General features: G+C 35.7%; 13 protein-coding genes, 2 long non-coding RNA genes and 1 pseudogene across 19 annotated transcripts; 9 read left to right on the top strand and 7 right to left on the bottom strand.

Annotated features, from left to right (window-relative positions):
• The first annotated feature begins 5,336 nt into the window (after positions 1-5,336).
• LOC142526068 (uncharacterized) lies at positions 5,337-6,939 on the top strand. The gene is made up of 2 exons (XM_075630341.1): positions 5,337-5,892; positions 6,536-6,939. The coding sequence occupies exons 1-2, from the start codon at positions 5,337-5,339 to the stop codon at positions 6,937-6,939; spliced, it is 960 nt and encodes a 319-aa protein (XP_075486456.1).
• A 29,238-nt stretch (positions 6,940-36,177) lies between these two features.
• On the top strand, positions 36,178-38,195 carry LOC142527553 (polyphenol oxidase I, chloroplastic-like). Its single transcript, XM_075632391.1, has one exon. The coding sequence runs from the start codon at positions 36,204-36,206 to the stop codon at positions 37,962-37,964; it is 1,761 nt and encodes a 586-aa protein (XP_075488506.1). The 5' UTR covers positions 36,178-36,203; the 3' UTR covers positions 37,965-38,195.
• Positions 38,196-46,364: 8,169 nt separating this feature from the next.
• LOC142527924 (uncharacterized) lies at positions 46,365-46,899 on the bottom strand. The gene has a single exon (XM_075632919.1). It carries the CDS (start codon positions 46,863-46,865, stop codon positions 46,491-46,493), a length of 375 nt encoding a protein of 124 aa, XP_075489034.1. The 5' UTR covers positions 46,866-46,899; the 3' UTR covers positions 46,365-46,490.
• Positions 46,900-58,434: 11,535 nt separating this feature from the next.
• On the top strand, positions 58,435-59,263 carry LOC142527559 (uncharacterized). Its single transcript, XM_075632398.1, has 2 exons — positions 58,435-58,777; positions 58,904-59,263. Exons 1-2 carry the CDS (start codon positions 58,468-58,470, stop codon positions 58,918-58,920), a joined length of 327 nt encoding a protein of 108 aa, XP_075488513.1. The 5' UTR covers positions 58,435-58,467; the 3' UTR covers positions 58,921-59,263.
• Positions 59,264-60,721: 1,458 nt separating this feature from the next.
• LOC142526067 (uncharacterized) lies at positions 60,722-62,224 on the bottom strand. Its single transcript, XM_075630339.1, has one exon. The coding sequence runs from the start codon at positions 62,222-62,224 to the stop codon at positions 60,806-60,808; it is 1,419 nt and encodes a 472-aa protein (XP_075486454.1). The 3' UTR covers positions 60,722-60,805.
• A 394-nt stretch (positions 62,225-62,618) lies between these two features.
• Positions 62,619-65,742, top strand: LOC142526066 (uncharacterized). Its single transcript, XM_075630338.1, has 4 exons — positions 62,619-62,793; positions 64,736-64,857; positions 64,936-65,366; positions 65,417-65,742. Exons 1-4 carry the CDS (start codon positions 62,619-62,621, stop codon positions 65,634-65,636), a joined length of 948 nt encoding a protein of 315 aa, XP_075486453.1. The 3' UTR covers positions 65,637-65,742.
• Positions 62,905-64,551, top strand: LOC142527629 (uncharacterized). The gene is made up of 3 exons (XR_012815484.1): positions 62,905-63,426; positions 63,664-63,740; positions 64,296-64,551. It is a non-coding gene; the product is annotated as an uncharacterized LOC142527629 (long non-coding RNA).
• A 3,728-nt stretch (positions 65,743-69,470) lies between the features above and the next one.
• LOC142527502 (scarecrow-like protein 3) lies at positions 69,471-72,172 on the top strand. 3 transcript variants are annotated; one of them, XM_075632323.1, is made up of 2 exons: positions 69,471-69,975; positions 70,389-72,172. In XM_075632323.1, the coding sequence occupies exon 2, from the start codon at positions 70,403-70,405 to the stop codon at positions 71,825-71,827; it is 1,425 nt and encodes a 474-aa protein (XP_075488438.1). In that variant the 5' UTR covers positions 69,471-69,975; positions 70,389-70,402; the 3' UTR covers positions 71,828-72,172. The 3 variants fall into 3 exon arrangements, with proteins under 3 accessions (XP_075488438.1, XP_075488437.1, XP_075488436.1); XM_075632322.1 differs by having other exon boundaries at positions 70,365-72,172; XM_075632321.1 differs by having other exon boundaries at positions 69,473-69,975; positions 70,360-72,172.
• A 2,397-nt stretch (positions 72,173-74,569) lies between these two features.
• On the bottom strand, positions 74,570-80,557 carry LOC142526724 (ubiquitin carboxyl-terminal hydrolase 24-like). Of its 2 annotated transcripts, XM_075631279.1 has the most exons (8): positions 80,408-80,557; positions 80,208-80,305; positions 78,749-79,393; positions 78,454-78,641; positions 77,920-78,164; positions 76,744-76,889; positions 76,317-76,493; positions 74,570-75,056 (listed from the first exon to the last, which is right to left on the bottom strand). In XM_075631279.1, exons 2-8 carry the CDS (start codon positions 80,223-80,225, stop codon positions 74,868-74,870), a joined length of 1,608 nt encoding a protein of 535 aa, XP_075487394.1. In that variant the 5' UTR covers positions 80,226-80,305; positions 80,408-80,557; the 3' UTR covers positions 74,570-74,867. The 2 variants fall into 2 exon arrangements, with proteins under 2 accessions (XP_075487394.1, XP_075487393.1); XM_075631278.1 differs by having other exon boundaries at positions 80,208-80,555.
• Positions 80,558-86,446: 5,889 nt separating this feature from the next.
• On the bottom strand, positions 86,447-87,232 carry LOC142526065 (uncharacterized). Its single transcript, XM_075630337.1, has one exon. The coding sequence runs from the start codon at positions 87,230-87,232 to the stop codon at positions 86,447-86,449; it is 786 nt and encodes a 261-aa protein (XP_075486452.1).
• A 1,379-nt stretch (positions 87,233-88,611) lies between these two features.
• On the top strand, positions 88,612-92,578 carry LOC142526427 (uncharacterized). The gene is made up of 3 exons (XM_075630832.1): positions 88,612-90,849; positions 91,718-91,848; positions 92,368-92,578. Exon 1 carries the CDS (start codon positions 88,681-88,683, stop codon positions 90,739-90,741), a length of 2,061 nt encoding a protein of 686 aa, XP_075486947.1. The 5' UTR covers positions 88,612-88,680; the 3' UTR covers positions 90,742-90,849; positions 91,718-91,848; positions 92,368-92,578.
• On the bottom strand, positions 92,393-95,961 carry LOC142526429 (protein IQ-DOMAIN 11-like; annotated as a pseudogene).
• Positions 94,046-96,086, top strand: LOC142526430 (uncharacterized). The gene is made up of 4 exons (XR_012815259.1): positions 94,046-94,395; positions 94,683-94,815; positions 95,241-95,408; positions 95,958-96,086. It is a non-coding gene; the product is annotated as an uncharacterized LOC142526430 (long non-coding RNA).
• A 5,136-nt stretch (positions 96,087-101,222) lies between these two features.
• Positions 101,223-105,268, top strand: LOC142526711 (putative glycerol-3-phosphate dehydrogenase [NAD(+)] 1, cytosolic). 2 transcript variants are annotated; one of them, XM_075631263.1, is made up of 6 exons: positions 101,223-101,495; positions 101,728-102,571; positions 103,245-103,466; positions 103,852-104,099; positions 104,450-104,589; positions 104,669-105,268. In XM_075631263.1, exons 2-6 carry the CDS (start codon positions 101,917-101,919, stop codon positions 104,787-104,789), a joined length of 1,386 nt encoding a protein of 461 aa, XP_075487378.1. In that variant the 5' UTR covers positions 101,223-101,495; positions 101,728-101,916; the 3' UTR covers positions 104,790-105,268. The 2 variants fall into 2 exon arrangements, with proteins under 2 accessions (XP_075487378.1, XP_075487376.1); XM_075631261.1 differs by having other exon boundaries at positions 101,223-102,571.
• Positions 105,269-106,445: 1,177 nt separating this feature from the next.
• LOC142527574 (putative L-cysteine desulfhydrase, chloroplastic) lies at positions 106,446-108,950 on the bottom strand. The gene is made up of 2 exons (XM_075632418.1): positions 107,468-108,950; positions 106,446-106,718 (listed from the first exon to the last, which is right to left on the bottom strand). Exon 1 carries the CDS (start codon positions 108,783-108,785, stop codon positions 107,472-107,474), a length of 1,314 nt encoding a protein of 437 aa, XP_075488533.1. The 5' UTR covers positions 108,786-108,950; the 3' UTR covers positions 106,446-106,718; positions 107,468-107,471.
• A 24,026-nt stretch (positions 108,951-132,976) lies between these two features.
• On the bottom strand, positions 132,977-134,602 carry LOC142526063 (uncharacterized). Its single transcript, XM_075630336.1, has 4 exons — positions 134,442-134,602; positions 134,270-134,361; positions 133,733-133,872; positions 132,977-133,660 (listed from the first exon to the last, which is right to left on the bottom strand). Exons 1-4 carry the CDS (start codon positions 134,465-134,467, stop codon positions 132,977-132,979), a joined length of 942 nt encoding a protein of 313 aa, XP_075486451.1. The 5' UTR covers positions 134,468-134,602.
• Between the last annotated feature and the right edge of the window lie 9,577 nt (positions 134,603-144,179).

Here is a 144,179-nt window from a genome sequence, read left to right as displayed (position 1 = left end):
ATGAGATGAACACTGGTTGCAGTAGCCTCCTCAAAAAAGATATTAGCCTGTGTATACTGATCAATTTGAAGGGGTCCCTGGTGGGGTTCATCAGTAGGTTGTTGGCGGGAGGGAGGTGAACGGGTAGACCGGGAGGTGCCCTGACCACCCTCGGGGAGATCCTCGAGGACAATCAGCTCTGGTTCCATTGCAGCCTTTCGCTTCCTGATGGGATCGATTAGGGGGGTAATCGTTGAGCTAAAATAGCTCGGTTCTTGAAATATTGAACACCGATGAATTAAATCGAGTTTGGTTAAAAAACAAGCGGAAGATACTTGAAATAATCCTTCGTAGAAACCGATTAAATATTTTGTAAACCATTTAAAATATATGCAAGTTGAATGAGTAAAAATATTCAGTTGAAGCATTTTATCAAACACTTGGTATACAATATTTTGATATTTGAAGAACACATAAAATGCTTCAACAATGCATCTTTAAAAACAGTGAAAATGATAAGCAAATGCAATAAACAAATAGACACGAATTTGTTTATGGATGTTCGGAGATTTCAAATACTCCTACGTCACCCCTTCTTCCCCTTGGGAAGGATCCACTAGAAGACTTTGATTTATACAACTACTTGTACAAACCCATTCCGGAAGGGCAGCACTCAACTAGAACTCCTAGCACTCAAGATTGTAGGCAGCACCTCACAATCAGCATATTGTTTAATGTCTCATATGCAAAGACTACATACACAAGTTTATTATCTTTGTGCAAGACTCACTCAACTAATATTTGAAGTTCAACTCTCTTGTATATGTGTGAGTGATTGTGTGTGAGGAATTTATCATTTACAGTGTATATCTCAAATGTATCCTCACACAAGGGCTTGTGCTCTCAACTAGCTGATATCTTCATGCTAACTGCCCATGCTTTGAATCCACTTCAAAAGCTATTGTTTGATCTTCAATATGTTGTATTTATAGTGTAACGCCCCGAAAATTTAAAGGCCCATGCGAACCACATGCATTTGAATTATTAAATTCTCCTGTATTTTAATTAAATGTTTTAATTGCATGAATTAATTATGTTGTTCATATTTGCATGTTTAAAATATATTTTTCTTCATGATTGCATTAAAATATATTTTTAAAGGTTATTCGAGTTGCGATTGAGGAACGGAGACCGAGGGCTGAAAAATAGAAAATGTTTTTATTAAATAATTGTTTTTAATTATTTAAAATTAAAATATGGGTGATGTTTTTTCTTATTTTTGAAAAAAAGGGGGTTTTGAGATGATTTTATACGCCGGGACGTAAACTTTATCGGTGTTGGTTTTTCAACAAAAATACGAACTCTTCGGCAACCCGGCTATTAAATTCACAATCTTATTTTAACAAAACTATTTTTAATATATTAATTAAATCCTAATCAAGCACTAGTGGACCTAATTTGGGGGCTTAATGGGCTTAAGTTTAATTAAGGGTTTAATTAGTATATAATATATAAAACACCCACAACCCACCTACACAACTCACGCCTCAATTTGATTTTCTCTCCCAAGAAACACTCAAAGTCACGCACACACACCCCTAAATATTTTAAGAAGAAAAACGTGAGCTCCAAGGGGAAAAAGTATCAAGTTCTTCAAGGTTTCAAAACCAAGGTCTCTCGTCGCCGTTCTTCGTCGTCAACGGATTTTCGAGCGTATAAAACGCAAAGGCATGTCATATATCTCCTTTTCTCATCCATCATGTCATATTATTGTTTGGATAATCGTATGCATGAGAAACATGTAATATTTTTATGAATTTTCGGTTTACTGCATGTTTGCATGAGGAAGCATGGATTTCGAACCCAATATCTTGTTTATTGTTTAGTTAAGGGGCTGCCATGACGTAGGTAAGATCAAGGCTGGTTTATACAGGTGTTAGAGCCACACACACGCACCCTAAGCACCACAATAGTCGGCAGGGACAAGAACAAACGGAAAACGTATGTTTTGCTGTCAAGGGGCGTAGGGGTGTTCGGGTTCCAGGGAAAGGGGATGGGCTTGGTCTTGGCTTCGGCCAAGGCACGGCTAGGGCAGGTCACGGGTCAGGGGGAGAGTCCTAGCCAAGCTAGGACTCACGGTAAAGGCTGGGGAAGAGTCCTAGCCACGCTAGGACTCTACCCGAGAAGCATGGCAGTTCGCGTGCAGGGGGTGCGCGGCTGCAGGGAAGGGAAGGGCTCGTTCCAAGCTTGCTGGGCAGGGTTAGGGCGAGTCCTTAGGATCCTAGGTAAGTGCTAGGTACGCTGGTTTGTGGCTAGAGTGTCGGCTAGGGTCCTGATTGCATCAAACATAGAGTCCATGCAGGATATAACTCTCGGCCAGCATAGGGTCAGTTGGGAGGGGCTCGGTTTTGTGGTTTCGGCTGGGTTCTTGGTGGTCTAAGGGTCCAGTAGGTTAATTTAGGACGTTGGTCAAGTTTTGGACCAACATGGTTTGGGGGTAACTCGTGAAAATCGGAAGTTGGCTCGGGGTCAAAGTTTAGGTGTCAAATAGGGTATTTAAAAAAAGAAAAATTGGAAAACGGCTCACGGGGTTCGAGTCGGGGTCCATAAGGGCTAAAATAATATAAAAAGACTAAATTTAGAATTTAGGAATTTTATATTAAAGTTTGGTATTTTTCGGGATTAAAACACTGTTAAAACAATTAAGAAAAATAATTGAAAAAGTCTAACATTTAGGCCAAATAAAATTATGGAAAAATTCACGTAAGCTTAAATAATTATTTGGGACATGTTAGAGTCATGAAATCAAGAAAAAAAGTCAAAAACGTAAAATGTCGAGTCCAGGGGTAAAACGATCTTTTTACACCTAGAAATTTGTAAAGGTCATGGCAGTGCCCTGAATGCTATTTTTATGAAAAAATGATTATTTTTAAATGTTTATGAATTGTTCATGATTAAATGATGATTGTTAAATGTCTAAGGGATTTTTATGATTTAAGAAGACATTTAAAATACATGTTGCATGCTTGGTTTCAAAAATGAAAAATGTAATGATATTCATGATTTTTCTGAAGTGATGTGAATGAAAAATGTTGAAGGATGTGAAATAATTGTGACTAATTCTTTAATGTTGGCGACGTCGTGAGGGTTATGGTCCCAGTGGGAGCCCGGCGATCGTGTTTCCATCATTGCGAATACGTGGTAACGGATATGTGGTAACGGTTTTGTGGTAACGGAAGAATGAGAATATCGTGAGGGGAAAAGGCCCCAGAGGGAGCCCATTTATGGGAAAAGGCCCCAGAGGGAGCCCCGACGATCGTATTTCTATTCGAATCATGATAGGCCAGGGCCCAGTTGACCGGTGAGAGTGTTGCTGGTGTCCCCCGCCGCCCAGTACTGTGGTTTTATGTAGATGGATCCATCGACCCTCATGAGCATGATCAGGAAAGTCACAATTAACGATCTGAATTCAACAAAAGGAAAAAGGAAAAGGAAAAGGAAAAGGAAAAATGTTTATGATCATGAAAAATGTTTTATGTCATGTCATGTTGAGGAAAAAGGGAAAAGGTTAAGGTTTATGACTGCATGTCATGAAAAAGTATTTTATGAAAATGTTTATGTTTAAAGTTTTATGCATCATGAAAATATTTACAAAAATGTTTATGTTTATGCATCTTCATGAAAACGATATTTTAAGTACAAATATTTTTCACCGTTATATTTTGACTGTATTACGTATTACTCGTTATAAAGATTATGGTGTGTTGAGTCTTTAGACTCACTAGGTGTGATGGATTCAGGTGGTATTGAGGGAGGACTTGATGAGTGATTTGACTGGACTGAAGGCGCACACAACCCGAGGACCATCGCTACATTTTCCGCATTATGCTTTATGATTTTATTTAAAGATTTTAAGACTATCTACTTATGCTTTTGAGAGATTTTGAGAGGTTTAGTATGAGCTTTACTTTTCAAATTTATTGCTTTTTAGGTTTGGTAATCATGCGACGATTTTATTTTATGACCATTGCACTTGATTTTTAAAATGCTAGATGGTTGGTATTTTATTTTAAGCGTTAAAATATTTTATAAAAATATTTTAGTGAAAGCCGAAAATTTTAGAGAAAGGAAAAAAAAATTTCTAGTACTTTTAAAGCAATAAAAAGAGCAGGACGTTTCAGTTGGTATCAGAGCCGACCTCTCTTAGCACGGTGTGGTTCGGGGACGAACCAAGCGGAAGCTGGTGGGCATGTGAGGCCCGGGGCCGAAAAGGGCGGGGGGTGATCGCCGGTGCCATGAGGTTGCACGACAATGAGCGGCTCCTGGCAGGCTTCTAGGTAGAGGGAACATGAATGAAACGAACCCACACGGGAATGAGAGGGATTCCGAGACTGTTCATTGTAATGGACTGTACAGTTGAAGAGGGCTTAAAAGATTTGATTTGTACTACTCATATCACGAAGGTGCATCTTCTTTTCGGTAGCTCATCACATAAGAACTCCAAAGTTAAGCGTGCTTGACTTGGGGCAATTTTGGGATGGGTGACCTCCTGGGAAGTTTCCCAGGGTGCGTGTGAGTGAGGACATAAGCACGCTGGAAAGACTCGTCTTGATACAGTGAGGACAATCGTCAAATATGGGGCGTTACAGTGGTATCAGAGCCAACCTCTCTTAGTACAAGTGTGGTTCGGGGACGAACCAAGCGGAAGCTGGTGGGCATGTGAGGCCCGGGGCCGAAGAGGGCGGGGGGTGATCGCCGGTGCCATCAGTTGCACGGACAATGAGCGGCTCCTGGCAGGCTTCTAGGTGGAGGGAACATGAATGAACCGACCCACACGGGAATGAGAGGGATTCCGAGACTGTTCAATGTAATGGATTGTACAGTTGAAGAGGGCTTAAAAGATTTGATTGGTACTAGTCATATCACGAAGGTGTATCTTCTTTTCGGTAGCTCATCACATAAGAACTCCAAAGTTAAGCGTGCTTGACTTGGGGCAATTTTGGGATGGGTGACCTCCTGGGAAGTTTCTCAGAGTGCGTGTGAGTGAGGACATAAGCACGCTGGAAAGATTCGTCTTGGTACAGTGAGGACAGTCGTCGAATCTGGGGCGTTACATTTATATTCAAAGAACTCTCACTGTTCAAGAATCTATACATTTTGTATTTGATGAATCATCCATATGTCATGACAATAGTAGTAGCAGCATCCATGACTTGATTAATAAACTTGATGCTACTAACCTTGAAGCTAGCAGTGATGACGATATAGATTTAATAAAAACAGGTGAACACATCTTGGAGCAAGATCCAACCGATCAAGAGCAAACTCAACAGACAAATGAACCAGAGATTATTCAAATGGAAGAAGAGACGATAGTACAAGAAGATAATATCACTCAACCAACCGAGCCAAATTCATATGGACCATGTCTCCGGTGGAAAAAGGAGCATCCACTCGAGCTGGTCATCGGTAACCCTACTGCTACTCTTAGAACTAGAAATCAAATGATTAATGAATTTATGCATGCTGCATTTGTCTCCCAGTTAGAACCTAAGAAAATCGATGATGCACTGTATGATACAAACTGGATGGATGCTATGCAGGAAGAACTTAATCAGTTTGAAAGAAGCAGAGTCTGGCATCTAGTTCCTCGTCCTGACAGTATACATGTTATTGGTACTAGATGGGTGTTTAGAAACAAAATGAATGAAAACAATTTAATAATAAGAAACAAGGCTAGATTAGTGGCTCGAGGCTATAGGCAGGAGAAAGGAATAGAATTTCATGAATCATTTGCTCCGATAGGTAGGTTAGAAGCAATTAGAATATTTCTAGCCTTTGCAGCATTTAAGGATTTTAAGGTATATCAAATGGATGTTAAATCTGCACTTAAATGGTTTGCTAAACGAGGAAGTATATGTGGAGCAACCACCTGACTTTGTTAATCATATTCATCCTGATTATGTTTATAAATTAGATAAAGAATTGTATGGACTAAAACAAGCCCCAAGAGCATGGTACGACACGTTAACTAAATTCTTGCTTGAGAATGGCTTCTCAATTGGAACAGTTGAAAAAACTTTATTTAAATTTTCCAAAGATAGTAACTCGCTTTTTGTACAAATATATGTGGACGACATAATATTCGGATCAATTAATCCTAAACTGTGTGAGAGATTCTCTACGATGATGCATGAACAGTTTGAAATGAGCATGATGGGAGAACTGAACTTCTTTCTAGGGCTGCAAGTCAAGCAGTCAAAGAATGGTATCTTCATTAACTAAGCTAAATATACAAAAGATATGTTGAAAAAGTTTGGTATGGAGAATTGCTCCCAAGCTACTACCCCAATGAGCTCATCAATCAAACTGGACAAAGATGAAGGGGGAATCTCAGTGGATACAAAGATGTATAGAGGATTAATTGGTTCACTGTTATATTTAACAGCAAGCCGTCCAGATATTATGTTTGTTGTCTGTTTATGTGCATGATTTCTAGAAAATCCCATGCAATCTAACTTTACTGCCGTTAAACAAATTCTTAAATATCTTAAAGGTACTATTAATATGGGTCTTTGGTACCCCAAAGATTCGAGTCTTCATCTTATAGGATATTCAGATGCAGACTATGCTGGTTGCAAGATCGACATGAAAAGTACTAGCGATTCATGTCAATTTTTGGGCGATATACTAATATCGTGGTTTTGCAAGAAACAGACGTCCATTGCTACATCAACCGCTGAAGCGAAATACCTTGCGGTTGGAAGCTGCTGTGCTCAGATGCTGTGGATACAACAACAGCTGAAAGATTATGGCATTCAAGCTATTGAATCTCATATCTTCTGCGACAACACCAGTGCAATTTCAATCACATATAATCTTGTTATGCACTCTCGGACAAAACACATTGACATCAGACATCATTTCATCAGAGAACATGCCATGAAGATGTTAGGTTAGGGTGGAGCCCACATATTAAATAAAACAATATAAAACCACATCCCACATCAGAAAATTTATAAAATTGAACGAGGAAATTAGTTATAAATAGAGCTCAATTCCTTCAGTTATTGTATCCCAAAATCAAAAGTTTTTCAGCTTTGATAAAAAGAGAGTGCATAGAAAGAAAGAGTGTATTTTTTTCTTGAGTGCGGGAATTATCTTGTATGAGTTAGAGTAATTATTTTCTCGGTATACTTGGGTTGGGAGTGAGAAATATAGAGTGTATTGGTGTATACACTTGTTGTAATATTTATTCCAGTTATAAAAGTTGCAGTGCTCCGTGGACGTAGCCTATATTGGGTGAACCACGTAAATATTTGTGTTCTTGTTGGTTATTTTATTCCGCAATTTTTGGGTACTATATTATCATCGTGGTCGACATCGCTTCGGTATAATTTCCCAACAACTGGTATCAGAGTCTTGTTGTGAAAATTCTTAAGAATTTTGAATATGCTCTGTGGTTACAACTTTGTCTGATCTTCCATATCAGAAAAGATTTTTTAGATTTTTTGCTCAGGCTAGAGAAGTGATGGCCGGAGATGATGGATCTGGACCGGGAATCAACAAGTTCGACGGAACATATTTTTCGTTCTGGCGATTACAGATAAGAGTATATGTTCAGTAAGAAGCTGCATCAACTTCTATCAGGAAATAAACCGAAAAAGATGGAGGATGGTGATTGGGAGCTCCTTGACCGAAAGGGTTAGGTGTGATATGATTGACCCTAACAAAGAATGTGTCACATAACGTGACGGAGGCACAAACCACAGAATAGATGATGTCCATTTTATCGGACATGTACGAGAAGCCATCAGCAAAAAATAAAGTACATCTCACGAAAAAGTTATTCAACTTAAAAATTAGAGAAGGTGCTTCGGTGGCTAAACACATCAATGAATTCAACACGATTGTTTCTCAGCTAACATCGGTTGAAATAAATTTTGATGATGAGATTCGTGCACTTATCCTTTTCGCGTCTTTAGCAAATAATTGGGAACCAATGCGGGCAGCGGTTAGCAACTCTGTTGGTAAAAGAAAACTCTAATTCAATGATATTAGAGACCAAATTTTTGCCGAAGAAGTTCGCATGATGGATTCGGCTAAAGAAACATCATCGAGATCTGCTCTAAATCTCGAGAACAGAGGAAGGGGCAGGGTTGGCGAAAAGAGTTCTAATCGATGGCGCGATAGGTCCAAGTCAAGAAACGGAAAAGACAAAAGCAACTTTGAAAAGAATTTGAAGTGCTGGAGCCGTAGTGAAACTGGTCACTTGAAAAAGAACTGCAGATCAACAAAGAATAATGCAAATGCTGTCACTGAGGAAGTACATGATGCTCTGCTATTATCCAAGGAAAGCCCTGTTGATTCTTGGGTTATGAACTCGGGAGCTTCGTTTCATACCACTGTGATCGCGATGTATTCGATAATTACATCGTTGGCGATTACAGAAAAGTTTTCCTGGCTGATGGAAAACCTTTGGAAATAGTTGGAATGGGTGATGTCTGGATGAATATGTGAAATTGATCTGTCTGGAAAATCAACAAAGTCAGACATGTACCAAAATTGACACGCAATTTGATATCAGTGGGACAGCTCGATGACGAAGGTCATAATGTGACCTTTGGTGATGATTCCTGAAAAGTGAACAAAAGAGCCATGATTGTTGCTCGAGGAAAGAAAATTGGAACACTGTATATGACTTCCAGTTGCAGAGACACATTAGCAGCTGTGGATGCTGGAGCCAATTCAAGTCTATGGCATTATAGACTTGGACATATGAGTGAGAAGGGAATGAAGATGTTGGTATAAAAAGGAAAGCTACCAGAATTAAAGACTCTTGAACACCAACTATGTGAAAGCTGTATCTTTGGAAAGCAGAAGAATGTGAGCTTTTAAAAAGGCGGTAGAGAACAAAAAACAGCAAAGTTGGAGCTGGTTCATACTGATGTATGGGGACCATCTCCTGTGACATCCCTTGGAGGCTCGAGATACTATGTCACATTCATTGACGATTCGAGTAGAAAAATTTGAGTTTATTTTCTAAAAATAAATCTGATGTTTACGAGACTTTTAAAAAGTGGAAATCCATGGTGGAAAATGAGACCAACTTGAAGGTGAAGTTCTTACGGTCTGAAAATGGTGGAGAATATGAAAATGATGAGTTCAAGAAATATTGTGCACAGAACGGGATCAAGATGGAGAAAACCATTCCTGGTACACCTCAAAAGAATGGTGTAGCTGAAAGGATGAACATGACCTTGAATAAACGAGCAAGAAGCATGAGATTGCATTCTGGATTGCCAAAATCATTCTGGGCTGATGCTGTTAACACTGCAGCATATCTGATCAACAGAGGACCTTCGAAACCACTGGACCACAAAATACCCGAAGAGGTTTGGAGCAGCAAAGAAGTAAACCTTTCTTTCTTGAAAGTGTTTGGATATGTATCCTATGTTCATATTGATTCAGCAAGCAGAACAAAACTTGATCCGAAATCAAAGAAGTGCTTCTTTATTGGTTATGGAAATAATGATTTTAGTTATCGTTTCTGGGATGACCAAAATCGGAAGATCATTCGGAGCAGGGATGCAATCTTTAATGGGCAACTTCTGTACAAGTACAATTCAGACATTGGAGCTGGAGATGAATGTCCTGAAGTCAAGAAGACCGATGAAGTGCCATTGACATATATTTCTGTGAATGAATCGAAAACCAGTAACCAGGAAGATGAAGAAGAAACTGCACAAGATGATGATCCACAAACTCCGGTGGTTGAACTCACGAGATCTTTGAGAACCATTAGACCACCTGAGAGATACTCCCCTGCACTTCACTATATTTTGCTGACAGAAAAAGGTGAACCGAAGACTTATGAAGATGCAATGCAAAATGATGATTCAACCAAGTGGGAGTTGGCCATAGAAGATGAGATGGATTCACTGTTATCCAATCAGACGTGGGAGTTGACAGAATATCCGCAAGGCAAAAAGGCATTACATAACAAGTGGGTGTACCGGTTAAAAAAAGAGCATGATGGTAGCAAGCAGTGCAAGGCAAGACTTGTTGTAAAAGGCTTCCAACAAAGGAAAGGAATTGATTACACCGAGATTTTCTCTCTGGTGGTTAAATTAACCACTATCAGGACTGTACTTGGACTAGTGGCGAAGGAAGACTTACATTTGGAGCAGTTGGATGTAAAGACTGCGTTTCATCATGGTGACCTAGATGAAGAAATTTATATGAAGCAGCCACAGGGATTTGAAGTACGGGAAAAAGAGAAAATGGTGTGCAAACTTCAGAAGAGCTTGTACGGTCTCAAACAAGCTCCAAGAACAGTGATACAAGAAGTTTGATGGATTCATGAGTAATAATGGTTTTTTGAGGTGTCAGGCTGATCACTGTTGTTATGTGAATAAGCTTGATGGTTCTTATATCATTCTACTGTTATATGTAGATGATATGTTAATAGCTGGATCTTGTCTGGAGGATATTGATAAACTCAAGAAAGAGTTATCAAAAGAATTTGCTATGAAGGATTTGAGTGCTGCAAAGCAAATCCTTGGAATGAGGATCTTAAGAGACCGGGTGAATGGAATCTTGAAGTTGTCTCAAGAAGAATACGTGAAAAATGTGGTTAGCATATTTAACATAGATGAAGCTAAATATGTGAGTACTCCTTTGGCTAGTCATTTTAAACTAACCAAAGCACAATCACCATCGACGGAGCAGGAGCTGGCTTATATGAATAAGGTTCTTTATGCTTCTGCTGTCGGAAGCCTCATGTATGCAATGGTGTGCACAAGACCAGACATATCACATGAAGTGGAAGTTGTGAGCAGGTTTATGAGTAATCCAAGAAAACAACACTGGGAAGCAGTTAAGTGGATTCTTTGGTATTTGAAAGGTACTGCTAGTTGTTCTTTATGCTTCAGGAGGTCAAAATTGGGTTTACAGGGTTTTGTAGATACCGATATGAGTGGTGACCTGGATGGCAGGAAAAGTACTACTGGATATATGTTCACATTAGGTGGTACAGTTGTAAGCTGGGTATCTAAGCTGCAAAAGATTGTTGCGCTTTCGACTACTGAGGCTGAGTACGTTGCAGTCACAGAAGCTAGCAAGGAGATGACATGGTTAAGATCCTTTCTGGAAGAATTGGGTCAGAAGCTTGAAGGTAGGACATTACACTGTGATATTCATAGTGCTATTTATTTAGCAAAAAATCCTGTTTATCATGCTAGGACAAAGCATATACAGGTTCGTTACCATTTCATCAGATCAGTTATGGAAGATGGAGTCTTGAAGCTTGAGAAGATTCCTGGAAGCAAGAATCCTGCTGATATGCTCACGAAGACAGTAACCACTGACAAACTGAACTTGTGTTCGACTTCAGTTGGTCTTCAGGAGTAACATTGGAGATATGAGCTGCTGCACTGATGATGTGAAGAAATGATTGAAATCAAGTCTTCAAGTGGGAGAATTGTTAGGTGAGGAATGGGGCCCATATATTAAATAAAATAATATAAATTCACATCCCACATTGGAAAATTTATAAAATTGTACGAGGGAATTAGTTATAAATAGAGCTCAATTCCTTCAGTTATTGTATCCCAAAATCAAAAATTTTTCAGCTTTGATAAAAGAGAGTGCATAGAAAAAAGAGTGTATTTTTTTCTTGAGTGCGGGAATTCTCTTGTGTGAGTTAGAGAAATTATTTTCTCGGTATACTCGGGTTGGGAGTGAGAAATATTGAGTGTATTGGTGTATACACTTGTTGTAATATTTCTTCTAGTTATAAAAGTTGCAGTGCTCCGTGGACGTAGCCTATATTGGGTGAACCACGTAAATCTTTGTGTTGTTGTTGGTTATTTTATTCCGCAATTTTTGGGTACTATATTATCATCGTGTTCGGCATCGCTTCGGTATAATTTCCCAACAGAAGAAAGAGATTCGGCTTGAATATGTTCATATGGATTAACAAGCAGCTGATATATTCACGAAACCGCTACCAGAGGCTAAGTTTTCTTATTTCTGAAATACGCTTGGCTTAATCGATTTATCTTAGTCATTTTAAAATTTTGATGTGATTGATTGGTTGTCCAGTTTGTAATGCAAGAAATAAAAAGAGATGGACATCAGTAAAACATAAAAGAAATTTTATTAATGTAGGCGGGAGCGTACAACAACAATTTCTTTTTTTAACCAGGTGGTCAGCGCTCCGATGGAGGTGTGCATAAAGTCCTCTAAGAAGACAATCATTCTCAGAGTCTTCTGCTCATTCTGGAGCATGAGGAGATAGACTCCTTCCTCAGAGAAGATGTTTGTAGTATCAGTGACGCAAAGGCGCCGCTGATACTTCTTCAGTGTTGCAACCCCTTTGGGAGTTGCAACAAGTCCTCCCCCGAGGGAGGACTGAAGCTCCTGGACTTTTGTTCAGGTTGACAACGTCTTTTCCAAGACGCTGTCCTCCATAGCAGCCTTCCTGGCCGCAACGATCGATTGCATGAACTCCTCCGAAAGATCCGGCTCGTTTGAACTGCTTCCCTTATCCATCTTGTTTTACCTGTTTTGTATTTCAAGTGATTTTGTAGCTAACCCCTCTGCCTGTATTTATAGATAAGAACCATACGAAGAGTCGTCATCATTATGACTGACACGAGAATATGAAGAGTTCTCTGTTAATCTACCGCCGGTTCATCTCCCAAGAATAAGATTATTTTATGCACTTGCTTAGGGGGAATATTGGTTTAGTCAATAAATTAATGGGTCTTTCAACCGCATGAATTGACCCATGTTTATTGATGACTCAAACCGCTTCCACTCTAATCATATCATTCAACAGGTTCAGTTTTCTATGCAGGGCACGATATTTCCACGTCATTTCGTAAAAATTACTCTACTCTGAGTCTGCCCTGCTTGACGTGACAGTTATCTTATCAAAATTTGAAAATTCGTCATTTTACCGCTTTTAAAATTTTATAAAAATCCCTCCACTGACAGTCCTCCACGTGGACTGATTTGTGACTCTCTGAACCGGACATACATACTCGAATTTTGCATCAGTCCTATCCTTAATCTTCTACTAACACACGAAATTTTTCTGAGAAATTGTGTCTAAAGCTCCTCTTACAGGTGTTAATATCTTTCTTCTTCAAAATATCTTTCTTCTTCAAACACGCAAATGGCCGCCTCAATTGCCCACAATACAGTTCCTGTAAATTTCGCATCAGTACTTGCCATGCCTAACAAGTCTATGCAAGTCATGTTTCGTATGCTTGAATCTTCTGGGCTTCGTTCCTTTCTAGGTTGCTGTGAGAAATACTCTGAGACTCTATTGAAGGAGTTCTTTGATTCTGCATACATGGAGAAGAGTGAAATTGTATGTATTGTTCAAGGGAAAAATCTTCAATTCACCCAGAAGATGTTTGATGATTTGTTTAAACTACCGGCTGCTGGAATCACTGGTTTCTCTACACTTCTAGAGGGCAATATTGAGCTTTGGAGAAGCAATTTTTCCATCACCGAATCTCCAATTTCTTCTCCAACTTGTCAAAAACGCGACCTGAAGATCAAATTCAGGTTTTTGGCTGATATTGTGGCAAAGGGAATTCTCTCGAAGGCTGGTGCTTATGACAAGATAACTTTGGAAAAATTTCTTGTCTTGGCCACCATTTCTTCAAATTTTTAGGTCAACTGATCTGATATTCTGTTCAAGACACCGGTGGCGATGATGAAGAAAGAAAACCAGTCTCAAGGCTATGCGGTTCAAATCTGTCATATGTTGATTGATGCAGGGGTTCAACCAGAAGGAATGGCTGAAGTTGGAAAGACCAAGCTGTTCAACTGGCCAACGATTGAAAAAAATCATCAAGAAAAATTGTCCAACTAATGAGAAGATTTTATCTATCAAAACAGAGACTGGGGTTGAATTTGTGAAACAAAAGAAGATTGTTCCAACTCCCAAAGGAACCAAGAGGAAGCCGGTCCTAAAATCCAGCTCTGATGATGAATCCAGGGACGACATTCCTGTTTCTCAAGTTTTCAAGAAGAAACGATCTGACATGCCCAAAACAACTAAGATCAAGATGATTAAGCATCTTTCTGCACCACTGGTTTCTCCTCCAATACTTGAAATTCCTACCACAAAGCTCAAAGGTATTCAGGTTGCTGAACCAGAAATTGAATCTTCTTTCTCCGGAGTTCCTATCCTCCATCCAGCAGAAAAGGAAAAGAATATTCTGATTGAAGAACCGCAAAAGACCAACTCAATTCATACTTCTATTGTTCTAACCAGCGAACGAGTCAATGAGATCGTTCAAAAGAAAATGGAGATGTTTGATCAATGTGTTCAATTTCGAACGGTCACAATATTTGACTCATTGATACAAACCTGTAAGACCAAAGCTGCTGCCAAGCTTGAACGGTCCATCTTAGAATGGACAGAAACATCTGAAATTCCAACTGCTCTAGGTCATCGTGATTTTTTAGAAATTCAGATGAAAGAAAGTGCTCTACGAGCACTGATCCAATTGAGACGGAACAACTTTGTTCCTACTTGCCCGACTGCAATAGATGACTCAGCTGTCATCTCACAACTTGAAATGGATGCTCTCTCGCTCCCAATGATTGTTGCTCAGATGAGGCAGGATCTTAAACATCCAGTAGTTGAAGAACAGAGTAAGCTTGACTCCAAACTGAAATTGCACGAAGAACTAAGCTATGAAACATTCAAAGCCCAACCAAAAGATCAGAATCAACCATCTTCATCTTCTGGTGAGCTTGCTAAATCTACATCGTCAGAGATACCGATTGAAACTGCCTTAATGAGAAATGAGGAGAACATTCTACTACCCATTGAAATGCTTATGTCAGAAGTCATTCCCATTGCTGAACAACCCTGTCACCAGGATGCTCCAGACCTGCTGCTTGTTTCCCACACAATCTCTGACATTATTGCATCTACTCAACTGCATTCGGACGGTCCTTCTGAAGTTCAATCTCTTTCTGTTGAAGAGGCAGTAAAATTCTTATCTGACTTTGATGAAACTGCAACATATAAAGAGAAATATGTTTCTCCAAAATATCCTTTCAGTGATCAAGACGATCCCCAAGAATCGCTGATTTCATCTCCCAAAGATCTACAAAAAGACAAGGTGACCATTGCCTTTATGACTACAGACTCTCCTCCACCCAATGCTCCATCAAAAGAACCGGATGCACAGGAAGTCACGAGCACTGAACCCTCTGCTTTAACTGATGATATTGAAAAGATCGTTGAAAGCATAATGACTGAACTCCATCAGCCTGAGCCATCAAAATCTGCTGGTAAATCATCTTTTTCTCAACTGATATCTTTTAAGACCAAATTACTCTCTGATCAAGTTGAACTTGAAGAAGAAGAGCTCATGGAAGAAAACTGCCAGAAAGAAATTTTGACTAGACTTGTCACTATGGATCAATCCATTCTTGCTCTCAATTGCAAGCAGTTTGATCTAAAAGAAGCCTTTCAGTCAATGCAATCTAATCTCTGCAAGGAATTTTCTGCCATGAAAACGAGAGTTCCTTCAGGCAAGACAAGCATAATTCTGCACATCTCAACATGTGCTTTGCGCTATCAGAACAAATCACTCGTCTTCAAGCACATGTTGACCAACGCATCGATGCCCAAGGTGCACAGCTTGCAGAAATTATGGAATTTCTTGTTCATAGTGATGTCAAAAAAGGGGAAAGAGAGCGACAAAGGTTGATTCAAATGGCAGAATTATAAGTCATGAAAGAGATGAAAGAAATGGAAGAAAGGGTCAAAGCAAAACAAGCTAAGCAGATCACAGGTCAAAAGAAACATTAATATGTTTAGCAGTTTAGTTGTTTATTTTTTGCTTTAAAGATTGTAATTTCATTTACTCAATGAAATACAATATTTTCTTAACATGTGCTTTATCGTCGTTAGCTTTCTGCTATTACATGTAAATTATTGTATAGCTTTGCAGCTGTGTTTTTGTCATCACAAAAAAGAAGGAAATTGTTGAGAAATTATTGTTACCCAAGAATTTTGATGAGTGACAAAATCAAGAAAGCACTTAACTGTTTCAGGAAACAGCTGCACATTGTATGTATAACATGTATTAGTTCAACCGCCAAGCTAAAAAATCACATTACCTCTATAGTGCCCAAATTTAATACACGTATAACCCATGCATTTATTTAATTATTAAATCATTTAATTAATTTTATACTGATTTTAGCAGTGCACGATTTATGAAAATACATTATTTTTAATTATTCATGTTTAGGTGATGCATGTTAAAATATTTTTTTTTCGAGTTTCATGTTTCAGGCGGTTATTCGAAGTGGGATCGAGGAAAAGACCGATGATGATTTTTGGTAATCTAGAATGTGGTGTTTTATTTAAAGTTGAGGTTGAGGCATTTTTAAATAACTATTAAGTTTAGCATTTTAAATCCTAACTTATTTATTTAGTGGATTTAAGAGTTTAAAACTTTTAAAATTAGCATTTTTGTGGATGTTATTTTATTAAAGGAGAATATTATAACATTAGTGTGTATTTTATTTCAATTAAGAAAATTGAGTGAGTTAGTGTTTGATTAACTTTAAATTAGTGGTTAATTCATGATTAAGCAATTTATTTTCCCTAATTTCACCACTAACTCACGTTAGTCACGCGCGCGCGCGCACACACACACACACACACACACACACACACACTCTCTTACACCTTTTCCACACACACAAAGCCGTAACACACACACACAATCACAATTCATTCTAGTTTTATTTTTTTAAGAGTCAAAACCTAGGGTTCCTGAGAAAACTCAGCAGCCGCCCCTCCCTTCAAAGATTTCAACAGTTTCGGTGATTTTGTTTTAAGAAAAACAGAGCCACAATCATCCCGGATCAATCTCGCTTTCTTCCCCGCGTTGGTATCGTCGTTTCGGTATTTTATCATCAAAAGGCACGTATATTCTGTTATTGCTGCATCGATCTCATCATATTAGGCGTTGTGTTGTTATTTATGCGTAAAAATACATGTGTGATGCGTAGAAGTTTGAGCAATTGTGTTTAGATCACTTTCGAAACCATTTTAGATCTAAAATTTTCGTTTTTGTTGTCCTTTTTAAATACTGCGATTTTTTGGTCGCGTTTTTGAAAAAACTTTCAACATGAAAATTGTAGAACTTTTTGATACCTTATATTTGACAGTAAATTCGAAATATTTGGATGAAAATTGAGTGAGTTATGATATTTTTCGTGGGACTGCTCAAACTACGTTTTTCAGAAAATTATGTATTGATGTGTTCTCGATATTTTATTGTTGCAGGCTTCGTTGGGGATCGACGGGTGATCGTTGCTGCGTCTAGGTATGCTTATTATGATGTTGGGTTGTTGTTTGATATGTCGTTTAGTGTCGATAGGCACTCGAATACATTAGAAGATGTAGGAATCGATTTGGTGTCAATTGCCACGTTTTTGAATTTTATGTGACGTAGGGTGGACGTCGTTGCTTTGGGTGCTTGTACAAACTTAGTTCGATGTTATGGCATGCTAGGATGGGTCTCAGGGTGTCGGTTCGTGGTCCGTACAATCGAGTCTAGAATGATAAGCATCGCGTATATTGAAATTTCGTGAGTTTGCTCTTCCCGTAGGTACACGGACCCCCTCACAGACCAGGGCACGGGGTCCGTGTCTTTGCTTCTTCTTGATTGTCCTTTTTGCGAGTTGACATGGACCCCCACACGGACCAGGGCACGGGGTCCGTGCCTTTGTTTCTTTTCGGTGTCAAATTTGCGAGGCTACCCGAACCCCTACACGGACCCCAGCACGGGGTCCGTGTCTTTCTCTCTTTTCGGTAGGTCTTTTAGCGAACCTACACGGACCCGTAGCCGGACCTGGGCACGGGGTCCGTGTAGCACCTGTTTTGGGAAAACTTTATTGTGCTCTTGGGGTTTTCATATCATGGTTCAACGCAATGATTATATGAGGTCAAGTCCCGAATGTTTTAGAATGTCTTAAGTTATTTTTTTAATTCGGTGGTGAGCACGAATACCTACGTCTAAGTTATGCAAGTTAAGCATTTGCAGCAACGGCCCCAAATGAAATCCAACGAATCCCTCAGCGCCAAGTAAGTATGTTGACGTGCAAGAAAATATTTTCAAGTTTTTGAGGTATGCTAAATGTCTTGTGACCAATGTATGTATGGGGTTGGAAAGCGTTAAATCATGAACGAGGATCAACCCACCCCGTTAAAGCATGAACGGGTTTAGATCAGGATTGGAAAGCGTTAAAGCATGAACGGGGACCAATCCACCCGTTAAAGCATGAACGAGGATCTCATGTATGTGGCAGTGGGTTCGCCCCTGTCAGCCTAGTACTGTGGTTTAGTCTGATCAGGCGATTTATGTTATGGGTCACTTGCTTTGAAACATGCCTCTTCGCGAAATAATGAAGTTCATGTATGTTTATGTATGTACAAGTATGCAAGCATGTTTATGAAAATTTTCACGTTATGGCACGTCTAAGTTATGTACGTATATTCATGTTTAATGTGAGTTCAAGTTTCTAGTTATGTATGCTCTATTTTAAAGTTGCATGTGGTTTTCTAGTATTATTCGTTACTCCCAGTTTATACGTGTTGAGTCTTTAGACTCACTAGACTTGATCGATACAGGTGAGGATGTTTTCGAGGAGACAAGGGGTGGGGACCAAGGAACAGGCTTGGACTGGGCAGGAGGCTAAACCCGAGGACCGCCCAAGTTTAAGCTTTTATGAAAATGTTTAATTACTTTGATTTTATGTTACTGTTTGAGGTTCGAACAAATACTTTTGGTAAATATCATTTTGAGATTTTTCTGTTGCAACAATTTTTGATGACGAACAGTTGTTATATCAAAATTTGAAGGTTCACGACTTATTTAAGAAAATTTTTAATTTTTTCGTAAATTTTAAGTAGTAAAAGTACGGTACGTTACAACTTCTCAACCGGCTAAAGCATAAAGAGTCTAACAAAAGGCTTATCTTGCAACCGGTTAAAAGCAAAGAAGTCTGACCGCTTGAATTTCAGACTGCTTATAATTCAACCGTTTGAAGTAAAAGAAGCTCCGACTAATTTGAAGACGTCATTAAGAGAGACTACTTATTGCTCACTTAATGAAAGAAATTCTTTGACCGACTCAGGACATTCAATGGTTTACACCGCTTCAAAGTCAGCTAGTTCCTGCGTCAGTCCCGAGAATGATCTTTATTTATAACTACCCTAGAAAAAAAAAGATCATTTATATCTTACAAAGGTCTGAGGATAAAAAAAGTTGCTATAAACGATAACTCTGAAGCAAGTCGTCAAGAAACGAGATTCAAGGACATGCTAGCAAAGAGGACATTAAATGTTTGTCTGAAGAACATTTAATGCGGTTGCAGCTGATAGTGACAGCTTATCTCTGTTACAAGTTAACGTTACTCATTCCGACCGTTGAGAAAAACATCTATATTAACAGAGAATGAAGTATGCAAGAGAGAGACTTGCAACGCGAAAAAATTATGCAACTCACAGCAGTGAAATTATCATAAGCTTGCATACCTTAAAGATTCAGAGCGCATTCAAATTCTACATACTTCATCGCTCAATCACCACGAACTGAACAGAAAGATACCCGATCACTCAAGGATCATCTTCGTGCTACCTATATCAGATTGTTTATTTACATCAGTAACCTTTTGGTTATTTGATTAAGTTGTGGTATCTGGTGAACTAAGTGTCCTTAAAATCCATATTTGTAAAGTGATCACTAAAATTTTCAAAACAGACAGTGTGATAAGTCCTGATTGGAGTGGACTATTGCAAAGAGTTTTATAAAGCCAAAGTTTTTTAGTGGAATCCTTCCTGAAGTAGAAAAAGGGGTGACATAGGAGTTTTCAATCTTTGAACATCCATAAAAATCTTGTGTCTTTATTTCTCGGAAGCATTTACTCGTCAAGCTATATTTTGTTGTTAAGTCTGCCAATGGATTTAAGCTGAAAGGATCGGTTAGGGGGTAAATCGTTGAGCTACAATAACTCGGTTCTTGAAATATTGAACATCGATGAATTAAATTGAGTTTGGTGTTCAAACCAAGCAGAATGCACTCGAAATAATCCTTCGTAAAAATCGATTAAATATTTTGTAAAGCATTTAAAATATATACAAGTTGAATGAGTAAAAATATTTTGGTTGAAACATTTTATCAAACACTTGGTGTTCAATATTTTATTTGAATGACACATAAAATGTTTCAACAATGCATCTTTAAAAATATGGAAAGTGATAAGTAAATGTAATAAACAAATAGACACGAATTTGTTTATGGATGTTCGGAGACTTCAAATGCTTCTACGTCACCCCTTCTTCCCCTTGGGAATGATTCACTAGAAGACTTTGATTTATACAACTCTTTCTACAACCCCACTCAGCTAGGACTTACCCACTACCTAAACTGAACTCCTAGCACTCAAGATAGTAAGGCAGCACCTCACAATCAGCATATTGTTTAATGTCTCATATGCAAAGACTACAAACACATTGTTTTACGTCTTCGTTGAAGGCTCACTCAATTAAACTTTGAAGTTCAACTCTCTTGTATATGTGTGATTGATTGTGTGTGAGGAATTTATCCTTTACAGTGTACATATCAAATGTATCCTCACACAAGGGCTTGTGATGTCAACTAGCTGATTTTTTCATGCTAACTGCCCATGCTTTGAATCCCCTTCAAAAGCTCTTGTTTGATTTTCAAGATGTTGTATTTATAAGCCCCAACAATGATATATACGTTAGACACAAGAATATGACCGTTTGTAAAGTTTCTGTACTGTTTCTGAAATTGCAACGGTCAAATTCGTCCTGCTGGGCATTTTCCCGACTGGTCAACTCTGGTCAACTCAACTGATCGCTCTGTTCAGCTAGTCAGCAGTTGGTTCAGTTCAGTTCAGTTCAGTTGGTCAGCTGCTGGTTCGGTTCAGTTCAGTTGGCTCAATTGGTCTGGTTTAGTTGATCAGCAGCTCGTTCAGTTCAGCTGGTCTGATTTAGTTGGTCTGGTTCAGTTCAGTTGGTCTAGTTCAGTTGGTCAGCAGCTGGTTCAGTTCAGCTGGTCTGGTTCAGTTTCAGTTGGTGTGCTGAAATCATCCTAACTGATTTCAATTTGTGCAGAACCAGTAGCTTCATCGTCATTTATCAGCATCTTAAGCTTCGATTCAAACTTTGACTTCTGAATATGATTTGTAGATATTCGTCTTATCTTTCCAACTCATACTGAATGGTCTGATTTCGATAATTGAGCTGAGAGATATGACCAAAATACCGCAACTGCTCATACCCAATTGATTGCTTTTTTCGTGTGATCAGGTCAGTAATTCAGCGATCAGTTAGACCATGATAACATCCGAGTTTGCCTAACTGACGTGAAATACAACTTGTTCCAAATTGAGTTTTCTGATAATTCAAGTTGGAGGATTGTCATTTGGATCATCCAGTTGAGAGATATCATCAAAATACCAAAGCTTGCCAGAAATTCAGTTTGTGCAGAATTCGGTTTAATTTTACTTCTTGTGTTTGCAACTTCACACATGAGTACATATGTTAGAAATACAATAACAAGTTTTTTGAACATCAAAATCAAGATTGCGAACATGAAATGTTCCAACATAAGCTATCATTACAAATTTTGAACTGTCTTCCGCACTTAACAGTGGTTCATATTTCTAACAGTTTGAGAAGAATTTTCAATCGCCTCAAAATGGTTGAAAACACATTTTAAAGGCAAAAAGTTGAAAGAGTTCATTAACCCCCCCACCCCCCCACCCCGCGCTAAACTATTTCCTGATTCCAACATATTCAAGTATGAATAAGGTAAGATTTAATGTTCCAAAATTTGTTATATGTTTGCGTGAAGGGGCTGCCATGCTATAGGATCATAGAGCAACATTTTTGCACAAGTTTAAGGGCCACACGAATCACGTTAGAGGCTGAACACAAAACAGGAGCAAGCTGAGCAAAATTGTGTACGTTTAAAGCATTAGGGTCACGGTTAAGGGTTTAACCATGCATGGCTCGGCCAAGGCTTGACCAGGGCTGGGCTGGGACTTGGTTGGGTGTGTGGAGGAGTCCTAGCCATGCTAGGACTCAAGCAGCGTCAGCTAGGGAAGAGTCCAAGCAAGCTAGGACTCTTCCCAAGCTACCCGAGAGAACAGCAGTGTACAGGGAGGCTTGCGGCTGGGGTCAGGGGTCCAGGATAGGTTGGTTAGGGTCCTGAGAGAGTTCATGAGGGACTGGGCTCGGTGTTGGCTCAAGGGTAAGGGTCCTAGCTGGGGTTTCGAAGAGTCCTAGGAACTTCTACTAGGATCTCGCGGCTCGGATCCTTCGTTCAGAGGGATGCAGCGAGTTGGGGCTGGTCTAGTGGGTCTAGGGGAGTTCCTAGAGGGGCTGGGCAAGGGCTGGCTCGGGGTGGCTCGGGCTCGGTTCGAAGAAAATGAGAGATGGCTCAATGTGTAATGCTAGGGTTCGGTTCTAGGGTTTTCTGTGGCTAAGGGGTTTGAAAGTGGTTCACGGGGGACGAATCATGGTTCACGAGGGTAATTTAGGTATAAAAAGTCTATGTTTAAAATTTGGGAAATTATTAATAAAGTTTGATTTAATTCAGGAATTACACACTCTACGATTTAATAATTAAGAAATAAATAGAAAGCCTCGAATTTAAACTAAATAAAAATATGAGAAATTTAATTTAAGCTGAAATAATTATTTGGGATGGTCTAGAGTCAATGAAAGCAAGAAAAAGTCAAAATCGAGAAATTTTACGTATATGGGTAAAACGGTCATTTTACACCTGAAAATTAGTAAACGCCCTGGCAGTGCCCTGAATGCTGTAAAATGTGTTAATATGATTATTTTAAATTTTTATGGAATTTAGTGATGAAACGTTAACTGCTAAAAGATATGTTGCATGCTTGGTTTATAAGAAAAAAAAGATTTATATGCATGATTTTTATAAAGTGAAAATATGAAATGTTGAAGAAAGTGAAGTAATTGTGACTAATACGCTGATCGATGACATTCCACATTTATGATTTAAAATTTATGTTAAAGATTTTTAGGACTTTTATTATTCTTTGAGTAATTTTTGAGAGGTTATTAGAGTTAGCTTCATTTTGAAATATTGCTAAGTTAGGATTTGCAAACGTTTTACGATTCTATGTTTTGAATTCTTTCCTTTGAATTTTCAAAATAGTTGGTTGATCTATTTTTAAAACGGTGCAAAGTTATTTTAAAAAGTATATATATGTATGTATGTAAAATGAATTCGGCCGATTAGCTAGGAAGAAAAAAAATTTCTAGTACTTTTAAAGAAAAACGAGTAGTGGACGTTTCACCAACAAAACTGAATGATAGTGAAAGATTAATATTTTAGTTCATACGTTTCTTGATCTTCAGGTCAAATGTTATATTTGTTACCAAAGACAAGACTTTTATTTCTTATAATTGTGATACACCGTGCAAAGCCATATACAAAGTTAATTGTGAACATAATGAGAATTACACTGACGTGGGTGTCAGTGGGCCAAACCTTAAAATTTTATGCATGACAAACCCAAATAAATGTTTGGTGCAATGAGCGAACACTTCATAAAAATGAAAACGAGCTTAAATTGATTTTACGTGTAATAATTACTCTTATATACATCAAAGTGATAGAAAATGAGGAATAAGAATGAATTCAAATCTTTTTTATGTGAAAAAAAATTAGTCTTACATCTATAGTTATTTAAATGATTTATAAGATTTTAAAATTTTTCTTATGTTTTTTAAATATTTTTTTGCTCGAAAAATAATTTTTTTAAAAAAATATTACAATTATCTTCATGTTTTACGTCCTGTTAAATTTCTTTCGATGAATACTTGTAAAACTAGTAGCTATTTTTTCAATGATGTGATTTAAGTATAAAAATTTATAATTTCAAAATATATCATGAGAAATTATGATTGTTGTATGTTCCATCTTTGTATGTTTTATACGTGCAATGCACGTACATATCTTCTAGTAAATCTAAAATTGTATACTTCAACGACAACCATCAGCGTCATATCGTTATCACGTTGAAAAAACTTAAAATTGTAAATAAAAAAAATATACACACAAAGATAACATATTAAAACTTAAATTTGATAATATGAATGATCAAAATTGCACATAGATAAATATATACGACACAAAAAACAAATTTCCCTTTTTTTCTAAAAAATCTTAACATGTTATCAGAGCTCAGGTTCCGCCGTTATGTGTTGGACCGTCCATAATTGAGTCACCCGTCCTGCCCATAGTTGGGTCATTTGTAAACTTCACGCTCCAGATTTCCATTCCTGGGCGTGAGGGGGTGTGTTATTTGTCTCACATCGGTTGGATAAATAACCTGAAAGTTACATATATGGACTTGGACAATCCTCCTCTTTGAGCTAGCTTTTGGGTTTGAGTTTGGTCCAAGTTTCAATCTCAACAAATTCCATATTATTTGAAATATTTTGGATGTGGATTTTGTTAAAAGTAAAAATTTACGGTAAAAAGTAAAAATCTCAAACTCACAAAATATATCAAACTACACACTTTATAAAATTTTCTTTATACTCATTTGTTATTTTCTTCACAAATTGAGAGATCTATTTATAGAATTTCTTTGGAAATAATCCAAAAATAAATACATCATTACATACATCATCACACCCTAATTTTCAATATTTACAACTCTTATTTTCAACATTTAAATATTCAACTCTAATTTTTCAACACAACTCTTATTTTTCAACACTTCCCTTTGTGATGATAATCATGATACAATAATTGTCTTCATTACGTGTTTTTATACGGTCTCATTAAAAACCTTACTAGGAAAATCCATTGGGATAAAAACCATATCAATGGAAAAATAGTACAGTCACGTAAACTCCCCCTCATGTTAACACGAACAATTCTTCACAAATTTCGTAGATTGCGCATCCCAATGTTATATATATGCTTTCTGAATATTGTCTTAGGAAATGCCTTTGTGAAGAGATCTAACGAGTTTTCACTTGATTGAATGTAATGAATATCAATATCTTTATTCTTCTCAAGCTCTTGGGTGAATGCGAAGAACTTAGAGGGAATATGTTTAGTTTTGTCGCTTTTATGTAGCATTATCTTCATATAGTATCACAGGCTTCTTGTCGAATGATAATCCGCATGAGATTTGGATATGTTCGGTCATTGATTTTAGCCACACATATTCACGGCTTTCTTCATGTAGTGCAATAATCTCGACATGATTTGATGAAGTTGTTACGAGTGTTTGTTTCTGTGAACGCCAAGAAATTGTAGTGCTTCCACGAGTAAATACATATCAAGTTTGAGAACGTGCGTTGTGTGGATCAGATAAACACCCAGCATGAGCATAACCAATTATACTTTGATTGGTATTTTTTGAATACAAAAGTCCCAGTTCCTCGTAGATAACGGAATATATGTTTAATTCTGTTCCAGTGTCTCTTTGTTGGATATGAGCTAAAACTTGCCAATAAATTTATAGCAAAAGATATATCAGTTCTTGTACAATTTGCAAGATACATAAGGACACCGATAGTACTTAGATATGGTACTTCTGGACCAAGAATAACTTCATCATCTTCACATGGACGTAATGGATCTTTTTCTATGTTTAATGATCTAACAACCATTGGAGTACTTAAAGGATTTGATTTATCCATATTAAAACATTTAAGGACCTTCTCTGTATAATTTGATCGGTGAACAAATATTTCACATTCTCTGTGTTCAATTTGCAAACTCAGACAATACTTTGTTTTTCCAAGGTCATTCATTTCAAATTCTTCCTTCAAATACGACACAACTTCTTGAATTTCTTTATTCATTCCAATGATGTTTAAATCATCAACATATACAGCAATAATTACGCATCTGGATGTTTTCTTAATGAAAACACAAGGACATATTGAATTGTTTACATATCCCTTTTTCATTAAGTGTTCACTTAAACGATTATACCACATTCGACCGGATTACTTTAACTCATATAATCATTTTTGCAATTTCACAGAATAACATTCTATTGGTTTTGAACTTTGTGCTTCAGGCATCTTAAATCCTTCAGAGATTTTCATATAACATTCATAAGACACATTTCTAAATTTTCAGATACAGTTAAACTAAACAAATACCAAACTGTAATTGCATCCATAACAGAAGAATACGTTTCTTCATAATCAATTCCAGGCCTTTGAGAAAAACCTTGTGCAAAAAGTAGAGCTTTATATCTTATTATTTTATTTTTCACATTTTTATTTCGAATAAAAACCCATTTGTACCCAACAGATTTTACACCTTCAGGTGTAAGGACTATAGGTCCAAAAACGTTACATTTATTTAACGAATCCAATTCAACCTGGATGACATCTTTCCATTTTATCCAGTCATGTCGATTTTTACATTCATCAAAAGATTTTGGTTCATGATCTTCATTGTCATTTATGATGTCAAATGCCACATTGTAAGAAAATATCTCATCAATTTCTTTTATATCTTTTCGGTTTCATATTTTTCCAATATTAATATAATTGATAGAGATTTCACGATTCTCATCAGTTTATGGTTCTAACAGAACCTTTTCATCATCATGTATTTCTGCAGGAATATCATTCTCTATATTGTGATCATCGTGTTTCTCTTTGTTTTTTATTTTTCGAGAATTTTTATCCTTGAAACCGATTGGCCTTCCACGCTTCTAGCGTCTAATGATATCATGAGTGTCTTCAATTTGTTTATTTGGAATTTCAATTCGAGTAAGGGCATTTACAGCATGTATATATGATTTAGTTAGCCCTTTTGTGTCTGCAAATGCATCTGATATTTGATTTGCTATTCTTTGCAAGTGCACAATTTGCTGTACATCTTTTTCACATTGTTTAGTTCTTGGATCCAGATGTAACAATGATGATGTATACCATGTAATTTCCTTTTCGATACGTTTCTTTTCTTCTCCTAACATTGGGAAGATTTCCTCACCACAAAGAAAGATCGGAATTTATGTTGGTTATGATAGCCCATCAATCATTCGATATCTTGAGCCTCAGACAGACGACGTGTTTACAGCACGTTTTGCTGATTTTCATTTTAATGAGGAAATCTTCCCAATGTTAGGGGGAGAAAAGAAACATACTGTAAACACGTCGTCTGTCTGAGGCTCAACATATCGAATGATTGATGGGCTATCATAACCAACATAAATTCCGATCTTTCTTTGAGGTCCCATTTTTGTTCGTTGAGGCGGTGCAATAGGCACATATATCATACATCCAAAATTCTCAGATGAGAAATATCTGGTTCTTTACCAAATGCAAGCTGCAATGGGGAGTATTTATGATATGCACTTGGTCTGATGCAAATTAATACAGTAGCACGTAAAATTGCATGTCCCCATATAGAAACATGGAGTTTTGTTTTCATAATCATTGTTCTAGCAATCAATTGTAGACGTTTAATCAATGATTCAGCTAATCCATTTTGTGTATGTACATGAGCAACATGATGCTCAACAGTGATTCTCATTGACATACAATAATCATTGAAAGTCTGGGAAGTAAATTCACCAGCATTATCAAGCCTAATTTTCTTGATTGTATGATCAGGAAATTGATTCCGTAATTTTATTACTTGAGCAAGTAATCTTACAAATGCCACATTCTGAGTTGATAATAAACATACATGTGAACATCTACCGGAGACATCGATCAATACCATAAAATATCTAAATGATACACATAGTGGATGAATTGGTCCACAAATATCACCCTGAATACGCTCAAGAAACATTGGTGATTCAGTTTGGATTTTAGCTGGTGATGGTCTTATAATAGGTTTTCCAAGAGAACATGCTTTGCATTGAAACTTATTATTTTGAAAGATCTTCAGGTCTTTCAATGGATGACCATGTGTATTTTCTATAATTTTTCGCATCATTGTTGAGCCAGGATGTCCTAATCGATCATGTCAATTAATCAGTATTGAAGAATTATCAATTACCATGTTTGATTCAATTGGACTTAAATATGTATAATACAATCCAGTAGAGAGCATTGGTAGTTTTTCAACTATATATTTCTTTCCTGATTTATATGTGGTAAGACACAAATATTTCTCATTTCCTTCATTTATTGTTTGAGTATCATACCAATAGGAATATATGTCATTAAAACTCAACAAATTTCTTTTCGATTGTGGTGAATACAAAGCATCATTTATCAGAAATTTTGTACCATAATTACCAATAAAAATGTGCTTTACCATAACTTTTAATCAAGTCTACATGACCCGATATTGTATTCACCATTGTTTTTGTTTTTTTTAGTTCCAAGAAATATCTTTTATCTCGGAGAATAGTGTGCGTTGTGCCACTATCAGGTATGCAAACTTCCATGGGATTAATTTCTTGTTTATCTTTATTCGTAGCAGTTTCCATTTTTGAACTTCAAAAAAAATATGCAATGAAAATTTTTTTTACTGACAATACATATACAATTTATTGAAAATAACACATCATAATTGTACAATAAAACATTATCATATGAGTACATGAAAAATAAATTATTTTACATTTATATTTCACCAATATATTGTTCATTTTCATAGAAATCGTTGAAAAAATCTGCATTATCAATATTTTTCATTTATATTCCACAAACATATTGATCATTTCCAGATAAATTATTCAGAAAATCTACAGCATCAAAATGAGTTGAATCACTCAAACGGTCACTGCGTTCAGTGAAGTTGGTCTCTTTTTATTTCCCCTTTATCAATTCTTTATAGAGCTTGCAAAGGTGCTCGAGGGCTCGACAAATACGAGACCAATGTCCTGGAGTGCCGCATCTAAAACAAGAACTTTCAAATCGTTTTGAGTGATTTTCATCAACACTCATGTTCTCATGATGCCTTTTCAGTGGGTGGTTCGTGACGTCTTTTTGAGATGCGTTATAGAAGTAACTATCTCGATTGTTTTCAAAACCACGGCCGCGACCACGACCACGACTACTTCCACGTCCACGTCCACGATCTCGACCAAAACCTTGTCTTTGACTTTGATTTTAGTTTTCAAGTTTAAATTCATTTTTACTTACAACATTTACTTCTGGAAATGATGTTGATCTAGTGGGTCGGGACTGATGATTTCTCATTAGCATCTCGTTGTTCTTTTCCGCCACAAAAAGACAGGCGATAAGTTCAGAATATCTCGTAAATCCACACACTCTATATTGTTGTTGTAGAGTTATATTTGGTGCGCGAAACGTGGAAAATGTTTTTTCAAGCATTTCCGATTTCGTAACCTCATGTCAACAAAATTTTAATTACGAGATTATTCGATACATCGCCGAATTGTAATCACTGACTTTCTTAACATCTTGGAATCTTAACATATTCTATTCATCACGGGCGGTTGGAAGTATAACTTCCCTTATATGTTCAAATCTTTCTTTTAATAATTTCCACATAGTCATGAGATCTTTTTCGATGAGATGTTCACATTTTAAACCTTCATCAAGATGTCGACGCAAAAATATTATAGCTTTTGATTTTTCTTGTGATGAAGAGATACCATTTTCTTTAATAGTCTCGCTTAGACCCAATGACTCAAGATGAATTTCTACATCAAGAGTCCATGGCATATCATTTTTTCCTGTAATATTGAGCGCAACAAATTCGACCTTTAATTTGCCAAATTTGACATGGTGGTACTAGAAAATTAACAATGCATTTTATTAGTTAAGTTCTATTAATATAACAATAAAAAGTAACGGATAAATTTTAAATACAAGCATTCTTAAAAATAGAAAAACGCGAGACAAATATTTTCCGATAAATACAAGACTAGTGAGTATAATAACCAAAATAATTATACAAAATATCCTTGGAAGAGTCATCATCTTCTTCTTCGAAAATTTTGATGAAGAAAATTTTTAGGGAAGAAAAATAAGTTTGGAGTGATTGAATGTGTTTATAAAATCATATTTATAGGATAAAAACTAGACGTTTATGACCGTTAAAAAATCTTTAAAAAATAAATGTATGTATATGTAAATTTTATGGTAATAATATGATTTATATAATGTTAATCATGTTTAAATAATTATGTATATCACATCACAATATTATAATGAGATGTCAGGGACTCCTTTTATATAATATTATGACATTATACAAATATATGTATAATTATTATATAACACAATAAAAATATATAAATAGTGAAATAATCACATCAAGTTATTATAATGAGGTGTCATAGACTCTTTTTATATAATAACATGATATTATTCAAATATATATATACAATAACTAAACAGTAACACAATAAAATTATATAAGAAGTGTAATCACATCATGTTATTATAATGAGGTGTCATAGACTCCTTTTTATATAATAACATGATATTATACATTAAATATATAGACAATAAAAATAAATAAACAATAAAGTAAATACTCTTACTTTTGAATATTGTTATATTTTTCTTGTGTTTTGAAGCTTGGAAAAATATGGAGAACCGAACCTTCGATATCGTGCTGATAACGTGTTAAAAGTAAAAATTTACGTCAAACTCACAAAATATATCAAAATTTATATCATTTTAAATTCTCGAAGCTCATCCGTGTATTTTATTTAGGGGTAAATTTCAAAAATCACTCCTGTGTTTGTGAAATTATTTTTGGGGAAATTAGGCAATTTAATCCACTATATTGTCATATTTATTTTTTGGGTTTCAAACCACATTATTTCAAGTCAATAATAGATTTTCAAATCAATTTTTTTTTTTTGTGAAAATTTTGGATATGATATATAAATTAATAAATAAAAAAGTTAATGAAGTATGTCGGAGTTCAATAATTAAAATTTAGTCGGACCTACGTTAGGTTGGAAAAAATTAATTATTTGGGGAATTGGCCGGCCTGTTTTCCATGTGCGGAATTGAATTGGATTTAATTGTCGGAGAACAATTATTTAGCCACTTGGCTTGGTCAGTTTGAATGTGCGGTCCTTTTTTTATTTTTTTATTTTCAAAAAACAAATGTGGAAAGGTAAATTGAATATTACGTGATTGTAAAATACATACACACGTTCCCGTTCCCACGTACAAGATCTTGAAAATTATGTATACATAAATATTTTTCAATTAAATATCATAGTTAATTAAGTTCCATCAACATCGTCACAAATTGTCTAGAAATAAACGATATCGAGTATCGAAAAGGTAAAATCCAATAGTTTGTAATTTTTTTAAATTATTATTACAATAGTTTGTATTGTTTAAGGCAAGCGCTCGTTGAGTCAAATATAAATATAAATAAATAATATTTGAGTCAACACATATTAGCATATTGAAATTCATAAATTTCGATTATAGTCAATACACATTAACAACTATATACTTGATGGGTAATGATTTAATTTAATTATTCAATTTATTATTGAAGCCCAAATTATTAATTATAAAAGCTCAAGCCCACAATTAATTATAAAAGCCCAAGCCCACTATACACTCAAAAAAATCTATAAATAGGAGAGGATTCTCATTATTCAAGGGAGGATGATTTTATGCTTAAACTTTTTAGCTTTCAATTAACATCTTGGAATTATTTTCTGACTTGAGCGTCGGAGCCTCTGACGTTTGTTTATGACGCAGGTGATAACCCACAAAGATTTCTCTCCACCAGCTACTTGGAACCGTTTACGAACCAGCAGAGTAATTTGGGTAATCACAATTTTTGGCTACATCAATACTGTAGTACATTTGGATGGGTGCAAGGGGCTGTAGCCCGGACGTAATTTTTTATCTTTAATTTTTTATATTGAGATTTTGATCCAAACTTGTATTTAGCCTATAAAAGTAATATTTTAGCCCAAAAAAATCTCATTGATATGAAGCTAATTGACATGTATATTTTGTATTTTGTACAAAAAAAATTATTCCGAGTAATATTGGATTTTTGGTTCCGTCGTTAGTTGGGTGAAGGTGCGACTGAAATGGGGTTCCCTTGTCTGTAGGGTAATGTAAATGGTGTGCCAGCTTGCGCGCATGCATGTATATATTCCTGCAGCCTTTTTATACGCCTAATGGAGAGAGAGTATGAAAGGTGGAGGGCAGCAGGTACCGCGCGCATGTGAGAAATCTATTCTATCCACCCAGACTGATCACACAAGTGAGATTATAACATAACACCATTACATTCAGAGGCATAATCAGAAATTTTTTGACCGTAAACTGATTGATTTGATATAAAAAAAAACTCGACACTGGGATGTTGGCCATCACGGTTTAGCATCTGGGCATTAGTTTGGAGAATGCTCGTCGATAGTCGATTTACTAGTTTTTGGTTGAAAAAAAATGAAAACATAGTATTCTTCTTGTCACATTAAGCTTCCATTAAAATAACAACAATATATATATAATTCACTTGTTAGAAAATTAATCGAGAATACCATGGAAGCAGATCTAATACGTGAGATAGTTCAGTGCACATAGAACGAAGATTTTCCGATATTGCACAAATTATTTCTCAAAATTAAAGAACTTTCCTACTAAAGTATTCATCATCTCCAAAGGTTGTAAATCAAAGAAATAGTTGTAAAGAAAACGATCTAAACAACAATGCAGACATGTCACCCCGGGTTGAGTGAGAGTAAGCAGGAGTGCTGGAGTTCATTTTTTTAATAATTTATATATATATATATACATACACACACATACACACAAATAAAAAAAAATTCCTGGGTTGGAGCCCACCCCGGCATTTGGAGTGGCTCCACCCCTGATTTTGATCTTGCTATCTCGAAACTTTACTTTGTCGAGAGATATTCTTGTTAATTTTATGTGGATTAGAACTTGAAACAATGATGCGGGTATTAGATAAAAGGAACATAGAGATTATGGTCTCATGAGTTTTTTTTTTTTCTTTTTATTTTGTCAAATTTCAGTAATGATAATGTATCTTTTAGTTTTTCGAAATTTTAGTTTTTTTATTGGAATGATGATCGATGATATGATACAACACACACCAGCTCTTCATCAGTACTTCATCAGCGTTAAATAAAAAAAACAATAAAATTTCAACACAAAAAGACATAAAGAGTTTACTAAAATTGGAATTTGACAATATAAATGATCAAAATCACAATAGATATACGTGGCCACAAATGTAATTTTCCATAGATAAATTCCTAATCAATTTGTGGCCTATATATATTTTTTGACTCTATTTTTCGAAAATAGACTTCCTAAGAAAATCTCTAAATCAACAAATTTATTTCTCAATAAAATATTTTAACTAATAAAACTAAAGGAAAAGTTTAGAACGTTTGGGAAGAAGGATAAAAATAATTAGTGCAGATTCATTAAAAGATTAAAATTGACGAATATATATATTTTTGTGTGTGCGTAAAACTAAAATTTCTCATGAATATATACAATTAATTATATTTTCAATTAATTAAATATCATGGTTAAGTTCCATCTTCGTAGCAAAATGTCTAGGAATAAACACAATCGATAACAACGCAAATAATACAGATTATATAAGTTATATTTTGGGAACACTGTAATTTTGGTCATATATATTTATTTATTTGCAATTATGGCCTTTTATATATAATCCATTAATTTCTGTCTTCATGTAATTTCAAGTTTTAGAAATTTTAATCATTTTTTTTATTATCAAAAGTGCTTATTTGAGACCGTACACATTAGCGCCGTCTCGGAGCCATATATGCACCATATATGTGTTAAATAAATGCCTCATCGGAGAAAATGACGAAAATTACAAAGAAAAATAACATATTAAAATTAAAATTTGACATAAAGATCAAAATCATACAGTGAAAAAAAAAATCATTATTAATATTGCAAGATTTCCCTAAAATTTATCACGATTTCATAAGGATTCACTGCTATAACAAGGAACCAAATTATGTATAAAATATATAGGCATGTATATTGTACTAAATGGGATGAAATTTATTCTCGGAGCTTATATATATATATATATATATATATTGCAAAATAACTAAAAATATTATACATCTATATTTTTTTGAAAACATGTATTATTTGGTCCATTAATTGGGTCAAACAATCAGTTGGCAATCAGAGATCACTCATTCTCAGTACTTGTACTATTTTTCACGGCTATATATCAATAATTCAAACGCATAGACCGGATTAACAACGTACCCATAATTGTGAAAAACATTTAATTAAATGGTCGTCTAAGCTTGTTTCTTTGTTTGTTTTGTTATGTTTTTGTAATTAATCAAATTGCGGTTTCGGTCTATAAGTAAGTTTATATTTTGATTTTTGGTCTGTTTTTATTAAAGTATTGATGTGACACTGAAAATGATGATGCGATATATGAAAATATTGATGTGGCTGGTGTCTCGTTAATACTCTATAAAAAAGACTAAAAAAGTCAAAATACAAGCTAACTTATAAGTAGGGGTAGAGAAAAACACCGAATTTTCGTTATACCGAGGTTATCGTACCGAAAAATACCAAATTTATCGAAATTTTTGGTATACCGAAATTTTCGGTATAGTAACAGTATGGAATTTGAAATTTTTCGATATATACCGAAATGCCGAAATATCGAAATAATATATATAAATTAAAATATATATCATATTTTTAAATAATAAAGTTAAATTTTAAAAAAAATATAGGATATTTTTTGGTATAAAACGATATATATCGATACCGTACCAAAATAAAAAATTAACTTTTGTTTGGACTTATCATGTTGGAATAGTCCAAATCAAAGTTCAGTGAAGCAACTCGACTCATTATGGAGAATTTAAACTGTTGAGAAGTCTTATCTTACAGCTAGCTAGAGAACTGGATGTTTAGCCTCGACTTGTCGAAAAGCTGACATGCTTCAGAAATCACAGGATATCAGGCATTGTTGCAAAGATAGCGGATGAAAGAGTCACACATGTTGCAGTTGAAGTTTATTGGTGTTCACTGATGTCTTGGATCTCCAGACACATGTTGCAGTTAGTGTTTATTGTCTTATGGATTTGTTTTGTATATAACTTTCATGGTCTCTTTGAATGTCTTGAGGGATTTGTTAAGTATTGATAATCACCGGCCTTGGAATCACAAGAGAATGAATTTTTTTATATATATTTTCGGTATGACGGTATTTTATCGAAGTCTATACGTTAACGGTATCATTTTTCTCAAAACGATATTTTCGATACAGTATACGATATCCGAAATTTCGATACCGACCACCTCTACTTATAAGACCATAAAAGACTAAAAAAGTGAATTAAATAATAATCAATACAATCTTGTATGATGTATATGTAATTGGATGATTTTATCCTTCTTAAAAATCTGCTTTCGGAATTTCAAAAAAAAAAAAGGTCATCTTCCCCCGAAATCTCCTTTCCATCTTCCACACAATTGAACCTGATGCTCTTCTTCAACTTCCAAATGACACATAATTTTCGAATTGTTCCATTGGACATCCCATGAAAGAAATTACCCTCTCAAATCAAATGGACACTATTTAAATTTTCTACGATTAAGCATGTAACACGATGGGCTATATAGTTCGCAAAACTTGGATAAAATTAAATTTCATTGGATTAACATGATATTAGTTCGAATAGTTTAATTAAAAACATTAAAATATTATTGATTTTAAAATTCTAACCTCGATAGCTCTATATTTCTCGCTCTTTCACTGAGTGATCATTTATTTGAACTAAATAACATATTTTTGGGAGTCATAAGTTGGAAATAAGTAATTACGTACGCGCATCTTGCCATCATGTGATATATGGTACTGCATGCAAAATGAATTGATTTTCTAAACGAAAAATATTTTTAGTCTGGACAAAATAATATAAATTTCCATTGCTATTTCTAAGAAGAAATATATAAATCTCTGAAACTTTTGCTTCCTTAAATCGATATAAGGTGAAGAATATTTTTTGGCACAAAAACTCAAATGAGGGAGTTTCAAAGGTAAATTTTGTAGCAATTTGTATTAAATATTAAGAAAGGTACTGGCACGCTGTATCCTAACACAGTTATAAAAAGGGGAAAGCTAAATGCATTGTGAGACCCAAAACAACTCATGGCTTCACTTCACCTGCCATGCGCCACCCTCGCCCCCACAACCAACAATCCCTCCGCCACCCACCACCGTCTCTTTCCTAAGCCATCCGATTTCGTTACCTCCGCGAAGCGTACCCACCGCCTGCAAGTTTCCTGCAGTACCGATGGCCAGAGGCAAAAACCAACCTCTGAAACCTCCCAAGGGAAAGTGGATAGGAGGAACATGCTTCTCGGTATAGGTGGCCTCTACGGTGCTGTCAACCTCAGTTCAGCTCCAGGTGCTTCTGCGAATCCCATACAAGCACCGGAGCTCGACAAATGCGGTACTGCTTCATATACGACGGCCGGCAAAGAATTTGATGTCAAGTGTTGTCCCCCGGTTGTACAAAATATCACGGATTACAAGATCCCTCCAGTCATAAAAACGAAAATAAGGCCTGCTGCGCATAAAGTCTCATCTGAATACATATACAAGTACAATTTAGCCATCGATCGGATGAAACGTCTTCCGGAAGACGACCCGCGTAGCTTCATGCAGCAAGCTAACATCCATTGCGCTTACTGCAATGGCGCTTACGATCAACCCGGACAGGGTAAACTGGATCTTCAAGTGCACAATAGTTGGCTTTTCTTCCCTTTCCATAGATGGTATCTGTATTTCTACGAGAGAATCTTGGGGAAATTGATTAATGACCCCAGTTTCGCTTTGCCATTTTGGAATTGGGATAACCCTAAAGGGATGACAATCCCACCCATGTTCAATAACCCAAATGCAGCCATCTTTGACGAAAAACGCAACCAAGCAAACCTGCCGCCGGCAGTGGTTGATCTTGGCCTGACCGGGAGCACTGACCCTCTTCAAGTCGTGTCTAATAACCTCACCGTTATGTATACTGAGATGATTCGAGGCAACTCGACCGTTACTGATTTTATGGGACAACCGTATCGAGAAGGAACCGCTGTCAACCCTGGTCCGGGAGCTTCCGAGCGTGGCTCGCACACATCCGTTCATGCCTGGGTTGGAGATCCTAGACAGCCCAGTGGGGAGGATTTGGGTAACTTTTACTCGGCGGGTCGAGACCCGTTGTTTTACTGCCACCACGGAAATGTCGACCGAATGTGGACTTTATGGCAGTACTATCTGCCCAGCAGTAAGGTGCCGGACAAGAAAATCACTGACCCTGATTTTCTCAACTCCTCGTTTGTATTCTACGACGAAAATTCTCAGCTCGTGCGTGTCTATGTAAAGGATTGTTTAAGCAACTTAGCAATGGGATACGACTACGAAAGAATCGACCTTCCCTGGCTCGACTACAGGCCCCCACCACAAACTGCCACCGCGAAGGTGACTAGAACTGGCACAGCAGCGGAGAAAGCAGAGACAGTTTTCCCCCTCAAACTCGAGTCAATTGTCCGAGTCCTGGTTCCCAAAACCAAGAAAGGAAAAGCCGATGAGCTTCTGGTGATAGAAAACATAACTGTGGACACTACCAAGTTCTTGAAATTCGATGTGTTCATTAACGATGAGGACGACAATATTACGGAACTAGATAAGGCCGCGTATGTTGGTACCTATGCTCAGATTCCACACAAGACAAAGAACGCAACGGCAACGACTTCGCTTCGATTGAGGCTGACGGAAGTGTATGAGGACATGGATGTGACGGATGACGAGGATGTGTTACTCACATTGGTGCCTAGACATCAGGGACCAGGCGTGACCATTGGTGGTATCAAGATCATTGAGAATCCACCCAAGGAAACTGCCTCGTCAAGTTAAATTATCCGTCGATTTCTCGGAAATTATGAATGTGGGTTGTTGATTGTAATAAAGATTTTCTCCTTTTCCAAACGGGCCATAATCTGTGTTGTAATAAAGGTTTTCTCCTCGTCGGAAGGAGACATCATAGTCTGTGTTGTCTTCAAGTTGGTTCTCTCGATGATTTGCATGGTTTCCACTCGTTTGGTTGTAAGCATGCATTATGTTCTTGATTTAAAATAATTTCCCTTATTTGCTTCGTATTATCATATTCGAGACGGCCAAATTTTTAGATACCGTACGAAATCATTGCGCTATTAACCATTCTAAAACTCTAAGCATTGTCTAATCGAGTTTTTTTCCCCAAAAACAAAATGCACATATCCATCAAAGTTTAAACAAAAAGTATTGAATACGTTAATTCACATATAATACCACACTACTAAATCTTCCCATCAAAATTACTGTGTTAAGTTGGTGATTCTACGTAGCTCTCCCGCTTCCGTACTAGCTTCATCATGCCTTCCGAAAGACAAATGTGCAGACTTGAAAATTCGGAGAAAAACCATACAATCTTTTCTGAGTTGGACCGTGCAAAAAAGTGAGCAAGACCATGTATAAAGCCAAACACCAAAAAGTAATTTGCTGAACCATCAAGCAACACATGCATTTTTTCAAAAAATTGAATAGCCAATTTAATGGCTGCTTAAATACCAAATTCATGGCTGATTAAATGGGCAGGTAATGGACATAATATGACCGTCTTTTTTGTAATGCTAAAAAACCAATACACTTAGACGATTGAAATAATTTAATTATTTAATTAATATTTAGGTAATGTATGTTATATCTTAAATTATTTTAAAAAGTTTATATATTTATTTATTGAGTGGGTCTCATGTGAGACCGTCTCACGGATCTTAATCTGTGAGACGGGTCAACCCTACCCATATTCACAATAAAAAAGTAATACTCTTAGCATAAAATTTAATATTTTTTCATGGATGACCCAAATAAGAGATTCGTCTCACAAATACGACCCGTGAGACCGTCTCACACAAGTTTTTGTCTTATTTATTTATGCAATTTATATATTTTCTCAAGTTTCATTTTTCAGACGAATATTCGATGTCGAACCGAGAAAGGAGACCAGAGACGATTAAGTTGTTAAAAAATTTTAAGTTATATTCTTATATTTTTTATTTTAAGTCAAGAAAATGGGAATTTAAATGATTTATGAATTTTAGTATTTAAAGACTAAATTTAAATTATCAAGTGAAATAAAAGTATGTTAAATATTCTAATTATCAAAATTCGAAAATAAAAAATTTAAATACTTCCACTCGAAATACAATATTTTAATAATTATTTTTATGACTTAATTAATTAAATTAGATAGTATTTAATTATGGATAGAATTTAAAAATTGTACAACTTTTAATTTGTAAAATTTTAAATTAATTGGAGGGCTTAATTAGTAATTTAAATGTTTGATTAATTAACCTAAACACCTAATATATATTTCTAAGTATTATATACAAGAATCCTAGTCCTAAATCTACATAACTCACGCACACACACACACACACACACACACAAACACTATTTTCACACACATTGGCTGAAAGTTTCAAGGCTTAGGCCTTGAGAAATCTCGCAATGGTTATGGATATTTCGTAAAGGCATGTCTAAACCTTTCCTTTATGCATTGTTCATGTTATATAATGTATGTTGATATAAAATATGCATGAAAATTTGTTGGTTTGATTATATGTATGCTTGAATGTTATTAAAACTCGTTTCAATACGAAATATGCATGAACTCCTTCGTTTTCTCAAGTTTTTTTATCGTCGTCTTCGCTGGACCGATCCTATGGCTTGCTTCTACATATGTTTATGTTTTAGGGTGTGTTTAGATGTCATTAGGCATCCCATGATGGGTCAAGAGGCTGTTGGACAATAGGAAACGAAGCTAGCACACAACCGCGCACATAGGGGCTTGGCCACTGGTTTTCAAGTCGGATTGCTTGAAGGCTGGACCAGGGTTCATGGATAGGGTATAGGTGGGGTCCTAGGATTCCGGGGTAGGCCTGGTATGGGTTGGCTAGGGTATGGTTGGATGGCTAAGCGGCTGGAGCCGAACTTGGTGTTGCACGCGTATGTGAGGCTCGCGAGTTAGGGTGCACGGTTTTGGGTTGTTTAAGGGGCTGTGGTGTATTAGGGGCTGGAACGGGCTGGACCACCGTCTTAAGTGGTGTCTAAGGGTCGAGTCTAGGGCCTGGTTCGGGTTTGTTTCAAGTTAGAATTGATAGAAATTCGTACGGAACGCATAAGTGTCATAATATCGCTATTTGGGCATCTTGTGTCTATATGGTTTGTCGTGCATGGTACGGGGTTCGAGCATGGTTTGAGGCTGGTTTAGGGCCTTGGGCACTAGGTCATGATGTATTTTATGTACGGGTCGAGTCCTGAGTCGAATGGTACGTGCTAAATGGTTCTATTTAATTCGGGATTCGTACGTGTCCGAATCTACTTTAGGGGTTGTTTTGGGTATAAATTTTAGTATGTTATTGCAGCATGTCCGAGGACGATCCAACGAGTTTCACGGTGTTCGTAAGTATTTATGAAGTGCAAAATAATTATTTTTTTGAGGCATGCGATTTATCTTATGGCCAAATTATGTTACAGGTTTGGAAGCCGGAGAACGTGTTCGGGGACCTCTCCAACTTCTTCGGAGGAATTATGTTATGTTACGAAGTGGACATCCATTACAACGGCTGTGGTGATCCCTGCTGGCCCAGTACTGTGGTTTAGTTTGGTCAAACGATATATGCTATGGGCTACTTGTGTTAAACAGAACTCTACACAAAATTATTTATGATTACTATGACGAGCACTAAAATATGATTTTATGAAAATGTTTTTGCAGGAAAGTCTATGTTTAAAATTGTATAGATTTTTATAGATGTATATGCTATGGGCTACTTGCGTTATACTTATTTGTGCTTATATTATGATATGTAGGAGCTATGTTTAAAATTGTATAGATTTTTATTACATATTACTTGTTATTCATGGTTTATGTATGCTGATTCGTTAGACTCACTAAACTTGATCAATTCAGACGATGTAGTTGAGGAGACAAGAGGCAGTGACCAGTGAACAGGCACGGACTAGTGGCAGTACAAACCTGATGACCTTGTAGTTCACGAGAATTTAAATTATGCACGTTGAAAACTATTTTCTTAAATTTTATGATTTTGTATTGGTGACTAGTAAATCGTGGTTTTTACTATTATGTTGGATTTTTTCAAAGCTGGGTGGATGTTTTAACTTGGTATTTTTATTGTTGTGGTATTTAAAAATGGTGGAGTTTTAATATTAATTTTATTTTAGTACGCGTGAAGACCGTTAATTTGTCTTACGAGCTATAGTTATAATAAATAATATAGTAAGAAAATTTCAATTTTTTCGTAAATATAAAATTAATAGTATTTTAAGGCACAATTTGTCACACTTTCGGCTCACCACCTGCACCTATAAATACCCCTCAAACCCATGAAAAAGAACACACCAAAAAGTCACTGTTCAAAACCTATTGTCAATAATACAGAGATTTCAATTCAATCTCCACCGTTTATATTGTACCACACAACGTTCTTTTATTATGTCCAAATTTCATCCCGATCCAACGATGAGAATTCCGCAAGCGACCTTATCACACCGACTCTGCAGATTCAATGCGAGAAAACAAGCAACAGTGTGACCTCGGAAGCGAGTGGAGACGAGCACAACCTATTTTTGCTAAAGCACATCCTTGAAGTAAAGTATTTCATCCACAGATTCAAGCCAGTCCGACAGTTCATCCCATTCCAGTTTACCCAAAAATTCAAGGATATCCACCTTGAAGGATGCTTCCCAACAACGATCATCGTTGTGGTTCCAACGACGACAGATCCAGGTAAACATACGTGACCACGAGGCGCTGCGAACAAATTATCACCCTCATTCCCAGAATCTAGAGGAATATGATGATTGCTCCGATTAGCTCACTAATCAGCAAGCTTCTGGCGTAGAAAGGTTATCTCGTCAACAAAGGTGGTGAGAAGATCACGAAAATTGAAAAAACATAGTAGTGGAGCCATGATGGAAAAAAAAAATAGGTAGAATCGCAGGCTATAGTTACTAACTGATGTAATGCAAAATCAGGACGTCAAGAATTGAGAAAACATCAATTATATGGTGAAGAGTAAAATATGTTCTAGGTTTGGTGATGAAGATAATTCTTGAAGTTTGTACACTTGTTTGTCAAAAAAAAAAAAGTTTGTACACTTGTTCTAGTTTTGCCTTGCCCTTATTTTTTCGAAATTTCGTCAATTAGACCTCTGTAATCGTATTTTTCCATTTTTGAGTTGCTAATAACTTCACGCAATAAATTCGAAATATAATTCCCTCAGCTGTCCCATACTCCTTAGGACTTATATTTTCGATCCATATATGAAATTTTAGAACTTTGGAAAATTTCTCAAAAAATCACGTTCGAACCATTTACTTTAACAAAATATTTGAAACTATCTAATTAATGATGATTTTAACCCATCCCTATCATTTCGAACCGCTGATGCATTTTTTTTTTATATTTAGAAGGTCATGATTTTCTAATTATGATCAATCTCAAGGCCATAAAATTTAGACACAGTCGTTTCATAAATTTTCAAACTGAGAATCATATATTCGAATTTAAGAAAATATATAATGGATCATATTTTTCAAAAATTATAAAGCCAAATAAATGTTTATTTTGATCAAACATTATCAGTTCCTCACATTCGATTTTGCAACAACCGTGTCAAGCCATAATTTTCAAACCTACTAGCCATGTTGGCCAACATTTGTGATTTTTACAAAATATAATATCCCATTTAAGACCTTAATTCAAAAGGTTAAGGTGCAGTTTGACCAGGCAAGTAACTTACACATCCAACCATAATTTCAAAAAATTTAATAGCCATCTTGATCCCCATTTTTCAAATTAAGCATTGTCTAATAAATTTATCCTATTATATATATGTACAAAATTTGTAGATGCAGGCGTGTCAGGTGCTAATTGCACCAATTTGAGTAAAAATATAACTTCTAAGAATTCAAACAACAATATATACCAAATTTGTTAATAAGTTTTAGTCTCATAAGAAAATATGACGTTAAAATTAAAAGAACGATACTAGAACTTGAAGAAATTAAATTCCAACATGATTATGTATATACAAATCAATAGGGATTCACAAAACAAAAAAATATACAAATAAAGTTTCTGGAATCTAGAATTAACATGTTATGAACTAAATAAAATATAAAGATTCGTGAGACCGTCTTATAAGAGACCTACTATATTTAGTTATTCTATTTTTTTATTGATTTGGCTTTTTCTTATTGTATTATCTTTCTTTCATTTTTTTCTTTATTTTTGTAAATATTTCATATTTTTTTAATTTCTTACTTATTGTTATTTACTCTTTTTCTTAACCACTGCTATTCTTATAAAACTGAATGTTTCTTCCCCTTTGACCATTAATATTTATGCACAGAAATTCAATTTTTGGTGCTTAAATCAAAATTTTATTTCGATTTTTAGGGGTTTTTTCAAAAAAAATTATATTATCGGGCTAAGAAAAAAGTTACAACAAAGAAAGCAATGCTTATTGGGCAAGGAAAAATGTTACAATCCATTTTGGTTCTTGTCCACAAAATAATAATTAAAAATGTAGAAATAAATATTATTTGGAAAAAATATTGGAATATTTGTTCATAAGATAATATTTTGTTTAAATCTATTTTATACCATTCAAGTCTTATATCGATTATTACTGATCAATACATGTTGCATAAAAAATTGGGAAACTCCTTTTGTTTCTTCTCTAATATGTTTTTTTTTTCTATTAACTCGTCGAACTTTAATCTTGGTACAATGACTTTTAATTTATGAATCTTTTGATCTAATTATTGATATGACATCAAACAAGTCAATATTTTTCATTGTTATCACATCAATACTACAATAAAATAATCTTATAAAACAGGAAAAAAAATTATTGCACTAAAATCAATATGACAACACTTCCATGGGAAGGATTTATAATCTTTATTTATACACTGATGATGACTTGGAATAAAAATGTGATGCCCTGAGTCCGGATTAGTCGACATTGACGTTTTTTAATAATCACAAAATTGAAAACAAGAATCGTGCATCAAAGTTAGCCAACCAATTTATAAAGCATAATCGATATTTTCTTTACAACGTAAAAATTTTTAAAGCATAAATAAACTTTGAAAGCATCTTGCAATTTGAATTAAAACAAAACTTTAAAAGAAATGCAATTAAACTAAACTTCTTGTTTCGTCTTTAACAAGCCCCAAAATTGGTCTTGTTTTTCTTCTTCTATTTGTTCTTCAGACTTATATGGAGAGAGAGATTAGGATGTGAGAGATATAGTCATCACTCATCGAACGAAGGTCGTTCGAACATATATATAACAATATTCATAATTTTCGAAATCAACTTATCATAACACAAATTTTTGTACCGCAAATATTATAGCGTAAACATAATAATCATAGAAATTCATCTACTTTTTATAGTTTACTGATATCAGTCTTTAATTTTTAATCCTCTAAAGGGACGAGACCATAACAATGGTTACAATTCTGTCATATAATTGATATAAAATTATCGTATATCAAGTTGAGTCCTAACAGTTCTAGAAACATATGACAGTTTTTCATTATAACACAAGAAGAACGAAACATGATCGAACGAAAATTTCAAAAACAAACGACTAATAATCGAGATAATAATTTTTTCTAAAAAGAAACCCACTCACCTTAATATACTCAAACCCACTAGATTTTTTATGAGTCTCACTTATTTTGAAGAAGATAATAATTTTTTATTGGTGATTCAAATAAAAAATTTGTCTCACAAAATTAACTAATTAAATCGTCTCACAAGAGTTTTTGTGTTTTTATATAAGATAAGATACCAATACATTTAAGCACATATCGATAGTGAATATCTTAGTGTTTCTCCGATCGGGTTAGTCGTTGTTAATAACAACCACAATATAACAAAATTTTATACAACAAAATTTACAAAATAAATTATATCTAATTTGTATCTTGAATACTTTTTAAAGTTTTTTTTGCAGCAAACCCGATGTGAAATATAAAAATTGAACATTTTTTCTTATGAAAATTAAATAGACACCTTATACCTTAATCTTTTATAAAAATTGCAGAAAGACTCATTGCACCAGTTGAAAATCTGACGAGTTTGAGTAGATTTTAATATTATCTTATAAACCAGTGATCAAATTAACTAGCAGATTAAATAGTTAGAAATAAAACTTAATTTTTTAAAAGTTATAGATCAGGTCGACTAAACTAGTTCGAATACATCAACAGACAGCATCTGATTAGCATAGATTACGTCTGAACTAGTCTAGCCGGCCTGAAATATGAATTGTGGCAAATTGTGTTTTATTTATAACTATTTTTTTCGCTGATTATTTTGATCACCGGTATATGTGTGATATAGGCAGGGCAAATCGGGTTGAGCTTATTGGGCGATTATATCGGGTTAGATGGATTTATTCTCGGGCACACTGGAGATCAAGCAGAGAGTACCTGGACTAAAGAATTTGCACACTTAAAAGAGCAAATAACGTTAGTGGGACGCCAGAAAGTTTTTCGTCGTGACAACTATGACATTCAAGTCAGTCAAGTGTTTACGGAAAATAAAATATAGAGTGTATGTTTTTTTTGTGAAAAATATCCGAATGCATTAATATCAAGTAAACATGATATTTGTAAAGGAGATATCATTGATGACCTTGTTTTCAGTGCTCGGTTGCTACTCATGGCAAAATGACTGTCCATACCTTGCTTTTTGACACTGACAACCTAGACTGCCTCTAGTTTAGTCACATCATCCTAACATGTGCTGAGTGACAGACCCATGATTCCAAAGTTTGGTATCCCATATTGTGGATTTGGAAACGACACATGTACTGAGGTGTCCGAGCAGATGTTCATCGTTCGCTAATGAGGACATGGCCATCAATCTCCTAAATCATGTTAACACTGCCCAGGTTAAGCTGAGAGCCCTGGCCCACTCGAGTGTTTGTTGGTCTGATTATCTTCCTTTCTTTTTGCAATTTTGGGAATAGTACTCAAGTTGGCTTTTATCTCGGTTTTTATTTATGGGATGACCCGATCCCGATCCCGATCCAGACCCCTCCCAGCCCGAGTTATAAGATGACCTCGATATTTTTCGGGGTATCATTATAATATTATCAAAATACTTCAATTCACCGGATTTCCAGCTAATACAGGGTGTTCGTTCAATTTTTATAAAAAAATTAAAATATAAGATGTCATTTAATTTTCACGTGGATAAGTGTGTTTTAGAATAAACCATGCAATGGCAAATATTTTTTCAGATTAAAAAAAAAAACAAACATTTTTCCGGATATATCCGCATTAAAATCACAAAGAAAGATTGAGATCCAACACTTCATCACCATTTTTGTCTTCATCTTTAGTCTTCGAAGAAGGGCCTGCTTTTTGGGCCTCCGCGCATTCATTGCCCGCCTGCGGCGTTGGAGGCGACGGCTCGAAATCTTCAAACAGAAATGCCGGATTCCAAGCAGAAGCGGCGGCGGCGGCGGCCTTCTCGTTGTCTGATTTCTTGGAGTGTGATTGGCTGTTACGAATCGCCAGGCGTTCCTTTAGTTCTCGACTGCTTTTAAGTAATGCAAAGAATTTCTCCATCTTCTCCTCTTCATTTTCTTCTTCATTAGCATATGATATAATGTTGATATTCTCTTCCATTTTCCTTTTCTTCTTGTCTCCTTGATCCATCAATGGAAGAAGATAAAAGAGATTTCGGGTGAGAGAGTTGGACACGAATCTCCTATGTATAGAGCTTGGAAATAAGAATTTTTTTGTTATTTATATATATATTTTCTAATTAGGGTTTTTTTTACACGTAAAGTGAAGTTTAAATAACACAAAATTGATTATAAATATCAACCCTCTTAAAATTAGTCCCTTAAAATTAATAATATGTAATACTATGAATTAGGGAAAAATAATATATTAGCCAGGAAAATAATATAGAAACTTTTAAGACTAATTCTAAAAAAAAAAAAACAATCAAGGAAATATATATTAAAAAAAAAGTACTTCGAAAAGAATTAATGTCGTGGCTGGCAATTTCTTGGATAAATTAAAATACACAGGTGATGAGATTTCCCCCAAGGAAGAGTTGTTCTAATTTAAGTAATTGACCTTTATTTAGACACATATTTGATATATAATCTTATCTTCTTTTTATTAAAAAAAATCACTACATATACATTTTTACCTTTATTTAATACACATTCTTATTCCAATATTGTGAAAATTTTCCTCGTTCCCATTAAATTTCTTTTTCGAAGAAGACAAACTCCATAATTAAAATAGAAAGTATAGCTCCTAAAAACACAGGTTGGATACTTGGATTTTGGGTAAAAGAGTATGAAATCCATGTCGGCAAGATTTTTTCAAAGAAAATTGGCCAGTCAAGAAAAACGTGTATTAAATGGATAAAATAGATAGTTGGCAAATTTGAATCAAATTTGAAGAGGAATGTTCATACGCGTTTTTAACGCGTATTCACACGGACTAGGGGCTCTATAAATAGAGTTCTCCCCTTCATTCTGAAATCATCCCTTCTTCGAGTTTTCTCTCATCTTATAAGCATTTGAGTGCTTAGTTCTATAATATTTGTGAGGTGTTTTGTTCTCCTGTATTAAGAGAGTGTGTGTTCTCTTTGAAAACACAGTGAATGAGTTGTACACCATAAAATATTATAGTGGAATTCTTTTCATCTTGCCCGTGGTTTTTACCCTAATAATTTTTAGGAGTTTTTCACGTAAATCTCGGTGTCCAGTTTATTCTTTATTTTCGGATTTTATTATCTCAAATTCCGCACGTGGGACCAACAAGTGGTATCAGAGCCTTGGTTTAAAATTTCTTAAAATTCTGAGTATGCTCTGTGGTTGCAGCCTAGACTGATCTTCCACATCAGAAAAGATTTTTTGAGATTTTTTATTTAAGGCGGGATTATTTTGTCCAGTCTAGCTTCTAAAATTGTTGTAGACATAATGGCGGGAAGGTACGAGATAGCAAAGTTCAACGGAAGCAATTTTATGTTGTGTAAAATAAAGATACAAGCAGTTTTAAGAAAGAAGAATTGCTTGGCGGCTATTGAAAATAGACCGGTGGAGATTACGGATGATGAAAAGTTGAATGAGATGAATGATAATGTTGTTGCCAATTTACACTTGGCTATAGCAGACGAAGTTTTGTCAAGTATATCTGAGATAAAAAAAAAAAACAAAGTTATCTGGGATACTCTGACAAAGATATACGAGGTCAATTCGCTACACAACATGACTTTCCTAAAGAGAAGGCTATATACTCTTCGGATGACGGAATCCTCATCGATGACCGACCATATCAATACACTAAATACTCTATTTGCCCAACTCACTTTCATGGGGTATAAAATAGGGGAAAATGAACGTGTGGAGCTTCTACTTCAAAGTCTACCAGATTCATATGATCAACTTATCATCAACATAACCAACAATATTCTTATGGGCTTTCTAAGATTCGAAGATGTCTTAACTGCGGTTCTCGGAGAAGAAAGCCAGCGCAAGAATAAGGAAGACAGGTTGATAACTTCGAAGCAGGCAGAGGCTTTGCCGATGATAAGAGGAAGATTTATGGATCGTGACTCTAGTGGGAGCCAAAGACGAGGTAGATCAAAGTCGAGAAGTAAGAAGAAAAATATTTACTGCTTTAAATGTGGCGGTAAAGGGCACTTCAAGAAAGAGTGTACGAGTATCGACAAAAGTTCTCAAGAAAATGTGGCCAGTACTTCAGGCAGTGATGAAATATTATTCAGCGAAGCAACAACTGTTGCAGAAGGCAGGCACAAATTTTGTGACACATAGATTATGGATTCAGGAGCGACGTGGCACAAGACGTCTCGGAGAGAATGGTTTGATCATTATGAACCAGTCTCAGGAGGATTTGTATTCATGGGAAATGATTATGCCTTGGAAATGGCTGGGTCGGTACTATCAAAATTAAAATGTTTGATGGCACCATTCGCACCATACAGGAGGTACGACATGTGAAGGGACTGACGAAAAATCTTTTGTCCTTGGGGCAATTGGATGATATCGGGTGCAAAAATCGGATCGAGAACGGGATCATGAAAATTGTGAAGGGTGCGCTTGTGGTTATGAAGGCGGAAAAAATTGCAGCAAATCTGTATGTTCTTTTGGGAGAAACACACAAAGAGGCAGAACTAGATGTTGCATCAATTGGTTCAGGAGAAGAATTAACAGTGTTATAGCATAGAAAGCTCGGGCATATGTCAGAACGGGGGTTGTAAATTCTCTCAGAACGAAAGCTGCTGCCGGGACTTACAAAAATGTCACTACCTTTTTGTGAGCACTGTGTTACCAGTAAACAACACAGATTAAAGTTTGGCACTTCTACTGCTAGGAGCAAAAGCATACTGGAGCTGATTCATTCGGATGTTTGGCAAGCACCGGTTGTATCTCTAGGAGGAGCGAGATACTTTGTCTCGTTCATTGATAATTTCTCTAGGAGATGTTGGGTGTATCCAATCAAGGAGAAATCAGATGTTTTCCAGATCTTCAAAGATTTCAAAGCGCGGGTTGAACTTGATTCAGAAAAGAAAATCAAGTGTCTGAGGACTGACAATGGAAGATAATATACCAGTGACGAATTTGATGCATATTGTCAACATGAGGGCATCAAAAAACAGTTTACGGCGGAGCGGATGAACGGAACCTTGTTGGACAGAACAAGAGCTATGTTGAGGACTGCAGGTCTGCTTGTTATATTATCAATCGTTCTCCTTCAGTAGCGATTGATCTGATGACTCCGATGGAGATGTGGATAAGAAAGCCGACAGATTATTCTCATTTGCATACATTTGGAAGTCCTGTGTACGTTCTGTACAATGAGCAAGAAAGATCGAAGTTGGATTCAAAATCCAGAAAATGTATCTTCTTGGGTTATGCTGATGGAGTAAAGGGGTTTCGCTTGTGGGATCCTACTATTCACAAGCTTGTCATCAGCAGGGATGTTATCTTCGAGGAAGATAAAGTAAAGGGAGACAAAGGCACATTGAATTCAGAAACTACTATTTTTCAGGTGGAAAATAAGACGGACAAAGGTCAAGTTTCTTGTGAAGCAGTACCAGAGCACGAAGAACAAGAACATGTTGAGTCTGAGGTTTCCAATGTGAGGCAGTCAACTCGAGACAGAAGACCATCAGTTTGGCTTTCAGATTATGTTACTGAAAGCAACATTGCATATTGTCTATTATCAGAGGATGGTGAGCCATCGAGTTTCCACGAGGCTACTCAAAGCTCGAATGTATCTTTGTGGATGATAGCAATGCAAGAAGAGTTGGAGGCATTAGACAGGAATAAAACTAGGGATCTTGTTACACTACCACGAGGGAAGAAAGCCATTGGAAACAGATGAGTCTATAAGATCAAGCGTGATGGCAATACCAAGTGGAGCGGTATCGTGCTAGATTGGTGGTAAAGGGTATGCTCAGAAAGAAAGCATTGACTTCAATGAGATATTTTCTCCTGTGGTTCGACTTATAACAGTCAGAGTAGTGTTGGCATTATGTGCGGTGTTTGACCTACATCTAGAACAGCTAGATGTGAAAACGACATTTCTTCATGAAGATCTTGAAGAAGAAATCTATATGCTCCAGCCAGAAGGTTTTGCGGAAATATGCAAAGAGATCTTGGTTTGCAGGTTGAAGAAATCTCTGTACGATCTCAAACAGACGCCGAGATGTTGGTACAAGAGATTTGATTCATATATCATGAGCCTTGGATACAACAGACTGAGTGCAGACCCTTGTACATATTTCAAGAGGTCTGGTGATGATTATATCATTTTACTGTTGTATGTGGACGACATATTGGTAGCAGGCCCCAACAAAGATTATGTCCAAGAATTGAAGGCACAATTGACTAGGGAATTTGATATGAAGAACTTGGGACCAGCAAACAAGATTCTAGGGATGCAAGTTCACCGAGACAGAAGTAATCGAAAGATTTGGCTTTCCCAGAAAAATTATTTGAAGAAAATCTTGCAACGCTTCAACATGCAAGATAGCAAGCCAATATCGACCCATCTTCTTGTTAACTTCAAGTTATCCTCCGAGATGTGTCCTAGCAGTGAAGCAGAGAGGATGAAGACGTCTCGAGTATCATATGCATCAGCAGTGGGAAGTTTGATGTTCGCCATGATCTGTACAAGACCGGACATTGCTCAAGCAGTGGGAGCAGTCAGTCGGTATATGGCGAATCCTGGACGAGAGCATTGGAGCACTATTAAGAGAATCCTTAGATACATTAAGGGTACCTCAAATGCTGCATTATGTTATGGAGGATCAGATTTTACACTCAGGGGCTATGTCGATTTAGATTATGCAGGTGATCCTGATAAGAGGAAATCTACTACTGGTTATGTGTTTACACTTGCAGGGGGAGCAGTAAACTGGGTTTCAAAACTGCAGACAGTTGTGGCGTTATCTACAACAGGGGCAGAATACATGGCAGCTACTCAAGGTTGCAAGGAGGCAATATGGATTAAAAGGTTATTGGAGGAGATCGGATACAAACAAGAGAATGTTCCTTTGTTTTGTGACAGTCAGAGTGCCTTGCACATTGTAAGGAATCCAACCTTTCATTCCAGGACTAAACACATTGAAGTACAATTTCACTTTGTGCGGGAAGTAGTAGAAGAATGAAGCGTGGATATGCAGAAGATCCATACGAAGGATAACATAGCTGATTTTCTGACTAAGCCAGTAAACACTGATAAGTTTGAGTGGTGTAGATCCTCAAGTGGTCTAACAGAAACGTAAGCAGCAGGGAATGACAAGATTAAAAAGATGTGTGGAGATGTGTTTGATTCTCAATCAAATCTCCAAGTGGGAGAAATGTCGGCAAGATTTTTACCAAGAAAATGGGCAAGTCTAAAAAAACGTGTATTAAATGGATGAAAGGGACAGTTGACAAATTTGAATCAAATTTGAAGAGGAATGTTCATACGCGTTTTTAACGCGTATTCACACGGACAAGGGGCTCTATAAATAGAGTTTCCCCTTCATTCTGAAATCATCCCTTCTTCGAGTTTTCTCTCATCTTATAAGCATTTGAGTGCTTAGTTCTATAATATTTGTGAGGTGTTTTGTTCTCCTTTATTAAGAGAGTGTGTGTTCTCTTTAAAAATACAGTGAGTGAGTTGTAAACCATAAAATATTATAGTGGAATTCTTTTCATCTTGCCCGTGGTTTTTATCATAATAATTTTTAGGGGTTTTCCACGTAAATCTCGATGTCCAGTTTATTCTTTATTTTCGGGTTTTATTATCTCAAATTCTGCACGTGGTACCAACAATCCACCCAGCAATTTTGAAGCAATTCTTAGGGCGTTATTTTGGTTATTTATCAATCCCCCTGATAATCTTCCCAATGAGATCCTGTTTTCGAATGCCGCCAATTAATTTGACTACTTGGGAAGTTCCAAAATGTCGTCTCCCACCACCAGTCACGTTATCGGGAATGAAATCTTCCCGACAGATAACGTCCTCTCTCTTAATATCACCTCAAAAAATTTGTCTCACTCCATGAGTTTATAAACTAAACTTTATTGGTTTTAATATTCGATGTGAGACATCTATAATTTATAGATATTGAGAATTGAGGCGGAAGACGGAGGGTATACATGTCAAAACGGGCTGACGGGGCGGGCCAGCCCGCAACCCGCCGCAACCCCATTAGGCGGGGCGGGGCGGGCCATGGAGGGCCTCTAAATGGCCAACCCAGCCCAACACACCTTGGGCCGCGGGTTAGGCGGGCCAACCCGCTTATTAGTTTTTTTTTAAAAAAAAATACTAAACAGTATTAAAATAAACATAGAAGAAAAATATATTTCAGTCCAATAATTTCATAAAAAACTTAAAAACATTGAAATAAGACATTGAAAGCATACAACAATCAACAAAATCCATAAAAAAATAAAGTGTTTATTCTAATTCACACAAGATTTCATCGTACACATGTACTAAAAATTAACTCATGTAATATCATCAACCGTAAATACAATGAAACTTTTAAATGTGAATTTCAAATCTTTTTTAGTATACACTTTTCTCCAGTTTCTTAAGAATTTGTTCCTCACAAGAAAACAAAAATTAAAGATCTTAAGGGTTTGTCCGCACAAGGCACCTAGCTCTTACCATCCACATTTTCTTAAAAAATGAGAAACATTGGAAGATAACAGAAAGTCGAGGAAACAGACGGTTGTAAATTTCAAAAAATATTATGTGTTAAAAAATACACATAATTACTTTATTTACTATATTATTTCGATAATTCTTGATTAGTTCGAGTTAAACATTAAAAAAAAAGGAGGAGACTGGAGAGTATAACATTTTCAAAAAAAAAAAATAGAAGCATAAAAATTTACCAGAGTGATTGAAGTTAGGCACATGAGAAAAAATAAGGAAGAAATAGGAATTTTTATATAAAACTTAAAAATATAAATTTCTACCCTAATTTCGCGGGCAACCCAAATGGGCTCAACCCGTTTGGCCCGCAACCCAAACGGACTGAGCCCGTTTGGCCCGCCTCCAAACGGGCTGCTATTTTATCAACACAACCCGCTCAATTTTTATGGCGGGGCGGGACCGACCCGACGGGCCTGACCCAATTTGACAAGCCTAACGGAGGGTTATGGGGAGGGAGAGTAGGGGTTAATGGTCTCTTTCATATTGAGACAACCGTGCCAAATTTGGTTGTCACTATATTGGCAAAATGAGAGGAAAATTCTAAAATGTTTGTTAAGTTACAAAGTTGAAATCAAATAAGGTTAAAAATTGAAAATAGAATTTTATATATCTAACTATCCCCAAAGGGTAGCAGCGGAAAGGTTGCCACTCGTGACAAAACTTCTTCCATTTATAATGTCGTACATCACATATTAATATTATGATATTAACCAGTAAATACCACTAAAATTCATTGTGTGTGTGACTATATATGTAAAATTTAAAAATAAACAAGGACTATTAGATGCAATAAATTTAAGATAATAATCTAAGGTATAGTTTGGTTACACATGATATGATAAGCATGTGATATATAATATAAGGATAAGTTAAGGATAAATAAGATGTAAGATATTATATTTAATGTTTGGTATGATTTTAATAAGAGTGATTAAATTTATATATTAGATTGTAATGACAAAATTAACATTATCATAATAAATTTTATAATTTCGAAGTTGTTGTTTGAGTTTATATTTCTTATATGTGCATGCGCCGACAGTACTTGCATGATTTATTTATTTTTACATAATATGATAATCGAGTCCATGATTTTGTGATTCAAGTCAATATCAATTTTTAAGGTTAATCGAGTGATACCAATAATTTTATTGAGATTTATAAAAATCATTTATATAATTATCTCGAATTCATTTATATAATTATCATATTTTATAATATATATAAAAATAAATAAAAATATTTATTTGATTTTAATTTCTACCTGCTAGTAGAGATTTATAAAAATCATTTATATAATTATCATTTAGTAATACTAATTTAAAATTTGATCATATATAGGGTTTAGGATTTTCATGTATTGAGGACAATTAAGTCATTTGTGGTGTTTTTATCATTAAATTAAAATTATCACATCTCATAAAAAGAATATTTTATCCATTTATAAAATTATTTATCATAGTCATATGATATTATCACGGATCATGAGCTTTTTTAAAAGATATCAAACGTAGAATAATGAAGATTATTTATCGATCATTCTCTTATTCAGTGTACCAAACTATAGCTAATATTAGTATCTACATGATCAGTAAACACAATGCATTCGCATATATATCTAATTTTTTTACTAATATCATATAAAAACATGAATGACGTATGAGTTTATGGCAGCAAATGTCAAACATTAATCACAGTACTTAATAGTTGATGGTTAAAAAACATTCAATGAACACAAATATAAGTATCGAAAAATCGTACCGAAAAAATACCGAACTTACCGAAAAAATCGTGATACCGTACCGAAATTTTCGGTATCGGTACGGAATATTTTTTTCTTCAGTATTTCGGTATATACCGAAATACCGAAAATAATTTTTTATTATTATTATTTTTAAATTTAAGTTCGGTATACCGAAAAAATATTTCGATATACCGACAAAATTTTCGGTGTCGGTACGGTACCGGTATGAACTTTTTTCATATCGAAAATTCGGTATATCGAATGTGCGGTATATTCAAATTTTCGATATCGATATCAATATGAAATTTTTCCATACCGATATTTTCGATACGGTATACGATACTATAGTTCGATACCGTAACACCCCTAAATATACGAGTAGTTGCATTTTACCTCTGGCACAGTCTTCCACCATTAAATCCTCATAACTCACCTTTCCATTTCCCAATGAGCACATCACATCGTGAGTATCAAAAAGCTGTGCCTACAAGACAAATTCAGAGGCCCTAGTATAAAAATAGACAAGAACCCGAGTACTTGTGGTAACTGATTAATTGGAAGAACCGAGAAAACTAGAGCGATATGGAGTCGGGTTTTGCTAGGTTGTTTCTGATTACCACTGTGTTTCTTGGTGTTCTCTCGATGGATGTGACAGGAGCAAGAACTCTGAAGACATTTGGAATTTTCCCTGGTTTCGGTGGATCTTTTCCCAACCCGGGTTTAGGTGGATCTTTCCCCAGCCCGATTCCAGGGTTCGGGTCGCCAACATTTTGCCCGTTTCCAGGAGTCTGGTGCACTCCAGTCCAGCCCAATCCACCAGCTGACGTTGCCAATGCTGCTGGTTCTCCATGATAAGGGCTGCCGGCTGGGCCTTGATTAAGTGCTTGATTAGTGTTGTTGGTTTTGGAATTAATTTTAAAAAATGAATTTCTACTTGTTTCGCTGCTTCATGTTTGTGTCTGTAACCCTGCTTATTTGGTGGCGTTCTATGGTTAAAAAGAAATTATATTTATATGTTGTGAATCTAAATTGAATAAAATATCGTGTGTGCGTGTGAATCTAAATTATATTTATATGTTGTGAATCTAAATTGAATAAAATATCGTGTGTGCGTGTGAATCTAAATTATATTTATATGTTGTGAATCTAAATTGAATAATATATATATATAATATTACAGACGAGATTTTTGTGTGTCCAAGATTTTACTAAGTCCATCTCCAAACTATATCATCTATTTTTCATCCTTTATCTTCCAAAATAGAGATCTGTATTACAAAATACTCCATTTCTTTTTTTTCATTTTCAAAAACACACACATATAATTATATAATTACATAATGTATTATCTAACCGAATTTAATTAATTCGATAAACATAATACAATAAAACATGTATTAAACTCAATTTATTTAAAATAATACATTTTTTTGACACGACAAACATAAACGACAAGATACAACATTCATAATATAAACATAAAATATAAATCACGACAAACATAAACGACACATATGGTTTAAAGAATAACACATAAATTGACCTTAAAAATACTAATATTCCGAAGTACTGTACTCCTCCCACAAATGGTCAATAATAAAAAAATTAAAATAAATTAACTAAGTATAAAAATTATTTAACATTAAAATTAACTAAATAAATAATTTGAAATATAATAATATAAAATGGAGCAAAACAAATACATAAAAATACAAAAGGACTATTTTGCCATTGTTATGATGGCATTTCAGTAATTTGATGGAATCTCCATATTGATCTTCAAATGAATAGTGATCCTCCAAAAATGGAGGATCACTATTGCAATCTCTAAAATGGAGATTGCATTTGGAGTTGGGTTGGAGCACCAACCCATACTCTATTTTGGAGATTTCCTCCAAAATAGAGATGGGTTGGAGATGCTCTAACCCATATCCTCTAAAAATATTACAAAATACTCTATTTCTTTTTGTTTTTTCATTTTCAAAAACACACACATATAATTTTATAATTACATAATGTATTATATAACCGAACTTAATTAATTCGATAAACATAATACAATAAAACATGCATTAAACTCAATTTATTTAAAACAAAACATTTTTTTACACGACAAACATAAACGACAAGATACAACATTCATAATATAAACATAAAATATAAATCACGACAAACTTATTATAAACAATAAACTTATAATCAATTCATGAAAATAATAAAACAATTAAAATAATTAACTAAGTATAAAAATTATTTAACATTAAAATTAATTAATTAAATAATTTGAAATATAATAATATAAAATGGATCAAAACAAATACATAAAAATATAAAAGGATTATTTTGCAATTGTTATGATGGCATTTCAATAATTTGGTATAATCTCTATATTGATCTTCAAATGAATAGTGTCCAAAAATGGAGGATCACTATTGCAATCTCTAAAATGGAGATTGCATTTGGAGTTGGGTTGGAGCACCAACCCATACTCTATTTTGGAGATTTCCTCCAAATAGAGATGGGTTGGAGATGCTCAAATAATAAGTTTTTGGCGAAAACTTTTGTGTGACGGTCTTACGGGTCGAATTTTGTGAGACAGATATCTTATTTGGGTAATTAATGAAAAAATAATATTTTTTATACTAAGAATATTACTTTCATTGTGAATATCGGTAGGGTTGACCCGTCTCACATATAAAGATTCGTGAAACCGTCTCACAAGAAACCTACTCTAAGTTTTTTATTCAAAATATAAATATTCAATACAATATTGACAAATATATAGCAATTAACCTTTCTATTATCATCATAATTTTTTTTCTATAATTATTATGTGAATATTATATTTTATTTATTTTTTAAGCAATCTTTGTGAGTGGATGATGACCTCAAATACCCTAGCACGGATTCTTCCGACTTACCAATTAACATTCGTCTATTCCCATATCTCTGCAGTCATTATTTAGAGTGAAATTAATTGATATTTTATAATATATACATATACATATATATCACATAAAATATGAAATTAAGGTTAATATCTCTACTAATCTTCCTCTTCCTCTGCTTGCTTGGCCGCTAATTGACAACTTTCTTACTTAACAAAAAAGAGGTCCAAGTCATATATAAATATCATGAGTTCAAGTTCGCATGTAACATCACCTAAAAAGCTCACGCACCTAACTCGCAACGTATGGTACAATCCTTTTTCACACAAAACACATGCAAAGTGACACACGATACCCATGTAATATCCTTATTTAAAAGCCAACTTCTTTGTTCATAACATTCACATCAGCTCGAGACTGAAGAATGGAAGCAATAGCAATATACAAGGTTATTTTGATGGTTCTTGCCTTGTTTTGTGCTGAAAACACCATGGTTTCTGCACAATGTCAAGGGGATTTCCAAGGTCTTGTACAACAATGTGCGAGATATGTTCAAAAGAGTGGCCCTACACAAAACCCATCTCAACAATGTTGTGCTGTTGTCAAAACAATCGACTTTCCTTTTGTGTGTCCGCGCATCACCACTGATGTTGAGCAAATAGTTAGCATGGAGAAAGCGGTTTTCGTCGCGCGATTTTGTGGGAAGCCATTAGCCCATGGAACCAGATGTGGAAGTAAGTAGATGTTTCCAACATGTTTTATACAATTCTGCACGCTCATCTCGGCCAATATGGCACATGGATGTGCAAATATTCACAAGATCCATATTTTAATAATTTTTGTACTCACTTCTGCTGCAGGTTATATAGTTCCATGAAGTTAAAAAGTCTCAAGATGTAGCTAGAAAAAGCTCGAATTTATAATAATTTCCGATAGTAATAAAACAGTACTAGTTTATATGTTTACTAGCTATTATTATGTTAAAAAAGTATGGTTTGTAGCAAAAACCCATTGTCAATAATGTTTAGTATGATTAATATATTTATAGCCTAGTTTTTTAAGCTACGGTGCCAGAAACTGGACACGAAGGTGTTTTTAATTCCCATAAACTTGACCCAAAAGCACAAGACATTGTATATATTGGACTGCTGCATTTGCCAAGAAACATAAGCCCTCTTGCACTTCAGAAATGCAAGCTACAGATCTTAAAAATTCTCGTTTTCCTGCGATAATATTTGAGAACAACCAGAAAATAATAATGAAAGGGATACGGCTAGACGTTAGACATACCATTATTTTCCAACTAATAAAATTGATTATTCTTTCTATTTCTTCCTTGAGAGTATATATATAAAGTATTATTAAATATTATATAATCTCCTATAGGCTCGTATGAATTTAAAAATTAATCTTCAATTTTAGAAATTATATATGTGTGTGTGTGTGTGTCTAAACCCATGAAGGAACTGAAAAATGAACATTCAATCACATTTTTGGAGATGAGATTTTTAACAATGGAAGTGAGGGATCTCTTTAATTAATATCTGAATCTGATCATCCATGCATGTCTGACAGGAGAACGAGCTGTAATCTTTACTTCTGATTTAAATGTCGTGTTTATGGCTTAATTTTCAAGGGATTGTATGCCTCAAATAAATCGGCTCAGTTACACTTTTAAAGATGTAAATTGAATGTTTTTTGTTTGTCATGTTCTCGTTCAATTTATAATTTTAGTCAATTAACTTGTATTTTTTGTAAATTTAGTCAATTTCATCGAGTACAAACGTAAAATTAAAAAATGATGATATAACACAAAAAATTGCTGGTAGGTCACCACATGTTGTTGATCTCATGCATGTTAGCAGTTTTATGAAACAGAAGACTAAAATCGAAGAAATTGTACATTAATAGATTAAGACTATTAATACTTGTAACATAACAAAAAAATGACAAACATGCAAGTTTCGTAGGAAAAAAAAAACAAATATAATTTCTTCCAAATAAATCAAAATTTAGTTGTCATTTATTATGTTGGCGTTGAAAATTCATGAATCAATTTAGTCCATAATGGGTAGTACATTTGTGATACCATTGTCTCACATCTTAAAAATCAAAGATTTTAAAAATAAGTTTATAATGGACTTCTATAGCAACTTGAGTTAATCATTTTCGTAAAGAGAGGACGAATACGAAGTAGTTGCTATAGGGACCCATTGTGCAGTCATGCAGCCGCGAGCCAGGGCTCGGGACGTGACAGAATGGTATCAGAGCCGATCACCAGCAAGGAACACCGGGAAATAAGTGATATGCGGGGCAAAGTGCTACGTGCATGTGAGTCACCTCTTGAACCTGCGGGGCAAAGTGCTACATGATGGAAGCCACCTCTTGAACCTGTAAGGCCATCTCCAACTCATAAATCTATTTTGGTGCAGTTTCTACACCAAAATAGTGCAGTTTCTTCACAAATATAACATTCATCTTCAATCCATTTACTTCAAATCTTACACTAAAAAGTATATTCCTAGAATATTCTTTTTGTTTACTATTTATTTATAAATTTAACAATATAATTATAATTAATGTTAACATTAGTATTATAATTATAATTTTATTTTTATTAATAGCTAAATTTATTTATTTGATTATTATATATATATTAACTCTAATATTTATAATACGAATTAATACAAATGCTTCATTATTAAAATTGACATAATTTTAATACAGATAATTTATTTTTAGAACTTAATATGAATCCAAATTCAAACATCTGAACAACTATATTCCTCCCACAAATGATCAATTAAAGCATTTCGTAGTGCATAGTGAGCATCTTTGTCTTTTATCCTTTTATATCGAGCGAGAAATTCTAGAAATCTGATATTCTCATCGACAACCATTTCTACATCCGGAGTTGGTGCTTCTCTCATATCTTCAATGGGTGCGCCAAGGTCACGTTCATCTTCGATAATCATATTGTGCATTATAATACATGCTGTCATTATATCATGTAAGTGATGTTTCTTCCAAGCACGTGCTGGAGATGCCACAATCGCAAATCGAGATTGGAGAACACCAAATGCACGCTCCACGTCTTTTCTACAGGACTCTTGTTTCATTGCAAAATATTTCTTTTTTGGACCGTGTGGATCGTGGATAGATTGTACAATAAATGACCATTTAGGATAAATACCATCAGCCAAGTAATATCCTGTATCATATTCTTTTCCTCCAATTGTATAATGAGCTCGAGGGGCAATACCTTGTGCGATGTTGGAAAATAGATTGGACGATCCCAAAACATTTATATCATTATTGGATTCGGGCATACCAAAATATGCATGCCATATCCAAAGGTCGTAGTCAGCTACTGCTTCTAATATTATTGTTGGAGAACCACTACGACCTGCATATTGACCCGCCCAAGCCGTTGGACAATTTTTCCACTTCCAATGCATGCAATCAAGACTTCCCAACATTCCAGGGAATCCGCGTTGTTTACCAATATAAAGTAACCTGGCAACATCATTGGCAGTAGGAGATCTCAAGTATCGCTCAGCAAAAACTTCCACCACGGCTCGACAAAAGCGTTGCATGCATTGAATTGCAGTGGACTCTCCAATTTTGATATATTCATCCGTAGCATCCGCGGGTAATGCATAAGCTAAAATTCGCAAAGCAGCAGTTGTTTTTTGAATAGTCGATAGCCCGAGACGCCCCACACTATCACTTCTTTGTGTGAAGTAAATATCATGATTCTTTACTTCATCAACTATACGAAGAAAAAGATTTCGAGACATTCGAAATCTCCGTCGGAACATTGCTTCGTTATATCTTGGGTTATCGGCAAAGTAATCGTTGAACAGATTACGGTCGGCAATTTCCCGATCACGGTGAATTACTATATGACCCGGTATTGAACCTCCGTGTGTGACTTCTTGCTCTTGGTGGATAATGTAGGTAGCAACCAACTGTTGATCTTGTGCTACAATATTCAATATTGCATTTCGTGCATTATCCAAATTCTCAAAATCATCCATCCAATTAATAGGTGTTTCATCTTCATTATCAGACAATGAAGATGAACTAGAGGATGATGCGTGAAATTGGAAATGAGAATTCTTTTTCAAGTTTGTGAGAGCGTAGAATTTTGTGTGAGAATCTAGGATATTTCGTCGCATTATATAATAATTTATCTAAAAAAATGACCATTGGATGAGATTGCCTTATCTACAATCTGTCCGTTGAATTAGATTGTGGTATCTACAACCTCATCAGTATTATGACCGTTGGATGAGATTACATATAATCTTGCTCGTTGGATGAGATTACAATCTTATCATCATCTTGACCGTTGGATGAGATTGCCTTATCTAGAATATGGCCGTTGGATTGAATTGTGCTATCTACAGTCTTATCAGTATTATGACTGTTGGATGAGATTACATCTGATCTTGCTCGTTGGATGAGATTACAATCTTATCTTCTTTCCACTATAAGTAAAACATATCCGATTCATGAGATCATCACAACTTTAATTTTCATTCCAATCAAATCTTTATTCTAAGCAATTCAATGGCTTCAAATTCTAGAACTGCTTCTTACAATGTCGAAGAAGACAGAGTCTTATGTCATATGTATCTTGATATATCCCAAAATCCTATAATAGGTATCAATCAATCCAAAGATCAGTTTTGGACTCGTATCGAAGAAGCTTACAACATCAGCAAATCAAACAATCTACAAGCATGTGAGAGCCCAACCCATGTTCCAAAGCCCAGCTCATTTAGTATTAAGTTAAATAAATAAATAAAAAAGATGAAATGTTAATCATCTTCATTTCTCTCTCCCGTAACTTCCGCCAGCTTCGTTTTTCATTCTTCTTCAATTTCGAAGCTTTGACCTTCGATTTTAGCCGCTCCGGTCGCCGAAAAATTACGGTAAATATATATTCGGAATCCTCTCGACGAGAGCTATCCATTGATACCACTCTTGCTAGGTGAAATCGTGATTTCCGAAAACCCGACGAAAAATGCCGCCTCTTTCACCGCTAAATTCGTCGTCTTCCGCGGCTCAAAACTAAAAATTGATTGAGGGGTTTTTTTTCCTTATGTCATAAGCTTTCTTTTGATACCACTTTTGCAAATTTTTGAGAACCCTCTGTTTTCTGCGTAATTCCGGTCATCTTCTCCGGCGAGTTTTTCGCCTGTTGCCGGTTAGCTTTGGTTGAAGCTCGGTTTTAGCCACTGTTGTTCGGATTACAAGCTACTTCGGTGCGAATTGTTGCCTACGTGAAGTTAATTCAATTTCGACTCAAATAATGTATCATTATTGATTAATTATTGGGTTATTGTTGTAGGTTCCGGAATTGTGCGAGTTGGAGGTATAATCTGGTGAACCTAGCATTTATCGCAGTCGCTTAAATATTAGTTTAGCGTCATTTAAAGCTAAAAAGAATATTTTGCGACGATAAAATAGAAATAATTGATTTTAGGCATTTAGTCGAATATTGGAATTTTAGGAATTTAAAATGCCTAAATTGTTGAAATTGGATTTTTAGTGAATTTAAATGGTTCTAGAATTTTTATATGATGATAAGACCATTTAAATTAATATTCAGGTGATTTGTCTGAGTTGGCATTTACCGGACTTTCTTGAGGATTTAAGATATTTTGTGGTAAATTAAAGTCAGTTGAGGTACGCATGAACTGTTTTATTATGACGTCTATATGATTTGAAATGACGTTAAGTACTTTGTAATGAGTTGTGGCGTGCCTTATGTGTTTCTGTGAATACGTGATTGCATTCACGCATTTATTTGAGTTGATACTATTGTGGCATAGCATTTCGAGCCTTGACTCCTTTGATTGCTATTGATATTGATCTATCGAGTTGTTGCGTCATCGATGGAGTGGGTGGGTAGGATTAGCACTCCTGGTGACTTGCAAGAGGGCTGAGCGGGTCGCTCCCGTACCCTCGATGCTACGTGCATGGATGAGCGGCGACATGATATTACGTTGCTGCAGTCCTGGCACGGGTGGCCACTGTTACTGTTGCTGATGCGTTTCATTTGGACTCCGCTTTGGTATCCATTATTTTGTTGTTACCGACACGCATTGCATTGCATTTCATTGCATTTTACTTGATTTTATTTCATGTCAGTTATATTTGTCGTAATATTACTGGTTCGTCGTACTGGGGCCCGACCCCTCGTTTCTTTTTATGATGTGGTTGTTTTTGATGTCATAGCAGGTTATCCAGGAGGATTTGACACGTCTGGTGGAGCGTCAGGTAGTGGTGCCCAGTCGTCGAGTCACGTTTGAGAGTTCCCAGATATATATAATATATTATGGAGTTATACATTTACCGGGGAGATGCCCCGTGTAGCTGTACTGTTATTTTTACGATGTTTTGTATTGATAGTTGTGTAATCGAGCCTTGCCGGCTCTATATCTGTTTAGTCCTGGCCAGTGCGGCTATAGGGTTGTGAATTGATGTTATGACTTTATTTCGAGTATATAAATGTTGTTTGTGCTGTTTGGAAATTTTTGGGATGTCCTACTTACGGGAAGGTCATGTCGAAATTTCTATTGGCCCAAAAGGAAAATTTTTAATCGCTTTCGCTGTTTACATTAATAAATCCTGGTTGTTTTGTCATTAAAGATTAATCAGGAGCACGGGCCCCCACAAAGCACGTAACAAAAGATCATTGCAGTGTCGCATGAGAAATATACTCCGTGAAGTTGGAAAACTAAGGGGATGCATTCGTCAAATTGAAACTCTCCGCCCAAGTGGCGCATCAGAAGATGATATTGTAAGTATTTCTTATTCAACTATTTATTAAATTACAAGTTTAATTTCTTATAAGATAATAGTTGGATATTTCGTATAGTTAAATCGAGCAAAAGATTTTTTCATGCAAGATGCTGATTTTAGTAAAGGCTTCAAATATGATCATGTGTGGTATATTATGAAAGATATGGAGAAATTCTCGAGTGACATCAATCCAATGAGCGCACCAGCAAGAATGCATGTCACAAGCTTGGACTCGTCACAGTCAGATAGCCAGACACCAAATACTCCAATATCAGGTTCTCCTGGATTACCTCCGTTTTCAATTAATTTAAGTAGTGGTGAAAATGCAGGCGGCACTTCATCCCAACGACCTCTTGGTGTTAAAAAATCTAAACTAAAGAAAAAAAGGGACGAGAATGTGTTGGAATTGATATCTACAATGAAAGAAGGGCATCGCGATCTTATAAATGTATTACAAAAAGGATCCACCGAACTTCAACAAAGTTATGAGATGAAACTCCTAGCATTGCAAAATGAGCAGCTCAAATTAGCAAATCAACAAAAAAAATTGAAACTAGACAACAACAAATAGCATTACCAACCCTTCAAGAGGAGAATAAAGTTTTGTACATGGATTTAAGCACGATAGGTGATCCTGAAATGCGCGAAATTGTTCGAAAGGAACGAGCCAAAATTTTGAAAAAAAGGAATGAAGAATATGGACAACACGAAAATGACACATTTGGGAAATATTTTGGTGATTTTGGAGGATCGAGATCTAATTTAAGAGATTATTGATCATCTACCTTGTTTGTCATTTTTATGTTTTTATTCGCATTGTTATCTTTGTAATTTTCAATTATGTATTATCTTCGAATTTGTATTCCAATTATGTATTATCTTTGTATTTGTATTTCAATTTGGGTATTGTAATTTTAATTTCAAAATTTTTCTGTTGGTTTTTTTGATATTTTATCAATTATATATTTACAAGAGTTAAAAATGTCAAAAATAAAATAAAAAACTAGAAATATTTTTATAAATTTTCTAATACAATTATAATTAATTTTTTTGTATTTTAATTTTTATTATGAATTATATTTTATATCAACACGATTTAATTTTACTCATCAATTATATAATATTATTATTAAAAATATTTAATACATATTTATATTAATTAAAAATATAAATGGGGCAACCTCCGTTCGAGACAATCCTGTCACATTATGATAGCGTAGGGTTGGAGTTGTTCTAAGAGCCACCTCTAGATTTTCGATGCTGGTGGATCGAGTGGTCAGGCCGCGACGAAGACGTCGTGTTCTGAAGGAGGGGTGATTGTGATACCCTTGTCTCACTTCTTAAAAATTAAAGATTTAAAAAATGAGTTTATAATGGGCTTACAATGGACTTCTGTAGCAACTTGGGTTAATCATTTTCGTAAAGCGATGACGAATACGAAGTAGTTGCTATAGGGGCACATTGTACAGTTACGCAGTCGCAGGTCCGGGCTCGGAGCGTGACAACATCGGGCTACTGGGTGAAACCCAGGGACCAAGCCATGTTTTATTTTGTTAGGGGTCAAAACTCAAAAACAAAAATTTAATTCATATTTTATGATATTTTTCTAAAAATATGTTCCCTCAACCTATATCTGGAAGATGTACTCATCATATAATATAAGCGTCCTTTTTACAGTTGAAATAATTATTTAAACATGATCGTTTTTGTTATTTTCAAATCAATAATTTTTCATAGTCTTTTTAGTTAATATAAGGATCTCAACTTTAACTATATATAAGATAAAGATAGATATATCATTGGATTCATAAATATAGAGGTGGATCTTACACAAATACATATAAAACACATAATTTAAAGGTATATGTAATAATTTTTTTTTTGTCTATATACGACAGAATATTGAACGTCTCTTAATTAATATTTAAAAAAATTCAACCATGAAAAAAAAAGAGAGAAGGAAATCAACCGTTTATTTACAAGTCCCAAATGCACATAATATTCATTAGTATTTTACACTAATTCAATTACTAATTTTAGAAGCCTCAATGCCTAAAATGCCACCTTTAAATTAAATTATTATACATATAAGTGTTTTTGCATTCACCTTTCTCATATTTAATGTACGTGGCACTTAACTTTCTTATATACTATTTTTTTTTTTTGAAAAAAATTACAATATTATTCCTATAAATTGACATGTTTTGAGTTTTAATTAACAAAGTTTGATTTTCATCCAATAACTTGAATTTTTGTTTTGATCTTTTTTTTTTTTACCAAAATCACTAAATACGTCATACATTGTTTATCTAATAATGATGCCATTTACTTGGTTCACGTGAAAAAAATAAAACTTAAATTATATATATAAATAAATAAATATATATATATTTATATATATACAAAAATAAAGAAAAACAATAAAAAATTTCTTTCGAAGCATTGAGGTCGCTATGCTTTATTTTTCTCCATCCTTTTTCATTAAATTATTTTTAATATGAGCAATATGAACTTTATTATCACGGCATGTGTCACGTACAAGAAAATCGGTGACAATGATTTATTTGGTAGTTTCAGACAAAAACATATCAAAACAAAAAAAAAAATCCAAGCTACTATACGAATACCAAAATTAAACAAATCAAATGTATAAAACTCAAAACAGATCAACTTACTGCTAAAATTATAATTTTAACTATTTTTGCACTTTATAAAGTTGATAAACATCATGTACATCAAGTACAAAGAAGATAAATGAAAAATTCCTAGCCTCACATTCACATAATTTATCTATAATTGAATTTAAATAGAGTAATTTAGCGGACAAGTGTTCCATCCACACAAAACCTCTCGTTCCAAGTCGGACCTGATCGGCCCAATAAAGTCAATTCCCGATAGTCAAAGGCAGAATTATTGTAATAAAATATCGGTTTTCTTCATTCTTAACATTATCTAGTATTCCACTATTTAATATTTTAGTAACTAGCAACCCACAAACATGAAATATCGTGTGCATATATTTTAACCTAATTAAATTTTTGAATCTTTAATTTATTAATTATGATTAACAGATCATTTAGTTATTATATGTTATAACAATTTTATTGAATGAAATAAGATATAATTTTATCTCTATACTAAAATGATCGATCGATGTCGATGTACGTAGTTATTTTAAGAGGTCGATGCATTATATTATTATTATTATTATTATATATTAATGTAATCAATAAATTATCATACTTTAACTGGATTTATTTTGATTTTTTTTAAAAAAAATATTTTTAGCTTAATACATAATAATTTGTATTTTTTATTTTAATTAAAATAATATTTTAGTTCCTTTTTTTGGTTTTAAAGAGCCACGCATAAAAATAAAATATAATTTTTTTAAATAATCATCCGGAAAAAACCCCTCAAAATTATTTAAAAATTCATTCCACCAAATTTTTATACCGCAAATGCCCATTAAGATGATTAGGTGAAGATATAAACTAATTTGTGGTATGAAAATATGGAGTGGGCTTATTAGGAGTTTTATTTTATAAATCTATTTACATCTCATATCTTTTCTATCAGTTCAACAATCAATTTTTTTAAAAAATATTCTCTCCAAATTAAATAGACAGATATTTGGTTCCTCATAAATATAATTTAACCATATAAATATATATATATATATATATTGTATTTTTTTTCTAAAAAAAGAAACATTTTAATTCTTTTTTTTCAAAAAAAAAACATGAACCAAAAAATAAGTAATGCATCGCCCACTGTATCAATCATGAGGAGACAAATTAAATACCTTATTTGATGTATGTATTAATAATGGACAGATATAGATTTGATTACGTCTTTAATTTGTTGAATTATACTTAATTTGTCTAAAAATAAAGGAAGACGACATAAGTCCCTCGTATAATGGCCTAAACTAAGGCAATAAAATAACCAAGAAGTCAAATCCTTAATGAGTTACGTAATATTCAATGTCTAGAATTGGCAGAATCCAAGGAAATAGTGAAAGGTTTGGACATGCATTCCCATCTACTTTTTGTCACCTTGCACAACTCCCTTGCCCCTTTGTCTTTATTGCAACAAGTGGATGACTTGTGCCTTCGCACAACAAAACAAATAACTAATAATATGTTTGGTCACCTATTTTCTATTTTTCTAGATTGAAAAAAATTATATGTCACCCTCATTTTGCCCCATAAAACACACTTTTCCATTTTCATGTATCATTGCATTATGTTCTACCTAGCTAATTTCCAAAACACCAAACAAAACATTAAAAAATATTATATATTTTAGATTTGATATATTAACCAGATATAATTATGTATGATATAGATTTGAATGTTCGCAGTTAGTCAAAAGTTACTGCTGATGATATCGATGTAATCAAATTTTTTAAAAGATTTAAACTATAAGACAATCTGAATATAATGTTTTGATTACTCTTTTAGCATGGTCGCCCCTGCATGACTTGATATTTTCCCCAAGGAATATCAAATATAAAATCAAGGGATTGAAGTTTTGTTTGAAATGAAAGCCATTAGGGGGCCTTTTTTTTTTTAATTTTTTTTTTGCATTGCAATCTCCCACTATCACCCACTAAGAAACAAGCCAAGATGTTTGTTTTGTTTCGGTCATACATTACCTGCTTGGATGTGTGCTGTGTTGGAGAATAACACCAAATCTCGGCCAGCTTTTGTTCACATCCACTATGTATAGTGACAAGAAAAAGTTTTAATGGAGACTTGCATTTATTAGAGGGAGGAGTATGCATTTTTCCCAAAGTCCACATTGTTCTGAGCCCTTCCACGAAAACAAAGCAATAAGGACAAAATATACTGCTTTTGAATTATTAGACATGCACAAAAAGCAGCCATGGAAAAGTCCTTCAAGACAAGAAATGCTTTAATTTCATTTGACTTGCCTAACGTTGGGGGACGGTGAGAGAAGAGAACCATTGATGGTCGTTAAATCTTTTAACTTTGTTGGATGAGTGTTCTCTGGGATTCTTTTGTGGGCTTTTTATGAATCGTATCACCCACTTTGAAATTTTGAGTTTTCTTGTTCATGTACAAAGTTGAGTTTTATTCTGCTGATTCTGGTGAGTTTCTTGGCCTTTCTCTGTGTTTCTGTGACATTCTGTCGAGGAATGATTCTCTTTTTTTTTCTGTCTTTTCCTAGCATATGTTGTTAACTAGATTATCTGAATTATTTGCTTTCTTGATATTTTAATGCATTGATATGTAAGAAAATTATAGCAAAATAGTATATGATCATTCCCAAAACTAAGCGCAAAGTTCTTTTTATTGATTTAAATTTTCTGAGGTTGATTTGTGTGGGTGTCTGTTTTCTCTGTAAGAGATCTCTGAGAAGGAGGTTACAAAGGAATTGTTCATTTTGATAGTTTCTCTTTGCTATTTGAAATTCCTATTTTATTCATTCACTGGCTAAAAAGTTGGTCTTTAAATCTTGTTGAATGATTCAGATCAGTCTTCTTGCATATCCAAATTCTAGGATTATAGTGGAAAATGATTCAAGAGGAGGGATCATCGTCCATATGTTCATCGCCTCTGCAGAAGTTCTCCATGATGTCTTTTTCACCTAGTCCAGGATCACCTTTTCCTTGGCTACGAGAAATGAGATCCGAGGAAAGAGGCCTTTGTCTAATCCATCTTCTTGTTACCTGTGCTAATCACGTCGCCTCAGGGAACATAGAAAATGCGAATATAGGCCTCGAGTATATTTCACATCTCGCCTCTCCTGACGGCGATACAATGCAACGAATCGCAGCTTACTTTTCCGAAGCTCTTGCCAATCGAATGCTTAAAGGTTGGCCTGGATTACACAAGGCTCTGAATTCGACTAAAATAGCTTCGGTTGCCGATGAAATGCTTGTTCAGAAACTGTTTTACGAGTTCTGTCCGTTCTTGAAGCTTTCATATGTCATCACAAACCAAGCTATCATGGAAGCAATGGAAGGGGAGAAAGTGATTCATATTATTGATCTGAATTGTTTCCAGCCTGTTCAATGGATTTGTCTTCTTCAGGAGATGAGCGCAAGGCCTGAAGGGCCGCCTCATTTAAGAATTTCGGGGATTCATGAACAGAAAGAGGTGTTGGATATTGTGGCTCGGAAATTAAATGAAGAAGCGGAGAAGCTAGACATCCCTTTTCAATTTAATCCTCTAGTTTGCAAATTAGAGAATCTTGATGTCGAAAAGTTACGCGTAAAAACGGGGGAAGCTGTTGCTATAAGTTCCGTGCTTCAGCTCCATTCTCTTCTAGCAGTGGATGATGAAGTTTTGTGGAAAAATTCCACTTTGTTTGCTAATAGTCCAAATGCAGCACACCTGAGACGGGTCTTGCAGATGAGTCCTCAAAATCTTGGAGATTTTCTTGAGAAGGACTGGACTAGTATATGTAACACGAGCCCTGATTCTGCGTCATCGTCGCCTATTCCTCTAGCCACATCACCTGATATGGCGACACTTCTAAGCGGGCTTTGGGGCCTCTCTCCAAAGCTAATGATGGTGACAGAGCAAGAATCAAACCAGAACGGGTTAATCTTCATGGATAGAATAATGGAGTCACTAAACTTTTATGCAGCGCTCTTTGATTGCTTGGACTCGACTATGCCAAGGGCATCAATAGAACGCCAAAGGATTGAGAAGATGCTATTCGGAGAGGAAATCAAGAATATTGTGGCGAGTGAGGGTCTCGATAGAAAGCAGAGGCACGAAAAGCTCGAAAAATGGATTCCCAGACTTGAGTCGGCTGGTTTCGGAAAGGTTCCTTTAAGCTACCATGTTATGCTGAGAGCAAGAGGATTGTTGCAGAGTTATAACTATGATGGCTACAAAATCAAAGAAGAAAATGGCTGTTTCATCATCTGCTGGCAAGATCAAGCACTTTTCTCAGCTTCGGCATGGAGATTTAGGCGATGCGGCAGATGATCGAGTTTTTTCACCATTGTTACTTATCAAAAGCAGATATTAAATGGCCATTTTTTTCCCTTGCTTAATGGCATATATTGTACGGTTAGGTGATAAACTTAGATGACTGGCTTCTTTCGAAGTCGAAGTCGAAGTCGCGCTTCTCTATTTTCCCATTACACTAGTCTGGATGCATGCCTGAGGTAAAGTACTGCATCTGTTATGTTATTTTACTTGTGTGTATCCCGACTAATGTGATATGGGAAATAATGTGGTAGAAAAGAATAATAATGTAACTGAGGATCGTATGGACTCCATGTTGTATCGATATTGCAATTTGTGAATAAGTAGCGAGCTCTCCTTTAAATATAATCTTGAGAATCAAGAAGAAGTGTTTAAAGAAATTATAAGTTTTGGTGATGGCTCTTAAACAAGTGTTAAAAAATTTCGATAAACAAACTGAAATGAACGTTGCTCATAAACGTACATGAAATAAAATATTGTGTGTATCAAAAGTTAGTGTTGTGCTCTGGTGTTGTCAACACGAGCACACAACATGCACCAGAAATTAAATAATTAACACACACGTAAACTTTTAATAAATAAACACCAAATTTAAACTATGTACAAGTACGAATACTTGTGGGATGCCTCATGGCAAAAATTCACTAGACAAATATGTAAATCGTTTACACAAAACAATACTAATGAGAATAACCAAAAAAATCCATTGACACTCTAAGGAACTAAAAATACATCAAAATAAACCACATAAAAACTAGATGCATAAAGCGAAGTTGCTTAAAACAAATAAAGAACACTCTTTGATCAACATTCCGCGTCAGTGTTGTTCGTGAGTGTTGTCAACACCAATCGGCAACACGGAAGATCTGTGACTCAGTCACACAAAGTCTTCACACGAAAATATTCAATATCAGAATGTTGTGTGTGTTCAAAAAATCCAGCAACTCTCCTGCACTGTAAAGTGTTCACCGGATCACACACAAATGTCACATCAAAATAGGCTCGGCCCTCGTATTTTTCTTCTAAGCAAGAACTCTTCTGCCGACCTTTTCGTGCACTCCCAAAAACCTCCAGCAGCCGTGTCCTTACAAAACTGATCACCCGATCACAGAAAACTTTAGCAGCTACACAATAAAATGATCACTCGATCACATAAAAACTGTAGAGCAAATATATGTTGGACTCTTGTAATTTCTTCTCTATGAAAAGCTCTCTCGTCCAACTCTCTCTGCACAAACCCCCCTATGGCCATGAATACTCCATATATATATATATATATATATAATACTTGACCTAAAATTCATTTCATAAAAAAGTCCTAGAAAATATGGAAACAATTCTTTAGAGATAAAACTATTTTAAACATTAATAAAATATCTTGGAGATAAAAATAATATTAAAAACAAATCATATAATATATAGATATAAATCAACCAAGATATTATCAATTTAGCAAAAAATAATAAAAGACCTTTCACAGACCATTTCAGTAGTCATCATTTCAGCAGACTGCTCGACTTATTTCAGAAGATCTGAATAGGATCTACCAAACTCGGAGAGATCATCTTCACTGGATTATCATACAATAGTGTTACGTCGGATTTATTTCCTTAATTATTAAAAACATTTTATCAGCAAATTGAAATGTTCACATAATGTACAAATAATACAGACAAAAACATTCAAGCGGTTGAATGTCATTTTGAAGTATCTGTTATCTATTCTTTCAGAGATTCAAAACTTTGTTGAAAATATTCAAGCACATGCACACAAACATATCAGTTCTACACAATTGTTTCAAGATTATAGTCTTCCTATTCAAAACCTTGTTTTGTTAAGAAAAGTTGTAGCTAAAAATTTCAATAGACAGCGTATAAGTCCTACTAAAATGCATGATTACAATAGTTGTAAAACCAAATTCTTTTATTGAAAACTTTTTGAAAACAGAAATAGAGGAGACGTAGAATGATTTTGTACTTCGAACATTCGTAAACAATTGTTGTGTGATTTACTTCCAATTGCATTTTACTTTGTCACTCTACTGCTCGCATTTGACTGATTTTCACTTTGGTTCACAAAGTTCGACTGGACATTTTCCGCACTATCTTTTAGTTTTCTGCTAAACTTTGAAGATTGAGATTCAATTTCAACTTTTAACAATTGTTGAGATCAATGTTACTCAGAATTAAGAAAAAAAATTGTGAGATGTTTATTCATCTCTTCTAAATAACTATATCGATCCTACCAAGAGAAATATTTTTTTTACTATTATATCTTAAAATGTAATAAAAACATAGAATCCACATTTTCGTAAGTTCTTGAAAAGTGCATTTCAAGCATTTTCTTTCCAAATGGCCTTTTAACTATTTCTTAAGAAGTCACTTGCATGGCGCGCTCTTCATTCAATTTTATGCATATTAACGCATTTATAGTTTTATCAAATTTCATTTTAAAATGTCAAAACAGGACTGATATGCAAATGCAGTATAAGTTTGGCACTTCGTCAATGAGTAACCTTAACTCGTGAGCTAGCCCGTGAACCAAGCCGCTAGCGGCTAGCCCGCTCATGAGTCATGAAACTTAAGCAACTTTAATTCATACTGATCCCAAGCTGTATGGAAGCATCCTCAAAATAGTAGTGTATGGTAAGTGAAAGTAAATATTTTTTTTTTGAAATGCATCCTCACAATAATAGTGTCCGTCTCACATGTAATCCTTAAAAATAACTTTGTAAATGATTTTAAAAAAATCCCATAACAATTATCATTGTATATAAATCTAGTAAATTCCACGAACAAAATTTCTCAGATCATATGATATACAATAACATTAGGCTCCTTCACTAAATGAACAAAAATGCCGAATATCTTCCTGTAGCTCTTGATGAAGCACACAAGCTGGATCTCTCAAACGCCATCATCAGCGACATATTTAAGATCGACGGTTCAATGCTTAAGTAACTTAGATGGCCGAATCGATGGATCTGAATTTCAGCTGAAATGTATATGAGTTCAAAGATCTCTTTCTTTTCTGGCCACTACAGTTGTTTGTAGAAGAGAATATATGCCTGGTCATGCAACACTTTGCTCGTATTAATGGCAGTAACAGCTGCGTCGTCAAAACGCAACCACTGGTTGTTGGGGTGGCGCACGTCAGCAGTATAGTGGCCTTTAGATGCTTCCCTCCCATGATGTGTGATGGAGGAAACAAGTTCGTATTTTCGGCCCTGCACATTTTAGGAAATGTGATCCTTGTCAAGTTACTTTTTATTCTGTAGAAATCACGGAGCGTAGCTAAATAGATCTCCCAAAATCCTCATGATTCACAAGTTCACTCGAGAATCTCATGAATTGAAATTATTAGATGCTTCAAATATTACAGTAAAAACTACTCAAAAAAAACTATTAAAATAAAACCAACGCCAAGGAAACAAATAGAATCACACTAAATGCACACAAGACTGAAAATATATGAAGCAAAAATTACAGGAAATGAGGAAAGCTTATATTTTAGGAAATGACGAAAGCTTATAGTTTTGGTAGTTCAAGGCAAATCATGAATCTAGAATCCTTTTCAGCATCTCAAGTTTTTTCAAAACACAGACACAGAAACTTACGTGATCTCCAGAAATTTGACAGCATTTTGAATAAAGAGTGCAAAATAAGTACTCTGCACTATCATCCACACTAATGAGTCCCTACATTTGACATTTCATGCCACACCTATGCATATTAACTATCGTGAACAACTAAACTTAGGTATACAAATGGAAATCACGAGGTAAATCAAAAAGATCGACAGTTATAGAGGTATGATCCATCAAAAAATGTAAATTGGTAGGCACAGATCTCATATTGGTGGGGATGCAAGTGAAAGAGGTTAATAGTTTTGGTGATTGAATAGAAGTATAAGATTGTGTATTTTATGGTCGGAATGATAATGTGTTAGCAAGTAAGCAAAGAGGAATAGTAAGTTTAGTGAAGCAACAATTGCACGATTACTTTATGTGGCAGGATATGCGAGATTAACTATCAAAACATGGTGTTTGGAGTGTGTACATTTTAAAATTTTGAATTCCACTATTATTATCTGCTACAAATTTTTGCATAAAAGCAAATTCTCCCATCCTATTATTAGCATCAAATTCAAGGTCACAAACTTGATTCCCATAAGTTGCAATTGGAGTAATTGTTCGAAAGGGAACTGCTGGGATGTAACAGTCATCCAACTATCTTTATGTGGCGTGATTACGTATTGAAAGAAGTGAACAATATAGATAATATATATGAACTTTTCTATCTTTTATTGAATAGGCATAGCCACATAGACGCCATAGATGTAAAAAGCTTGCATGCATAAGTTATGCTCCAGGGACACAACAAACTCAACCATAAAAATTGATCTCACATTAGGTTTCATGACAATGGAACAGTCACAATTATTGAGCTACATCCAAGAAGCCAGAAATGGTGCATAAAAGTATTACCTCTGAAGCAGCAGAAACAAACAGATCACGACTCAGCACCAGTTCAAGTGGGAAGTGCACTGGTTTGTGTAATTTCGTACTGCCACCGCTATTATAGCTGAAACGCATCAAGTGCAGAATCATTATCTTTGGAAGTGACTGTATTTTTATAGATTTTCTGGCAGCTACGAGTCCAGCCTGAAAGTTGAAAACAAAAAGAGAGCACATCAACTCCTTGAAAAAATTACAAAAAATTTAAGAATACAGAAAAATAAAAATAGTTGATAGTAAATGTATTTTATGTTTTCCAAAGTCATGTGATGTGAAAAATTGTTAAGTTGATTGAATTGTGAACAGATAAATGAATATTGGAAAAATTAAATATCCTCCCAAAGATACATATCATCATGTCCAGCTGATAAAAAAAGTTTAAACTAAGTCGACATACTTTTCCAGTGGATGATGCTCGGTATTCCTCGAGCGTTTCTGGGGCTGAAAAAGAATGAAGTGCATCTTCAATTGTTTGAATTGATTCATGAGAAATATCTAGATGGAGCAGAAGAAATGGCTGAACAGTGGCAGAGGCTTTATTGCCTGTCAGTAAAAGCATAGGAAACAACATTAAAATACACAGAACATTGAACTAGGAATAGAGATTAGTGATAATATACCAAGCTTTCAAATGACAACAATAAAATATTAGCATGGATAATCCTACCACTGAAAAATGCTTATATGACATGACTGATTTGAATTTCCAAGGACAACAAGTTTCATTCAACTAATCACACCTCAGAAAATTGGTAGGATCACCGAGGTTGTTCCCTCAAGATAAATTTCATTCTACAATCAGGCATTTTCCAATTTAGAAAATATCGTATCACTTTCTTCACCACAAAAATTACAACCAAAAGTTGAAACATCCAGGGGATTTGCTATACCCACTATGATGGCCACGATTAACATTGTGTGAAATCAAGCAAAAATGAATTAGATCAATAAAAAAAATATCTAATTATGCAGTGTCTAGAACTGGTAAGCACAAAGCGTACAACATTTTCATTTGGTTCATCGAAAATTGCTCATCCAAGTCAGCCTAAATATTATAGCAGAAACACCGAATACCATGGAAAATCTACTGTGTTCAAATTCACACTAGTGGGTGCCTCACAATGTATCCTTCTCGCCTGTCTTATTAGTTCTCACTCAATTAGAACATCAGAATCACATCTCAACTATCTAAAAGTATGCGAGGTTGCTAGCTGACAAGTTGTGCGGCAGAAAATAATATAAGTTGAGAAAATTTAAAAGAGAAAAAGGAAACAAAAACCTTTTAACTGAGAGAGAAAATAAGAAATGGTGGCATGTGGGAAATTTGGAAAAATTACAGTGAATAATACCCACACGGACACCAGTTTGGATAAACTAAAAGCTGAAGAAGATAATTTGAGACATTCAGTATAAAATTACATTTCAGGTCCGAAAAGAATGCATGGGTCTTCATATAACCGAAATGATCCATTAGTTAATTATGCAACCATGAATTCATACGAATTAAAACCAACAGTGCCAATATCATGTGCAAATTTATAAAAGGGTGCCCTAGCCAATCACTGTAACATACCTTTTGCCTTCACAACACTTCGCAATTGTCCGCCAAATATTTTACTCAGTTCTGAGGGATTAAAATTCTGTGTTCTTGTCACTGCAGATGTATTCTTAGGGCCAACTGTCTCCCATTCATCATCTTCAGATATAGAAACCAAAGAAGTTTTCTGGCCATCTAATTGGGATTGCCCCTCAAACTTTAGCAATTCATCATGCATTTGATGCAAACTGAAACTTAAAAATTCTTGTGCGTCTTCTTGTCTGTGTACAAAGAGAATCAAATGTTGAAACTCTTTAAATGAAAATGCATAAAACACGATATTTCAACACCAACTTTATAATGCACCTACAGCTACTTCTAAAAAATCATTTGATGCATTGATGCAACTCGATATAGTGGCTAATTTCTATGAGCATGATCACTCCTACAAGCCGCAAATTACTTTTGACATAGGGCTTCAAAAATTATCAAGTACATTTCAGACTGAAATCAACACTTCATAGCCCAAAAAGTTGACAAACAATGATAACTTCGTGGAAAAGCACAAACCTAGGCCTCCCTGAAATGCTAGAGGGAACATCAGGGCTGAAATTTTTCAACACAGCTTCAAACATGATAGGACTGAAAGACCTCCCAGTTTCAAGAACATTAGTATCTTTCTTCGTTATGTTGGTTCCACCTGGAAAGTCAAATTCCGCAATGAACTCTGCAAATGCAGTTAATGTTGGGTAGCCAACCTATAAACAGAAAATGGAGTTTTTTCTTTAATTAAAATCACAGTGTACAAAAACTAACAACCACATGCCACTTTACAACGTAAATTGAACGAGCAAAGAAACCAAACCTTAGGAAAATTCCGATTCCTTAATCCCTGTAGCAGCAGAATAAATGGAGAACAGGACAGGAGAGCTTGAAGGGTTGCATTAAGGAAACATAAATTCCCAGAGTTAATTAAACCTCGAGGTAGTACATCTCGAGAAACTAAAAGAGGGTCATCAGCCTTCCGAGAGGTCACTTCATTGTGTGCTTTAACTGATGAATTGTTGATGGAATCACTGGACTTTACCCCATCAAAGTCTTGCAATTCTGAGCTAGATTTCTTAGATGACTTGTTTTCATTATCCAAACCAAGTAATGCAGGAAAGTTTGTTCCACTACTTGTTGCTTGATTTCTCTCATCACAGCCATGATCAGAGTCAGCAGTTTTTCCATTATCTGTCATACTTGGAAAGTGATTACTGGAGGGTGGTTCAACAACCAATTGTTCATTTCCCTTTTGCACTTCAGTGGGATGTGAGCAGACTGGTCCATTTGGAGAACCAACTTGTATGCTAGATGTACTGCTAAAACTACCAAAATCCAATTCAGGTATCCCCTTTGTGGAATTGGCTTGAATTTCATTCTTTTCATCAGAATCTTTAGCCACAAAAGTCGCCTGATTTAGCAAAGATTTGGTTTCGTCCTCCGTGAATGACCCAAAAAGTAACACCTACAGAAAAGGAAAGTAATACTTTCAGCAATTAATTAATAGGTCGTAAACAGGCACATCTTTGACAGAAATGTGTCCTCCCAACAAAAGGCCAGAGAATTATGCAACAATCAACAATATTGAAAAGATTCAACTTTTATGTCATGTCATTCTGCATTAATTTTGCATTGTTTACTGTCATTTGATATCAATTGTGCCTCCACCAAATGATGTAGTAGTGCAATGTGGGTACTTACATGCAATTAACATATACATTTTATAAAACTTAAATTTCATCACATTTAGCATTAGACGTTAACTTTAGGTGTCAAATCATTGACGAATAATGTAATTGTAAACCTAACATTTTTTTCCATTCCAGGACTCATTGATGCGTCTTGGGTGTATTCCCGTCTTTCTGGTGACCGTAAGTTCAACAGAATAATGCACAAAAACAGGATATATGCAAACTACAAGGCACCATTAGTTCAGTATCAGCTCTTGTATATACAGACCAACTAAAGTAAGGTATTATCTTAATGGTAAAGAGTAAAATTTTGAATCTTTTTAACAACGCCTCGCTTCAAACTAAAAATTCAGAGAATCCACATTTCAAAATAATCTCTTTCAATTTTTTTTTTTTGAAAAAAAACACAGAATAGTAAACACACGAGGCCAAAAAAATATAATAAAACCACATTCACGTAATATCCCATACAAAAATGGGGAAAACCCATCACAACCATAGAATAATATCAGGATTACCACATAGAAACAAAAGACATTTGAAAGCAATGTAAACCGAATAAAGGGTTTTTAAATAAGAAAAGCCGACCTTCGAGGGATCACCCATGTTGCGAAGAAGTTGATTCAGAAACTTAGGACACTAACTTCTGGGGTATGTAATAAAGAAGAAAACATCTAGGAAAGCTTCTGGTAAAGATGAAGGAATTAAAAGGAAACTTATTTTCAGAGGTGACAGAGAAGGTTGAAGAAGACATATGAAAGAAACAGAACATTGAACAGAACTTTGACCTCAATCAGGCGCATCAACCAATTCCAGTAATGGGATTTGCTTTAATCTCCGGAGGACGAAGAAAGATTGAAACTTTGACAGAAATTTGCAAGTTTTGGAGATTTAGGTTTTCACAATAGTGGTTCAGTTGCGGATATATAGTCTCGCAGAAATTGTTTTTTTTTTTAAACAAAAGTAATAATAAAGGATTTTTTTTATTCATTAATACAAAGTAATACTAGCAGTTATTGGACAGGATTATAAGACGAAAATTACTCACATTAGTGCACAGACACACGAGTTGTGTGCTTGTATAATATTTTTTATAATTAATTTAATTTATATTTAAATGAAGATCAAAATATAATTATAAAAAATAGTGAGAGACTACACTGTAATTTTGATATATAGATTAAAAAATAAATTGAAAATAAAAGGAAAAAAATGAGGATCAAAATATAATTATAAGAAATATCAAAAACTACAATGTAATTTTGATATATAAATTAAAAAATAAATAAAAAATAAAAGAATAAAAAAAAGACTTCAATGAGAATTGAACCTAAGACCTAAATCCTAAGAATCAGTGATTCTATACGCTGAACTACATATAACTTACACTTAAAAGTTTAACATTTTATCAATATAAATAATTATTAAAACATACCATGACACTGAAGTTAGTTACTCTAAAGATCTCAAACTTAATAAAATAGTATATATTAAAAAATAATATTATTTTATTAAAATTTAAAATAATTTTTTTATATGGAACAATATAACTGACACGTGCACGTCTCCTGATAGTTTTAACCAGCAAATTGATAGAATGATCAACTCGATCATTTTTTGAAAGGTATATAAAAAAATCGAGAACGTCAAAATATTAAGGACTGAACTAAGAAATGAGTAATGATACTCACGGGAAATTTAGAGTCTGATTCCGGCAAGCGTCACTAGTACAGACGCAGGGTTTTGAAATTGTCCTGAGCCTGAAATCACGAAGAAGACCGTTAGAAGGGGCCAGGAGGGTATCCTGGCGTAGCCCCTCCGACGCTCAAGTCAGAGACTGAGGATATAAAGGGAGCAGCTAAGAGTGCTGCTAAAAATAATATAGTGAATGAATTATCATACGCTCAAACCTGGTATTTATAGGAGAATACATGGGCCCTTGATGGGCTTGTCTTCCTTTTGGGCTAGGGATAGGCCAGGGGTAGTGTGCCCATCCATGAGGTATCACCAGTCTCACCCTCCCGAGTCGAACTGAATCGTAGGTTCGAAGATCGATTTATTGTGTTGTCTTCGGTTTACAAGGCGTGAATTATGCAGTTTTCCTCTGCTGCTCGCTGCCTCGACTCGTCGCCCCGACTGGCCTATCTCGTCCTCACTCCTTCGTAGCCACGCCCGCCTCTCTTTCTCCACTCACCTCTCAACTTCGCACGCCCCTCCTTCTCCCCGCCGTTGCACTCTCTTGCCCATTCCACAGCCACGCCCTCTCCCTTGCATTCTCGCCCCTCCTCGCCAGCAGCCGTCCCTCGCACCACCTCGCCAGCAGCCCTCGCCCTGCGCTGCCAGCCTCATCTTCCCTAACCCACGTCAAAGCCTCACCCTCGCCCGCAACACCCCACCGCCTCTTCATCTCGCCCTCGCCAGGACTCACTCCATGCCAGCGCCTTGCCCCATCTCGGCTAGACAGCGCCTCGCCCACTACTGTACATCGCCTCACCCACCTCTACTTTGCCCCGTTGTCCTTCGCGAGCCCTCGCCAACACACAGCGCCCGGCAATCAGCACCCGACTCGCCAAGCAGCCCTCACGCTCGCCCCTTCGCCCAGCAGTCCTCACGCTCTCCCCTCGAGCAGCAGCCCTCACGCTTGCCCATCGCCTAGCAGACCTCACGCTCACCCTTCGCCATTCGCCCACCGACTCGCCAAGCAGCCCTCATGCTCGTCCCTTCGCCATTCGCCCGTCGACTCGCCAAGCATCCCTCACGCTCGCCCCTTCGCCCAGCAGCCCTCACGCAGCTGCCTTGCTTGCCCCTCGAGCGCTCACCCAGCACGTCCTCGTGCTCGCCATTCCAGCACGTCCTCGGACTCGCCCTTCACCCGCAGTCCTTGGTTTCTGAAGAGCTTTTGGGGGTATTGCCCCCACGACCTGACCGGGCAGGTCGATCCCCGTCAATTTCGCAGCGGCAAACATCGTTCGTTAACGACAAACCAAATAAATTTTTCTAACACGGTATGCCCTCGTCGCCCCCATCTTCAAGGTCCTCTACTAAGCTTTTGAAGGAAAATAATTCCAACTTTCCCGTGCCCTTGACTCCTCTCCTAAAATAGTCCTTAGCAGGAAAAATAAAACTTCAACCTCCTCATCCTCTAACTCCACTGCCAGGCGATGTCTTAGCAGAAAAATAAAGATTCTTCACCCTCACCCTCTGACTCCTCTGCTAGGCGATGCCTTAGCAGGGAAATAAAGTTTCTCCACATCACCCTCTCACTCCTCTGCTAGGTGACGCCTTAGCAGGAAAATAAAGATTCTTCATCCTCACCCTTTGACTCCTCTTCTAGGCGATGCCTTAGCAGGAGAATTAAGTTTCTCCACCATCACCCTCTAACTCCTCTGCTAGGTGACGCCTTAGCAGGAAACTAAAGATTCTTCACCCTCACCCTCTGACTCCTCTGCTAGGCGATGCCTTAGCAGGGAAATAAAGTTTCTCCACATCACCCTCTCACTCCTCTGCTAGGTGACGCCTTAGCAGGAAAATAAAGATTCTTCACCCTCACCCTCTGACTCCTCTGCTAGGCGATGCCTTAGCAGGGAAATAAAGTTTCTCCACATTACCCTCTCACTCCTCTGCTAGGTGACGCCTTAGCAGGAAAATAAAGATTCTTCATCCTCACCCTTTGACTCCTCTTCTAGGCGATGCCTTAGCAGGAGAATTAAGTTTCTCCACCATCACCCTCTAACTCCTCTGCTAGGTGACGCCTTAGCAGGAAACTAAAGATTCTTCACCCTCACCCTCTGACTCCTCTGCTAGGCGATGCCTTAGCAGGGAAATAAAGTTTCTCCACATCACCCTCTCACTCCTCTGCTAGGTGACGCCTTAGCAGGAAAATAAAGATTCTTCACCCTCACCCTCTCACTCCTCTGCTAGGTGACTCCTTAGCAGGAAAATAAAGATTCTTCATCCTCACCCTCTGACTCCTCTGCTAGGCGATGCCTTAGCAGGAGAATTAAGTTTCTCTACCATCACCCTCTAACTCCTCTGCTAGGTGACGCCTTAGCAGGAAAATAAAGATTCTTCATCCTCACCCTCTGACTCCTCTGCTAGGTGATGCCTTAGAAGGAAAATTAAGTTTCTCCACCATCACCCTCTACCTCCTCTGCTAGGTGACGCCTTAGCAGGAAAATAAAGATTCTTCACCCTCACCCTCTGACTCCTCTGCTAGGCGATGCCTTAGTAGGGAAATAAAGTTTCTCCCCTATCACCCTCTAACTCCTCTGCTAGGTGACGTCTTAGCAGGAAAATAAAGATTCTTCATCCTCACCCTCTGACTCCTCTGCTAAGCGATGCCTTAGCAGGAAAATTAAGTTTCTCCACCATCACCATCTAACTCCTCTACTAGGTGACGCATTAGCAGGAAAATAAAGATTCTTCACCCTCATCATCTGACTCCTCTGCTAAGCGATGCCTTAGGAGGGAAATAAAGTTTCTCCCCCATCACCCTCTAAGTCCTCTGCTAGGTGACGCCTTAGCAGGAATATAAAGATTCTTCATCATCACCCTCTGACTCTTCTGCTAGGCGATGCCTTAGCAGGAAAATAAAGTTTCTCCACCATCACCCTCTAACTCCTCTGCTAGGTGACACCTTAGCAGGAAAATAAAGATTCTTCATCCTCATCCTTACCCTCTGACTCCTTTGCTAGGCGATGCTTTAGCAGGAAAATAAAGTTTCTCCACCCTCACCCTCTAACTCCTCTGCTAGGCGATGCCTTAGCAGGAAAATAAAAATTTCATCTCGTCACCATCTAACTCCTCTGCTAGGCGACCCCTTAGCAGGAAAATAAAAATTTCACCTCGTCACCCTCTGACTCCTCTGCTAGGCGATGCTTTAGCAGGAAAATAAAGATTCTCCACCTTCACCCTCTAACTCCTCTGCTAGGCGACGCCTTAGCAGGAAAATAAAAATTTCACCTCGTCACTCTCTGACTCCTCAGCTAGGAGATGCTTGAGTAGGAAAATAAAGATTCTCCATCCTCACCCTCTAACTCCTCTGCTAGGCGACATCTTAGCAGGAAAATAAGAATTTCGTCTCGTCACCCTCTAACTCCTCTGCTAGGCAACGCCTTAGCAAGAAAATAAAAATTCTTCTCCTCCTCAACTCTGCTCCTCTACTAGGCGCAGCCTAAGTAGGTAAAATGATTTTTCTCCTCCCCCACTATTCTTCTCTACTAGGCGCAGCCTAAGTAGGTAAAATTTAATTTTTCTCCTCACCATCTATGCTCCTCTGCTAGGCGATGCGTTAGCAGGAAAATAAAATTTTTCTCATCCCCAACTCTGCTCCTCTGCTAGGCGATGCCTTAGCAGGAAAATAAAAATTTTCTCCTCCACAACTCTGCTCCTCTGCTAGGCGATGATGCCTTATCAAGAAAATAAAATTTTTCTCCTTCCTCACTCTGCTCTTCTGCTAGGCGACGCCATAGCAGGAAAATAACATTTTTCTCCTCTCAAACTCTGCTCCTCTGCTAGGCGACGCCATAGCAGAAAAATAAAATTTTTCTCCTCCCCAACTATGCTCCTCTGCTAGGCGGTGCCTTAGCAGGAAAATAAAATTCACCTCCTCCGCTCTGCTCCTCTACTAGACGACGCCTTAACAGGGAAAATTGAACTTCTCCCAAACTCTGCTCATCTGCTAGGCGATGCCTTAGCATGAAAATTTAATTCATTTCATTCTCACAATGCAATAACATCCACGAACTTAATATAAGAACTTGGCTTTATTAAATTTCGACTGATAACATAAGACAAATTCAGAAACGAAATACAGCAAAATTCAAGTCAACATTAATATTCTCTAAGGTGGTAAGCGTTCTAGAGCCTCTTTAGAGCCTTGCCCGGTGCATTCTCCAACTTTCATCTCTGCTCATCTTGTACCTCCACAGGACAAAGTTACCCACTTCTTCCTTTCCTAATCATGTTAAGCTCCACACGCGCTCTTTTTCCCTCCTCCCTCACTACCCCTTCACAACACCGACGCGTGACTTTTTGGTCCCCGCACAAGACTCCAACTCCTTTTCCCACAGGAAACTTAAGCTTCTGATGATAAGTGGAAGCTACGGCTCTGAAATCCTTCAGATCTGGCCGTCCTAGAATTGCATTATACGCTGACGGGGTATCTACCACAGTGAAAGCTATCATTTTTGTTACCCGTCGAGGATCAGTCCCCAAGGATATGGGAAGAACAATCTGACCCAAAGGCGGGATGACGTGTCCTGCAAACCCATACAGCGGGGTGGATACCGGCTCAAACTCAAATTCTTCCATCTTCATTTGATCCAACGTGCTCTTGAACAAGACGTTCACGGAGTTTCCATTATCAATAAATATCCTTGCCACATCATAATTGGCAATGGTGGCCGTCACTACTAAGGCATCGTTATGTGGAGTCACAACGCCTCGAAGATCTTCCGGGCCAAAGCTGATGACGGGGTCTTGTGGTAAGTCTGCACTCCTAGATATTTCAAAGTTTCCAACCTCTTCCCATGCGCTTTCCGAGCTCGCCCGGAATCTCCGTCCGTAGTACCCCCCGAGATCATATGAATAATTCCTCTCGTAGGGTGGTTATTCTCATCCATTCTCCTCCTCGGTTTGACGGGCTCCTGAGGGACATCTTGACCTCGACCTTCTCCTCTCTGCTCCCCAACCCTCCGATTTATTCATGGAGGGCCTTGACCATGCCTAGGGGACGGGTGAGACCTCTGTCGACTCCCAGGTGCGGATCTTTCTCGTCTGTCCCACGAAGGCAATCTAGCACTGTACTCAACCCTTTGTGACTTATCTCACCTTCCCGCGGGCTCCCTCACCTCCATCACCTTGTCCCGACTCCTATCCAGGGGAACATGTGATGGGAATTGTCCTCTGCCCCTAGCCTTATCATCCTCCCTCTCGCCCGTGCCTCTCTTGCTACCTCCTCTTTCTGCTCCCTCAACTCTACTTCCCCCAGGACGCTGCTTCATCCTCTTCTGCCGCTGGGCATCTTCAAGATTTATATATTTTTCCGCCCGAGATAACATATCATCATAACTTGATGGAGGTTTCTTCACTAACGATTTAAAGAACTCTCCTCCTCTAAGTCTTTGGGTAAAGGCACTTATCATGATGTCAGGGGAAGCATCTGGTATATCCAGCGCTGCATCGTTGAAACGCCGGATAAATTCTCGCAGAGTTTCAGTTTCTTGCTGCTTCATCACAAACAAGCTCAAATAATTTCTTTGGTGCCTCTTGCTACTAGCGAATCTGTGCAAGAAAGCAGCGAAAAAATCCTCGAAAGATCGTAGAGAGTTGGGCTGCAAGGTATTAAACCATTGCTGGGCTGACCTCACCAACGTGCCCAGAAACACCTTACACTTAACTCCATCTGAATACTGATGCAACAGAGCTGTGTTCTCAAACTTTCCCAAATGTTCTTCTGGGTCAGTACGACCATCGTACTCTCCCACATTTGATTGTCGGAAACTTGGAGGAAGCCCTTCCTCCAAAATGGCGGGGGAAAAATGACTCTCCTTCTTGGACACTGGAGCTCTGTTTCCCAATTGTTGTCTCAACATTCTTATCTCCTTCCACATCTCCTCTATCTCGGGATTCTCCTCACCTTAGAGGGGTTGCGTCTCTTCAACCCTGCTCTGATGACCATCAGCATTCTCCTCTCGCTCTTGGCGAGTGGCTTGTCCTTCAGCAAACATAGACTCTTGATTCCTCTTCATGGCCTCGTCCACCGTCCAGGTAATAAATTGACCCAACTGCTCCAGGGTCAAGTTCCCCACATTTTCATTAGGACGGGGTTGCTCGACCCTGGTCTCTTGACGAGGTTGTTCGGCTCTTGTCTCTTGACGAGATTGTTCCTGTCTCGTCTCAAGATACGGTTATTCCTGTCTTGTCTCAACATGAGATTGTTCGGGTCCCTTTTGAGGACGCGATGATGCTGAGGTAGCTCTTCTACTCCCTCTCTTGTCTACCATCTCTACGTCTCAACTCAAACTTTCCCACAGACGGCGCCAAGTGATACTCACGGGAAATTTAGGGTCCGATTCCGACAAGCGTTACTAGTACAGACGCAGGGTTTTGAAATTGTCCTGAGCCTGAAATCACGAAGAAGACCGTTAGAAGGGGGCCAGGAGGGTATCCTGGCGTAGCCCCACTGACGCTCAAGTTAGAGACTGAGGATATAAATGGAACAGCTAAGGGTGCTGCTAAAAACAATATAGTGAATGAATTATCATACGCTCAAACCTGATATTTATAGGAGAATACATGGGCCCTTGATGGGCTTGTCTTCTTTTTGGGCTAGGGATGGGCCAGAGGTAGTGGGTCCATCCATGAGGTATCAAGTAACATTTTGGAAATGAACGTTGTCTTCCCCCTAAGCTTCAAATCAAACCAAATTGTTTCGAATTGGTTGATTTTAAAATCAATTCAAATCATAATTGGGTAAACCAATACATACCAACCGTTTGATATGATTTTGTAGTTTTGCCTGATTTAGATAGGTTTCTCTGAAAATAAAAATTTATTTCATATACTCGATTACTCTATACAAGAACCTCAATAACAACCGATCTGGTCGTTGGTATATTTTTTTAAGAGTTTTTTCGTAATTTGATCATCTATGTTGTTAAATTTTAGATTTAATCTTGAATCTTTAAAATTTTGTCAATTTTATTAATATTTCATCGAAAATGCTAATGAGACACTTCAGTGTCATGTTGTCCTCATAATAGCACTACTTGAGTGCTTGTTGGTAAAAAAACTGCAAACATAAAAAAAAATATATTAAAATTGAAATTTTGAAAATATAATTTATCGAAAAAACACAAAGATCGACAATTTGCAATTTTCCCCTTTTTAACTTTTCCTAGAAGGCCTTTTTCTAGCACCTATCATTTACTATATTTTTTTGGAAAAATATATTCTTTTAATATAATATTTTTAATGCTAATAATTTATATCCTCTCAAGCCTTTTCAAATTATTTTCCAGTGAAGCTTTGTAAGTTCATGCATGCGCCGTCGTGACGCATGAGGATTGCCGGCAGAGCATCATGGAAATTGGACAGGACAATGCAAAATATCAAAGAATTTTGGGCATACTCGACCATCTCATGTTGTCACGAACGATGCTCCCCTTTTGCCAAGTACACAACCTCCGCCACCACGGTTCCGAATCCGAGACGCAGGCCTTTGTCCGGCCACGAATTTTGCTCAGCATTTGATTGTAATTTCGATTCAGCTCCATTTTTAAATTTTCCTTCGACGTACGATTACAATGTACGATTGGCGGAGCTGGGCCATCAAGGAAAGTTGTCCGCTGCTCGCACTTTGTTCGACGAAATGCCTCGACGTGACTCGGTTTCTTATGCATCCATGATCAGTATTTATGTCAAACATGGGGAGTTCCATAAGGCCGAGGAAGTTTTTCATGAAATTCCTAGGACTAAGAAAAGCATTGTGGCGGATTCCGCCATGATACATGCGTATGGTAGGGCTGGTTGTATGGATAAAGCAAAGGAGATATTCGAGGGAATGCCCGCAAGGAATTCTTTCTCTTGGACCAGTTTGATTTCAGGGTTTTTCAAACATGGAAAAGTAGATGACGCTGTTGAGCTTTTTAGGAAAATGCCTGAGAGAGATAAGAATGAGGTTACGTGGACCACTATGATTTTGGGTTATGCACAAAACGGGTTGATTGATGATGCTCGAGGTGCTTTTAATAAGATGCCTGTTAAAAATGTTGTGGCATGGACCTCAATGATTTCTGTTTATATAAATAACGACCAGGTTGAAGAGGCGCTTAAGCTCTTTTATATGATGCCAGAGCGTAATTTGTATTCTTGGAACATTGTGATTCGTGGGCTTTTGGATGCTAAAAGACTAAGTGAAGCAAATGAACTATTTGATTCGATGCCTTGGAGGAATGCTATTTCTTGGACTACCATGGTAACAGGCCTTGCGCGAAATGGGATGACAGAATTGGCGAGAAAGTACTTTGATCAAATGCCAAATAAGGATGTTTCGGCGTGGAATGCAATGATCACAGCCTATGCTGATGAAGGCTGTATGACTGAGGCTGGCGAACTTTTTAATATGATGTCTCAAAGAAATATTGTGACCTGGAATGCAATGATTGACGGGTATGCCAGAGATGGGCATGAGAGTGAATCGTTTAAGCACTTTGTTTTGATGCTGTGTGGCAGCATTAGGCCTAACGAGGCAAGCCTGACTAGTTTATTGACCTCATGTAGCAGTATTTTAGGGGTGTTGCAAGCTCATGGTATTGTTGTGCACCTTGGGTTTGAAAGTGAGACATCACTTAATAATTCCTTGATCACGATGTACTATAGAAGTGGTGACATTATCTCTGCTCAAAGTGTGTTTTACCATCTTGAAGCAAAGGATGTTGTTTCGTGGACTGCCTTGATATTAGCATATTCAGATCATGGATTTGGTATGCAGGCATTGCAGGCATTTTCTCAGATGCTACGTTCGGGGCACAAACCAGATGAGATTACTTTTGTTGGGGTCTTGTCAGCCTGCAGTCATTCTGGGCTTGTTAAGAAGGGTCAAATGCTTTTTCGCTCCATAAGAGATGCCTATGGTTTAGAACCTAGGGCAGAGCACTATTGTTGCCTTGTTGACATCCTTGGGCGAGCTGGGCTGGTGAACGAGGCTGTGAAAGTGGTACAAGAGATGCCTCCAAGTAAATATGATGGTGCAGTTCTTGGGGCTTTACTTGGTGCTTGCATGTTGCATGGGGATGTTGGTGTGGCAGATCACTTAGGTGATGAGTTAATAGAGCTTGAGCCAGCTATTTCGGGAGGGTATGTGTCGTTGGCAAATGTGTATGCTGCATCTGGCAGATGGGACCAGTTTTCAAGATTGAGGAAGAAGATGAAGGAAAGAAAAGTGAAAAAAGTACCTGGTTGCAGTAGAATTGAAGTCAATGGCAAGAATCATGCATTTTTTGTGCGTGACAGATCGCATCCTGAAATGAAAGAAATTTACATGTTGCTACAAGAGAATCTACTGCCCCTAATGCAAGATATCGGTTATGAATTCGCAAGCATACCTGCAATCTTGTAGTTGAAGGATCAAAAGTCCGTTGTTCACCCTCAGTTTTACCTACAGCTCAGGGAAGCCAACTCCATTTTGAGACATGTTAAGGAATAAAACTTTGACATGGAACATAATTGAAGGGAAATATATTTTCTCTAATTAATATGATTTCGTAACTTAAAATAATTTCCTTAATATTATCTCTTCCATGATTAATTTGATTTGGTTAATATTTATTGTAATTTTGCCTTTCTAGATAATATGGTATTTAATGAGATAATTATGCAAATATTGATATGATATGGTATCAAGATTTAAGAAGAGTTTTGTTTCTATTAAACTCTTATTTTTCCTTGTTGAATAGGTTTCCTTGTTGAGACAAACTCTAGGAGAGAGAAGATCTATAAATAAGAAAAACAAGGACTTTGTTGCGGCTTCTTCATCTCGACATTATACACGCACATTGCACATTGTGAGTTTCAGAGAAAAGATCATAAACGTTGCTGCTGCTTTGGAGATTGCCGTCGGACGTGTTGCCATCGAATGTTGGAAACATCTGCAGACAACATCCGTGACGAAGTTGGCTGAAGAGTGTTTCTGTGACTCCAGTTTTTTGCACACGTTTATTTTGCTTTCTTATTCACGTTTTAATATTGTTGTTTGTTTTTAGAAAGCTTTATTTTCTCAAAGTGTTGAGGAAATTGATTTTCGTGAAAATCACTAGTGATAGGTTTTTGTAAACGTTTTGGTTTTCTAGTGATTAATTTTTGCCCTGAGGCACCGCACAAATATTTATACTTGTGCATATTCAATCTTGTCTATCGTATTTATTTTAAGTAAATTTGTGTTACAAACTTTAATTTTCCGCTGCATGTTGTCCGAAATGTTGTAACATCTGACACAACATTTAATTATGATAAAACACGAATTTGCTTCTTATACTGATTTAGTTATATTAGATATATTTTATTATCTGTCGAACAACACAATATCTAACAATAATGATCAAGGAACTACATGTCTGTAACCGAGACTAACAAGTTCCAAATGTCAGTCGTTTGAAGCCTGGAGCAAGCTATGGAAGCTTGTTGCTGATAGAAGCTATCTTCTGCACTTGTATCTCCCTCAATGCAGGTAACTTGGGTTGTGGCAGCAAAAAATCACAGGGAACGATATACTACCAAAGCGATTAAAGAGTTATTCTGGAGTGATGTTATTCGCTTTAACCTATTGAGATATATCATAGATGAATTCTAAAAATCTGCTTGCCATTTCAATTATACTGTTTGAACGGGAAACATGCAGTTTGCTTGATATGGTTGCGCTACCCAGTCGACTAATGGAAAGACAAGTTTCTCGATTTTTTTCTTCTTTTTTTTTATACTGAATGAGAGCAATAAGTTGCAGTCTGTCAAGTTTAAACTGGAGCTGCATTTCGTAACATATTTTCTGAACGGTGTAAAATTCTTGTTGTCTGTTCACTGCATTCCCGAAAATTTATTTCTATGATCGGAGTGCTTCAAACTCACAATGGAGAACTTTGTTTTCACAAACTTGCATATTCTGATGCTGTGGTATCCCCTATTGTTACTGGTTCATATCATATTCCTTTTTAAGAAATACACCATTTTAATTAAAATACGTTGCTTTCAGGGTAAGTGCATCAAATGTGGGAAGGCATTGAAACTTCGGTCAGATAAATGCTCACTCTGACTAGATGGAGCGCGACCTCGGAAATCCAGATTGGCGATGTGAATGACTGAAATCTTTCCATTTATCATGAAATGTTGATTCTCATCAGTTAAAATCCATCGCATTTCATTTTCTACAATCCCATATTACATTATGGTTTTCTTATATTGCCTATGAAATTATAGGTTGCTACTTTTATCTCAAAAGTCTCGGGGTGCCTTTGGATTATTTTATTCCCAATTTGATCAATGATGAAGAGAGTATTAAATATCATTAAATTATTACATTTTATTTTAAAGACAACATCAAAAGCGAAGGCAATAGTTGAATCACAATATGAATGTACGTATCACGTAACAGAAAAGGCAATAGCCCATCATGATATGAGTGCAGTATCACCTTTCTTGGTTGATTAATGGAGAATGACTAGAAAGACTAAATTTTTTATATACTATCGTAAAAAAAAGAAAAGAAGAAACTATTAGCAATACACATGCAATCTTACACGAATGGTAAGGGAAAAAAATGTCATCACGAAATTCAGGTGTCGGAGTTATATGATATTTTGATGTCAACCGTAGAATTTTGCAGCTGCAAATCCATTAGGGAAATAGCTACTGTCATATCCTTCAAATGAAAACAATGATGGATTTTCTGTTGTGGCAAATGACACTAGCTCCGTGGCACATCTTCGTTATTAGCAAGATAACTAATTTTGAATAATTGATAGACTTAGTTTTCAGTGAGACCAAATTGGCCACCTCAAACTAGATAAGATCTTACATTTCATTGTCTGATCAAGTTGGCATTTAACTGTGAGTGCAACGCCAATCCCATTTTGGGAATGAATCCCCCGAATCAAAACGCAAGTTCTTTATGCTTATGGTTGATTTTATGGGAACTTGCAGACCTTTTAGGCGTGGGGATCTTTGAGATAAACTAACCGGATTCCTGAGCCAACCGCTGCTTGTTAGCTCACTATTGATGGATGATATAGGAGAATGGTAATGCTTATGAGGAGAGTTAATCTCTGAGCAGACATCTGAATTGATTGGTCTTAACCTTGGTGAGCTCAGTGATCTAGCTTTTGCTTTGGCTGACTCAGTGGAGGCCATGTATGTAGGTATTACTGGAGAAGCTGCACAAGAAATGTCATCTCCAATGGAAAGTTGCTTCCTATGATGAAATGATCTTTTTGGGGCGTAACTGGGAGAATCTGGCATTCCTGCTTGATGTTGTTTCTGTGGATATCTGAAATTGAATTGTCTGCCCCCTAGTTCATCTCTGTTTCTTGCATTTACAGACAAAGTTCTATCCAAGTTTCCAAGGTCATCTCGTTTCGCCAGCTGGGCATCCACCCATTGCTCTAACCAATATCTTTGTCTTCCATATACCTTCTCGCGTTCCGATTCTGCGGACCTCTGAATATATATTGCCCCTTAATTAAATCTAATGGGTACGATTATATGTTAAAATAAAAGACTTTGAGGGAGTGAAATCTTAGCAACTGACCCGATGATTCATGTAGTATTCTTTTATCCTGTCTTTCTTGATAGCAGCTTCTCTCTTGCTCAAAAAGATGGCTTTTGACTCTTTCTTTGTCAATGTACCGTCGTCCCATATTTTTTGGCTGTTTGAATCTATCTGCAATTTTGTAGAGTATGCAGGTGACAATTAGACCATTTGTAATAGGAACATGAAAAATTAATTTGCTTGTTGAATATATATTATATAAGGATCCCGACAATTTTTAGTTTAGCAGCCACTTGGTTAGGAAAAATTCTTTGAGACATAATGTCATTTCTGTTAAAGCTTCCCAGACACAATACGGAGGTACTCTTTGAGTCCTTGTTTATCAGTTCCTATGTATGTATCCTAAAGACCTAAACAACTCAAGTAGCAGTTCTTACTTTGTCAAGACTGGTGTAAATGAAAGGAAAAGGGAAGGGAAGGAAAAAGAAAAGACAAAAGGGAAACCATATAAATCAGGTATTGAACACAATGAAAAGAAACAAGAAGATAGGATAAGAAAATTTTAGCTGATACAATGATCATTTGGTTGAATTCCGTGTCCCTGAATTATAATTTCACCATTTTAAGTGAAACCCTTAGAAATAGAATGTCAAAGAAAATTTAAGAAAGAAAATATCTTTTTCTGTTGGTATCTTTACGCAATTGCTTGGAGACTTGCCTTGATGTCCTTTTCTCCAAATTCCTGCAACTTGTATTCTCGACAGTGTGAACTGTCTTTACTTCTTTCGCTTCTCTTTGAGCAGACTTCTGTCTGGATATTTACAATGGACTGCAGACACATAAGGGTATTCATGGCTTGCTGCCGGACAGCCCACCCTCGAATAAGAGCTTGAAGCTTGACTACTCCTCTGAGTGCTCGTAATGCTTTCCTTCCCTGTAAGCGCCATTAAAACGTGGAAGAGAATTTCGTCACGTGTGTATGAAAGTTATGGATGATGTTATTTGATTTAATGCATTGGACAATACTTCTGGTTTGGCATGAATGGTGTCTTTGAAGTACTAAAAAGACAATCAGTTTATTTGTCTCGATATATTTTTTACCATCGCAAAAAGTTTAGCCCGAACAGCTAATAATTTAAAAAAAAAAAACAATTGAGAAAAGCATACGAGATAGCCTCGAAAAGCAGCTTGAATTCTGGTGGCAGCAAAATCTTGAATTGCCCTGTTGTGTTGATAACTTAGTTCTGGACTATGAACATGGATATTTAATTCTCCAGATTCTTGATCTTCATTCCCCTGTTGGTGCGCATAATTAGTGTTCGTAGTGAGGCTGCTGACATCTGGACCAACTGTTTCAACAGGCACAGTTGCAGCAAATTCACAGTGTTCTGCATCTGCTTCACACGGTGGCCTTTGTCTTGGTGCAGATAACGGGGCTAGTTGTTTCGTCTTCAGCAACTTGAACATCCATCTCTTTCTCTTCTCCTTCTGAAGGCATTTTTTCAAGAGATTGGAGCAATTCATTCTAGGTACATATCTAAATTCATAAAAATGACATGAGCATGTCTGTGCATCATTTACCTTTTCAAATCTTGTATGTGTCTCTGAAATGAATAACCTCTTAATTACACTGAACCAGCTCTTCTTCTTTGCCATCAATACTTAGATTTTTAAAGCTTAGGAAATGTAAATTATGAGCTACTCTGTTGAATGAACATTGAGTTGGAATATATTATGCATATTTCTATCAATGCACACACTTCACAGCTAGAAAACACGGTTTCAATAATTGATGCAGTGCTGCTATTTTCTCAGAGGACTACATATAAACAGAGTCAAGAATATTTGCTATCTTTATCTTTTTCTTCAATAATTTCATATCCCATCTTTTCCTGATGAGTTCTTCATGTGTTGGGCACATGGGCTTTGCTCCATAAAGTCAGAAACAATAAGCGATGAGGGGTCTTCATATTTGGAGAGAAACTATATATGTACCATATTATAAGAATCTTTTACTTTATAGAGCCACTGCACCTTTCCAACTTTCTTTTTTCTCAACTTGGGTATGTTGGGTTCAGATTTCTGTCCAAAATGCTGGAAATTACACTCCATCAGTTTGCCATGCTCAGTCAAACAACATGCATGGTATGATAAAAGTTGCCCGTTCTAAATTATCTTAAAAAGGACCAGCAACTGGTCGATGTGAGCTAGTCTTTGCTTTAAAGCCGAGATCAAGCATGTGAACGTATCAAGTGACTACTTATATGTCGCAACTCGAATTTAAGTTCAATTCGAGTTACTCCTATCAGACATTGGAGACTTATTACTAACGATTATGATGTGGATCAAGTGCATATTCTTAGATCAGTCAAATGTTAGTGTATATCTGAGAAGAGATGGAATCTTAACTTGTTATGTGACCATCTTGAAATGGTAGTATTCTTTATTGAGAAAAAGAAAAAAAAAATAAAGAAGATTATTATAATTTATTATTGGATATAAATCCAAGTGAAAGGGATGGATTATTGAAGGATGTGGGGAAATTCTTAATGTGCAATGAATGACAGGATTCGTGCAATAAAACAAGGCAGTATAGAGTGAAATACAGCTGTTGAGGGGCCATTGCTCAGTTTCCAACAACTTATGTGCATCCTTGCAGTGTTTTTGTACCATTATATGTAGTGTCTTTTCTTACCCTTTTGGTTCCTTCGATCACAAGTTCGGATGAGTGATTTTGTATCATTAAATGTTGCGTCTGTTTTATACCTTTGTTCCATACCTAACAAATTTTGATGAGAACCTCAGATTCACTATAGTTTGAATCAGTGTTTTAAAATTCGACCTAGACACTAGACGTCAGTCAATCGCATCGCAAAAGTGCTGGTCGGCCAGCCTAGGTGCCGACTAATCGGCCTATGCATCCTAGCCGCTACGGACGATTAGGGCTTTTGGGTTTTTTTTAAAGAATTAAAAGTTCAAGTAAAAAAATGAAAGATGGTTTTTTTAAAAGCTATAAATCAGAGTACAATAATAAATGTGATTTGTTGGCTTAACGTAACACACTAAACTCTCTATTCGTCTCTTATCTAGAGTGAGAGAAATTCGCAATGATAATTTTGCATCCGAAAAAAGATGATGATGATCACAGTGATGATATTGAGTTTGTGTTCGATGATGAATAAGTTGTTGAAAATTATGGTTGTGAAAACCATAATTTTTTGGCATGTAATTATTTATTTAATTATAGACATGCATAAAAATATATTTTCGAATTATGATATTATTGTAAAAATAATAATTCAAAATTATTAAACAATACACGATATCCGAAATTTTCTAAAATACATGAAATTCAAAAATAAGTACCGTATATTCAAGAATTTAGAAATTAAGTCTAGTATATCATTAAAATTTGGAAGAAAATAATACATGCAAGACAACTTTTGCTCAATAAGGAAGTTAATAAATTCAATTCAGTCTAGGTGCATCATAAATCTATATAAGAAAGTAGTGCAAGTTCAACTACCAAAGTCAATACGAAAATTGCATATACTTGGGGATTGAGTTTTTGAAACTTGGTAAGGTAATAAGTATGGAAGAATTAATTCAAAATTATACCATAAATATCAACCGAATTATGATAGGATTTTTACTCACCATCTATAAATACCTCCATCGTATTCTCGAAAATTACACATTCAACTTCATTCTATATTTCAAAAATCATATCCCCAAGTGCTGTCAAATTTTCAAATCAAAGTTCTACCAAGTGTCAAAGTGCTATCTATGTTCAAAAATTTATTTTCATCGCTCCAATGCCCAAAATCCAATCTCCCCCGCTCTGAATACACCCAACCAAATCCAACAGTTATTTTTTCGTACACAGTCTTTGCAAAAAAACTACTTAGATTCTATTTGAGAATAACATACCTATTGTTTTTCATTCATAAATATAACAAAACAACTTCGAAACCTAATCACCACTGTTCACGATTATTTGAATTACTTTTGGATGTACTATACAAGTTTAAGCTTGATCCAACGGTTTCATAAATCGAAAAGATTTTGCAAGACAACTGATTTTTAGGCCGAAGTGCACCTATGTTTTCGAAGTATCGTTTGCTTGATTCTTTTGTGCTTTTCAAATTCTTTAAGCAATACTATTGTAAGTTAACTTGTTTTAAAACTATAAATTTTGTTTATGACTTAGTTCGTTTTTTAAAGTCTCGATCGAGCATTATTATTATTCTTCTTCCTTTTTTTGTGATACGATATATCCTATTGTTTGGCACTACGATGATCCAACTGGATATATGTGAGACTCCCAACATACAATAAGTTCATGGCTCTTATAAAGTGAGATTGCAACAGTTATATGTTCTTGCCTCCTCAGAGGAGTAAAAATTAGAGAATGATATCAGTAAATTATGGAAAGTAGATGAATCTTGGTGCCTGAGCCAATTTTATGTTTACCTTTATGCTCATGATATATGTTATATGAACTATGAATGGATGATATATCGTTTTTCAAAGATTAAGTATATTTGTTATGTATGTGATTGAATGGTCCTCACTTGATCACTCACTCCTTATTCTCCATCTCCAGATTTTTATATAAAGAGCAAAACGAGAAAAAAGAATATGATCAGTTTGGGACTGATAATATAGAAGAATCAAGAAGTCTATTTTAATTATATTTCTTTTTAAATTTTATTTAATTCAAGTTGTAAGACGTTTCCGCGAGTTTATTTATGTTTTTGAAATTTTTATGTTGTAACGAAAATGTTGATTATAATTCATAAACCGGTTAGCTAGATTTTGATATACGATTCTTTTTGTTTTCAATTGTGTGGTTATTAAACAACAACGATATCGACTAACTTCGGGCTTGGGACGTGACAATTGTGAAGAAGAAGTGGAGTAAATGTGATTTAAAAGAATTTGGGACCAATGTCTAAATTTTGAGATGATCTATCGAATTCGAAATCCATTTGTAACAGTTCTTTTTTAAGGAAAAAAGAACTTGAAGATGGTTGATTATGTGTATCAAAGTTCATTTTTTAAAAAACTGTAGAAGATGGTTGAATTCATGTATTTCAAAAATTAGTACTCCCTTGTTTTGTATTTTCAATTATTTTACACATCTTCGATCAGTTAACCCATCTCGTTCTTGGGTTAATTTTTTTTATTAGATTTTGAGTTAATTGAGTTCAAGTGGAGTGTGAAAAGATCGAATATTATTTTCCATTTCATTATAGACTTTAATCTTTTATAAAAGTTGTACAAACATCATCGACATCACTTGAAATCTGGTGAACCGAAATATTTTGGTGATATTTCTTAGAACAATGATCAAAATCACCAACAGACAAAACAATTAAAAATAAAATTTAAATATTTACAAGTCATATTTCATGATGTTATCTATGCTAACCAGACGCTGCAAAATCGAGTTGGATGATACAGATACAGCAAACAACAGCGTCCGATTAGCATATATAATGTCAAAATAGTCTAATCGATCTGAAATATAACTTGTAGCAAATTGAATTTTCTTTCTAACCGTTTTTTTCTAATCATTTTACTAGCATGACAATCATGTTAGCTATAATAAAAAAATAATAATTTCGGTACCGAGAATTCCAATGGCAATAAGACAAAAACTTGTGTGAGATAGTCTCACGAGTCGTATTATCTTATTTGGGTCATCCATGAAAAAATATTACTTTTTATGTTAAAAATATTACTTTTTATTGTAAATATCGGTAGTGTTGACCCACCTCAGAGATAAAGATTCGTGAGACCGTCTAATAAGAGACCTACTCTAACTGACTATAATTCGTAGCCATTATTTTTTAAAATAACGGTGCATTATAATGACCATTATTAGCCATTATTTTCGAAATAAATTGACATAAATTTGGGAGTTACATTGGATTTCGAGGCCTATAAATATTCACAACTGCATTCAGAAGCATAACAAAATTCTTGCATAAATAATTAGCAAAACAAAAAATATATATTAAATTATTGTATAAATAAATTAATATCTTCGGCATATCGAACCTTCATAATGGATGATATAGGTTATTTTGATTCAATCATGGAAATTAAAATCTCCAAATATCTTATCTATTAGTGTGATTTTATTTTTTCCTCTTGTTTTTTTAAATTTCATTATTTTAAATTGTAATATAATCTCTGCTTAATTTTTATAATGAATAGGTCTATTGTGAGACGGTTTCACAAATCTATATCTGTGAGACGGGTCAACCATACCGATATTCACAATAAAAAATAATACTCTTATCATAAAAAGTAATATTTTTTCTTGGATGACTCAAATAAGAGATTCGACCCACGAAATTGATCCGTGAGACCGTCTCACAAGAATTTTTGTGTTTATTAATTACGACATGACATTCATTTAAATATAATCAATTCAAATCATAGAGTAACCCTTTATTAATTTTTACCATTATGATATTATCCATATTTAAATAAATCAAATAATTATAAAAAACTGTATAAATATATAAGAGTAGGATTTCTTGTAAGATGGTCTCACGAATCTTTATCTGTGAGACGGGTCAACCCTATCGATATTCACAATAAAAAGTAATAATTTTCGCACAAAAAATAATATTTTTTCATAAAATACGATCCGTAAGACTGTCTCATACAAGTTTTTGTAATACATGCATCGATGCACTAATATTAATTAATTATTCCATAATTTTATCAATTTTCTGTTGTTTTTTTAGATATTTGTTTTTGTTCTAATAGTTGAATATAATATATGCAAAAAATATTATGGAAACGACAGCATGACACCTTTATCGACTCAATTACGCATTAAAAAATAAACTAGATAATGCATGAAAATGAATTACGTGTACAAAATTATACGACAAATAAGGGACAGTTGGCACTAATAAAACAAAACATTACTGAATAATAATAAATTACGTAAAAATTTTGTAATTTATAAGGCACTTTATATAGTTATTATTTGTTATTAATTTATTTTGAAACATTTTATTAATTTATTTTAGTTATCGTAAAATGAATTTTTTTTAAAAGAAAAAACGCTGAATATTTATGTCAAAAAAATAATCTCGAGTCTCGTAGAAATAGATACATGGATGATGGAACTAAGTTTACTATTAATAATGTATGTAATAAAATATAAAATATTCATTATTTTTTGAGGTATTTAAAACATTGATAGAGAAAATCAAATTAATGTAAATTATATTATATAGTTCGCTCGAAAAAAATCGAAAAAATATTGATAATAAAATTGATAACATGTTATAAGTCCATCGAGTATTTGGTTTCTTTTCTTTCACGACTGTTCTCGCGTAACACTTCACGATCGTCGATTTCTTGCAAAAAAGAGAGCCAATTGCCCATTTTCAGATCGATCACCGCCTGTTGATAGTACTCTCGCCAGAAGATAGCTTAGCTTGTTTTGCTTTATCCACGCATTTTGTCTTTCAAGCCTACGTTTTTAGGTGGGGTGGGCCGTGGGCTTACCGAATTTCTCTTTCTGTTTGACGGGTGATCCAGAGCTGCTGCTTGCGAATGTTCTGTAATTGTCCTTTCTTCATACGGTTTGTTTAATATTTATCATTATTCGGGGAAACCAAAGTATTTGTAGTTGGATTTTAATTTTATTGGCTCTAGGCATCTGGCATTCTATAGTTTAAGCTAAAGTCGGTTGAGAGGTCGATTTTGCTCTGTAGCCGGTTGTTGAATTTTGGTGTGAAACCCACCAACGAAATCGGTGTGTTTTTGATGTTTTTATGTTCATTTTGTTTACTTTTGTATTGCTGTATGAAATAGGGAGCGATAGTGTGAAGCCCATGTGTAATCTTCGCTTGGGTTATCCTAAATTGATTTGAAGTTTTTGATCTGATTGATTGGCATTTGATATTAAATCTTGTCTAGTATATATACCTCAACAAAGCCTGTATCCGGGGACATTTTTTAGTTCAAATCATTTGTTAAAGTGGGATATTCATTGAAAGAAAAATGGTACTTGCTACTGAAGGAGGCAACGGATATTCGAATGGAACAATTCATAGCACAAAAGCTTCTTCAGAAGAAAAGATTGACGAGATTCGTGAACTATTTGGGAAAATAGATGGGGATCCATTAAGGATTGTGTGTATAGGTGCAGGGGCCTGGGGTAGTGTATTTGCAGCGATGCTGCAAGATGGATATGGGAGTTTTCGAGATAAAGTTCAGATTAGGATATGGAGAAGACCTGGTAGGCACGTTGATAGAGCCACGGCTGAGCATTTATTTGAGGTGATTAATTCGAGGGAAGATGTATTGAGGAGGCTGATAAGGCGATGCACATATTTGAAATATGTAGAAGCAAGATTAGGTGATCGGACACTTAATGCTGATGAGATTTTGAAAGATGGGTTCTGCTTGAATATGATTGACACCCCACTCTGTCCGTTAAAGGTTGTGACGAACTTGCAAGAGGCTGTATGGGATGCTGATATTGTTATTAATGGATTACCCTCGACGGAAACTCGGGAAGCTTTTGAGGAAATTAGCAGGTTTTGGAAGGAACGAATTAGTTCTCCTGTTATTGTGTCTTTGGCAAAGGGAATAGAGGCTGAACTAGAGCCCGAGCCCCGGATAGTCACTCCCACTCAGATGATCAATCGAGCAAGTAAGATCCGTCCTCCATTTTTCGTTGGTCTTTATGTGTTTTTGCAGATGAAATGAATGGCTTTCGCTTTCTTATTTCGTTGAGATAAATTGTTTGTCTCATTTGAGATATTCTATTTTACTCTCATATCTACTGGTGGAATATGATTGATAATTGATTAATACTGTGAAGTAAAAAAAGTGAAGCAAACTATATAAATTTTGACTTTCTTTAATTTCATCTTTCTGATAATGTCTGCCATATTCATGGAGCTTTAAACTCTCTAGTTAGAGATTCATAGGAGGTTGAAGATGACACTATGAAATTTTTTTGAGTAGATGAATATTACACCTTTTTATCTTTTTCCTTGTACGCATGGGAATAAAAGCCTGGATTTTTTGAAACGATAGTTTATCTACAAATTTCTTGTTACTGGATTTGACATAAAAGCTTTATATGCAATATTGGTTTGTAGTTGACCATGTCATCCGTGTTTCATCAAGAACAAGAAAAGGAAGAGTGTTAAAATTCAATGCTTAGCTACAAAGAGTGCCTTTGAGGAAGAAATTTCCACCATGTTAAATAGCTAATCACTTTTGAAGTCTCCTATTGTGCATGTGCACTGTTTTTGAACAGCTGCACTATTCTTCTGATATCTGACCATTTCCTATTTTTCGTTGATGGCCTATTTCAGCGAAGGTTCCCATGGAAAACATTCTTTACCTTGGAGGGCCTAATATTGCATCTGAAATTTACAATAAGGAATATGCTAATGCTCGGATCTGTGGAGCCGAAAAATGGAGGAAACCACTGGCAAGATTTCTTAGGCAGCCACATTTTATTGTTTGGGATAATGGTGATCTTGTTACTCATGAGGTTATGGGTGGTTTGAAGAATGTATATGCAATTGGGGCTGGTAAGCTTTCTTTTTCGTGTATTAATTGTATTTATGGATTTTTCTCTATATATATGTATCTCAGAATTTTGTGCGTGCATGTTCTTCACACTTGAAAAAGACTTATACGTGGATAGTAAATAGTAATGATTGTTTCTGAACTTATGAAAGAATCTAGGGATTTGTACAGCTGGTCTTTTTGTCTCATTTTTTTTTGAAGTTTCAATGTTTTGTGGGGAAGCCGATATAAAAATCGAAGCAACATTATTTTGCCATTATGTCTTGTATATTTGCTTTTAGTTCATTTTAGCCTTGTGCCACCTTATGAAATTGTGGCTTGTCATGGTTTACATTTCCTTTGACAAGACTTCATAGTATTAACATTTATAATTCGAAAAATGGATAGGGATGGTTGCGGCACTAACTAATGAGAGTGCGACTAGCAAGTCGGTCTATTTCGCGCATTGTACATCGGAAATGATCTTTATCACACATCTTTTGACGGAAGAACCCGAAAAGCTTGCAGGTCCTCTGTTGGCTGACACTTACGTGACGCTGTTGAAAGGTCGTAATGCTTGGTACGGCCAAAACTTGGCTAAAAAAGAAATAAGCCTTGATATGGGGGACAGCATCAAAGGCAAGGGAACAATTCAGGTATGCGGTTCAAAGGATTAGAACAAGTGGTGTAATACACTTGTCATGATTCAATGGCCAATGAACTAGAAATATATTTATAAATCTATTATATATTATTAAGAGAGACAACTTAAAGTAACAGTTTTTGGTCACTTTGGGCGGAGGTTTTATTTCGTAAAGCCTTCCCCCTAATAATTGATGTCTTATTTCCTCATCTATATTCGAGGCTGATGAATGTTTCTTGCTAAGAAGAAAGAAAATATGTATATATAGCTAGCTCTCTACACGTTCACGTTTGAGTGATGCAAATTGTGGCGGAATTATGGAAATCTTATTCTACTTGTGTGTACATCTTCACCGGACTGCAGGGTGTTTCTGCTGTGAAAGCGTTCTACGAGCTACTAAGTCAATCTTCTTTGAATGTTCTACATCCGAGCAAAAACGAGCATGTTGCTCCGGTGGAGCTATGCCCAATCTTGCAGACACTATATAAAATTCTGATTTTGAGGTATGTAAATATGACATCAATTAACATTTGACGTATCAGCGACAGCAACTTACTATGATTATCGATTTGTCTGTCGCAGAGACTTATCTTGTGAGGGGATTCTTGAAGCCTTGAGAGACGAAACGATGAATGACCCTCGAGAACTTATCGAAATGGCACAGAGCCACGCTGTTTATCGGCCTTCTTTGCTTCGAAAATAGTTGTATCAGCGAGGAGAATGGTCCATGGTTTTGTTTATATATCTTACCAGTAAGAGTTATCAACAAGAAGCTTACTTGTTTTGGACCAACCGATGAGGGATTTTCATCATGAGCGGCGTATGCAAAAGCCAAGAGATCTCCATTGTCAAAGAATGTGAAAGTGTTTTAATTTGTACGTTTTGTTTGGTAAATATTTTGGCAGCCTCGTCGAGTTTAAGTAAGGATAATTGTATGTGACATGTTAACAGAGCAAGATAATCCAATACTTAAATTTCCTATGGAATGTACGTCTATAATTTATGCAAAATCTTTGACTATGATCAGCAAAATCATTGTGGGCTGAAGTGGACAATCATGGTCAACGTCCTAGTACAAGGTTTATTTGGTGTAAAATTTATTTTATTTAAATAATATTTGTAACATTATTTAGGTAAAGTAAGAATTCTAATATAAATTTATATAAATAATTTGTTGATCTAGTTTCTATTTTCTCGATCAAATTCTGGAATTAATCTTGGATGTTTACTCGACGATGAATACAAGAGAATCTTGAACCCAATATTGAACTCGAATAGCAGTTGATAATAGATAATCAAACACAACAAAAGAAAATTTGCACAACAAGACATGCATTTATGTGAGGCCTGCGTTTTTTTTTATTAACATTTAATTATCAAACAGTCAGAAAATTTGCATAACACATAAAATGCTTCAACAATATATCTTTAAAACATTAGAAATGATAATTAAATGCAATAAATAAATAGATTCGAATTTATTTATGGATATTTGTAGATTAACAACTCTACGTCACCCTTTCTTCTTCTTAGGAAGGATTCACTAGAAGACTTTGATTTATAAATTCTTTGTACAAACTCGATCCAGAAGGGCAACACTCAACTAGAACTTCTAGCACTCAAGATTGCAGACTGCACCTCATAATCAACATATTGTTTAACTTCTCATATGCAAATACTACACACACTATTTTATGTCTTTGTATGTAGACTCAATTAATATTTGAAGTTCAACTCTCTTGTATATGTGTGAGTGATTGTGTGTGAAAAATTTATCTTTACAGTGTACATCTCATATGTATCTTCGCATACGAGCTTGAACATGAGATTCAAACATTTGCTAAATAGAATTTGATTACTAAATTCAAAATAAACGAAGTTGACCGAATTGGAGCCAGCTAAAAAGTTCACGTTCGAGTTTGATCGTAAAAATGGTTACTATTCATTTTTTTCATGACAACAACTATCATTCGGACGAAAACCTACAACCGCTACGCTTCGTGAATGACTCACACAGGGGGGCGGTAACATTTATCTTGTTTCAACCTCACCTGTCGGTTGATGAATTCGAAACAGTAAATCATTTATTTTAAAAAGTTTGTGATTTGTCAATAGTTGAATTTAAAAAATTATATTCTTAGTATTTCAGTAATAGGTTTTTAAAGAAGGAAGATATTAGAATCATCATTATATTTTTAATTTATTTGTCTATATATGTCTAAGCCTTTTCCCTTCTCAAAGTAAGCTTTGTTTAAAATATTTACATGTATATCTCCAATATTATTTTGCTGATAAAAAATATAGCTTTAAAATTAATTAAATCAAATAATTAATAAAATTTCAAATCTAGAGGAAAAAAAATTGAATGACATAACATCAAGACTTCAGAGAAGAAAAATGAGGTTAATGATTGATGGTCATGAAACAGTCAATGAAGTGAGGTATCATTGATACATAACCATTGAATTCTACTATTACAAACAACACAGCTCTCTGTGTTGAGGCTTGATGCAGCAAGTCAGATTTTATTGTTTTCCCAGGCAGTTTGTACCCGAAAAATGCTAAATGGCTAGTAAATAGTGAAATACGTTCGATTTAAGGGTCACTGAGCGCGTGCTCGCTTCCCGCTAAGCTGCAAAAGGGGAAACAAAATGAATGATTCAGAGGTAAGTCAGTTATGTGCATCTGGGTGTGTTTTTGTGTGTTAATAATATCAAGCCTACGACTTAGCAAGTATTCTTTTCTGGTCACAAGGGATTTAAAAGGTTGTTTACCATGAGCTAAAAAACTACACAACAACGATAGAACTTGATTTTTAAAGCAAAATGGGCATTAGCAGCAAATACTACGGATAATGTAAAGTGAGACCATATATCGGTCTCCAAAAGCATGTTGACCAAGAAAGTGATGATTTGTGTATTCTACTCATATATTCACGACACCATTAGAAACTGCAGTGTTTAAGAAATAAAAACTACACAACAACATGCAAGCTACTCATCTTGTGTATTATGAAATTACACATAAGTGAGATATCCTGTAACAAAGAAGAGAAAAAAATCTAATTCAAATGAAGAATAAATTATTGGAATAAGTTAAGTCCAGAAAACTGCTCATGAAGAAAACCTCTACGCGTAAAACAACTATCAACAACTACCATCGTCAATCTTTCATAACTATATTAAGTTGTCACCAAAACTTGAAGGAAAGGGAAACATTGAATGAACAGGACAACACTTCTGCCCATTATTAAGTCAACGCAAAGACGACCATTATTAAAGCTGAGAGTCAAAACAAAGACAAACCAGATGGTTTTTGCACTTCAACTTCTAACAGACAACAACTTCTTGTAATCCATAAAACCTCAAAATGAAGTATCACCTTTTCATTTGGGAAGGGATGCACAAGTAACACCATCTTTGACCAACTTGTTGACAGCATCCCTAAACCTATTGTAGTCCTCGACCACATTATACACCTGATGAGAAATCCTAGCATACCCTGTGATTGGATCAACTTCTCCCTCGACCGGCGTCCGATAGTAAATCGGAACCTCAACCTTAAAAACGGTTCTCAAATGAGCCCTCAGTTTCAATGCATCTGAATCACTCTTAATCTCTAAACAAGTGGGCATTCCCACCATAGCCATACTCGAGCACATATCCGGCGGAGTCCCTAATTCCGTTCCCCATGCTTCTACTAACATTTTTGCCATCTCTACCACTGCCTCGTGATTCCTCTGCATAATCCCATAAATCCCACCTTCAAACCGATTAAAGAACTCCATAACCTCTGGCAAAACCAACTGGGAGCTATAGTCCCTCGTCCCGATCCAGGAACTCTCAATTGCTAATCCATTACCATATTCATGAGACACCACAGGGTGGTGTAAGTCAGAGGATCCTTCCGACATCTTACAATACAAAAATGCTGCAGATGGTGGGCAAAACAACCACTTATGCAAATTACTTGCGTAAAAGTCAGCCCCTATGTCCTTCATGTCTAAATCCACATTGCCAATGGCGTGTGCCCCGTCAATAAATATTCTATCAACACCCTCGTCTCTACACATTCTCACAAGCTCTTTCACAGGGATTATTACACAAGGCATTGAAGTTATATGATCAATGACAGCCAATCTAATCTTTCTACCATTTTCTTTCCCTTTTTGAAGAGCCTTTTGAAATTCAAATATAATATCCGAACTAGATTTCACGGGAAAAGGAAGGTGAACCTCAATGACATGGCCACCGGCGCGAGAAATGTACGCGTGGACGGACTTCTTGACGGCTCCGTAGGCATAGTGGAGCATGATAACGGCGTCACCGGGCTGAAAATGAGATGAGAAGAAAGACCAGGTGGTATACTGCAGGACGATAGCGGCGGCTGTGGTGGCGTTATCCACGACGGAGACTTCATCTGGATGGTCCGCGTTGATGAGGGTCTGGATTAGGCGACGGGTTTCGAAGATGGAGGGCTTGAGCGTGTTGAAATAGAAATAATCTGGCTGGCGGAGGAAGAGGAACTGGTAGTGCTGTTGGGCGGCGATAATCGTGGCAGGGCAGCACCCGAAGCTTCCGTTGTTTATGCGGGCCAGAGTGGGGTCATGATGGGAGAATTCGGAGCGGATCTCTTCCGGGGTTATTGATTTTAATGACTTTTGGGCGGTGTCGCCGTTGGTGGGAAGGAGGGAATCCATTCAGGACAACGGCGGCGATGGTGGTGGTGTAGATGTGATGATTGAAATGGGTGAGAAGTGGATGACATGGAAGTAAGTATTACTGTCTAAACAAAGACAAAACTAAGTGGAAGCTTATGCCGCCTGCCGGCCGGAGGAGACAGTTGACATTGCGATGCCATCACGTGCATATCACGTGATTTCTTCTTTATTTTTTAATAACAAATTGAAAATATTTTTTTCTCAGTTGGGGAATTGATATCTAATTCTATATTTTGTACACAAATGACTAGGTCGGTCCTCCTTCTGCACATTTTTTTTTCTCGAGCAAATCTTACGTATCCTGTTGTGTGGGGTTGTAAACAAAACTAATTATTTGGAGCTGGCATCGGTAAAAAATTTGTTTGAAATTGTTCTTTAATCATATCGATCCCAACTCGTGCTCAATTTAAAGATCAACAATTTTATCGCGCTGAGATCGAGCTTAAGGATATTCGGCTCGTAAGCTCATGATCATGTTCGCGAGCTCGGTTGGTTTGTTGAGCCGTGAGTGTACAATAACTCAAGTATTGGAAGACTACTTACATTGTCCTACATCGATATATGAATGAAAGAAAAGAGATTGAAATACTATAAATGAGAAGTCTACTCCCTTAAAATATCATATTTATTGAGAATTTAGGCTTAGAATACCCGACGAGCTTGAAAATGAACCAATTTAACAAGATGGGCTCGAGCCATACTCATTAAACATCATAAACGATCTATTAAATCGGGCTCGAACTATTCACAAGCTTAGTAATTTCAAAACGATCCGAACTCTAACATCACGATTAAAGTTTAAAACTGAGTTCGAGCTTATATATACCTTCAATGAGTCGATTGATTTCGAGCCTGATACTGTTCGATTCGGCTCGTTATAACCCTACCATTGTATACAAAGACTACAACTTAATTCTATTGTGTGTTGCAACATTCTCGTAATTCATTGCATCCCCAAGAGTTCAGTGTTTTTTTTCTTGTGAGTTGTTAAAATATTCTACCACAAAAACCATTTAATATAGGAAAATTTGTGATATGATCGGTTGAGTGTTCAGAAGGAGGTTGAATGAACACTTGCAACAAATTGTTTCTTTAACTTTAATTTAGTCGGATTAGCAATTGTACTATATATTCTCGAGTGTCAATGTCAGCAGGCTAACAAAAGTATGTGTGAAAAGACGCTAAACTGACAGATTGAAACAATTCAAATAATGACTTGACTAGGTAAACATAATGATAAACTTAAATTAAAATGTACGCAAGTTTGTTTCTTGATGTTCGGAGAACTCAAGCTCATACGTCACATCTTGTTCCATTTGGAAAGGCTAACACTAGAAGGCTTTAGATCGTACAAGCACTTTGCAAAATCCCAGTTCAGTTTGAACTTTATTACTACCAAACTGAAACTCATAGTACACTTCAACTAAATGAATAACAATCTAAAAATTATTGTTAAATACAATAAATTGTAACACTACAATACTCTAGCACTTAATGATCCTCAATGATTAAGTACAATTCTTTTTGAAATGTGCTCAACTGATCGAGTATAGCTCCAATATTTGAATGTTTGAATTTGAAGGTGAGTTGCAGAACATTACTAAACCGACTACTCCTCTATTTATAGTTTTTGAATCCAACGGTCTCGAGTTCCAAAAAGGATCCATTCCAAATAAAAGTGTCTGTTGGCTTGTCTTTTGTCCACGTCAACATTCTTTGACAATCGTACGATCGGTTTTGCACGGAAAAACTTATTTTCTTAATCAATTTTGTAAGTTTGTGTGAAGCCTTCTGCCACTAATCCGGTCTTATATATTTCTACCTCCAAATTTCGTTGTATTTCACTGTGAATACCTATTTCATTTGAAGTAACTTTTTATTTTGTGGTAATTCGACTACTTAATGTCAAGCCCGAGATGCATAGTGTGAACATCTGCAATGTTCTTAGAATTCAATAATTAAGTTACCCAAAAACACTAAGATTTAACAAATATTTTAAATATAAAATAAACTTTATTCAACGAATTCATTATCTTACAAGCCAAAAAAAAAATTTAAACTCAATATTCAACTTATTCAAAATAAATTTTCAATACTACATAAAGAAATAGTAATTGTCCTAGCGAAATTAATCAGCATCCCCCAAATTCAGTTGATTCTTGATTTTCTATCTCATTCTCATCTGAAAGAGAATGCAATAAGTGAACAATATGATCATCACTCAGTAATTTGAGGAAACATATGGTCAAGTTTTTAATTATAATAATATTTTATATATTGCAAGATCAGATTATAATATTATTCACAAGTAGATTTAAAACTTAAGAAAAAGAGAAATAATAAAAATCAAATATTTGGCTTAAATCTCCAAACTGTATCTTAAGTATCTGGATTAACTCCCAAATTTTATCATAATATCTTGCTTAGCTCCCCATATTGGATAATAAATGTCTTGTTTAACTACTCAGACTAGATCATAGGTGTCTAGTTTTACCCTTTAAACAAAGTCACAAACAAGATCAAGACATCACTCGTAAATATTTGTTGTTAAAGACTTTATGCCACAGAACACGATTTTAAATTTAAGATATTATGAAAATAACGCTGTGAAAATACCATGAAAATACACATTCCATTTACCTTGATTTTCTCCGAACGTAGAAGTTGAGAGATTGCAAGAGTGCCTCACATGCCTTCACGATTTCTTAGAGAGAAGTTTGGAAGAGAAATATTTTGTACCTAAGAGTGAATGAATATAATGGTTGTCTATTGTTTATTTTTTAGGTGGAGAATTAATTGAGATGGTCTTAGGCGATTTGGGTCCCAAGTAGGCTCGGGCCTTACACTTTCTATGTTTCATTCTCCTGTAAAGATGTCGTCTCTTCCTGCACAGCTTACTTTCATTTTGGATTCTTCAATGCCTTGTATATATTTTTGGGGATTTTAACTTCATCCATCCTCGCTATAAATGCTCTAATCTAGGATTCATGTTTGCAGAGGTGAAAAAATTTGATGTAGATGTTTAGTACAGTTTCTTACCTTTTTTTTTGGTAGTGCAATTGGTAGCTCCGAATCAATACACTTCCGCTGGATCTGAATATCGAGCAAATGGTTGGTCTTGGTGATCGGCTTTTGGTCTATAGTGTAATCAGTATAGGTTTTGGAGGTACTGGTTCACACCCATTTCATTCTCTTCATCATGGCAAATATCAGGTTGTGCAATAGAAATGATGTCTTGTGATATGGAAAGGGATATGGTGGAGTCCTGCCGTTGGCTTTTTATATCAATTTGTTTCCCTTGGAGTCTAGTTGGAGAATAGAAAAATTGATTCTCAAAGAACGTCACGTCTATGGAAACGAAGAAAAATTCATATAGGGAGAATAACATACTTCGACGTGGATGTTTATTTTGGACAAAAATTGTGCAACGTAACACTTTTTGGGGATAATGAGTTGAATTTGAAGTTCGAGATGGACACGAATGTCGTTATGAGCCAACTGAAATGATCCTGAGGGTTTATATTTATGTAGAGGGTTATTAACTCTAGATTTTTTCACAACGACACAAAGTTCACAGTGAAAAAAAGATATATCTGTATTGATAAATTGATTTGATACAAAGTTTTCACATAGGATCGAAAAACTGGGGTGTCCGGTGGTGTCATAACATAACATCATAGTGAGACAACTGACAAAGACATGCTAGTGAAATATTTAGGCTAACTGGAATGCTTATCAACATAAAGAAATTCCCATCATCTTCCCTGAAAAAAGTTCTTGAAATAAAGAGTGAGAAGAAAAAAATGTTACATCACAATTCAGATGTTTTGTTAACTTACTAAATGACAAGAGATTGTAAGTCAACATGGAGAACAAATAGCACTTATTTCAGATCCATATTGCGTAAACAAATCGTTCTCCTTCCTTTTCAGGGAAATTTCCAGCAACTAACCCATAGATTAATTGGGCTTTTACATTAATTATAATTGCAAAAAATAGCTATTGATCTAGTCATGTGGTCTGAGGATCTATATGGACTTACAAAGAAATGTTGGTGATTTGGACATGGGATTTTGTCAAAAAGTATTTGTTTGAGCCATAGCAGCAGTAGGATTCTTCAATGATTGAGTTCCAAACCCTGCTGAGGTCATAACTTGATTTAGTATTTGTTGCAGCATATCTAAATCTTCAGTAGCAAAATCCAGACCAGTGGCTAATGTTGAATTTGATTTTGCCATGTGAGCTGATTTTGGCTGCCTAATTTGTTTTCTTGGTTTCAAGTGTGGTGTATTTCCATGCAAATCCCAGCAATTACCACGTGGGTGATTGATCTTGTGAGAATAATCACACAAGATTATGTCACTGTCAAAAGAGGAATTAGACCGAGATGAGGCAGTAGGGGTTCCTTGAGATGTCCGATTTCCCACCACAGAGGATGCTTCAAAGGTTTCGACCATGTCGCCATTGAAGAAATGCAGTAAGAGTTGACACGCAACACACACTAAAGAATTCTGCAACTCAAATCGCTAGAAGTGTTGGCCGGCTAAACGAGTGGCGCACCATAGCCAAGAGTAAGGCGATAATAAGGACAACCCAATTGGTCCAAATAAGAAGATGACAGTAAATTGGCCGAAAAAATAGAGAAATCTTCGATGAAAACTTCATGATCTAATACGGTGAAGACTTCGTGTACTACGTCGGAAGAAACACAATGCCAAATATTGTTGTTGTAAAAGACGAATCCAGTTCACCTAGTGCCACTGTAGCGCCTTTACCATGAATTACTACGTTAACATAACGAGCTTGCAATAATAAAATCAAATAAAACCATCATCAGAGTAATCAAATTCTAAATAAATAATCAGCGGAATAATACTAAAACCAGGGAAAATCATAACACAACCCATAATATCCCCGCTACATTAGCAGTAAACCTGAATATTGTTAAACAACCGTATCGAATGAAGTAAAGATTTATTCATGTGTTGGAGCTACCAAATGATTCTACAGAATAGTGTAATATACACACATTGACGTCAGCCCAAACATGAGTTTCGTGAGAACCTGAAATTCCAGCAGTAGCAGTAGCAGTAGCAGTAGCAGCAGCTAGCAAATTTCAGCAGAAGCTAGCAATTCCAGCAGCAACTTAGATTTCAGAAGATAGTATTTTCCAGCAGACAAAATCCAGCAGCAGAAGAGTTCAGTAGCGAGATTCCAGCAGATAGCTACTGGTTCTACTCAGGACTTGCAACTGAAGCATTTAAAATGAAATAAAGGCTGTTAAATGCAGATTATGGCCATTAATAGAGAGTCTAACAGTCTGATTTTGGCCTATAAATAACACTCTCTAGTCTCTGAATTGGTGTTACACAAATCTTGAGATTATTACTTAAATTTTTGAGTTAAGAGAGTGTCTTGTTCGAGCTGTAAAATCCAGTAGCGAGAGCAACCAGATTTCCAGTAGACTTAAACCGAAACTCTAGCAAATTAAGGTAAGTGGTCTTATATATAAATATCTTGAAATCCGTTTGATAATTCTGTTTTAAAGCACAGTTTCCGTATGTTTGATTTCTGATATATGATTTTGAAGTACCGAAACTCCCTAGTGAACTAATTATAGGAATATATATTCTGAACATTTCTGAATTCTGATTCTGATTCTGGCCTCACCCCTTAGAGGAGAGAACATATAGGGGACTGATATCAGTTTAGCCATGAAATTCACTAACGTGCTCAATGCTTATTAATTCTGATTTCTGTTCTGAAACCTGTGATTTCTGAATTCTGATTCCTGTTCTGAAAATACGAGTTTTCTGTATATTATTGTATTACTGTTTCTGTTGAAAACGATTTCGAAAACTGGGAGTTATTCCCGCCCCTGCTTACTGAGTGACAACCATATCACTCACCCACCAAACCCATCTCAGATAAGAACGAGGAAGAAAAGTTAGAAGAAGAAGAGCAGATTCAATTCTGGGGCTGGTGAAGAAGACCGTTGTTTATCAGTTCTAGTTTATGTTTATTCCGCTGCATCTGTTAAGATACTGATATATTTGGTTTTACATTTTCGTTGTAAAACATTTGGCATTGAGTTTGTATCAGACATTGAAATATTTAGTACTTATGAATAAAAAGACTGGTTTCTGAATTCTGTACTTCTGAGACTTGTTGTTTTCGAATGTAAATTTGAGAGCAACGTCGGTGTCAACCAACCCCCGTCCCGGGGCGTGACATTGAAGTGGTATCAGAGCAAACTAGGTATCATAATCTGGGGAGGAGGAACTAGAAATAATAAGTTCTGATAGACTTCTGAAAATAAGTCCTGAAAGTTACTGTAATAGACTACTGAAAATAAGTCCTGAAAGTTACTGTAATAGACTACTGAAAATAAATTACGGTAGTAGACTACTGAAAATAAGCTACTGTAATATACTTCTGAAAATTAACTACTGTAATAGACTACTGAAAATATAGACTAACTACGTACAGTTGGGAAAAATCAGTAAGGGAAACAAATCAGAATACAATAGAGCTCTGAGTGTTTCAGCAGCATGTCTGAAATAAGCAGCATGTCCGAAATGAGTAGAAAAAAAAAACAGTAGACCAAAACCAGTAGACCAAAAAACAGTAGTATCAGACCAGTAGTCTGAAACCAGAACTAGTAGATAGAAACCAGTAGATCTGAATGCAGAAGACTGGGTCAGTAGACTCGGAATGCAGCAGACTGGTTCTAACAGTGCTGGAAAGCAGTAGACAGTGCTGGAATGGCAGCAGACTGATTGCAGAAGCATCAGAAGTGCAGTAGATAGTGAATTCCAGCAAGCAAATGCAGTAGACCTTGCAAATGGCATGGAAGTTGAGGTGTTTTTCGCGCAAACTTCAGACGGCCATAACTTTTGATCCAGGAGAAATTTTTACTATTAAAAGTATGCGTTGGAAAGCTCTCGACGAGTAGAACCTAACCTAAAACCAAACATTCGTTCTAGCACCGCCGACGAACCCCAAAATCCTTCGTTTAGATAGGGATATCATCATTTCCGTAAAATTTTTCAGATTTTTGAAACTTTGAGAAATTTTCATTTCCAAACGGCTTAGTATTTTTGCACCAAACTTGGTACACTTCATGTTATTGATGTGAATGATTTTTAGTAAATTTTTCACGCCATTCTGAGATCGAAAAATTTTTGAGCTATTTTCTTCTATTAAATGTTATAGGCTTACTGATACTGTTCATTCCAGTAATTTTCTATAGTTCGACTTGTACTCTTGATATCATTTCTGAAACTTCACTCTCATGTTTTCGATGTAGGATATGACTGACGAGAGTAATTACATTAAGAGCTTAGAGAGGAAGCTAGAGAAACTCAAGGAACATAACTACTGCCTAGAGCTGGACAAAGATGAATTAGAGCGTCGAGCAGAACACTTGAGAGGTGATGTTCAACATTATGCTCATTATCTGCATGAGGCAGAAGAGAGGAATAAGAGAACTCAAGAAGAGTTTGAAACCTCCCAAGAGACTGTCGCAGAGTTCATCGAGTTACGTGATACATTAGTTGAGAAGATCCAAATACTTAAGGATCAAAATCACCAACTCGTGCACCAGCATAATCAATATAGTGAACAGACTGATACTCAGATTCATGAGTTGCAGAGTATTGTTGAAGTTCTTAGCGACCAGAATGCAGTTCTGCATGGTCATATTGAACACCTACAAGCAGTAATAGCCAACCAAGATGAACCTGAAGAGAATCCAGAAGAAGAAGAAGAAAAAAAAAAATCGAAGAGGATCCTATGGATTTGGTATTAGGAGAAGTGATAGATTAGAACGTCAGTAGTGGTTTTCTTTGTAATATCACTTGTTCCAACTGCATTTCTGTTTTCAATTTCGATGTTTCGTTGTAATTGCATTTTCATGGGAAATCAATAAAATTTATTTCTATCGATTGGTTTCATCTTTAAATTCTTGAGCAATTACTCAATCATTTTGCTTCCTTTGTTTAGTCTCTATTCTGCCATCAACCTTAGAACTTTCATAATTGTAGGAAATGGACGGACGACCAGTTAGAAACAATCGCAATCCTCGTTACAATAATCGCAACAATAATCGCAATGATGAAGATGCACAACAACCACCACAACCACCACCAGCAGTTGGCCTCAGTCAGGTGGACTTGATGGCTATAGCCACGATTTTGGCAACCACGCTACAAGGGTTAGTGAATCCTAATGCTAATCAGCCACCGCCACCACCTCCAGCTCAGAATGGGACGAAACAACACTATGAGGCTCTCCGAAGAGCAAGAGTCCCAAACTTCGATGGAAGCTCCGATCCTGAGGTCGGACAAAATTGGATGAAAGAGGTGGATAATCATCTTCGACTACTTGAAGTTCCACAAGGGATCAAGGTAGGTGTGATTACACCTTTTCTTGTGGATAAAGCAAGCCAAATGGTGGGAAGGACTTTCACCAGCTATGGTAAGGGCAGGACCTATCACTTGGCAAAGGTTCCGAGAGGCATTTCTGAAGCAGTACTTCCCGATAGCAGTTCGAGTGCAGAAGCTGTCAGAATTTGAAAGCTTGGTTCAAGAACCAAACATGTCAGTGGTGGAGTATTCATCCAAGTTCCACTCATTGGGAACTTACTCCCCAACAATCATGGGAGACGAGGCCTTGAAGATGCATCGTTTCAAGAAGGGATTGAATAGCCGTATTCAATCTGCCCTTGCTGTTATCGAACCCGATAGTTTTGATGAATTGATGGGAGCCGCCATTAGGGCTGAGAATGACATTAAGAGGCGTGAAGTTGAGAACAAACTCAAACGTTCTCAGCCAAGCCAGCACCAACCGGGCCAGCAATTCAAGAGGCCTAGATTTTCAGGCAACCAATTTACCAGTGCTCCATCCAAAGGAACCACTTCTTCTCCATCAAGCAAATAAGGAGTCAAGTGCCAAAATTGATGATTCAATCACACTGGTGAATGCCGTAAGAATTCTGGAGCTTGTTTTTGTTGTGGAAAGATGGGCCACCACATTGCTCAATGTCCTTTTCCAGATCCAAGGGATGGTCCAGCAGGCGGAACAACTCCAAACAAGCCTAAGGAGAACAAGCCAAATGCTCGAGTTTATGCTATCACTCAAGAAGAGGCCGACAACTCAAATGATGTCGTAGCAGGTACCATTATAATCAATGATATACCTGCGTATGTGTTATTTGATTGTGGTGCTACACATTCATTCATGTCTAAGAGATTTGCCAAGAAGTTAGGAGCTAAGCCTGATAACTTAGAAGAACCATATAGAGTAGCAACTCCTGCAAACCGAATTTTAGAAACTTGCACTCTATATCGGGATATTGATGTTCTCATAGATAATCAGAATTTCAAGGCAAACCTGATTCACCTAAAGATGGTGGAATTCGATGTAATTTTTGGAATGGATTGGTTAGCCAAGAATCATGCTTTAGTAGACTGTCATGGAAAGAAGGTAACCATCCAAGCCCCACAACAAGAGAAAATTTTGTTTCATGGTAAGACAAAAGAATGAAAGACTCTTCTTTCTACGTCTCAAACTTGGAAAGCCATGAAAAGTGGAGAAGAAGTTTACCTAGCTATGTTAAGCGAGGTAAAGAAAGAAACCTACACTTACGCTAGAAGAGATTCCGGTTGTACAAGAATTCCCGGATGTCTTTCCTGAAGAACTTTCTGGCGAACTTCCCGACCTGCGAAGTGGAATTTGAGATTAATTTAGTGCCCAATGCTACACCAATCTCAAAAGCACCATACCGAATGGCTCCGACAGAGTTGAAAGAACTCAAAGAGCAACTTCAAGAATTGTTGGATAAGAAGCAAATCCGACCAAGCGCATCTCCGTGGGGAGCTCCTGTCCTATTTGTAAAGAAGAAGGACGGAAGCATGAGGATGTGTATTGATTACAGAGAGCTGAATAAGATCACAATAAAAAACAAGTATCCGCTTCCAAGGATAGATGACCTGTTTGACCAACTCAAAGGAGCTTCAGTCTTTTCCAAGCTCGACTTAAGGTCAGGCTACCACCAACTGAAGGTCAAGACAGACGATATTCCGAAGACAGCCTTCAGAACAAGGTATGGACACTATGAGTTCATGGTAATGCCGTTCGGGTTAACAAATGCTCCGGCAGTATTCATGGATCTCACGAACATGGTGTTCAAACCATTTCTTGACAAGTTTGTTGTGGTATTCATCGATGATATTCTGGTATATTCGTCAAGTGAGGAAGACCACAAAGAACATCTTCGTCTCACCCTCCAGACGCTGAGAGAAAAAGAACTTTACGCCAAGTTCAAGAAATGTGAATTCTGGCTAGAGAGCGTCGTATTTTTGGGACACATAATATCACCAGCAGGAGTATTTGTGGACCCTAAGAAAGTAGAGGCAATCTCAGATTGGCCTAGACCAAAGAATGTGACAGAAATTCGAAGCTTCTTGGGACTAGCAGGCTATTATCGAAAATTTGTTGAAGGATTCTCTTCAATAGCCATACCCCTCACCAAGCTCACACAGAAGAACTCTAAGTTTCAATGAGTGAAAAATGTGAGCAAAGCTTTGAGACTTTGAAGAAGAAGCTTACATCCACACCAGTGCTGGTATTACCTATGGAAGGTAAGGACTACATCATCTACAGTGATGCATCTAAAGAAGATTTAGGATGTGTACTCATCCAAGAAGAAAGGGTGATTGCATACGCATAAAGGCAGTTGAAGCCATATGAACAGAATTACCCAACGCACGACCTCGAACTAGCTGCAGTGGTATTCACACTAAAAATTTGGAGACATTATCTTTATGGAGTCAAGTGCGAGATTTTCACCGATCATCAAAGTCTCAAGTATTTGTTCACTCAAAAAGAACTAAATATGAGACAAAGACGGTGGATTGAATTCATGAAGGATTACGACTTGACGATAAGCTACCATCCAGGCAAAGCCAACAAAGTAGCAGATGCTTTAACTCGAAAGAATATGAGTAAGGTGATCCTGACATCACTTTCAGCACAACCATGTCTTCGAGAGACAATAAAGATAAGTCAAGATAGAGATTCCGCTTTGGTGAAACTAAAAGAGCAAGTTAAAGAAGGGAAATCACCAGATTTCGAGACAGATAACAAAGGAATCTTGTGGATGAAATGACGATTGTGCGTACCAGACATCGATAACCTTCGACAAGAAGTAATGTCCGAGGCACACAAGTCGAAATTTTCAGTCCATCCTGGCAGTACCAAGATGTACAGAGATTTGAAGAAAATTTTTTGGTGGAGTGGAATGAAGAAAGACGTGGCAATGTTTGTTTCCAAGTGTCACGTGTGCCAGCAAGTCAAGGCAGAGCACCAAAGACCTGGAGGACTTCTGCAACCTCTAGAAATTCCAGAATGGAAATGCGAAGATATCTCCATGGACTTTGTTGTCGGGTTACCAAAGTCTAGACAAAGTCATGACGGCATCTGGGTAATCATAGATAGACTCACAAAATCTGCACATTTCTTACCTGTCTGCATGAACTATAATTTGGACAAGCTAGCCACATTGTACATGAATGAGATCGTACGATTGCATGGAGTTCCAGCTAGCATACTATCAGACAGAGATCCGAGGTTTACATCCCGCTTTTGGAAGAGCTTTCAACAAGCTATGGGGACCAAAATTACTCTTAGCACGGCCTATCATCCTCAGACCGATGGCCAAATAGAGAGAATAATTCAAACTCTAGAAGATATGCTGAGAGCATGTGCTCTAGACTTCAGTGGTAATTGGAGCGAACATCTGCCCTTAATTGAGTTCGCGTACAATAATAGTTACCACAACAGTATTGAAATGACACCATATGAAGCTCTGTATGGACGAAAGTGTCGATCGCCACTGTATTGGGATGAGGTAGGGGAAAAAGCCATTGTTGGACCCGAAATGATCCAAGAAATAGTGGGTAAAGTCGCTTTGATTAAGGAGAGATTAAAAGCTGTACAAGATCGACAGAAAAGCTGGGCTGAACTGAAAAGAAGACCCGTGGAATTTGAAGTTGGAGAAAAGGCATATGTGAAAGTGTCATCCATGAAGGGTGTAATCCGATTCAATAAGGCTGGGAAACTGAATCCCAGATACGTCGGACCATTTGAAATTCTTGAGAAAGTGGGAACACTTGCTTATAGATTAGCACTTCCACCCGACATGTCAAGAATTCACAATGTATTCCACGTCTCGCAGTTGAGGAGATATATTTCTGATCCAATTCACATTCTGGAAGCTGGACCACTTCTGGTTGAGAGCAATCTAAATGAAGAGCTAAAGTATGAAGAAATTCCGATTCGAATTGTGGATTTCAAAGACCAAGTACTGAGGCGACGAACTATTCCATATGTCAAAGTACAATGGTCCAACCACATCGAAAGAGAAGCTACTTGGGAGTTGGAAAAAAAGATGCGAGCACAATACTCTTATCTCTTTAAAGATCATGTATAGCCAAGTTTCAAGGACGAAACTTCTCATAAGGAGGGAGGGATGTGAGAACCTGAAATTCTAGCAGCTAGCAAATTTCAGCAGAAGCTAACAATTCCAGCAGCAACTTAGATTTCAGAAGATAGTATTTTCCAGCAGACAAAATCCAGAAGCAGAAGAGTTCAGTAGCGAGATTCCAGCAGATAGCTACTGGTTCTGCTCAGGACTTGTAATTGAAGCATTTAAAATGAAATAAAGACTGTTAAATGCAGATTATGGCCATTAATAGAGAGTCTAACAGTTTGATTTTGGCCTATAAATAACACTCTCTAGTATCTGAATTGGTGTTACACAAATCTTGAGAGTATTACTTAAATTTTTGAGCTAAGAGAGTGCGTTGTTCGAGCTGTAAAATACAGTAGCGAGAGCAACCAGATTTCCAGTAGACTTCAACCGAAACTCTAGCAAATTAAGGTAAGTGGGCTTATATATAAATATCTTGAAATCCGTTTGATAATTCTGTTTTAAAGCACAGTTTCCGTACGTTTGATTTCTGATATATGATTTTGAAGCACCGAAACTCCTTAGTGAACTAATGGTAGGAATATATATTCTGAATATTTCTGAATTCTGATTCTGATTCTGGCCTCACCCCTTAGAGGAGAGAATATATAGGGGACTGATATCAGTTTAGCCATGAAATTCACTAACGTACTCAATGCTTACTAATTCTAATTTCTGTTCTGAAACCTGTGATTTCTGAATTCTGATTCCTGTTATGAAAATACGAGTTTTCTGTATATTATTGTATTACTGTTTCTGTTGAAAACGATTTCGAAAACTGGGAGTTATTCTCGCCCCTGCTTACTGAGTGACAACCGTATCACTCACCCACCAAACCCATCTCAGATAAGAACGAGGAAGAAAAATTAGAAGAAGAAGAGCAGATTCAATTCTGGGGCTGGTGAAGAAGACCGTTGTTTATCAGTTCTAGTTTATGTTTATTCCGCTGCATCTGTTAAGATACTGATATATTTGGTTTTATATTTTCGCTGTAAAACATTTGGCATTGAGTTTGTATCAGACATTGAAATATTCAGTACTTATGAATAAAAAGACTGGTTTCTGAATTCTGTACTTCTCAGGCTTGTTGTTTTCGAATGTAAATTTGAGAGCAATGCCGGTGTCAACCAACCCCCGTCCCGGGGCGTGACAAGTTTCCTGTTTGATCCTTGATCATCAGTCACAGTTCATGCATGCATATATATTTTGTATACTCATACATTACGTACTGTTCGATTAGATATCTCATGTCCTTGCTTTTATCTTAGACACCTTATTCTAATTGGGAAGATCTCAGTTATTATTTATGTACATTTACTATAGTTTGGAATGCCTACACTCAAAGCCTAGACATTATAACTAATAGCCAATATTACTATCTCTTCACTCTTTACACTGGAGTACTATCCCCCAATTATAGCTAAGGCTTTCAGATAATACTTTCGTTCGTAGCCAGCCCGTTGGGGCCGATAGCTTTGTAGCACGATCATTGAGTCGCCGCTTACTCCGCAAGGGTTGTGCAACTTGTATGTAATTCATAAACAGTTGAAAAAGCCTAGAATGCACTAAAAACGAGGGAAAACACTTGCATATGGTTTGAGAAATCTGATTTTCGAATGACATGTTTATACTTGGAGTTCAAAGTTCAAACTGTACGTGTCACTTGCTTCTCGACACCTCACCGTTTGGAAGCTCCAATCTGTACTTCGGAAGCTCCTAACTCTACGTGTCGGCCCTCATTTGACACGATACTTCAGAAGCTCTAATCTTGCTTCAGATGTCCTTATCTCAGTTCGGGAGGTCCGAACTCACTTCGGAATCCCTCGACAAATACTACAATATTTACCAGACCACATGCCGTTGTCCTTTTCTCAATTGGTACAGGGAGTACCACGTTTAATTTTGGTAGGTTGGTGTTTAAAATCGTCCTGCAGTTTGTTGATGTTTAAAATCAACGAAGCTGCATTTCCCCTCTTTGATCTATAGTATTCTAGAATCACATATCTTTGTCTGTGACATGGGTGAAGAACTTTTGGATGCCAGTAACTTGATGAAGATTGCAGCGGCATAATTCAAGGGGAATCAAAAATTTGATTTGGCCTGGTTTGAGCCAGGTGTTGCCCCGATTGTTGGCAACATGGCATCTTCATCTGGTGTGAAACCCTCTGAGTATGTCATGATATATACATCTGTTTTCCAATCCTGGGTCAATTTTGGACTTCAACAAATTCAAAATGCCAAAGAGCTTATTGCGCATTATGAGTTTCAGTTGGCAAACTATTGATTGCTTCTATTGATTGCTTCTTGCTATTGCCTTCCATTCTGGACAAAAATGAGAGAAACGCTAAAGCTCCTGGTTCTGATCATGATGAAGCTATAGATATTGATGAGGTAACTGATGGAGATGCTCATTAGTTTGTTGGAGTTGCTTGCTTAGTTGTATTTTACTATTTTGTATTCTCTGGTTACTTCACCTTCGTTGTTAGTGTGTTGCTATGTATCATTTAAAGAATTTCTCAGCGTTCTAGTTTCTTATGTTACAACACCTTTAACAACATTGCTCTAACAACATTGAATTCAGGGGGAAAAGAGTCTCTAACTTAGGAGAAGTTTGCGTGCTGACTCAAGGGAGTTCTGCTGATTAATATTTTTTGTGTTTTGTTCAGAAAGACAAAAAGAAGAAGATTGAAAGGAATCTAATTTATTCATTAGTTATTTTTTTAAATAATATTTTGCATATTAAAGTATAGATTTTTGTGTTTCTAGACTATTGAGATATTTGATAAACTCTAGTTATGATATATTTACTTAAAAAAGTTTATTTCCTAACGAAGCTCTTGTTTCCATATCTTGTAGGGTTCTATTTAGGGAGTAAAATATAGGGCAAATGAATATGATAAATAATCAAAGACATATGTTGTTATCAATGAGATATAGCAGATATTTTAAGACGCCACAAGAGATCAAGCACGTACATCGATAATTCAATAAAGAGCCTAGAGTCAAGGCGTATTGAACTTTTGTCGTTGAGTGTTGAAGACATTCATGCACAACACCTAATCACTTTATCGATTATAGTGATGTTTTTCGAAGATAAGTTTGGCTTCACAAATGTTGCATATGTAGTTTTTGTTATTTGGTTTGATAAGTGTTTTGGATTTACTTTGATTCCTCACTTTGTTAATGAAGTTGGTTTTTTTTATTCACTAAAATTGTTTTTGTAAACTGACAAGTTTTTCCAGTCAATGTTTTGTCCCTTGAGAACGCACAAGTGTGTGCACTTTTTCATGATTAATTCTGTCTAATTTTATTAATTAAAGTTTAATTGTGTAATAAAATATATTATTTCACTGCATGTTCACTATTGTGTTAATGTATCACAACTCTATACAATACACATATATCTGATTCACACAGTCTCGGCTTGTTTATTACTTTTATGTCAGACAAACTCTTTCAGTTATTAATATAAAGATGACAGGTAAAAACACGAAGGCCGCCATTAACGCAGATAGCACATTCTTAAAGCAAGTGTGGAGATTATTCATTATATGCATGAGTTCCGTAGTTCCAAGTACAAATTATTTAAAATCTATGGCTCTTATTTTGTATTCAGATTTTCGAGAATCCCAAAAGCTAGACAGCTTGCGGGCACTGGGAAAGCTCAAAGAAATTTCAAACCTTTTATTTCTTTTCGAGGTGATATAATGCATAAATTCAGTATTTCGAAAAGTGCCGATTTGACCCTTTTCCAAGTTTAATTTTATCGGGGCAAAAAATTATCTTTAGTTTGATGTACGTACTGAATGGTTAGGAAAATTGAAAGATCATTAATTATGCAAATTATCTTTATGTATATTATATTTTTATTACTAATCAAAATTCATGCATCAACGATTGAATTTTCATTTATGTAACGTGTGTCGCCAAAGAGTCAATTCTCTAATTGCTAATAAAAATAAGATATTATATATTATTAAATTATGGTAGATGAAAAGTGCATATATTACCAAGCTCAATTAATTAAGCGAAACTTTTTAATTTTCTAAAACCTTCCTAGATGCCCTTCAATAATAATAATAATAATAATAATAATAATAATAATAATATCTAAAAAAGTAGCAATTAAATAACAATTTTATGCAAAAGAATAATGGTGGTCATTGAGTTGAATAACGTGAAATAGTCTCGTTCTTTGAAATGAAAACACGTATTGTTTTTATTTTCTTTTGAGGTTTGCTGTTTTGTGTTCGGTTAATATTTTAAAGAGTAGGTCTTCTGTGAGACGGTCTCACGAATCTTTATCTGTGAGAGGGGTCAATCCTACCGATATTTACAATAAAAAGTAATTATACTCTTAGCATAAAAAGTAATATTTTTGATGGATGACCCAAATAAAATATCTGTCTTACAAAAATGACCCGTGAGACCATCTCACACAAGTTTTTGTATATTTTAAAAAATATGATGGTTGGTAAGCTAACACCAATACAATTTAATAAACTTCATATCGGAATCTCAAAAGTTGGTTTTCTTTTCTCGACCTAAATTTCTACGACTTCGTTCATTCAAAGAGCCTTTTCGGACAATAGAAAATATAATTAACCCAAAATTTTTTACGTGTAGTAATGACTAATTAAAAGTATAATTTGGATTTCACGTAAATGTCGTAATTAAATGGGGAAATATCAATCATTATTTTCCAACAAAGTACGTATAAAATTGAAATAGTTTGCTTTTCCTATTTGATTGAATTAATGGGGAAATATCAAATCATTATTTTCCAACAAAGTACGTATAAAATTGAAATAGTTTGTTTTTCCTATTTGATTGAATTAAATCAACTACGTCGATTGGTTTTCTAAGTACAATATTGCTAGAAATCATACAATATAGATGAGAAAATATTAATAACGAATAATACATGAAATACGATCCGTAATTATTTAAATGATCGTTTAGTTGGATGAATTAAGTTAAGTATACTGATTTATTTAACAACACATATTTTCAAATTTTCAATATTGGATTTGAATGATACATATGTTCAGATTCATTAATCCAAATGTTTGAATTCAAAATTATTTTACAAGAAAATGTTAAAATATCGAGAAAAATTACTACAATATTTAATTATTTTTTCTTTTGAGTAGACATAAATGTGATTCAATATTGGACACGACCACATAATTTCATTGCATTAGTTATAATTATATCATGTAATATATATGAGAATCTAGTAGATCTAATTCTCTATTATTGTAATAATAATTAGTTCATAATCCGTTTAACGTGCAAGGATAATTAAGCTTAGATTCTCCGGCACCTCCAATAGTAGTATAAATACAACACGACATGGCATCCAACAAAAACACAACATTAAAAACCCCTCCAATTAAGGTTGTCTGTCATTAACAACAACAAATTACAAACAACAAAGCAAAAAAATCCAGAAATGGCAGGCAACAACAACAAAAGAAAATCTTCATTCAGCCTGTTCGGTTTCTTGAAAGGCAACAACTCCAGGGAGAGACGAGGAGGGGACGATACAAGGAACGAGTACGTGAAGGCGTACAAAGTGTATCCGAGTGATGAAGACAGAGGCCGATGGGTTGCGGAGCCTGGGATTGACAAGAAGGCTTCAGCTTACATCTCTTTAACTACTGATAAATGGGAGAAATTAGCAGTAGCTAATTAATTAATTAATTAATATAAATTCTACATTTGTTATGTACTATTAATAATTATTTGTTATGGGGATATATGCTTCTCTAGATTGGTCAGTTTTATTTTTCAAACTTTTTTTTATCTATTTTTTTTAAAGATTTTAGATTTTATTAATTTCTTTTAATATCTTGAAATGTTGACGGATTTTGCATTGTGGAATGATATTGATGGCATGCGTGTAGGAGACAAGTATATGAAGTGATTATGAAATATATATTTCTATATTAATTTATTGATGGAATGTTTCGAGGTCTTTTATACAAGATGAGCAGCTGGAATAACATATATTATAAGTTATTTTAACTTCTATTGCTTTTTAGGTGTGGATAGATATTTTAATTTTTATTATTTTTCATGATTTAGAAGCTTAAAAATTGAGATTTTTAGAGATAACTACTTTTGGGTTTTCTGTATATAATTTAAAGAATTATAATTCGAAGTATATTTATTGTTTCTGAATTAAAATATTTGATATTTTTACTCTTTATTAGATTATATATTTGTGGTGGTTATACAGTAGGTCTTAATACTAAAATTGAAAAAATTGTAATTTTAGTCATGTAAGTTGACGTGTTTTGGATTTTAGTATTGTAATTTGTCAAGATCTGGTTTTTATTCACTAGCTTGATTTTTTTGTTTTAGTCTTTTTTTTGTTCGGAAGCCATTAACTCCATCAAATATTATTTATTGGACATCGATGTTATTATATGAGTCTTATGTGGTGATATTAAAATCTATGTTACCCATAATGAATCAATCTTAGAAAAATCTCTTCATACTAAAGTGTACGTGTCCCGTGTCCCATCAGCTAATGCATGATGGGGGAATGCCAGGATTAAAATTGTAATTTTTCACTAAAATTGGTGCGTTAATATTTTAATGTACTATTCTAAGTTCTAATAACTCGTGTTTTAATTAATTCAATGGATTGTGTTAGGAATCGAAAATAACAGTTTAGAGTGGATGAATGAACTATTATACAATTATGACAAGTTATGAGAAATTTAAGTTGTGTTAACAGCTCCAGTCCATATTTCAATCAAACTGAGTAATTTAAGCTATTAAAATATCTAAGTGCGGAAACAACTCAAATTACGTAGTAAATATGATATATGAAAGTGCAACAAATCCTTTCAAGTTAGAAGCTCAACAACACGAATGATAATATATAAGATAAATATCAGTCAAGTGATCGTAAATAAAATATACAAGGATTTGTTTATGGAAGTTTGAAGGCTGAGCTTTTACGTCTCACCTTATTCTGTTTTCAAAGGATTCACTAGAAGATTTGATCGGTACAATCTTTTGTACAAACCTACTTCGACTTAAGACTTATCTTTTACTTAATCGGAACTCTTAGCATATTTTTTCTTAACTTAATATGTTAAAAACAAGTTTATGACAGTTACAGTTATTCTCACAATATAATGCAGCTCGTGTAAATAAAATATAAGTGAGAATACAAGGTGCACAAAATAATCCTTAATTGATCTTATAGAACTTTGTGCATGTACAAGAGTAGCTTGAAAATAATCTTGAAAGATAAGCAATATGATTTGAGAATGCTTGATGAAGATTAATGTAACAGTAGTCTCTGCATTTCTTGATTCATCCCCTTTTATAGGTGTTGATTCCCAACGTTAATAAATATATAAGGTGCTCACAGATGTATTGAGTAGCCGACAATCAAGCAGAAAATGGCATGTGTGCTTGTCCTGTTTCCAAATATAGCAACGGCTAATTCAAATTCTATGGACAATAATCGAAAAAGGTAACCAACACATCTTAATTCCGACTTTGTTGACAAATCTCTAAGTAAACTTGGAGATAATTTTTTGTTTTCTTTAGAGATTGTCATCAGATCAATCAAATAGCTGATATATTATGCTCACAGATTAACATGTGACAACTTGATTCCACTCAAGCTATTGTAAGATGCATAGCAGAACAGCTGAGTTGGTCATCTTGATTTGTCAATAAAAGTTTTGTTTCCTCTTATGTATGCGAAGTTGATCAGCACAAGTAATGTTTTTTCAACGATAATCTTTTCATCATTGGAAGAGCGCTTTGCAACAGATTTGCCATTGGGACCATTTTGCAGCAGATTTGCCATATTCGGGCTCGGAGGTCTTCATTTTGGAGCAAATTTGACATATTAAGATAACTTTACAGCCTATTTCCTTATTTAGGCTTGGAGTTGTCAACATAGGAAAATCACTTTGCAAAAGATTTCCCATATTCAGACTACTTTGCAGCGGATAAGTCATATTCGGGCTCGGAGGTGTCATTATTGGAAGAGCGCTTTGCAACAGATTCACCATATTAGGGCTCTGAGTTGTCATCATTGGAAGATCACATTGCAGCATATTAGCCTTATTCAGGCTCAGAGTTGTCTTCATTGGAAGAGCACTTTGCAGCAGATTTTCCATAATCAGACCACTTTGCAGCATATTAGTATAATTCAGGCTCGAAGTTGTCATCATTAGAAATCCACCATGTTTGGACTCTGCATCGCTGTATAATGAACCATTTGTCATTTGTCATGTTCCGTGATCGGGGTTAGTTGACGCCGACGTTGTTTAACAATCACAAAATTGCAAAACAACAAGTCTCGTAGTAATAAAAAACCAGTCTATTTCATAAATAAATAATCATCTTTACAGTGCGATTAAAACAAAATGCGAAAGCGTAAAACATAATAATATAACTAAAAGACAAATAATAAGACTGGTCTTGAATTGGATTGGCTTCAGCACCATCCCCAAAAATATTTTTGTTCTTTATCTTCAATTTGTTCTCGTTCTTATCTCGAGTGGGAATGTAAGGGGTGAGTATTTGGGGAAATACTCAATAAATGGGGAGTCGATCGTGCATAACAAATATCAAGGTTATAAATACACGAATACATTATCATGATTTCAATAATAAGCATGTTGAATCGAATACTAACAAAAATACAAGCATAGAACTGAAAATCATCTCATTTTCATGGTTTACTGATCAGTCCCCTATATGTTATTCCTCTAAGGGGTGATGTCAAATGAACGGTTATTATATCCCACCGTATCAGGGCCTAAACAAAACATATCAAATATCGGAATTTCCTTGCCGTTTCTAATTCGAATCATTACAGTACATTTCAAATGTTTCAAACATGCTTCCAAATATTGTAACTAATATCAAACTACAAATTATTCAAGGATTTACATAACAAATAGAAACGAATATCATGCCGACCGAATTTTTAAAGACATACATAAATTATTATTATTTTATTTTAAAAAAGTTACTAAGCCCACTTAAAAGAATTATAAGTGTGCAAATTTATATTTAATATATTTATCAAAAAACAATTAAAAGAATTATAAGTGTGTAAATTTTATATAAACATTATTCATCAAAAACACACTTAAAAAGAATTATAAGTGTGCCAAATTTTTAGATATTCAAAAGCCCACTTACATAGATATATGTGTGCAAATTTAATAGAAATGATATAAAAAACAAAAACTCACTCACTTTTCTCTTTCTTGGATTAAAACGTGAGGAACTTGCGGGAGAAACTCTGCTTGAACTCATACAAGACTTGGTTCAAAATCTGTTTGCGACTTGGAAAAGGATCCCTGCTTTGAAAACGGACAATACAAGGCAGAACCTTACTCAAATTGCTTGTTGGAAATAGAAGATAGACAGCACTCTGTCCAGTTCGAAATCGGAAAGAATCTTGGCAGCAACTTGGCTTGAAATGTAGCTGGAATTTCGAACAAGCTGAAAGGATTTCGGATAGTGGCAGCACTTGAGCAGCAACTTCAGCTCAAAATTTGGGACATAATGTGGATAGGATGAAGGTAAACCGAGGCTCGAGAATAGCGGCTGGGGAGCTCGAAAGTGGACATCTTTGTGCTTTGTTTTGGTGTGGTTTCCTTCAACTCTTGGGGATGTTTTTAGGTTAGAAAAAGGGAGGATTACACACAATTTTCAGCCATCTTTATGGCCTCTTCGATGGCCTTAGCTACCATTAAAAAAAATGTTACATGTTGACCATGGGCTGTTCAAATTCAGCTTTGAAAAGGCACTAATATGACTTGACAGTTTCGAGATTCATGGCTTGAATGTGATTAATGCTTGGTTGAATCTGCATGTTTTTAAATTTAGGAATTTCATGGCTTGACATGGTAAGTTCTTCATGGCTTTGCATAGGTGAGTTCGGGTCTTCACAGCATTAGCCGAATTCTTTAATAGAGAACTCATATCTCCCCAGGCAATTCCTGAAGAAAATCTCCTGACAATTTTCTATATTTTAAGTAGCTTGACAATCATTCGGATCAAATGAGTCTTGAAGTCCTGGCATCCCTCCTTATCACGGCACTGGCCAGATTCCGTAACAGAGAACTCATATCTTCCGGTATCAATTCCTGAAGAAAATCTCCTGACCAATTTCCTATATTTTGTGTGGCTTGAAAAATATTTGGGTCAAATGAGTCTTGGAAGTCCTGACATCCCCCCATCACGGCACTGTCTGATTCTTAACAGATTTTTGGAATAACAAAAGTACTATATTTTGCCGAACACATTTTATTTAGGATGTTGCTCATATCGAGACCAAGGATTATTGTTCTTGTTCACGTCTACTTACAGCTGTCGGGTTTTCTGTATTATTTGCATATTCACTCAATTTTGTTCTATTGAGCTGATAGAACAGTGATTTCTTGTTAATTGTCATAAGATTGATTCTTAACAGTGAATTTGATTGAGAGTTGAGTTGCTTGGAGTTTCAATTAGTTAGAGTTTACAACTAGCCGAAGTGAGTCTGTCTAAGTGGTTGTATAAAACAAAGTCTTCTAATGGAATCTTCCGACAAAAAATAAGAGGAGAGGTAAAAGCTTAGTCTTCGAACTTCCGTAAACAAATATCTGTCTGTGTATTTCTTGTTTCTTACATATCTGTTTGTTTTACCACTCGTTTGGTGAATCGAGCTGTCCAACTAGTTTGTTAAGTGTCTCATTTCATTGACTTCAGGAAACCTTTACCGCACTTTATATTCTTATCAAGTTTTTTACTGAGCTTAGCTGATCGAGAAGACAACTCCGGCTGTTTAAAGCTAGCTTGAGTGTTACATATCAAGAAAAGAAAAATATTTCCAAGTGTTTATTCACCATTCTTTATACACATATATTATCCTAACAAATATTTCTATAAAAATAACGAGCTTAAATTAATTATTTTTTAATATTTAAATGCACAAAAAATCACTGTTTTTTTTTTAAAAAAAAAATTTAATTAGAGATGTTATTGGGGCGGGTATGGCTAAACCCAAGACCCGTCCCATGAAGAAAACTTTGACCGATTACCCGCCCACCTGGGTTAAATATTCTTCGGACCCGCCCCGTACCCGGACAGGTCTGAAAAAATTAACCCGAGACCCGTCTCATGACCCATTTAGTATGCTCAAACCCGCCCCATACGGGCGCGGGTCCATTGCGGGTTTGGGTTTTATCCAGACCCATTGATATCCCTGAATTTAATTTAGAATTAGTAGCCCTTTTGCATACAATGTGAGCATATGCATTTTTTTAATGGTGAATTAAATTTTTTGTGTAAAATATCAAGATATTTAAAAAGTAGATAAGTTGTGATATTTATATGTGATATATAAAATTACCAAAACGGTTATTTAAATTTTTTTAAAAATAAAGATGATAATTTTTTTGTAATTTTATATGGTTGGTAAGTGGTAACAAAAAACTTAGTAGAGCCTCTGCCACATATCTAATGCAGTTATTATTTGAACCAAAAATGCAAATGAAATCACAAGTTTCAAACAAAAGACGAGTCGGAGATCGTTCCCTCTTACTAATGTTCATTTATCACGACAGAGAAGCTACGAGTTTTGAAAATGGTATAAAAAAATTTATTTTGCGGTAATAAATCTAGTTTTGCCCCTGGTTCCACGAGACGTAGGATGCTCTCGCCCTTGTCTACTTTCAGCTGTCAAGTTTCCCGCATTGGAGTCCAAAGAAGAACGTGATCCTAAGTGATTTTGGTCATATTTTTGCCCCTGAGCTGTTGTTGGAAGAGCACTTTGAGGCAGATTTGCCATATTCGGGCTCGGAGTTGTCATCATTGGATGAGCACTTTTCAGCATATTCGGGCTCGGAGGCGTACTCATTGGTAGAGCTCTTTGCCGAAAATCCACCATGGTTGGTCTTGGGGTCGCTGTAGAATGAGGGTGATTATAAAGTACTTCCATCTCCCGATTCTGTAACAGATAAGACATCTCTCTCCATGACAGTTCCAGGAGAACATCTTCTGACAAATTTCCTCTATTTTGAGTAGCTAGACAAGCATTTGGAAATGAGTCTTGAATTCCTGGCGCTCCCGTTATCTGAAGATGTTCTTGACAAATTTTTGGAAATGAGTCTTGAATTCCTGGCATTCCCATTGTCTGAAGATGTTCTTGACAAGCATTTGGAAATGAGTCTTGAATTCCTGGCATTCCCATTGTAGGACTGGTATTCTGTAACATATGATTCAATGGCCTGGGCAATTCCAGGCGAATATTTTGCGAGCAATTTGCTGCGTTCTGATCAGTAGCCTGCCAAATATGTGGAAACTAAACGAGTCTGGAAATACAATTGGATAAGCAAGAATGATGAGATACGCTTACATTTTGATTAAGTCTATCGGTTGAAAAAATTAATGAGGAGACTTCCATTGCCTCAGGATTTGTTGGACGTCCACTCAAGCATATATCCTCAAAAAACATATTCCACCATTCTTCCAGAAATTCTTTCTTAGTCATGGGAGCTGAAAATAAAGATTTACATAATATATTATCATCAAATCAAATTATAAAACTCCGGGGTATATATATATATATTGGTATAAAAAAACAATTTTTCTAAATATTTTCTTCCCCTCACTATTATAAGGTCGACAGTACTTGATCATATCAAGTTCTAGATTATTAAATTGCACAATTATACAGTTGATGTGTGATATCAAAATCGAAATGCATGTAAATGAAGAATACTGCAGAATGATTGCTTCTTGAATAAACAGAATCAATAGACATATATATAAAATGGTAAAAACAAAATATTCTAATGTGCAATTAAATTAAAGAATCTTGGAATAGGTGGCGTAGAAATGGGTACTGCACACACACACACACACACATATACATACATATATGTATATATACCATCAAGACGAACATTTGCCTCTTGGGCGAACACAACAGCAGTATGACTCATCTTCTTCTGGATCATGTATTCAAGAATGCAGATGTCGAGCCTACAAAACCCGAATTGTATGTAAAAGAAAACCAACAAGAAATAGTGACGAGAAGTTAATTAAACACAATCAAAACTCACATCCTCTTAGCTTCCGAATTCTCCATGGCCTCCAATTCGCAGAAGTACTAACGAAGAAAACGAAATGGAAACGAGAAACTGTGGATTCTTGAAAAAGAAAAAGCTGTCGAATATATCGGAAAGAATTGAAGCTATGAAATTTAGAGGGATAGAGACGTGATTAATGCCATGCAATACATATATATATAACTGAAGGGGAAAAATGGAACCAACTTAATTACAGTTTGCCAAACGAAAAATTGCCAGAGACAACTAAATCCCAAAACGATTTTATTGTTTGTGTATCTAATTAATAATCTTAGAATATACCATTGAGTTGATATTTATCTTTTTTAAATTTAATAATTAACTTTATTTCACGCTGATAAAGGAAATTTTAGGAATAATAATTCAAAACTATAAATAATATTATGAATTTTAAAGAGAAAAATAAAAAAAATAAGGTTTTTAAAGTTGATGAATAATTCAAATAATAATGTATGTAGTGGTGTTAAAGATAAGCTTAAGTGAATAAATAACTATGTTCAGAAACTTTTTTTCATTAATTATATATCTTTTTATTTTTGTTTATCAAAGTATAATTGCAATTTTATGTTTGAATACAATATTATAAAAAATTAGTGTGAAGTTATGGCTCAACTAAGTGGCACGATTAACCACAATTCCAAGGATCACAACAAGTAGAATAGAATTGATTGAAACAAACATATTAATGCGATATTATGGCATTTAAAAGGTGGTTAAAGGCCTTTAAGTGTCAACCTTTCAGCTCCCTTTCCATCCTATAAATAGAGGCCAAAGTTTGAGGAAAAGTGGACACCAAAGCAAGAATTGAAGAACCGAAGTTTTGTCATTTTCGAAGCATTCCCAACACCAAAATTTTGATATTTTCAAAACTTTTAGCAGCAACATTTTTTTAGTGATACTTTCATACCAAAATTTTAATCGAATCTGATCTGATCTTCACGATTCATAATATATTATTTTATGTCCAGAATATCATATCAAAATTAAGTAAAATCCAACCGTTCAATTTTCAAATATAGCTTCCGCAAGAAAGCTTATCAGATTCTAGGCGAGAATAGCACATCCACTGTTTTTTGTTCATACACTAGTCCAAACGACTTCCGAAAGCGATCTCTGTCGTTTATAATTTAGTTCGTTACTTTTGCACGAAATATCTAAATTCAAGCTAGATCCGACGGTTCAACTTGTTACAAACATTTTTGCAAGTTGACTGATTTTCATGCGATCAATTCCAACCCCCGTGTTCTTTTTCACTTTTTTGGAGCAAAAAATATATAGATATTTTAACATTTTGCACACTTATTCTTTTTTTAAGTGTGTTTAATGTTTTATAAAAATTATTTATTCATGTCTTTGAAAACTCGATATACATGATTTATATTCATTTCCATTTGATATGTTATCTTTGAATATGTTTGTTGTACGTTCGATATTAAATATGATATTCTAAAGCATTTTTTAATTATTTGAATGGACAGTTATGATTCGAGTTAGAAATTACAAAGGAATTTCTGATGTATTATTTGATTTGATTTGATTTGATATGACCCTAATACGGTGGGATAAAATAACCGTTTATTTGGGATCTCCACTTAGAGGAATAACATATAGAGGACTGATCATTAAACCATTGAAAATTGATGATTTTTAAATCTATATATTTTTATTTTTCCGTATTAGATTCAGCTTGCTTATAATTGAAATTATGATTATATATATATATATATATATATATATATATATATATAGTATGTATGTATGTATGTATCCTTTGGTATTTGTTGTGCACGATTAGTCCCCACTTGGTCATGAGTGTTTGTGAGTGTCTTTTCAAACACTCACCCCTTACTCTCCTTCTCCATATAAGAATGAAGATCAACTTGATTAGGATGATCACTCCATGTTTTTGGGTTGGTGATGAAGGACCAATTCGATTTCGTAATCGACGCCTAAGCGTTAAAGACGAGCGCCTAAGAGCCTATTTGTTATTGTGAAAAATTTGAGCTTCAAGCACCTAATCACCGCCTACCTGGCGCCTCAATGCCTAGGTTTCGATTCCGTAAAATGTTCCAGAAACCTCATGACATAAGCTCTCCATCCTTATTCAAATCTCCAAACTTTTTTATTTTTGGAAATTTCTCGAAAAATCTCGTTCGATCCTTTATATTGCACCTAAATACTTGAAACTACTTGATTGATGTTGGTTTCAGCCTAGTTAACCTATTTTTTTCATTTTGGATTGTTCTAAATCATTCTGTTTGTCTTGATCAACAACAATAATAAGGATGTTCAATCTTTTTTCCTTTAGCATTATTCAAATATTGATTGTATTTATTTTACTCTTTGAAATCAATAAAGGCTGTTTGATTTATTTATTGAGTTAATTTTGAAAAATTTCTCGAAAAATTCCGTCTAGAACGTATATTGTACTATTTGTCGAATTTATGGAAACATAAGAAGGAAACAATTAGTCTTGACATGCATAATTGAGAATATACCTATCATACATAAGTTAACTAAAACTTCCGACTTAAGATAAAAGATTTGACTCGAGGATAAAAAATTATTGATGAAAAACTAATAAATGAAATTTTGATATAAGAATTTTATAATAAGTTTTTGAATATTCCAATATGGAAGTTGGTTTTTAGTGTCAATAATAAATGTGTGAAAATAAAATTTGGGTTATTAAAAATGCTATGACTAACATTAAATGTGTAGAATCTTGAAATATCTTATTTAAAATGATATTTAGAAACAATATCTTTATTTTAATAAATTTATTTTATTTGAGATAACAAGTATTATATTACTTTATCTATACTATTTTATTAAGTTTGAGACACGTAGAGTAACTAACTTTGGTGTCATGGTCTGTTTTTATAATTATATATATTAATAAAATGATAAAATTTTAATGTAAGTTATATGTAGTTCAGCGGATAGAGTCATTATTTCTTGGGATTTAGGTTTTAGGTTCAATTCTTATGGAGATAATTTTTTAATTTTTTAATTTTTCAATTTATTTTTAAATTTATAAATAAAAATTACAGTGTAGTTCCTCATTATTTCTTATAATTATATGTTGATCCTCATTTAAATATAAATCATCATTTAAATATAAACCAAATGAATTATAAAAAATATTATACAAGCAACGCGTGCGTCGGTCTACTAGTGTAAATAAAGTAAGCCATGAGATATTGATGAATATTGAGGAAAGTGTAACATAATAAGTTTTGACTCTTCATACGGTACCTAAAAAAAGATTGATTTAAGGAGAAAAATATTCAACAAAACATGTTTGTGTTATAGCTCTAGAATCATGGTCTTGATGAAAGCAAAAATAAATAAAATTAGACTTATTTGAGGATTGGTTTGTTTCGTACAAGATTGAAAGGAATTTTATTTTACGATGACTATGTTAATATTTTTTAGATTTAAGTTAATATGCTATAAATTGAGATTGATTTAAGTTTCAAGATTCTATATAAGTTTTAAGTTTTAAGCAAGTAATCGTGATAATTTCAAGATAAGATAAAATCAATATCAATACGCTTATATTCAGTGTCGACTTGACTCGACTTACGATGGTGGACTTTTATTTTCTCCTTGGGATGAATTGGTTAGCCAAGAACCAAGATGTCATATATTGTCATCAGGGGTGCCAATTTCGAACCTGGCCCAAAACAATCAGGTTATGGTAGGAGGTTTTCGGGTTTGGGTAAATTTGGGTTGAACCCGAAAGCTGACCCGAAAAAATAATCGGGTCCGGGCCTGGTTTAGGTCAACCCGGGTTGACCAAATATTACCCGGATTTTTTTATGATTTTTTACATAAATAAAATTAGAAATATTGGCTACATTTTTATATATTGTATGTCTGAATTTTTTATTGTATATTTATCAATATCATAGATTTTCATCATTTAATTTTATTTTTTAAAATATTTTTTTCAACCAGTTGTTTATTTTCTGTAGTAAGTTCTAAATTTTTTACAAGTAGAATTTTTTGTACATAAATGAGGATGTTTGATCAAATATTTATTTTGTAAATTTTTTTTAAAACAATTTATTGGAAGTTATTTTGCGAAGTTTGAACACTTTTTTATTGTTATTCATCTAATAAATTTTTTATCATGTAATATTTATTTTGTGAAGTATACTGATTTTCTAATATATTTTTTCTTTTATGGAGTAATTAATAATTTAGATGAATTTTACTCATAAATTTAAATATTTAAATTCATGAAACATAATTATCATATATTTAGACTATGCGTTGTTATTATGTGTTTAAATTAAAATATTTATCATGTGTTTTGCGTTTTTATTAAATTATTTTGTTAAATAATAAAATAATAATGTTGCATAGTGTAAGACTAAGCGCTTGCCGCTTTACCAAAAGCTATAACTGGTGGTAATGGTGCAACTCAAATCTTTTAAACCGCACAGCAACTCAAACACCATGATTCAATCCCTCTTACAGCAGGGACAATTATTGCACCCAAAAATCTCCCTCTCAATAATTGCACTTCTTGCAATCAATGGGAATCGAACCCGTGACCTTGGCTCTGATACCAATTGTATGACCTAGCGCTTGTTGTTTTATCAAAAGTTATAGCTGGTGGTAATGGTGCAACTCAAATCTTTTAAACCGCACAACAGCTCAAGCACCACGGTTCGATCGCTCTTTCAACAGGGACAATTATTGCACCCAACAATCTCCCTTCTAATAATTGCACTCCTTGCAATCAATGAGAATCAAACCCGTGACCTTGGCTCTGATACCAATTGTATGACCGAGCGCTTGCTGTTTTACCAAAAGCTATAGCTGGTGGTAATGGTACAACTCAAATATTTTAAATCGCACAATAGCTCAAGCACCACGGTTCGATCGCTCTTCCAGCAAGGACAATTATTGCACCCAACACATAGTAAATATATATATATTGTTGAGGATCGGATTGAGTTTAGAAGGGGGGGTTGAATAAACTCAACGACCAACTTATTAAATTCTTCCGAATAATGTGCTAAAATCCTGTTAGAGATTTTAACGATTCTTGTTCAAGTATAAAGACCAGCAGATCACAAGATAATGTGCGGAAAACGATCTGTTGGTTAGTGAGTGAAAAATAATAAAGCTGAAAAGCAGTAGATAGCACAAGGTTTGTTTCTGGAAGTTCGAAGATGAATCTTCTACGTCTCCCCTTCTTCTGTTTCCAGAAGGTATCACTAAAAGACTTTGGTGAATACAGCACAACAATTGTACACATTCACTTCAACAGGACTTACCCTTCGCCTATTGAAACTCTTAGCTTTACAACTCAACTTCTTGAATGATCTTAAGTTCTGAAAAAGACTCTTTTCCAGTTACAAATTCTTCTATCAATGAAATAGTGAAGTGAATAGCTTGAGAAGATATAACGAAAAATAGCTAGCACAATATGATCTCAATGATCAAGAGTATGCAATGAAGCGTGTGCTGCTTTTTCAGTGTTTGAGCTCTTTAGATAACTGAAAGTTCTAACAATGCTCGAATGATATTTTTCAATTCAGATTTTTGTTCAATGCTACGTGTTACTTCACGAAATCCTTCATCTCCATATATAGGCTCTATTCAACGTTCAAAAAACTGAACGATTCTTTTCTTTTTGGTGGTTCAGCTTTATTGCTTAAAATGGACCCTACAGAATACATCAAAAGTAATCAGTCGCAGTTCATACCAAAAATGGTATACCGTCTTAAATGTTCTTGTATAGCATTTAATGGCATTTAATGAAGCAATAAATGCTGGTGTCACGTTAATAGATCAACGGTAATATTTAGAGACTTTGAGATACGCAAGATTCTGTTAGTGTATATTTCGAATTTTGTATCTTTCTAGTTCTGGTTTTAGCTAAGAAACAGTACTTGACAAGTGCTACAAGTGCTTCTGTTTTTCTGCTATTTTACATCTACTGGTTTTGTACTAAGTCAGCATCTACTGGTTTTTACTAGCATCTCCACTTTTACTAGCATCTCCACAACAAATTTAAGTCTAACAATTTCCCCTTTTGTGGTGATGCCAAAACCTAGATGTTCCTTAAACGTTAAGATGAATAGATAAAACAGATTACGAAGCAGATAAAAACAGTTATTATCCAGAAAAATCACGTAAAGCACAAATTAGTTAAGACAAGAAAATAAAACTAATTTGTTCCAATATCTCTGGAAGTAGCTTCATCTGGATTTTGATCCCTTCCAGAAGAATGAGGTCTGCTGCTACTCGCTCCAGTTCTATCTCTAGTTCTATCTTCTTCCCCTTTTTTGGCATCATCGGCAATGACCCTAGCAATTAAGTCATCCATTCGCCTAGATAAATTGTGAATTCCATTTGTCAGCATCTCCAGATAAGGAGTCTGATTAGAAACTCGATCATTAATAGCAGTGAGCGTTTGAGATTGAGAATCAATCTTGGCATCCATCAGGTCCATGATGGTGTAGATTGATCGAAACATTTCATCATGCTCGGTGATCCTGGTAAATATATCAGATTGAGCAAGCGCGATCTGACTGGAACTTTTGGATATGGCCTCTCGAAAGACGATGGTCTCAACATGAATTTTACTCAGAGATTCCGCAGTGTTCTATATTTCCTTAGACATGCGTTCTCGGAAGAATTGAGCATCATGAAATTCGGCAGCATTTTCATAAGATATCCGCTTGACAAAGTCTGAAAGATTTACAAGGTCCCTTTGAAGAGCATCAATTTGGAATTCTAGATCAAATGGTTCCATAGCTGGGGAAGGAGTCCTTGCTTGCAATCTTTGTTTAATTTCCTCCATTCGAGCAATGCGCTCAGGAGACTGCAAAGAAGGAATAGAGAATGGTACAGCTTCTGCTTGAGTCGTAACAGCTGGTTCTGGTTCAGCAGAAGGTCCTTCTGAAGTAGTAGATTGATCTGTTGGCCCTTTGTCTGGTTGCTGCAAAACAGCAGCAGGTACAGATACAGCTTGTGGCTCAACAACAGAGGGTGAAGTATGCAACAAGGTTGCCATTTCAGCTTGATGAGCTTCTGAAAAATGCTCAAGCTCTGGAAGAGATGAAGAAGCAGTAGCTGTAACAGTAGCAGTGGCAGTAGCAATTGCAGATTCTAGGATGGATTGGACTGGAGGATGATCAACAGAGGTAGAAGTAACGGGCATTGTGTCATCCTGTGCTGCTTGAGTCTGCACAATCGATTCGATCACCTCATCAACCGATGCCAGATCATGAACAGAAATCAGAGAGGATGATTGAGTAGGAACTTCTTGAGGTGCAGGAGTACTAGAGACCTTGACTTCAGGAGAAGATTTGGTCGGTTCCTCAACTGTCTGATTCTTCAAAATTGCGGAGACAGAAGTGAGACTGAACTTTGGAGGCCGAGAAAAGGCCTTTTCCTTATTAGCAGTTTGTTCAGAAAGAACTTTCAGCTGCTCCGACAAAATTTGAATGACATTCTGGTCATGAAAAGCAGTAGGACTTGCAGAGTCAAAATTTGACTTTAAGGTTTTCAGAACAGTGTCCATCTTCTGCATTTTGAATTTTTCCAGAATGTAATTGCGACGATTTATAGCTTCTATCACATTTCGTGTCCCGGCAGCATCAAAAACCTTTTTCTCATTTTCTACTGTTTGAGCATAAACACTAGTAGTTTTCAAAAATGTGATTGGGTGGTAGACACGTACCTTAAGCCAATCGTAAAAAAATTTCATATCTTCTCTGGTTGAGATTTCAACTTCTTCCAGATGTAGATTTATTGATGTTTGAATGGTTGATGTTGCCACCGATGACTGAGACAACTCAGTAATCTTTTCTTTCCCTTTTTCAGAAGCAGCAGGGACTACTGGTTTAAAAGCAAAAGAACCAGTAGCAGATTCTCTAATGACCACACCAGAAGTTGGTCTGAAGCTTTGAGCAGGTGAGGGCCCTGATTCAATTGGTTTGGCTTTGGTGGATGAAACAACAGATGGAAAAACTTGGCGGAGAGAAACATTCTCCAGTTCAGATAGAACCGCTGTTTTCTTGATGCGGATTGTTGTGCGAGGCTTCTTCTTAGCTGGGGTGGGAGGCAGTGAAGCTTGCTGAGTGGGTGCTGTTGATTCTCCAGATTCTGTTTTGTCAGAATCAGACAAGACCACAACCCTTTTTCGTTTAATTTTCTTCTGCCCCTCAATTTGAGATTCTCCAATTTCCTTCTTAATGGCCACAAACTCACCAACGGTTAGCTTTGGCCTTAAAGCAAGCACGCTATCAGCATCAGTCATTGTTACCGAAGAGCCATCCTCTTCTGCTGTTCCAGGAAAACCAGCATCTTTCAACATTTTACTGATTTGCACAGCAAATCCAGTACTTTTCCTGATAATCATATCCTTCATAATGCGAAACAGAAAACGTCCCCAATCCACTTTCTTTTCTGATGTGATGCCACCATCACTTGAACCTTTTCTTTTGTTAGTTTGTCAAAGGTTCCAGCCTTAACTAACAAGGCTTTTGCTACTATATCAGCGAGTACCTGGTACTCAATTTTCTGTAGCTTTTTGAAGTAAGAGGGTGAAAGTTCTTCTCCAGTGGCTGAAAAATTTGTCAAGGCGATGGACATGTCTTCCTTTGAAATGTCCGAGAGCTCGGAAAGGCCAGAAATCGGTAGGAAGAAAGTGGAACCCAGAAGTGCAGCATCAATAGAAATCGATGCATCTCCCTGTGTATAGGTAATCTTGCCTTCCACAACTTCTGCTTTGGACATAGAAATTCAGAAGAACAGACTTGTAGATAACAGCGGGTGATTCCAAGAATATTCGAAGCCCGGACTTTTCCAATGATTTGAACATCTTGACAAGATTCTCATCCTTAATAGTGAGAACAGAAGCAAAATTCACCTGATAAGCATTCAACGTATATGCTTGCGGTCATTTCTAAATTTGAAAGAGAATAGAAGTATGTTAGCAGTAGATGCGAAAAAGCAGTAGAGACAAGGAAATAATCTGAGTTCGTAAAGCGTAGTAAAAAAAATGAACGGTTAAAGCAAAATATACAGCCGTCAGTGAACATAGGGACACGTGTCGATATGTTAGGAGAGAGAGAGACAAAAGTGTCAGTTACTCTACTCATTTTAAAATATTTTGAAAAATTGGCGGGCTGTCCGAGGCGGTTGCTAAATAAACAGAAGCTGATTTGTCATTTTATGATAATATCTACTTGAAGTGGACAAGATGCTGAAACAAATGCAGCACTTTAACAACTTCTGGTAGGTATATTGTTTTATCGAAAAGACAAATCAGTTTCTAATATAAATGCCATAAAGATGTTCCCCCTCAATTAATGCAGTAGTAATGGATATTAAATACTAAACGACTCTTGGCAATCTTTCAATTTAAACCGTTGAATTTGAACAGTCGCAAGGATCCTTATCTCCTTTGAATATCACTATAAATACCTGCAAGGGTTAAACAAGGTTAAGTAAACATAAAAATCAAATGAAAGAAGAGGTAACAACTGATCCGGAAGCAGAAGCAAGAATGTTCAGAAGACAGCTTGCTGCGATTTCTAAGAAAATGTTGGAAAAAGTCGTTCTGCACATAATGATCCTTGGATCATACTCCTGGAGTTGTAATATTAACAATCAAAAAGATTGTTTGCTTTCATTGAGATTGATATGTAGCATCGATCCCTTCCAGAAGCATGCTAATGC

This window comes from Primulina tabacum, chromosome 15 (genome assembly GCF_025594145.1).
Source record: "Primulina tabacum isolate GXHZ01 chromosome 15, ASM2559414v2, whole genome shotgun sequence".
In the NCBI taxonomy this organism is placed as follows: Eukaryota; Viridiplantae; Streptophyta; class Magnoliopsida; order Lamiales; family Gesneriaceae; genus Primulina; species Primulina tabacum.
Note: the sequence above shows the minus strand (reverse complement) of the source record. Positions and strands in the feature narration are given on the sequence as shown.

What these genes read in the sequence shown, in the direction of transcription:
- LOC142526068 (XM_075630341.1), top strand. Translation starts at nt 5,337, where the DNA reads ATGGAAGAAGAGACGATAGTACAAGAAGATAATATCACTCAACCAACC. An exon ending in ATGGTTTGCTAAACGAGGAA is followed by an intron (nt 5,893 to 6,535) that starts GTATATGTGGAG and finishes AATATCTTAAAG; the next exon opens with GTACTATTAATATGGGTCTT.
- LOC142527553 (XM_075632391.1), top strand. Translation starts at nt 36,204, where the DNA reads ATGGCTTCACTTCACCTGCCATGCGCCACCCTCGCCCCCACAACCAAC.
- LOC142527924 (XM_075632919.1), bottom strand. Translation starts at nt 46,865, where the DNA reads ATGGATCAAGGAGACAAGAAGAAAAGGAAAATGGAAGAGAATATCAAC.
- LOC142527559 (XM_075632398.1), top strand. Translation starts at nt 58,468, where the DNA reads ATGGAAGCAATAGCAATATACAAGGTTATTTTGATGGTTCTTGCCTTG.
- LOC142526067 (XM_075630339.1), bottom strand. Translation starts at nt 62,224, where the DNA reads ATGCGACGAAATATCCTAGATTCTCACACAAAATTCTACGCTCTCACA.
- LOC142526066 (XM_075630338.1), top strand. Translation starts at nt 62,619, where the DNA reads ATGGCTTCAAATTCTAGAACTGCTTCTTACAATGTCGAAGAAGACAGA. An exon ending in ATCAAACAATCTACAAGCAT is followed by an intron (nt 62,794 to 64,735) that starts GTGAGAGCCCAA and finishes GCCCCCACAAAG; the next exon opens with CACGTAACAAAAGATCATTG. An exon ending in GAGATGAAACTCCTAGCATT is followed by an intron (nt 65,367 to 65,416) that starts GCAAAATGAGCA and finishes AATTGAAACTAG; the next exon opens with ACAACAACAAATAGCATTAC.
- LOC142527502 (XM_075632323.1), top strand. Translation starts at nt 70,403, where the DNA reads ATGATTCAAGAGGAGGGATCATCGTCCATATGTTCATCGCCTCTGCAG.
- LOC142526724 (XM_075631279.1), bottom strand. An exon ending in GGAATCGGAATTTTCCTAAG is followed by an intron (nt 78,642 to 78,748) that starts GTTTGGTTTCTT and finishes TTCTGTTTATAG; the next exon opens with GTTGGCTACCCAACATTAAC. An exon ending in TTGTTTCTGCTGCTTCAGAG is followed by an intron (nt 75,057 to 76,316) that starts GTAATACTTTTA and finishes TAAAATGTGCAG; the next exon opens with GGCCGAAAATACGAACTTGT.
- LOC142526065 (XM_075630337.1), bottom strand. Translation starts at nt 87,232, where the DNA reads ATGTGGAAGGAGATAAGAATGTTGAGACAACAATTGGGAAACAGAGCT.
- LOC142526427 (XM_075630832.1), top strand. Translation starts at nt 88,681, where the DNA reads ATGAGGATTGCCGGCAGAGCATCATGGAAATTGGACAGGACAATGCAA.
- LOC142526711 (XM_075631263.1), top strand. Translation starts at nt 101,917, where the DNA reads ATGGTACTTGCTACTGAAGGAGGCAACGGATATTCGAATGGAACAATT. An exon ending in TGTATATGCAATTGGGGCTG is followed by an intron (nt 103,467 to 103,851) that starts GTAAGCTTTCTT and finishes AAAAATGGATAG; the next exon opens with GGATGGTTGCGGCACTAACT. An exon ending in TATAAAATTCTGATTTTGAG is followed by an intron (nt 104,590 to 104,668) that starts GTATGTAAATAT and finishes TGTCTGTCGCAG; the next exon opens with AGACTTATCTTGTGAGGGGA.
- LOC142527574 (XM_075632418.1), bottom strand. Translation starts at nt 108,785, where the DNA reads ATGGATTCCCTCCTTCCCACCAACGGCGACACCGCCCAAAAGTCATTA.
- LOC142526063 (XM_075630336.1), bottom strand. Translation starts at nt 134,467, where the DNA reads ATGGAGAATTCGGAAGCTAAGAGGAT. An exon ending in GGCAAATGTTCGTCTTGATG is followed by an intron (nt 133,873 to 134,269) that starts GTATATATACAT and finishes CTTTATTTTCAG; the next exon opens with CTCCCATGACTAAGAAAGAA. An exon ending in CCGATAGACTTAATCAAAAT is followed by an intron (nt 133,661 to 133,732) that starts GTAAGCGTATCT and finishes CATATTTGGCAG; the next exon opens with GCTACTGATCAGAACGCAGC.